General features: G+C 35.9%; 9 protein-coding genes and 1 non-coding gene across 11 annotated transcripts; 7 read left to right on the top strand and 3 right to left on the bottom strand.

Annotated features, from left to right (window-relative positions):
* Window positions 1-2,318: 2,318 nt before the first annotated feature.
* LOC108208774 (uncharacterized) lies at window positions 2,319-4,154 on the top strand. The gene has a single exon (XM_017379299.2). It carries the CDS (start codon window positions 2,319-2,321, stop codon window positions 4,152-4,154), a length of 1,836 nt encoding a protein of 611 aa, XP_017234788.1.
* A 934-nt stretch (window positions 4,155-5,088) lies between these two features.
* On the top strand, window positions 5,089-12,755 carry LOC108208773 (disease resistance protein RPV1). Its single transcript, XM_017379298.2, has 6 exons — window positions 5,089-7,044; window positions 7,139-8,234; window positions 8,491-8,781; window positions 8,868-9,866; window positions 11,221-11,794; window positions 12,209-12,755. The coding sequence occupies exons 1-5, from the start codon at window positions 6,542-6,544 to the stop codon at window positions 11,788-11,790; spliced, it is 3,459 nt and encodes a 1,152-aa protein (XP_017234787.1). The 5' UTR covers window positions 5,089-6,541; the 3' UTR covers window positions 11,791-11,794; window positions 12,209-12,755.
* Window positions 12,756-15,843: 3,088 nt separating this feature from the next.
* On the bottom strand, window positions 15,844-15,950 carry LOC135150980 (small nucleolar RNA R71). Its single transcript, XR_010289437.1, has one exon. It is a non-coding gene; the product is annotated as a small nucleolar RNA R71 (small nucleolar RNA).
* Window positions 15,951-26,918: 10,968 nt separating this feature from the next.
* Window positions 26,919-27,961, top strand: LOC108207221 (TMV resistance protein N-like). Its single transcript, XM_064086785.1, is given in 3 exon segments — window positions 26,919-27,424; window positions 27,734-27,903; window positions 27,906-27,961. Coding segments are annotated over 3 exon segments (732 nt in total).
* A 48-nt stretch (window positions 27,962-28,009) lies between these two features.
* On the top strand, window positions 28,010-47,626 carry LOC108207222 (disease resistance protein RUN1). The gene is made up of 3 exons (XM_064086786.1): window positions 28,010-28,834; window positions 45,866-45,932; window positions 47,334-47,626. The coding sequence occupies exons 1-3, from the start codon at window positions 28,010-28,012 to the stop codon at window positions 47,624-47,626; spliced, it is 1,185 nt and encodes a 394-aa protein (XP_063942856.1).
* An 18,608-nt stretch (window positions 47,627-66,234) lies between these two features.
* Window positions 66,235-68,755, bottom strand: LOC135150474 (uncharacterized). Its single transcript, XM_064086787.1, has 4 exons — window positions 68,455-68,755; window positions 68,018-68,204; window positions 66,683-67,003; window positions 66,235-66,514 (listed from the first exon to the last, which is right to left on the bottom strand). The coding sequence occupies exons 1-4, from the start codon at window positions 68,753-68,755 to the stop codon at window positions 66,235-66,237; spliced, it is 1,089 nt and encodes a 362-aa protein (XP_063942857.1).
* Window positions 68,756-77,616: 8,861 nt separating this feature from the next.
* On the bottom strand, window positions 77,617-79,413 carry LOC108206060 (oxoglutarate-dependent flavonoid 7-O-demethylase 1). The gene is made up of 4 exons (XM_017376234.2): window positions 79,021-79,413; window positions 78,696-78,943; window positions 78,285-78,609; window positions 77,617-78,197 (listed from the first exon to the last, which is right to left on the bottom strand). Exons 1-4 carry the CDS (start codon window positions 79,267-79,269, stop codon window positions 77,955-77,957), a joined length of 1,065 nt encoding a protein of 354 aa, XP_017231723.1. The 5' UTR covers window positions 79,270-79,413; the 3' UTR covers window positions 77,617-77,954.
* An 11,346-nt stretch (window positions 79,414-90,759) lies between these two features.
* On the top strand, window positions 90,760-92,049 carry LOC135150137 (uncharacterized). 2 transcript variants are annotated; one of them, XM_064086284.1, is made up of 6 exons: window positions 90,760-90,950; window positions 91,036-91,120; window positions 91,238-91,282; window positions 91,367-91,438; window positions 91,529-91,609; window positions 91,822-92,049. In XM_064086284.1, exons 2-6 carry the CDS (start codon window positions 91,075-91,077, stop codon window positions 91,914-91,916), a joined length of 339 nt encoding a protein of 112 aa, XP_063942354.1. In that variant the 5' UTR covers window positions 90,760-90,950; window positions 91,036-91,074; the 3' UTR covers window positions 91,917-92,049. The 2 variants fall into 2 exon arrangements, with proteins under 2 accessions (XP_063942354.1, XP_063942353.1); XM_064086283.1 differs by having other exon boundaries at window positions 91,367-91,441; window positions 91,822-92,045.
* A 4,240-nt stretch (window positions 92,050-96,289) lies between these two features.
* LOC108207224 (oxoglutarate-dependent flavonoid 7-O-demethylase 1) lies at window positions 96,290-117,813 on the top strand. Its single transcript, XM_064087000.1, has 5 exons — window positions 96,290-96,440; window positions 116,374-116,534; window positions 116,610-116,857; window positions 116,944-117,268; window positions 117,363-117,813. Exons 1-5 carry the CDS (start codon window positions 96,353-96,355, stop codon window positions 117,603-117,605), a joined length of 1,065 nt encoding a protein of 354 aa, XP_063943070.1. The 5' UTR covers window positions 96,290-96,352; the 3' UTR covers window positions 117,606-117,813.
* A 10,352-nt stretch (window positions 117,814-128,165) lies between these two features.
* LOC135150475 (uncharacterized) lies at window positions 128,166-130,703 on the top strand. The gene is made up of 3 exons (XM_064086788.1): window positions 128,166-128,514; window positions 128,671-128,795; window positions 128,862-130,703. Exons 1-3 carry the CDS (start codon window positions 128,166-128,168, stop codon window positions 130,701-130,703), a joined length of 2,316 nt encoding a protein of 771 aa, XP_063942858.1.
* Window positions 130,704-144,179: the final 13,476 nt, after the last annotated feature.

The following is a 144,179-nucleotide window of genomic DNA, read 5'->3' on the forward strand; positions in this document are numbered from 1 at the left end:
TTGAATAAAAAAAATATTATAACTTAGATAAAAAAATTATTTTAGCTGCTTTCCCGTCAAACATAATACTAATAGAAAATTTATTATTATTTAGATAAAAATTAATTTGGGCCGCCCTCCCCTGAAATACAATACTAATCAAGAATCATTTACATTATGACAAAATTATAATTACAATTGGATAAATATATCCAATTTCATAGATTTTAGCTATTATATTTTTCTTTAAGATTTCTATTTCTTAATTGTTTAGAATTATCTCTTTTTTCTTTTAAGATTCCTATTTCTTCACTACTTAGAATTTCATAAATTTTAGCTATTATATTTTTTTTTAAGATCCCTATTTCTTAACTGTTTAGAATTATCTCTCTTTTCTTTTAAGATTCCTATACCGGTTAGAATTCTTTTAATAGATTCTAGAGTATTACCTTTAGAATCCGATAAGAAAAGAATTGTATTATCTTTAGAATTCTTGAACATGATTTTTTGAATTATAACTATATTTTCTCTCCGAAATTTAAGAAAAATCAGAAGACTGAATCGAGGAATTCTAGAGGCGCCCAGATTCTAGAGTATTACCTTTGGAATCCGATAAAAAAAGAATTGTATTACCTTTAGAATTTTTGAACATGATTTTTTGAATTATAACTATATTTTCTCTCCGAAATTTAAGAAAAATCAAAAGGAGGAATTCTAGAGGCGCCTAGATTCTAGAGTATTACTTTTAGAATCCGATAATAAAAGAATTGTATTACCTTTAGAATTCTTGAACATGATTTTTTGAATTATAACTATATTTTCTCTCCGAAATTTAAGAAAAATCAAAAGACTGAATCTAGGAATTCTAGAGGCGCCCGCATCCTCCTTTATATATATATATTGATTGATTGCTTCTACCCCTAGCAAACTATATATAGCTGGCTTGCCATTATTTCCTACTATGTAAAATTGTAAACAAATGAACTTGTTTAGTTCGACATTTATATAATATCAATTATCGCCATTAACACTATTAAATCACCTGGACACCATACTTCATTTTTACACTCTTATCTTGTAATTCAACTCTTTTGTGAGACATCTTTAATTAATAACTAATAAAATAGAAGCAGTGTGAAATTTAATCGAAGCCATTCATTATACAGTGTCAAATACTCCCTCCGTCTCAATTTATAGGTCTATTTTGGAATAAACACACATATTAAGAAAAAAGTTGGTTAGATAGAATCTTATCTCATGTATCATTAATTAGTGCATTGATAAGTGAGAATATTGTTGAGTTTCAAAAAAATCACAATAAATATAGGGATTTAGTGCATTGAGAAATGAGAATAATGTTGAGTTTCAAAAAAATCACAATTAATATGTAGATAAATTTGTATTGAAAGAAGAGAGAGACAAGTATTTTGGGACAAATTTTTGTTCGCCCCAAAATCCAGTTAACACAGTTTCCTGTTTAAGATAATATATATTTGTAATTCATGTCCTGCACACCCTCAAAAACTTTGCTCCAGATTATTACAATTTATGCAATTCATTGCTGCATGAAGCACTACAAGAAAAGCGGCTAATTTCGACCAGTTATTTTCGACCGGACAATAATTTCGACCGTCAACGGTCGAAATTAATAAATTCGACCGGAAACAGTCGAAATTAAGGCCAGTCGAAATTAATTGGTCGAAAATAACCCTCCGACTTTTTCCCGCCCATGGGCTTGGTCGAAAATAATTGCCGGTCGAAAATATCCATGTGGCGGGAATTTTCCCGCACTTTGGTTTTTGAATATTTTAAGGGGTTTCTGGTCGAAAATAAACATTCGACCGTTTCTGGTCGAAAATATAATTTCGACCGTTTCCGGTCGATAGTTTAATTTCGACCGTATACGGTCGCCAATTTAATTTCGACCGCAGTTAGTCGAAAATAATAAGTTCGACCGTATCCGGTCGAAAGTTAATTTCGACCAGAGACGGTCGAATTTAGCCGCCCAAAAAAAATAAAACGCCTTTCCCCTTTCCTTCCCAGTAGCCGTTTCTTTCTTTGCTTACCCCCATTTTTTCTCTTTTTTGCTCTCCAAACTCAAGCATTTCATATGAAATCTTCATAAATCATCAAGTAAGTCATTCTTTTATGATATTAATGATCTATATTTGCTTGTCTTTGTTAATTATTGTAATAGTGGTATTTTTAATCCCCATATATTTATGACTTTTCCATGTTTCTATAGTTGTGATATATTTGCACATAGTTGTAGCATATTTTAATTAGTGTATTTGTGTTGAAATTAGCTAAAATTAATTCGATGTATGTTTTTATTGTAGATGGCTTCCGATCGTAGTTGGATTAGTCGTAGTCGATATAATGAGTCAAGATATTTAACGGTTGAATACAAAAATGGTGTTGATGATTTTATTAAATTTGCTTGTGAAAATCTTCGCGGAGGAAGTGATGGGCTTATTAGGTGTCCGTGTGGAAATTGTAAAAATAAGCATTACAAGGATCCTATTGCCGTTAAACTTGATTTGTATCGGTATGGTATAATGCAATGGTATACCATATGGACGGCACATGGGGAGAAAATGCCGGAAGAAAATATCGGGACGAGTACTAGAAATGTTGGTGATGGGGATGTTGATATGTATTATGACGCCGATGATATGTTAAGGGATATTGGGGAGGCAAATAGGTATTGCGAGAAAATGGATGATGAACCGAATCCAGCGGCAAAAGAATTTTATAAGATGCTGCACAGTGCTTCGGAACCAATTTATCCAAGCAATGTCAACTATACAACCTTTGAGTTCGTGAATGAGTTACTTCATTTCAAGAACAAGCATAATTGTAGTAACAATGGCTTTGATGAGTTGCTTAAGCTCATTGGATCAGTCTTGCCTGACAATCATAAACTGCCCCAAACCTACTATGCTGTGAAAAATATGCTTAAAGGATTGAATTTGGGATATGAAAAGATTGATGCTTGTGAGAATGATTGTATGTTATTTTACAAGGAAAATAGCGAGAAGACGCGTTGTGATATATGCAATGAAAGCCGATACAAAGAACCAAAAGATCTTAACAAAAAAAAGATCTCACGGAAGGTCTTGCGTTATTTTCCTCTCACCCCGAGACTACAACGTTTGTTCATGGCTGGAAAGACTGCAAAATGTATGAGATGGCATCATGATAGAAACGTGGTTGAAGGTGAATTAAGTCACCCGGCGGATGGAGATGAGTGGAAACAATTTGATCGTCGGTTTCCAAAATTTTCAAAAGAGATTCGAAATGTGAGACTCGGCCTTTCCACTGATGGATTTGATCCCTTTCGTGATGCACATGCGAGAGATTACACCGTATGGCCTGTGGTGGTTGTTGTTTACAACCTTCCCCCATCTATGTGCACGAAGGCTCCGTACATGTTTATGCCTCTTCTTATTCCCGGGCCTAAGGATCCGACAAAAGATTTGCATGTTTATCTTAGACCATTGATTGATGAATTGAAAGATTTATGGCAGAATGGGGTGGAAACCTATGATAGGTTCTCACGTTCCAACTTTTTGATGAGGGCAGCATTGATGTGGACAATTAGCGACTTTCCAGCACTTGCCATGCTTAGCGGGTGGTCAACTAAGGGGAAGTTGTCATGTCCAGTTTGCATGGGAGAGGTAAAGGCCAAACAACTTAAGTATGGTGGCAAAGTTACCTTTTATGGCACTTCTAGATATTTTTTGGAACCGGATGATCCATTAAGAAGAAGTACGAGGTTTGGAAGTGTTGAGACACGATCATGCACATGTCGTCATTCAGGAATAATTGCGAAGACCATGTGCGAGCAAATACAATTTCCCCCTCCAGGAAAGTCATCCAAGAGAAAAGCGAAGGACTATGGCGTGACACATAATTGGACTCACTATTCTCCATTTTTTGAGCTCCCGTATTGGGAGACCCTTAGTCTACGTCATAACATTGATATCATGCACACGGAGAAAAATGTTTTTGACAACATATTCTACACGATTCTTGATGATAAGCAGAAGTCAAAAGATAACTTAAAATCGAGATATGATTGTCAAGAATTACGTGTACATCGTGAGTTGTGGATTCAAGAAGATGGTGCCAAACCACACGCACCTTATGTGAGGTTGGTAATTTGGCTTTAAATATTTATTTATGATGTAGTTTGGTATTTTTATGTTGGTAATTTGGCTTTAAATATTTATTTTGGATGCAGTTTGGTAGTTTGGGTTTGAACAGGTAAGCAGAAGCCACTGGAACCATAAATTTTATATTATGGCTTATTAATTTCGACCGCAGCATATAATGGTCTTTTAATTTCGACTACCATTTTTTTATGGTTTAATAAATTCGACTGCTTCGAAAAATGGCATGTTTATTTCGACCAAAATTTAAATTCAAAGGCTTAATAAATTCGACCGTTGTCGGTCGAATTTATATATATGGCGGGAAACTCAAATTTCAAATTTTTTTTAAAAACTTGAGCGGGGAAGTTCAAATTTTCACGGAAAACGAATTTTGGGTTGAAAAGGACGGTCGAAAATAGCGGTCGAATTTAATTATTTTCGACCGGATTTTATTTTCGACTAGCCTAATTTCGACCAGTGTTCTTCCGGTCGAAAATAACTATTTTCGACCGTATACGGTCGAAAATAGCTAATTTCGACCAGAAATGGACGGTCGAAAATGACCACTTTTCCTGTAGTGAAGTTAAATATATAATTTAGTAGACAAGTTCGAAGATGCAAAATAATGAGGGTAAATAATCATTAACTATTTTAACACAATCTTCTAAAACATCTTTATTACATGGTATTTTGTATTGTATATATTTTTTCTGCTTCATACAACACTTTTTCTATCTAACATGTTTTTATAGATCATATCTGTGTAGGATAAAAATAATATGAGTTTCTTACAAGGCCCGTGCCTTGCATGGGCACTAATGCTAGTTTCACATATAAATGGTTGTCATAAGCTAAAAGAATTTTCCGGATCAACTGGGAAATATTAAAAGCTTAAGGGAGATACATGCATGTGATTCTGTTAAAAATGCTTCCTGATATTAGTCAGCTCTCGAACTTAAGTCATAAAAAAACACAATATTTGGGATTCATCTGCACAAAATGGACACTACAGTGAGTGATGATTGAGTGTGACAGCACCCGGCCAGTGATTTGGATGGTTATATCTTGGCCGCATTAGTTATATGACAACACGTGGCCCTTTAGAAATATCTGAACCCTGAAGTGCTTTGTTCTATGGTCCAAGTCATTTGTTTTAAGCCTACTGAAACAGGTACCAAGAATGTCAATTATATGCGTATAAATCTTTTATAATGCATTTCTAGGTGCATAATACCAGATAAATAATCTATCACAAACTCATCAAACATCTTGATAATATTTCTTAAGATATAACAGCTGCATATCTATCAGAGTCCGTCCTGACATTTTAGAGGCCTAGGGGACACAGTGCTAGCTAGGAAGAACATATTGGTATAGAATTACTTAAACTAACAGCTTGCAACTTGTCTCTTCTTGCACGCACTTTGACAGCTAGATAGTTCTTAGATGATATTTAAATCTGAATTTTCAAGTTATATCACTCACATGATCATGTATTTTTAATTGAGTCCATCTCTACTACAAGGGTTTTCAGAGAACAAAAAAGCTAGATGGATAACTAATTGTTTACTTTATATAAAAATAATAATTTAAAATACTGTTGGCGCTAATACTCATCATGCAACTAAAGTAAGGGACTAATTTTTCATTTCTAATTAAACTGTAACTATAAAATAAAATATAAGTTAAAAATATATTACCAGACCTATTCAAATTGAAACAGTTTTTGATGTTGGAACTTATAAGTTTAATAGATTTGGTTGAAACTCAAGGCTTGGAGGAATTAATTTCTGTAGGATATCTTATTCTTAGGTATTCTGTTCATGTGCTGTCCATTCTAGAACTCCTTATAAATCTGAAACAGATTACGGCAAAACTATTCTACCAAAAGAAACCGCGCCAGTTCTACATAACTCATATTCTATAATTTGTTAAACCAACGAAAAGTTTCTTATTAGGAGAAACGGATGTCAATTAAAGTTCTCTCTAATGATGTCCATAAACAGATGTTTATGAGAATTTCACAAAAATTTAAGCCAGCTGATTATTTTGTGAATTCATTTTTTATTAGGTTTGTATTTAGTGTCGGAGTAGCTGTTGATTGATTTTTATAGCTCACTGGTATAAGATAAAATGTTAGTAATAATACTATAATTGATGAGTGAGTTGTACCTTGTTAATTTAGACAGGAATGCCAGAACATGTCCCTGCATATAATCTAGTGTTTGTACTTTTTCTCTTGATCCGACTCCATCTGCCGCCTGCCCCTGTCTTATAGTCTAACTCCAAGTTTATGTCTATGTGTATGCTTCAGCACTTCACCATATAAGGATAAATCATATCATTGATCATCTTCTACGTATTAGTCTTACTAGTAGTGGTTTTAGATCTTCATAGTTGAATTTATGGCTAACGCAAATGATGATAAAACCCCATCATCTTCTGCTTCAACTTCACCTACTACTCTGTGGGACGTTTTCTTGAGTTTCAGAGGTAAAGATACAAGGTATACGTTTACTGATCATCTATACAAAGCCTTAGTTCGGACTGGCATTCAAACGTTCAAGGATAATTCTGAGCTACGTAGTGGAGAAGTACTCTCAAACTCATTGATCCAAGCTATTCAGAATTCCAAGACTTATATTGTTGTTCTCTCGGAAAACTATGCTTCTTCACCATGGTGCCTATACGAACTCGTAGAGATCCTCACTTGTTATAAGAGAATGAAAAGGTTAGTTATTCCTGTGTTTTACTACATTGATCCATCCGTTGTTCGGCACCAAATTCCGTGTTTTAAAGAAATTATTGAAAAACATCAAAGTCGTTTTGATGCGGAGAAAGTGAACCAATGGTGCCTTGCACTAACCGCAGTTGCTGACTTTTCAGGATACCAGATATCTAAAAGCAGGTAAATAAACACAATAGTAAAGAATTTCTGAATCACGCTTCAAATGATTATATCCCTAGTCATTGGGTTTATTATTTGAATATTTGCATTGCAGGTCACAAGCTGATATTATTGATGAAATTGTTGATAGGGTTTTATCTGAAACAAATCCCATAACTTTAAATGTCGCCAAATATCCAGTTGGGTTGGATACCCGTGTTGCAGGTGTAACAGCATTCTTTAACAGCGAAACAGAGGGTGTCACTAGAATTGGTATACACGGCATGGGGGGAATTGGCAAAACAACTCTTGCCAAAGCTGTCTATAACCAAAACTATCGCCGCTTTCAGGGCAGCAGCTTCCTAGCAAATGTCAGGGAGGTTTCAAGAACGAAAGGCCTGGTATGTTTACAACAGCAACTTATTGCCGATATTCTTAAATGTGACAACATTAATGTTGGAAATATTGACCATGGAATTGAGTTGATTAGAGCTAGAATTTGTCCGAAAAAAGTCCTTATTGTTATTGATGATTTGGATGACCCAAAACCTTTGGAATATTTAGAAGGATCATTTGCTTTGGGGAGCGTGGTCATTATAACAACAAGAAATGAAGATTTACTAGATAGAATTGAAGTAAAAGCAAAATATAAGGTAAATAAAATGGATAAAGATGAGTCACAACAACTTTTTACCCAACATGCATTCAGAGATGGTGAAATATCCGACAAGCTCATGGAATTGTCCAAAGTAATTCTTGAGCGTGCTGGAGGGCTTCCGTTAGCTCTACAGGTTTTTGGCTCAAACTTGCTCAACCAAACAGAGGAAGGGTGGAGATGGTTCATCGACAAGCTGAATCGAGTTCCTATTGACGATGTTGAGAAAAACCTTATGATTAGCTTTGATGCACTGAAATCAGTTGATCCTATTCTGCAAGATATTTTTCTAGATATTGCTTGTTTTTACATTGGATGGAGGAAAAAGAAGGTTGCTAAAATAATGAAAACTTGTTATGTGTTTGTCAATCATAATATTGACATTTTGAAGAAAAGATGTCTGATAACGATCAGTGATAAAGATGAGTTGGGGATGCATGATCTGCTACATGACATGGGAATTGGAATTGCACGTAATAACTCTCCTGATGAACCGGGTAAACATAGTCGATTGTGGGTCTTACAAGATATATACAGCATGCTGAAGCTGCATAAGGTAATATCGATGAATAGCGTATTAATCTATCTGATAATTGTCTTATATTTATCTGGCTTTTTATGAATTATGAAACATGGCACTTATCAACTTCTGTTCCTGAAGATTTTTTTAAGTATATTGTTCACTTCTAACATAAAATTATGTTAAAGTAGCTGAAGGTACCTAACTCTTTTTCTCAATTCTTACATTAACTAATAAACCATAGCTTATTCAATTTTTATCGTACATTTGTGTGTGTGTGCGCGTGTATTAGGGGACAGAAGTCATTCAAGGAATCATCTCGAGCAACTATCACCATGCAAATGCACTTGATGAGGGAGTATCATTTGATGCACAAACATTCAGAAGGATGAGTAAATTACGATTTCTTTTCCTCAATAAAGTAAATCTCACTGGAAGTTTTGAACATATATTTACAGATTTGAGGTGGTTCTGTTGGAAGTATTTTCCTTTAAAATGTTTACCTGCTGAATTTTATGCCCAAAAACTGGTTACCCTTGAGTTGCCTGATAGCGAAATGATAGCAATGTGGGACCTCAACGTGGTTAGTAAGTTTCTCCTATATAAATATGATAATAATTTGGATTAAACCGTCTGATTGTGTTTTCCTTTCTGCACCTATATTTACAGGTTCCACAAGTTTTTGAAAATTTAACGACTCTAAACATGTCGCATTCGCCAAATTTAACCATGACACCAGACTTCACTAGATTACCCTGTCTTGAAACTTTAAATCTTAGGGGTTGCAGTAGTTTGGAGGAGGTCCACATATCAATTGGAAGTTTGGGGAGGCTTGTTTCCCTAGATTTAAAGCATTGTGGTAAACTAAGAAGTCTTCCTGACTGTATTTGTAGCTTGAGAACTCTAGAAGTTCTTGATATTACTTGCTGCATTAGTTTGGATGCATTGCCTATAGAATTGGGAAACATTGGATCCCTAAAAAAGCTTGATGCATCGGTGCTAAGTGTTTTAAAATTACCAGATTCCATCGGGCATCTAAGTAATCTTGTCAGGTTGAGTATATATCAATGCAAGAACATTTTAACTCTTCCAGACAGCTTAGGCAACCTGAGTTCATTGGAATATCTAAATATCAGTTTTTGGGAGAAGCTAGAAGAATTGCCGTATATACTGGGAAAAATTACAAGCTTAAGACAACTACATGCTGTATGTGTTAATATGTTAAAGATGCTTCCTGATATTAGTCAGCTCTTGAACCTAGAAGAGCTCGATCTAAGATCTTGTCATCATTTGTTGTCCATATCAGAACTTCCTCCTAATCTGAAAAGGATAGAGGCTAAAGGTTGTAGGTCTTTAATAAGATTACCGGACCTGTCCACTCTGAAACAATTGCAGAGGTTGGACCTTGGATATTGTAAAGTTCTCACAGATATTCAAGGCTTGGAGGAACTCACTTCATTAGCATATCTTAATCTCACTAAATGCGGATCTATGGAAAGAATACCAAATTTATCTAACTTAAAACAGTTGGAGGAATTGGAGCTTACTCATTGTAATGGTTTGACGGAGATTATAGGCTTGGAGGAACTCACTTCTTTACGAAAACTATACTTGACAGGCTGCCATGCATCTCTTCTGGAATACACTTTGACGAGGCATTTTTTCCAGGTTTATTCCATTTCAAACTCGTTTGCTAATATACTATCTCCGTCCCAATTTATCTTTCTTGTTTGACTTTTTGCGGTCAAATTGACCAAACTTTGACTCAAATTTACATATATAAAATAATTTAAAAACATTATGAAAAATATATTACTAGAATCTACATCTATTCTACTTTAAACTGTATTTTTTCGATTTTCAAGATCATATAAGAATTATTACTAAGGGTTTGTCTGTGCCCATGGGCACATGCTAAGCACCAAATTCTATAAGTTTGGTGGATTTCTATTGGTGTGGTGGTGAATTTGCAGGGGGTCCACCATTATAAAGAAGTATGAGCCAATCAAAATTCACCAAACTTATAGAATTTGGTGCTTAGCATGTGCCCATGGGCACACACTAGAAAAACCGTATTACTAATTGTCGATCAAAGTTTAGTCAATTTGATCAAAAAAAGTCAAACAAGACGGAGAGGTTACCACTTATTGACGTGTTTGTAATTTCGGGATTCGGACCCAAAAAAAGTCTTCACTTGATTCTTTCCTTCTACATTTTTATAATTGATAAATAAAATCGATTCTCATACATACTTTTAGGAACAGAAAACCACCAATCAACTAACTTCCGAAAGACTGGGGCTGTTTGTCAATGGCTTAAAAGCCGGCTTGCGGGTTTATAAGTTAGAAGCACTTATTTCGTATCGTTTGTGTAAAAAGTCAAGAAGTATTTATAAAAAGCTAGGAATGCTAGCTTTTGTTTCAGGACTTCTACTTATTTACCAAACATTTTAATCAATTATAAGTCTTAATTTGCTTCTAACTTCTACTCCACTTATTAATTTTAAGCAAAAAACACTTATTTTAAGCTCAATTAAACGGCCCCTCTTATTTTATTTTTTTGACAGAACTTCCGAAAGACTCTTAATTCACTCTCTAAATATAAAATAATTATTTGATTGTTAGTAATTTAGGGAGTGTATTCAAGTCACACTTTAAAAGATTTTAACCGGATTTATTAATTTATGTTAATTTTAATAGATTGTAGTTGATTGTTTAAAAAAAAATAGATTGTAGTTTATTTTGATTCTAGACAGAGTTGAGGTAAAATCTTGGAGCTGATGTACAGATTTTAGGCCTTAAAATTTCACTGATCTTGGAAAGATTTCTAAAAACATAGGAAACACTAATTAATCCGTTAGAATCTATCATTTCATGAAGACCAAAAATATTCATCAGTATTGTATATCATCGGATTTTATTAAATCTCACCTCTCTTAATATTTCTTGGACGTAATTAAAAGATTAAAGTTTAGTAAATATATTGATTGATTGATTTTCTAAAGAAATATTTTCGACAACAGATATTCTCCGGATTTGGGCATAAGATTGAAATTTACATTCCATTGGCAGAGTATCCGGACAAGATTGAATGGATTGAATGTGCCTCAGGAATGTCAACAGATTTGCTGGCGCTCGTCATTTGCTTTTGTAGTTCAAATGGTTATAATGTTAATTGTTCAGTTAAGAATAACACAAGTGGTTTTATATGGAGTGATCGTCTTTATAATAGTGTTGGCATTTTATCAGTTGTAATTGTTCCAAACTCAATCTTGTCAATCAAAGATGGTGATGATATTGAAGTAACAGTAGATGAAGACATATCTTGTGGCCTTCATCTACTCTACAAAACAGAAGCTACCATTGTCAAGGTAAAGGATAAGAAAAGAAGCAATCCGTCGAACAATGATTTGGGAAGTAACAAGAACTGGTTATCTCCTGGGAGCACCTCTGTCAATATAGAAGAAGGAAGAAGCTATCCCTCGATCAGTAATTTGGAAAGTAGAATGAAGTCGTTATGTCTTGGCAGCAACACTGTGACTGTAGAAGAAGAAAGCAGCCGCCCTTCTAAACGCTTCAGGCATTTGGAATGAACAGGTAACCACTAACCAAGAAACAAAATTACGTATGTTCATATAGTTTATAATGCATTGTCACTTGCACAATCCCTGGTAAACAACCTAGGTGGTAAGTTCGAAACTCTGTCACAAACTTATTCATCAACTCGTAATAATTTTTAAACACCTGCATTGATAAATAATGTGATTTCAGGACCTGCAATAAGTAGTTTAGTGTGTTTTAACGAAAAGATCATGGGATTTTCAGTATAGTCTACACCATTGGACATGGGAGAAGACATGTAATTTGTTTTGATTCTATGCATGTACAGTTGGGTAAAGCTAAAGCCTACCATCTTAGACTAGAAGTCTAAAATGCATGTCTCGGGTAGTCATACTTCCAAAACTTATGAGCCATTCTCTTTTGCATTGTGATCCTATCTTCTATGCGCAGATCTGTTGGCTCTGAATGAATGAAGCTGTCCATCCACCCTCCAGAATAGCTCCTAATGCAAAGTCTTTCCAATTTGAAACAATTTGCAACGATTGGCGAGTAGCCGAGTATGACAGTGCCTCTCTTAATGTAGAAAATGAGAAATTCTATGTGACAAGAACTGATCACTCAAGATATGGATGATGAAAGAGCCAGTAGGATAGAAAATAAGAGCTGGAGGGTGAGGAGGACGACGAGGGAGGTGAATGTTTCTTGGTGGAGAATTAGGCGTTTGTGGATGATACAGATGCCAATGTGACACAATTTAGGAAAGATGCGGAGGTGAAAAAGAGAGGAACTTATGTGCTTTTGACTGATTTCCACGTTTCTTAGTTTCTGTTGAGTATTTTTGAGTTCTGTGAGCCAAGATTGTTTGATCTTCAAGAAATGCTAAACTACATTTCTGGTGATTGATTGTAGATTGGGAGATGAATATTGAGCAATTATTCCCATTTTGTGTATTCATTTACATTGTTATATACCATTTATGCTGCTTGTTCTTGTTATTTTGGAGCGATTTATGAAATTACTAAATAGATTAAATGGAGCAATACTATTACTTGCTCTTTCTCTGATTTCGGATCACTTATTCTGGTGGTTAAATGGGAAAAATATGTTTGGAGAAGCCATGCGTTTGGTATTGATTACAGTATACAAATATAGGCCAACATTCCAGAGAGGGACTCCTTGTATAGAGTTACATAGTGCGCCACTATAAATCATCAATTTTATTATAAATTCTGTTATAAAATACATATAAAACGTGATTCTAATATGAAATACTATAAAATAAATCTATTTTAAGTAATTTAACACTTAAAATTTGATTAAAAAAAGTATATTTTCAAAACTGATTCTACAACAGAATAATTCTTGATGATTATTATTCTCTTATAGAATCATGTTGAGATATTGCATAATTTTAGATGATCTTTGGAATAAAAAAATTGTATAACTTTGTTTTCGGTTTAATAATCAAAATTTGCTATTATATTTCATAAAAAATATAATAGAATATATATTATGTACATATTTATAATGGTGTGCTACGTAACTCCATATAAGAGGGTATGCTATGGAGTGCCACCCTACAAATATATTGATGCCATTTGCAAAATATTAGATCTAATTTGGGGATTTATAACACACATTTTTCTCATATTTTAACTGGCTTAATGACCTTTTAGCCCTCGAAGTATGGGTGGAAGTTCCGATGTGGACTCGAACTTTAAAAACGTACCTTTCGACCCTCAAAGTATCTTTGTCATACCTTTTAGCCCTTTTTAAAAATACCGGTATAAATCGGGGGATGAACTTGACAATTCATATTCGGGGTAAAGTTTGGTCGTACCTTTTAACCGTTAAAGTGTACATCTCGTTCCTTTTAACCCCTGAAAAATACATTAAAATACATTAGATGTTCCTTTTAACCCTTAATGTTTAATGCCCCTTTTAACCCTTACGTGTGAAATGTCAACTTTGTCCACCCCGTTATATACCGATATACGCCAAAGGGCTAAAAGGTACGACAAAGATACTTTGAGGGTCGAAAGTTACGTTTTTAAACTTCAAGGCCGCATCAGAACTTCCACCCAAACTTCAAAGGCTAAAAGGTCATTAAGCCATTTTAATTACTTTTGCATGAAATTAGATTTTATTTAATATATATTTTCATGTTTTCTTGTAGAAAATAAAGAATTCTCATAATAGAAGGAATGGAGCAAAAAGTGCATTATTTGAAGTGATTTCTAGCAAAATTCGGATTTTGAGATTAATTGTGTTGTGTTCACTGTTTTGATCATAATCGGAGTTCTACAAGTCCGTTTTGGGCCCGTAAACAGCCATTGGAAAGCTTACGAGAAGACCTTTAATATAAGTAAAGTTTCAGAATTTATTAACATTCCAATCAGCCCAGAAAATGGCCAGAAGCGGAAAATCCGAATTTTCAACTTTGGACTCCTATTCTATTTAGGAAAATTCTTTGTAATACTATTATTATATTCAAAATATAGTATAGGTTAAAAATAGATCAGTTATTGTTTTGTTTTGTAATGGGCTTGGGAGTTACATGGGCCAAGAGACACACAAAAACATTACACCAGAGCAGTTACAAGAAAAGAAAAAAAGGAGACACAGGGGAGAAAGCAGAGGAAGAAAAGGGAAGAAGCATTCAAGGAGAAAGCTAGTGATTGAAGATCAAATTCAGAGTTTCATCTTCTCATATTCATTTTTCTTGATTGTATATTTGATGTCATGTCTTCCTTCATGTGTTTAGTTTATTTTCTTGTAATGTTGAACTAGAACTCTTGCTAGGCCTATAATGGATTCTTGTGTCTACATATAAGATTATTCTTCAATTCTTGGTTTCGGTGCTCTTATCAATTGTTTATGATGATTTGTTTATATTGCTTTTCAAGGAATGATCAACCTTGAAATTGATTTGGTAATTCTTGTTGACTTGGGAGAGAAAACTTGAATTAAGGCCATATCATTATAACTTGGGATTAATACTTGTGTTGATTTGTGTTTAGGATAGGAATATACCTAAACACCCGAAGTAGTCTATTTAAGGTAGCTTTTAATGCTATTCTAATGCTTAAATTCTTCATAGGAATATGGAAATTGGTTGAGGAATTAGGATCACTTGAGATTCGGAAGGACCTTGTGATTAGTAGAACCTTAGACTAGCAATTTGAGCATATAAATAAAGACTTGGGAGTGACTTATTGATGTACATAAGATGAAGTTAATGGCCTAGTTTTGTTAATCTTGGAATTATATTTGTTAGTAAATCTTGATGGTTAATTTAATTTGTCCTTTTAAAATCAATGTGTAGTTTGACTTGAATTAGAAGAACAATTGTGTGTAGTATTTAGCAGCTTAGAATAAGTCTCTGTGGGAACAAATTTTTATACTACTTGTAACGATACGTGCATTTGCGTATAAGTTGTAAAATCGCTAACAAGTTTTTGGCGCCGCTGCCGGGGACTAATTTTAAGTATTTATTTGTTAATATCATTACATTGTTTAGTATTTTAAGATCAAGTTATTTATTGTTCTTTTGTTGAAATTTTGTAGGAGTTCTACAGTGTATGCGTAGACTACGCTCATCTTCACTTATTCCACTTGACTTGGAGATTGAGAAAACTGCAAAAGCAAACAGAAGAAAAGCTAAGGAATCTAGGAATCGATCATCCACGATGGGTGATAATGCAAATGATCCTCCCAGGCGTTTGCGGGTGAAGGATTATATTATGCTTTCTGTCGATGGCATTCATTCTAGTATTGCAAGGTCAGCTATTGCAGCAAATAATTTTCATGTTGATTCAGCAACAATGCAAGCTATTAGAGACAACAAATTTAATGGCCTTTCTGCTGAAGATCCTAATGCCCATTTGAGGAATTTTCTTGAGATTGCTGATAATTTCAAGGTCAATGGTGTTCCTGAAGAGACTATTAGATTGAGATTGTTTAGTCGCTCACTTGATGGAGGGGCTAGAGAATGGCTAGATTCATTGCCAAATAATTCTATTACTACTTGGAATCAGCTAGTTGACAAGTTCTTAAACAAGTACTTTTCTCCTGCAAAGACCGAGCGCCTGATTAAGGAAATTCAGAATTTTCAACAGTTTGATATGGAGTCTTTGTATGAAGCTTATGAAAGATTCAAGGACCTTTTGCGAAAGTGCCCACACCATGGGTTATCTGATCAACAGAAGATCCGTACATTCTATAATGGGTTGACAATACAATGTGCTACTCAAGTTGATGGAGCAGCTAGAGGTTCATTGACAAACCAATATCCCGAGGATGCTTTTGAGATATTGGAGGATATTACTTCAAATAATTGTAGAGCGTATGATCGTTCAAGTTCAAAGAAGGTAGCAGGTGTACATGAAGTTGATCCATTGACATCTTTTTCAGCACAAGTGGTGTCTCAATTTGAAGCTTTAAACAAAAAGCTTGAGTCTTTATCAGTGGATAGACAACAGCTTGTTCAGTCGGCTCATCAAGTTCAGAATATTCATGTCTTTTGTGATATGTGTGGGGAAGGCCATCCAACTCAGCAATGTCCATTGATCTATCACGATGTGGCATAGTCTAGTTCCGTGAACTATGTGGGAAATTCAAGCAATCATCAAAACAATCCTTTTTCCAATACCTACAATCCAGGTTGGAGAAATCATCCCAATTTTTCATGGAATAATGTTGTTAGGCCAAATATGCCTTTCAAGCAGAATGTACCACCGGGTTTTCAACAGAATCCAAGGCCACAAGAGATGGAAAAGAAGCCTAATACTGAAGATCTTTTACATCAATATATGCAGAAAACTGATGCTTTAATTCAGAGTCAAAGTGCATCTATGAGAGCTTTGGAGATGCAAGTGGGTCAATTGGCTAGTGTTATCAACAACCGACCTTCGAGTTCTTTGCCTAGCAACACGGAGCCAAATCCCAAAAATGACAAAAGAGAGCATTGCAAGGCAATTACTTTGAGGAGTGGGAAAGAAATTGAAGGAAACACAAAGAAAGTTGATGATGATGGAGATCCTGAAAAAGTTTTGAATGAAGAACCTAGTGTACTCTCAAATCCTAAGGCTGATGCATCATCAACACCAAAGAAGCAAGTATATCCTCCACCTCCATTTCCTCAACGTTTGCAAAAGCAGAAGCAAGATAAGCAATTTCAAAAATTTATGGATGTCTTCAAGAAATTATCAATCAACATCCCTTTTGCTGAAGCTTTGGAGCAAATGCCAAGCTATGTCAAGTTCATGAAAGATATTCTATCACGAAAAAGGAGATTGGAAGAATTTGAAACTGTGGCCTTAACTGAGGAGTGCAGTGCTATTTTGTAGAAAAAGCTACCACCAAAACTCAAAGATCCTGGAAGCTTTACTATTCCATGCACTATTGGAAATTAATATTTTGGAAAAGCTTTGTGTGATTTGGGGGCAAGTGTGAATTTGATGCCTTTGTCAATTTTTGTGAAGTTGGGTGTTGGTGAAGTAAAGCCTACATCAGTGTGGTTACAGTTGGCGGATAGATCTTTGGCATATCCAAGGGGTGTAGTTGAAGATGTTCTTGTCAAAGTTGATAAATTCATTTTTCCAGCGGATTTCATTGTTCTGGATATGGAAGAAGATGCAGACATTCCCTTACTTCTTGGTAGGCCATTTTTAGCTACAGGGAGAACTCTTATTGATGTTCAGAAGGGGGAGTTAACTATGCGAGTGCAGGATGAACAAGTAACATTTAATGTTTTTTCAGCAATGAAATTTTCTAATGATGAGGAGAGTTGTTTTTCTGTGAGTACTTTCACAGGTGGAGATGATTTACCCTTAATGTTGGAGCAACACTCCACCGATCCTTTAGAATTGTCTTTGCAAGAAGTGGGTGATGAAAGCAATGAAGAAATTGCTGAATGTGTGAAGGAACTAAATGCATTGCCTACATATCGAAGGCCTTTTCAGCAATTTGAGTCTTTTGATATGCCGGTAAAGTCTAAAGCTTCTAAACCTTCCATTGAAGAACCTCTTGAAATATTGGAGCTCAAGCAACTACCAACACATCTCAAATATGCATTTTTAGGAGAGAAGTCAACTCTACCAGTGATTATATCTTCTACTTTGTCAGCTGAACACGAAGAAAAATTACTTCGAGTCTTGAAAGAATACAAAAGAGCCATTGGATGGAAAATTGCTGATATTAAAGGTATAAGCCCTTCATTCTGTATGCATAAAATTTAAAGGAGGATGACCACAAGCCTAGCATTGAGCATCAAAGGAGGTTGAATCATGTTATGAAGGAGGTAGTAAAAAAGGAGATCATCAAGTGGCTAGATGCAGGAATCATATACCCTATTTGTGATAGCTCTTGGGTGAGTCCTATACAATGTGTGCCAAAAAAGGGTTGAATCACAGTTGTGGCTAATGAAAAGAATGAACTTATTCCAACAAGAACAGTCACAGGATGGAGGGTGTGTATGGACTACAGAAAATTGAACAAAGCAACAAGAAAAGATCATTTTCCTTTGCCTTTCATTGATCAAATGCTTGACAGATTAGCAGGCAAGGAGTTTTATTGTTTCTTGGATGGGTACTCAGGGTATCATCAAATTGCTATTGCACCAAAGGATCAAGAGAAGACAACTTTTACATTGCCCATTTGGCACTTTTGCTTTTAGAAAGGTATCATTTGGTTTGTGTAATGCTCCATCTACTTTTCAGAGGTGTATGATGGCTATATTTTCAGATATGATAGAGCAAGGAGTGGAAGTCTTCATGGATGACTTTTCTATACTTGGTGATTCTTTTGATGCATGTTTAATGAATTTGGCGCGAGTATTGCAACGTTGTGAAGAAACTAACTTGACACTCAATTGGGAGAAATGTCATTTTTTGGTTCAAGAAGACATTGTTCTTGGTCACAAAGTGTCAAGCAAAGGTTTAGAGGTTGATAAAGCAAAGTTGGAAACTATTGGGAAGCTTCCTCCACCAAGTTTTGTTAAAGGTGTAAGAAGTTTTCTTGGCCATGCGGGTTTTTATAGGCGATTCATCAAAGACTTCTCAAAAATTTCAAAGCCATTGTGTAATCTTTTGGAGAAAGACACGAAGTTTCTCTTTGACGATGCTTGTGTTGCAGCTTATGAAGAATTGAAAAAGAAATTAGTTTCTACACCAATTATCATAGCTCCGGATTGGAGTCTTCCTTTCGAGTTGATGTGTGATGCAAGTGATTTTGCACTTGGAGCAGTTTTGGGGCAACAGAGCAATAAAATCTTTCATTCTATATATTATGGTAGTAAGACTCTTTCTGGTGCTCAACTTAACTACACAACAACAGCGAAAGAATTACTTGCGGTGGTGTATGCTTTTGAGAAATTCAGATCATATCTTGTGGGTACCAAGGTGATTGTATATACAGACCATTCTGCCATCAAGTATCTAATTGAGAAGAAGGATGGAAAGCCTCGGTTGATTCGGTGCGTTCTACTCTTACAAGAATTTGATTTAGAGATCAAAGATCGAAAAGGTTCTGAAAATCAAGTTGTTGATCACTTGTCTAGGTTGGAAAATAACGAGGATTCTGACAATTCTCAAATTATCAATAATTCCTTTCCTGATGAAAAACTTATGGCTATCACCAGTAAGGGTCTACCTTGGTTTGCTGATTATGTTAACTATTTGGTGAGCAATGTTATTCCAGCTGAGCTTAATTATCAACAAAAGAAAAAAAAATTGCACCAGGTTAAATCTTTCAGATGGGATGAGCCTTATCTTTTCAAGCTCGGGCCAGATAATGTTTTAAGAAGATGTATTCCTGATGATGAGATAGAAAGCATCTTGAATCAATGCCACAATTCTCCATATGGTGGTCATTTCCAAGGTGATAGAACTGCAACAAAGGTCTTACAATCAGGTTTTTACTGGCCTTATCTTTTTAAAGATGCTCATGAATTTGTGAAAATATGTGATAGATGCCAACGTACAGGGAATATTTCTAAGAGGAATGAAATGACTTTAAATTATATTTTAGAGGTAGAATTATTTGATGTTTGGGCTATTGACTTTATTGGACCATTTGTGATGTCATTCCGGAACCAATATATCCTATTTGCAGTTGATTATGTCTCCAAATGGGTTGAGGCCATAGAAACTCCAACCAATGATGCATCTGTGGTACTTGAATTTCTCAAGAAGAATATATTCAATCGATTTGGAACTCCAAGAGCTATCATCAGTGATGAGGGAACACACTTCTGTAATAAGCAGTTTGCAGCTTTGTTGTTAAAGTATGGTGTTCGCCATAAAGTAGCATGTGCTTACCATCCTCAAACCAATGGGCAAGCTGAAGTGTCTAATAGGGAAATCAAACAAATTTTGGAGAAGACGGTGAATGCAACAAGAAAAGATTGGTCAAAGTAGTTGGATGACAGTCTTTGGGCTTATAGAACCGCTTACAAAACGCCACTTGGGCTATCTCCTTATCAGTTGGTTTATGGAAAATCTTGTCACTTGCCAGTGGAATTGGAACACAAAGCTTTTTGGGCAATTAAGAAGCTTAATTTCGATTTCATTGCAGCTGGAGAGAGGCATCTCCTAGAATTAAATGAGCTTGAGGAATTCCGACCGAAAGCTTTAGAAAGCTCTAGAATTTACAAAGGAAAGATGAAAAAGTGGCATGACCAGAAAATTGTTCCCAAGTTAATTGAAGCAGGTCAAATGGTGCTATTATTTAATTCAAGACTCAAAATCTTTCCGGGCAAGCTCAAATCACGTTGGTCAGGGCCTTTTAGAGTAATTCATGTTGAACCATATGGTGCTGTTGAAGTTGAAGATATAAGCACCGGAAGAACTTTCAAGGTCAATGGGCAAAGATTGAAACCATATGTGGGTGGCAACATTATCCGTGATGTTTCATCCATCACTCTTCTCGAGGTTTAATGGAGGTGATTAGTCAAAGCCATGACTATAAATATGGCGCTTCTTGAGAGGCAACCCAAGCTTGTTATGTGGTTGGTTAGTTTTTTCCCTTCTTTGATTTTAATTTTATCATATATACATATATATTATTTTTCTCCCTCAAGGTACCTTTGATAAGTTGGTGTTGAGTATTTCAGGTAAAACTTGAAAATCTAACTGTTTGTAGTAAAAAGATGTTAAGATTCAATGTGTTGTGTTCCATATGTGTCTTTGTGATCAAAGGGTTGTTGTCAAGTATAGATGCTGGCTAAGTGTTGGAAGGGTTTTTTTGTTGTGATGCTAAATTTTGTTTGCTGGACCTTCATTTTCTGTGATGTTCATGCGCTGGGCTCTGGTTTAAGGAAAAAAAAGAAAAGAAAGCAGTGCCAAAAAGCTGTCCATGCAGTTATACACATGGCCGTGGAAGATGACCTGCGTCTTGTACAGAGGAAAAGCTCATCATGCGCTATATGTGATCACCGTGCTAACCTGTCCGTTCAAATTGTGCAAAATATTGTTGGGCGTGCAGTGCTTATATTGCCGGTGCAGGTTGTACTGTGTCTAGTAGCAGAAAGATAGCGTAAGTTGCAGGCACTGTGTTGCCCATTCAAATTCATCTGCTTTGAACAACAAGCAAGTCCTAGTATCTGGTAGTATATGATGATGTTATTAGTTTTTATTTTATTTTATTTTTTTATGTTTGTATATGGCTTACTTATATTTTGTTAATAATATTACTATTATATATTATTGTATAGATTTGTTTTTTTAAGTAGATTATTGTTAGTATTATATATTACTCTTTTTCTTTTTCTTTATATATTACTCTTTTTCTTTTTCTTTTTCTTATTATTATTATTATTATTATTATTATTATTATATTTTATATATATATATATTATTTTTATTGTTTGTATAAGTGTTATTATTATAATAATAATATTATATATATGTGTATATTGGGTAATGTTCAAGAGAGAACCATTAGAGAAAGAACCATAGAACCCTTACCTTATAAGGCAGGGTTCTGCAGCAGAATTTAAGTATTAGTTAGGGTTCTAGAGCAGAACTTCACATGCAAAAAATGTCAATATCTATGTTTTATGGTTTAAAATTATTTTTGAACACACACAACGATGAAAAAATATGAAAAAAACATGTATTTAGATTTAGATCCTAGAAATCTATTTAAAATTTAGAGTTCTGCAGCAAAACCTTAGTGGTTCTATGGTTCTATTTTAAGGACTCGTTCTCTCTTGAGCGCGACCCATATTTTTATATATGTATTTTATTTGTTTTCTTCTTTTGTAATTTTAATATTTTAATTTTTTTAATGATGTGTATATACCTTTATATATATATATATTTTTTTTCTTTTGTAAAATTCAATAGATTATTTTTATTTTGATTTGTATATTTTAGATGTATATATTTAATTAGTTTTAAAAAAATGAAAAACAATGTATATTTAAAATATTTTAACATTATTTTTTTTCTTTCTTTTAATAACTTATATATTATTATTATTATTATTATTATTATTATTATTATTTTAACATCTAGTATTCACAAGTACGTGTACAATTTGAGTAATATATTGTGGACTTGTACGTGACTACGTGGGACTAGAAGTTATTTGTATATTATAAGTATAATTCTATTTCTATTCTCTTATTCTATTATAATTAGGTTTTATATTAGAATAAATATTATATCTTCTTATGTTCTTCCACCAGCATAATACCACTACTAGTAGGGTTTTAGCACGCAGGGATAGGCCTGTCAATGGAGCGAAAATCCAATCCGACCCGATCCGAACCGGGGTCATTTTAGCAGATATGGATTTAACAAAAAAAAATCTGATCCGAAATGTGATCCGATAAGAAAAATCCGATAATAAATGGGTTGGATATGGATTTAGTGTGATCCGATCCGTTTATAACCCGATCCGGTTAATAAATAAATAAATATTATATATAATATAGAGTTAATTGCAATTGGCACCTCTTTGGTTTCGGCTTATTGCACATTGGACCTAATAGTTTTGGAAAATACACTTTGCAGCCCCAGACTTGTAACACGTAGAGACTTTGCACCATTTCCGTTAAATTATGCCGTTACCGTTAACTTTTGCAGGGGCATTTTGGGAAATTTAATTATATTTAATTAAAATCAGACCTTTATTTAAATTTTTTGACCATCTAAACGATATTTTTCGGAAAAACTTAAAGAACGAAAGTTGTAGAGAATAAAAAGATCTTCTTAGAACTATAAGGTTCAAAATTTAAATAATTATTTAAAAACGATTGTTCATTTTTACAAGATTGCTAATTTTTGAATTTTTTAAAAATGATTATAAAAAGAATTACGAAAATTTTGAACCTTATAGTTCAAAATTTTGAATCCTAAAAATCCACTTATACTCACTTCTGTTGTTGGAATGTTGAATCGGGTGGTGCCTCTGATAAAGTTTTCTTGCTAGTCTTTGATTTCAGACAACAGACATCCAAACATATTTACAACGTAAATTTATTGATTTTGAATTGTTACAAATATGTTATTACTCTATCTCGATATCATTTTATAGCAGTAATATATCACTGCAATCTTAGGATTTAAAGCACTTCACATTATGCTATAAAGCACCAAAATTCTTTTGCTAATTTAGAGCTTGTAAATCGGAAGACCTTGCAAATTTTAGGTAAAAGCTGGTTTGAATACGCCACTAACACTATTTTTGAATGATAAATTAGTATGGTGAGCAATTTAGTATCTATGTTAGCAGTTAAGTTACAATGACACATTTGAAGATGTATTTGTTTAAGCAGTTTTGAAGAAGATTCTGAACTGGGGGTGACTCGGATTTGAAGGCAACATGAACAATGCATCAAAGGAGTCGACTAAATGATAAATTAACCTGTTATACTAATATAAAGATTTTTTTCTAGTATCTGCACAAATGCGATTACAAAATTTCAAGGATGTGGAAATTACAAAATATCCGACAATTTCATGGAGTTGTCCAAAGTTATTATAAAACATGCTGGAGGGCTTCCATTAAATGGAATGTATCATTAGAGTTGGATTTTTTTTACATAATTTCTATATATTTTCTTTATAATATGTATTAATAATTTTTAGTTAAGGATCGTACATGATTGGACAGTGAAGAGGCTCTTGTTACCGTCAAATTCTATTTTCCCGTGTTTTATTTGTGGGCAACTTTTTTAATATGTAACAAATTTTTAATGGATTTGGACATCCATTTCAAATTCATGTTTAAGAGTTTCCAGATTGAATTATTCAATCAAGTGAATGTTTGTCGAACATGTCATTTTATTTGCAGCCAAATGCATTTAAAATTTCCTGGCAGTGATCTTATGCATTGATGCTTCTCATTTGGGAGGTAGTGGTTGCAGATATATTGATACGACAGGGAATGATGCATCAGTTGTCAAAGTACCCAGTTCTATCTTGTCAATCAAAGAAGGTGACTATAACTTTAAAGTGAGACCAAGTGGAACAAAGATTTGTGGGATTTATCTGCTGTACCAAATAGAGAATACACTGGTTGGCAAGTATGGCAGCACCAGTTTCAATGTTCAAGAAGAAAGAAGCTGCCCCTCGCTTGCTGTTATGTAGAAGAAGAAAGAAGGAACCCCTCGAACAATGACATAGAAAGTGACAAGAACTGGTTATCACTTGACAGGAGTGGCACCACTATCAATGTAGGCGAAAAAAGAAGCAACCCCTTGGTCAGTGATTTGGAAAGTAACAAGAACCGGTTATCTTCTTGGAGCAACACTGTCAATGTAGAAGAAGAAAGAAGGAAACCCTCGGACAATGACATGGAAAGTAACGAGGACTGTTTTTTACTTGCATTGAGAGGAAACAAGAAGGTACCCCTCGGAGAATGACATGGAAAGTAATAAGAATTGGTTATCTCTTGGTATGAGTGGCTCCACTGTGAGTTTAGGAAAAAAAAGAAACAACCCTTTGTGAGAGATTTAGAAAGTAACAATGACCGGTTATCTATTGACGGCAGTAGCAGTAGCCACACTAGTCAGTGGTAAATGTAGGAAAAGAAAGTTGACAATAGAATCGGAGATTCGGAGTAACATAAAATGAAGGAAAGATTCATGGTATTTATCTGCAAAACAAGTAGGAAAACACCTTGAGGTTTTGAGACAATTGGTTACTTAACATGGTTAGCAGAGCTTTCGACTTCCAGCGAACATGAAGGCAAAATCATGCCCAATGCAGAAGATAAAAAACGCTACCAATCAATACGTGTGATACATTTGGAAACTGTCAAACTGACTGATTGCTCTCTCAGGAAATCGCTGAACCCTCAGCCGACATTAGTCTATCTTTTTGCCACCTATACCAACAGGTATCCAGATATTAAAAATATACATATGTTTTATTATTCAATTTTGGCTTTGAAACACATTGAAAATGAACTAGGAGATAACTCTATATCACCAACTCATCCATATATCGCAAAAATGTTTCTTAGACATAACACCCTTGTGTCCTAATGATAGATCGTTCGGTTTTGAGACCTGAAATAAAGTTTGAGTGAGTTATAATGTTATATCCTGGGATGAACTAGAAGTGCAGGGGTTACACACAGCCACCGGACTCGGCAGAAAGTTGGGCTCTGCTTTGGCATCTTTTTTCATGATTTGTTTTTCTTTCTAATCGTCCAAAAAAGGATAAAACACTTGAATTCCTTTGTCCTTCTGCTTATTATGTAGATGTTGGGTGCTCGATTCTGAACTTAAATTTATTTAGGAAAAGACCAACTTGAGACCGGGAAAAATACAAGTTATTAGCTAATTGTTCCACATCATGCCACATTATGTTAAATCTTAAGTTATTAGCTAATTTAATGTAGATGCTACATTATGGTGTGCATGAACTTAAGATTCCTTATAAGGTTCAGATATTTGAGGCAGGTAAGATAACAGTTAGGTGAGTCTAATTGTTCTGATCTACTTCATGATGTCAGTGTTATCACATTTATATTGTACTGTATTACTAATTTTTCACTTAGAATCAAAGTGGATGTATAAATTTATGTGGTTAAATTTTAGCTAAGATCAAACTACCCTTAAACACATCTTTTAGTTATCTGATTTTTAATTATCCTTTAATTTAGCTTATATATTCATCCATGAGCTAAATTTTCCTAAACGAGCTTTGAACATATTATTGGTCCATGGGCAACGAATAATAGGATTAAGCACTACAATTTTTAGTCCTTTGTCAATTTCTTTTAATATTAGTTTGCTACTTGGAGCAACACTGTCACTGTTAGTGTAGAAGAAGAAAGAAGGAACGGAAGATAAGCAATTCTTTGGATAATTTGTTTCCTCTTTCTTCTAATATAGAAGTTATATAAAGTGGTTGATCCAAGATATTAAAGAACCAGAGACTTGCATTATCTAGTGACTTGATTCGAACTCATTTTGTGAAACATCTCATAAAGACACCTGCTTTAGATTTTAGACTCTGGTTTGCTTTACCTTATTGTTTAGAGTCTCCTGAATCTATATTGTGCCAAAATCTGTATGCATTGCCTGGATGCTTGATTTATGTTTTAATGTTTCCCTCTCTTTATGACATCACAAGAATCAGTGAAACTTGGAACAATATCAGAAAAAACTTAAGCTTCTTATCTTACTGGTTCTGGATTATGGCTTAATTACAGATTGCAGGACACATCACTTGCAAAACTTGCAGCTCTGGTGCACTTTAGTTTTGCTCTGTCATCATTCGCTCTGATTTTGTTTCAGCTGTAGTCCAGGCACCATTTTAACCAACTACTTGAATGTGTTAATGCACTATGTCAGTGTGCTGTGGCTAAACGATGTAATTTTCCTATAAGTAAGATTCACTGAAGTGATTTTCATTATTACTTGGCTGGAGTATAGTTGTTTATATTTTTGTATCGCAACTTCTTGCTATTTTTTTGTCAACTCTCTCTCATTTCTGCTGTATATTTTATAATCACTTGTAAGGTACTTGTCTGGAGACATAACAACATGAATCTTCTTTAAAAAATATAGCTTGACTGATATTTAGCTTAATTACCATTGTAATTATTGCTTTACCATCTGTATATTACATGGTTTTTTGACAGGGTTGACTATATTGATCTTACAATTAGGCAGTAGTTGCAAATCTTCAAATCTGAATTGATGGCTTCCACAAGTTATGATCAAACCTCAACAGCTTCTGCTTCAACTTCACCTCCTACTACTCGATGGGATGTTTTCTTAAGTTTCAGAGGCTTAGATACACGAAATACATTTACAGATCATCTTCACAAAGCCTTGATCCGCACTGGCATTCGAACGTATAAGGATGACCCTGAGCTGCACAGAGGAGAAGTAATCTCACGTTCGTTGCCTCAGGCTATTCAGGACTCCAAGATTTACATTGTTGTCCTCTCGAAAAACTATGCCACTTCATCTTGGTGCCTTGAGGAGCTAGAAGAAATCCTTGATTGTCACATAAAAACGAAGAGATTAATTATTCCTGTGTTTTACTACATCGATCCATCTGTTGTTCGCCACCAAACTCAGAGATTTGAAACAGCTTTTATAAATCATCAGACTCGATATGATGCAGAGAAAGTGAACAGATGGCGCCATACATTAAATGAGATCGCAGACTTCAAAGGATACCATGTATCTAAAGACAGGTGAAAAAACATTTTTATTGACTTTGTTTCTAGGTTTCTTCGTGATTTGAAAGTCAAAACAAGTAGCTAAGAGCCCTATTTGTCCATGCTTTAAGTTAGGCTTGGTTTTTTTCTCCTTCCTACAGATATAAACCCCAGTTACCATTCAGTTATGGGAAAATTAATATCATAATTCAAATGTACATCGCGTTGATAATTAATCTGTTTTTGACTTGTAAATATTCATGATTTGTTAAATTTCTAAATCTATACTAAAAGAAATCTTCCTTAAGTTTATTAAGCTCTATGATCTATATATTCGGATTGCAGGTCTCAAGCTGATATTATTGATGAAGTTGTTAATGGAATTGTACTCAAAATAAATCCAAGGACTTTGTATGTTGCCAAATATCCCATTGGGATGGATTCTCGTGTTGAAGGCATAACTGCATTGTTCAATAGTGGCACGTCAGAAGGTGTCAAGAGGATTGGTATACATGGTATGGGGGGGTTGGCAAAACAACCATCGCCAAAGCTGTGTATAACCAAAACTATTAGCGATTTCAGGGAAGTTGCTTCCTAGCAAATGTCAGGGAGGTTTCAAAGATGACAAATGGCCTGGTATCTTTACAGCAACAACTTATTGTTGATGTTCTTAAACGTAACAACATCAACATTGGCAATGTTGACCAAGGAATTGAGTTGATAAGAGCTGGAATTTGTTTGACAAAAGTCTTTATTGTTATTGATGATTTAGATGACCTAAATCCACTAGAATATTTAGAAGGATCATTTGCTTCTGGTAGCATGGTCTTAATAACAACGAGAAATGAAGATCTACTGGATAGAATTAAAGTAAAGGCAAGATACAAGGTCAATAAAATGGATAAAGATAAGGCGCACCAACCTTTTAACCAACATGCATTCGAAGATGATAAAATATCAGACACATTCCAAGAAATGTCCAAAGTAATTCTGGAGCGAGCTGGAGGGCTTCCACTGGCTATTCAGGTTTTTGGCTCGAACTTGGTTTACCGGTCTGCGGAAGGATGGAGATGCTTCATCGACAAATTAAATCGAGTTCCCCTCGAAGATATTGAGAAAAACCTTATGATTAGCTTCGATGCATTGAAATCAGTTGATCCTATTCTGCAGGATATATTCCTAGATATTGTATGTTTTTACATTGGATGGAAAAGAAACAGTGTTGCTAAAATAATGGAAACTTGTTATACGTTTGTCAATCGTAATATTGACATTCTAAAGAAGAGATGTCTAATAACGATCAATGATGAAGATAAGTTGGGGATGCATGATCTGCTTCGCGATATGGGAAGGGGAATTGCGCGCAACAACTCCCCTGCTGAGCCTGGAAAGCATAGTAGATTGTGGGTATCAGAAGTTATAGACAATGTGTTGACAAATCAAAAGGTACTATTAACATATTTACATCTCTATATAGGTTTAGACAAATGAGGTTCACGAAAAGTGTGAGAACCAGTGGACATAAAATCAATGAATTTAATGCTTTTATGGACCTCTAATCAACTACTCAATTTTATGAATGTACTGTATAATTGGAAATTTGCTCCTAAAACCATTTCTTTACTGTAGAAGCATATGTTATTTAACTCTATAGCACCTTTTCCTTCTATTAAATCCTTTTATTTATCATTGTTCATCAACTTTTCTTCATTATCCATCTCTTAGGGGACAGAAGCAATTCAAGGTATCATCTCCAGCAACTTTAACTGCACTAGCAAATATTATTAGCAGAATGAAAAGGAAGTAACTTTTGTTGCAAAATCATTCACAGGGATGAGTAAATTAATGTTAGGTCCAGATACGATTGTAGAAGGGGGGGTTGAATACAATCGTCACAAAATAATCACGGCGGAATAATCTGATTGGAGTTTAACTTGTTAATCAGATTTAAATTAATTAATATAACAATTTTTAAGTCGTTATATAATTAATATGGTTCGTTTTAAAGTCCACTAGTTCGTAGAATAAATTTGACAGGAAGTATTCTAACTTAGCGGATTAAAACAACCGAATGATCAAAGCACAGAAAACTGTTGATATAACAATAGCAAGTTTAGCACAACTTGAAAGCTTTACAATGCAATGAACAAGAACAAATGAAGTGGTGAAGCCATATATATAGGCAAACCCTTGAACTATTATGACAAAGCTAGGCATGACAACTCTAGGAAGCTTTATGACAATCTAAACAAGTGCTATGACAAAAGGTATGACAATTAGAAGCATTGTCATGGCACAAGTGAGAAGGTATGACAATCTAAGGGAAGGTATGACAATCAGAATGACAAACCAAGGGAAGGTATGACAATTACAAGCATTGTCATGCTCTCTTAGAATAGGTATGACAACCGTATGACAAACGGTATGAAAAACAGTGGGAAGGTATGACAATTGATACTTGGTGGCTAAGGTAGAGTGGTATGACAAACGGTATGACAAACCAAGGCATTGTCATACCTTGTGACTTCGGTATGACAATGAACAATTGTCATGCCTAAGTCATTCGGTATGGCAAACCAAAGGTTTGTCATGCCTCCTGACTATGGCAGGTGACATAGTGTGGTATGACAATCAATTAGATTGTCATATCGTGCTCAAAAACCATATAAATTGTATTTTCTTATATATAATTAATTCAATAATTATCCACTTAATTATATTAATTATATAAATTCATAAATTAAATTAATTCGAGTGTGAATTAATTTAATAAATAAATTACATAACTTATATAATTATTTTGAGATGTGAATTAATTAAAAGAATAATTATATTAAGCATTTCTTCAGCAGCAGGTCTTCTGACTTCCTTTAAAAGATCTGATTCTTTGTCTTGATTGAACGACCACCTATTGTTGATGCAGAATATTTAATCTGAGTAGCTGACACACAAATGTACTGTCTGGTTCATCTGTATCTAGCTGAATCAAATATTCTTTATCAATTAAATATTTGAGAAGTGGCTTGTTCTTCGAGTCTTTGTCTTCGTAGTTCTTCTTCATAAGTAGAAATAGTTTGGAATCTTCTGAATAAATAAAGTATTAAAACTTTATACCTTCTGGACTTCTGGACGTGCTACAAATATTATTTGTACACTGAGGCTTGATATATTAATGAACTTCTTTCAGTGGTGTGCAGCAGCATCCTGGAATTCTTCAGACATATGATTTTAATAAATCACTTGACGTTCTTCGTACGGATTCCTTCAATAGTGCTTGCTAATTTACTTTCTTTCTTATCAGAGTTGAGTTGATACTCTTAAATACAAATAGGCTAAACATATGCCTTTCAATCTCCCCTATTTGTTTGTTAACATAACTGTTAGGTCCTGAAACGATTGTAGAAGGGGGGGTTGAATACAATCGTCACTAAAAAATCGCGGCGGAATAATCTGATTTGAATTAAACTTGTTAATCAGATTTTAATTAATTAATATAACAATGTTTTAAGTCGTTATATAATTAATAAGGTTCGTTTTAATGTCCACTAAAGTTCGTAGAATAAATTCGACAGGATGTATTCTAGTTTAGTGATTAAAACAACCGAGTGATCAATGCACAGAAAACTGTGGATATAACGAATAGCAAGTTACAAACAACTTGAAAGTTTACAATGCAATGAACAACATAGAAATGAAGAAGTGAAGCCATATTTATAGGCAAATCACTTGGATCTAGGTATGACATGAAAGGAATGACTTTCTAGCTTAGGAATGACATTATAAAGCAAAGACATACCAACCACAAAGAAGGAATGACTTAATAACACAAAGCCATGCTAATCAAAGGGAAGGAATGACTTTTAATGAGAAAGCCATACTGAAAAACTCGGTATGACTTATTCTACCTTGGCCTTCAAGCACCAATCGGTATGTCTTATAAAGCAAAAGCCATACAGACCACTTCGGTATGACTTAATCTAAGCCATTAACAGCAAGACATACACACAACTCAGAAAGTCTGCTAGAGGGACACGGTATGACATTTTAATGTCATACCAGATGAAGTCTGTTGAGAGCAAACGGTATGACTTGTGAAGAGAAAGTCATACCGAATGATCTACTCACACAAACAGCCTTAATATGACATATTAAGACATTCCAGAGAAAGTCATAAGGCAGGGCACGGTATGACTTTATTAAATAAAGTCATACCGAGCTATTTGATGTATTAAAACAGTTTTAATAATTAAATAAATATTAGATAATTACCCACTTAATTATATTAATTATATAAATTCATAAATTAAATTAATTCGAAGGTGAATCAATTTAATAAATAAATTATACAACTAATTTAATTATTTTGATTAGTGAGATAATTAAATAAATACTTATAAAATTGTATATCTTCATCCGCAGAGACTTCAGGCTTGATTAAACTTTGTAGATCTTTGTCTTGATCGAACGGCCATTTGTAGTTGATGCAGAACACTTAATTTGAGTAGCTGACACACAAATGTACTGTCTGGTTCATCTGTATCCAGCTGAATTAAATATTCTTTATCAAATAAACATTTGAAATGAGGCTTGTTCGACGAGTCTATGTCTTCGTTGATCTTCTTCATAAGTAACAGTAGTATAGAATCTTCTGAATAAATAAAGTATTAAAACTTTATACCTTCTGGACTTCTGGACGTGCTACAAAAGATTATTTGTACACTGAGGTTTGAACATATTAATGAACTTCTTCCAGTGGCTTGTAGCAGAATCCTGAAATTCTTCAGACATATAATTTCAATAAATCACATGACGTTCTTCGTACGGATTCCTTCAACAGTACTTGCTATTTACCTTGCTTTCTTATCAGAGTTGAGTTGGTACCTCTCTAATAACAAATAGGCTAAACATATGCCTTTCAATCTCCCCCTATTTGTTTGTTAACATAACATGCAAATTATCGAGAGGATAACTCAACTAACTGATAAGACAAAGGATTAAACATGAATTGTAAATAGCAAAAAGTTTCTGGTATTTCATTAAACATTCACCAGAATTCAAAAGATTACATTAGATTACAAAAGGATGTTCTTACTGAACATATATTACAAATCCCTAATGAATCTAAAGATCAACTTCTCCTTCTTCGATATCAGAAGTGTGAAGGATAGGAGTTGACGGTTCTTCCCTGGTTGGCACTTCAGATGTAGTGGATTCACCACGCTTCTTTCGTTCCTTTGCTAGAGCCAGTTGATGTAGCACTTCCAAATCCACAGGGTCTTCGCGGAAGTCTGATGGCTGAGATTTTGTAACATGTTTCATCTTTCGAAAGTACTGAGCAACATTCTTTCGAGTGCAATAAGCAAGAATCACATCATCAGCATCAGACTTAGCTTTGGAAGCGAAGTCCTTGGTTCTTAAAAGAGTGGAGGTAAGAGCAAGTTGCTTAGCGGGATACTTTGACAAGGCTTGATCATTGAGATAGACAGTGCTGAAGATCTCCTTGTGAACGAACTTTACACAGTAAGGATTCCTGACAACCTGAGGACTGTTGAATACAGCTTGTTCCAGCAGTTTGTCACGAAGGAGTTCATTCAGGTTGGAGCTTCGCCTAACCTTGTTTCGAAGCACCCAGAGCTCAGATACAGAGAATGATTTCAGAGATTCGACAGATAGTATGAAAGAACCATTCCTCTGTGTATAGACAATTAGCTCCCATTCCTCTAGCAATCCCTTAGCTGCCACAGTTACATAAGACAATTCTAAAGCAAGAGCATGCATAAAGACATCCTCATCAGGGTTTACCTCTCTAAGATCATAGATCAGAGATAAGAACTTTTTGTCGTCGGAAGGCTCCCTTTGAGGTCCATTAAAGATTCTTCTTGCAATGTCCCAGCTTTTTCCTTCTTTCCTCCTTATATCAAGATTCTTCTGCTTGATTGCAGCATCATAGATTTTCTGTTTCTCGATCTTGATTTGTTCTTCTGTGATCAACTTGTCCTCGAGAAGTTTCTGATAATCACGAAGCTTACGCTTCCTTGCTTCATTTTCAGCTTTGAACTTCCGGACATTTTCCTCATGCTCTAGGTCAACAGGTTCTTCATCCTGAAACAAGTAACTCTCATCAAATTTACCTTCTTCTTCTGCTTGACGATAGGTAGCATCGAAGACGTCATCATCATCCATATCCTGTGGATAGTCATCATAACTATCAGAATTGAAGACATTGTCGGACTGATGTAACGGTTCTTTGCCTTTAGACTTATGAGTTTCTTTGTCAGGGGCGGATCCAGAAGTGGTATTATCCTTGTTGCTTTGATTTGAGCTATTGCCTCTATCATCTCTGTCACCTTTGTCTTCTCTATTCTCCCCCTTAGTTGAGGGATCCTCTCCAGAGGGTTGATCATCAGATTTGTTGGAGTTTCTGAGGAGTTGATCTAACTTGCTGTCGATGGTCTCAAATTTGGACATGCAAAGCTCATGATTAGACCTCATTTCAACAACCAACTCATGGATCTCTTCTTTAAGCTCATCCCTGTAAGAACTGGATGGCCTCTCCTCAGCTTTCTGTTCCAGGGTCACCAACTGTGCACCCTTCAGCCTTTCATTCTCAGCAATCACGCGTTCAAGCTCAGCTCTTAGCTTTGCCATTTGTTCCTCAAAATGAGCAGTGTTAGTGTGTGCACTCACCTCACGTACACTCAGAGCTGTTTCACTAGCCTCTCGTGCATGTGTATCGCTCGGTGTTTGCCTTACATCACTCATAGGATTCACACTTCCTGCTGTACCTGTATATACTACCAATGTCCCCTGAGATGGGTTCAAGGGTAGTGGAGGAACAAATCGTCCTCCGGACGCCTGTGAGGGCAAATTAACTTGCACGCTGCCAAGTTCCGCCTGATCAGAAAAGAAAGGGTGATCAGAAAAGTTTTCATACATTAAACATTTATTTTGAAAATATGTGCACTCAGTAATCATAGGAACCTGTGTATCAGTTTGGGCTGGCACCAGCGTGAGTGCTAGCGCAGTGCTTGACTCTGTACAGATTACCGCGGCCGGACGGTCAATTTCAATGGCCACATCCTGTAGAGAGAATGGGTCCAGAGACTGTTTATCTGCCATTTCAAAATCTGAGCCTTGTTGGGAAGGCAAAGATGAGGCTACAGTTGTCTCCAAGGCTTCCACCCTTTGCTTCTTTGAGGGAGACAGAGCTGTGGGTTGACTCATTAAACTACTCGAACTCCGTTTCCTTGCAACTTTACGAACAGGTTGCATTGAAGTGTTGGTTGATGTGTTTGGAGAAACGAGAGTTTGTTGAATTGAATCATCAGCTAGGTTATGAACCTGTGTGTTGTCAGGTTCATTACTGGTAGGCTGGAAAACAAAATCAAGGTCACAAACAAGATCACAACCATAATCTGACGTATCAACATTAAAACTAGATGATAAGTTAGAAAGTACCTGAGCTACCTGTAGGTCCTGATGGAAGGACTGCAGCTCCTGGTTGATAGGAGAGTTAGAGGGAAGGGGTTGTGAGGTAGATTGTGTTTGTGGTATGATTTGGGATTGTGTTTGGTATGGGAGAGGTTCAGATGAAGATGGTTGATGCTCGAAGAGATCATAATCCAAAGTTTGATCTTCAAATGAAGGGTTAGATTGTTCTTGTTGATGGATAGGGGAGTGATATGATGATTGGTTGGATGAATGATGTGAAGATTGTGCTTCTTGGGATTGTTGAGGTGAATGCTGCTGTTGTTGTTGTAGAAGTTGTTGTTGATGGTGTTGTGTAGGTTGTTGAATCTGCAAGGGTTGAGGTTCTTGAGGTTGCGGTTGCTGTTGCTGTTGAGGTTGAGGTGGAGGAGCCACTTGAAGTTGATACGGTTGCAGTGGAGTATTGAACATTTGTAGCATGTGAGGAGTGGTGATTAGTGGAACATTGGCAAATTTATTCTTGTTATCCAACTGAGTCATTAACTTGGTACAGGCACGAGGAACTGGTGCCACCGGAGAGTTGGAGTAGTGTTCTTTCTCAGCGTCAGTCATCTTATCATTTAGAAACAACATGATAAAGCGAGGATAGAAGCAGGAAACCTTTGCGTTCTGTTCAACAGATCTGTTCCTTAGAGGTCCCAACTTGGAAAGAATGGCTTGAAGAATAAGCTTTCCAAAGTTGATCCGACGATTATAAACAATGCTGAACCCAATCTTCTGAAGCAGCGAAGTTATGACATTAAAGTTCTTACGAGTGGTCGGAGCAAACACTTTAGCCAAAGTGTCGAAGAAGAGGTCCCACTCAGGCTTCAGATTGCCTTTCAACATCCTAGGCAAGTTGATCTCTCCCTGATATAAGATTGTCTCGAAGAATTGGGTGAGTTCAGCTTCAGTAGGGAGTTCAGCAAAATTCTCCCTTGGAAACCCCAATATCCTATTCACATCATCAGTGCTGATAGTAATGGTACGTCCTCCGTGTATATCTCCAGAAACCCGATGATTATCCAACAAAGTAGTATTCAGGGCTGTCGAGTAAAAGTCCTGAATTGGCTGTATCTGGAGGTCTGCATGAGCTGTAATAGCAGTGCTGACGAGCGACTGACTATTCAGAAAATGGACCCACGGTCTGAAACGAGCCAAACTGGCCTCGGGGTCGAAAAATCCATTCAAATTAGTCTCCTCGATAACAAAGCGACCGGCCATATTTAAAATTAAAAATTGAATTAAGTGAGAATTTTTCAACTAAAATAATAATTTTCAAATTTCTCACAAATTTCAATTAATAATAAAATATCAATTAATTAATTAATTAATAATTCGATTTATATGTGTAAAATCGAATTAAAATTTAATTAATCCTTAAAATGGCTTTAAAAGGTCCCAAACAATGTCTTAGGCTTCAATATCTTCAAAAATTCCCAATTATCTTCAAGAACTCTAATAATTCGAACTCAAGAATTAGGGTTTGAAATCAGTCTAAACCAAACCACCACAAATCGTTCAATACAGGTAATCCACAACCAAAGGAACACAGAACCGGTGAGAACTCGGTCAAAATCGTTCGAATCAGAGAGAACTCGTGCAACTCGGTTAGACTCGGTGTAAAATTGGGCAGCAATTCGGCTTGATTTTGGGGCTAAAATCGTATCCAGCAAGCTTTTTAGGCTTGATATATGTAACTAGCAAGTTTTTAAATTTAAAACTTGAAAAACTCGAGCACAAAGCAATGGCAGTCGGTGTATGCGAGTGTGTGTATATCTGTGATGAAGAAGATGAGGTAGAGGGAGGTATGACTTTCCTAAACTAAGTCATACAAGATACAAAAGATGGTATGACTTATTCAAGAAATGTCATACCGAAATAATGAATATGACATTCACATGAGTATTCGGTATGACATTTCTATGGAATGTCATACCGACGGAGTTGATGGGGCACAGACAGAAAAGAAAAACTCGGTATGACATTATTGAAAAATGTCATACCGTGTTTAGAATTGTACTGAGCAGGCTACAGGCGGTATGGCTTTTCTTGAAAAAGTCATAACTTCTAATAGAGTTATATATAAAAATATTTAATAAAACAGAATAGTATGACTTTTGATTAAAAAGAAATAAAACCCTTTGCACATTTAATCAAAAAATCTAATACACATAATATATAAAATACTACACATATATTTTGTAAAATTCAACTTTAATTAAATATAAATACTTATGAATTTAACTTTAATTCATTAAAATGAATTAACTTAAAATCAAATATTTATGCTTAATTAATTTTGAAAAATACAAAATAAAATTCATATAAATATCTAAATGCACAGAGAATATTACAGGGGAGTATGCAGCACTTAGAAAAATATAGAGACACATATGAACATGCATAATTACACAGAAAATTATCAGATAATATACAAACAATTATATAAAATCTAATAAAATAGATATAATTACACAGAAAATTCACAAAAATATATAATAATATATATAAAAAAAATACATATAAAATATATACAAAGAGAATCATGGCATATTTAACATCCCTAGCTCACAAACCAACTTAGAGAAAGTGGATTCATCAAGTGGTTTAGTGAAGATGTCTGCAATTTGATCAGCCGTGGGTACGAAATGTAACACCACAGTACCATTCATGACATGTTCTCGAATAAAATGATACCTGATATCTATGTGCTTGGTCCTGGAGTGTTGCACTGGATTGTTTGAAATGGCTATGGCACTGGTGTTGTCACAAAATATTGGAATTTTGTCGACAGAAATACCATAATCATTTAATTGATTCCTGATCCAGAGAATCTGAGCACAGCAACTGCCAGCAGCTATGTACTCAGCTTCAGCAGTAGAAGTGGACACCGAGTGTTGCTTCTTGCTGTACCAGGAAACCAACCGACGTCCTAGAAATTGACAACTTCCAGACGTACTCTTTCTATCAATCCTGCAACCTGCATAATCAGAATCTGTATAGCCGGTTAAGTCAAAACCAGTATTCTTAGGGTACCAAATACCTAAACCAGGTGTACCCTTAAGATATCTAAAGATTCTTTTGACGGCTATAAGATGTGATTCTTTAGGATCAGCCTGAAACCTAGCACACAAACATGTTGCAAACATAATATCTGGTCTACTAGCAGTGAGATAGAGTAATGAGCCAATCATGCCTCGATAGCTTGAGATATCAACTTTCTTACCAGATTTATCCTGGTCAAGCTTAGTGGCAGTGGCCATGGGTGTCTTTGCCGGTGAACAGTCTTCTAGATTGAACTTTCTTAGAAGATCTCTGACATACTTTGATTGGCAAATAAAGATTCCATCTTCCTTTTGGCTTACTTGAAGACCAAGAAAGTAGGATAGCTCACCCATCATACTCATTTCATAATTACTCTTCATTAACTTAGCAAATCTCTTGCACAAGTTATCGTTAGTAGAACCAAATATAATATCATCAACATATATTTGAACAAATATCATATCATTATCATGCAATTTGTAAAAGAGAGTTTTGTCTATCACACCTCTTGTAAATTTATTTTCAATCAAAAATTCAGAGAGTGTGTCATACCATGTTCTTGGTGACTGCTTGAGTCCATAGACAGCTTTGAATAGGAAGTACACAAAATCAGCAAATTCTGGATTTTCAAAGCCAGGGGGTTGTTCCAGATATACTTCTTCTTCCAGCTTTCCATTCAGAAATGCACTTTTCACATCCATCTGATAAACTTTGAAGTTGGAGTGTGCAGCAAATGCAAGGAATATTCTGATGGCTTCAAGACGAGCAACTGGAGCATAGGTTTCATCGTAATCAATTCCTTCTTCCTGAGAATAACCTTTTGCAACCAGTCTGGCTTTGTTTCTTACAACAATGCCATCACCATCTAACTTGTTACGGAAGACCCATCTAGCTCCAATTGTAGATTTTCCTTTTGGTCTTGGAACCAGGGCCCAGACTTCTTGTCTCTCAAATTGATTGAGTTCTTCTTGCATGGCAAGAACCCAATCAGGATCAGCAAGTGCTTCATCTATTTTCTTTGGTTCTAGTTGAGATAGAAATCCAGAAAATAAACATTCATTTGTCGTAGCACTTCTAGTCCTTACACCAACATCAGGATCACCAATAATCAGATCAAAGGGATGATCTTTGCTCCAAATCCTTTCCCTTGGAAGTTGTGTCCTTGATGATTCAGCAGTATTATCATTAGGCTGATGTGTATGACTAGTTGATCCACCAGCTCCCCCTGAGCTGTTGCCAGGATGACTTGATGATCCACCACTAGCATCAGTGGAATCTCCAGCATTATTGCCATTTCCTCCACCATTGCCTGGATCATTATCATTGTTGTCATCACCTGTTGCAACCTCAGGTGGAACATCATCATCTGAATCAGAATCTGGATAGTTGTCAAACTTCAGAGATTCAGATGGATCAGCAGATTGTAAACTTGGTAGTTTAGTGTCATCAAATGTTACATTGACACTAACTTTTACTGACAGAGTATCAATTACAAAAACTCTATAGGCATTATTTGTATAACCAACAAAAATTGCTTCAGATGCCTTTGGCTCAAACTTGTTCAAGTTCTCTTCACCATCCTTGAGAACATAACACTTGGCTCCAAAGACATGAAGATGTTTGACATAAGGTTTCTTGTTGTTATACAGATGAAATGGAGTTTTCATATGATCCTTGTTGATCAAAGTTCTATTCTGGGTATAGCAGGCAGTAGACACAGCTTCAGCCCAAAAATACAGTGGAAGCTTTGATTCAGCAATCATAGTCCTTGCAGCTTCAATCAGTGTACGATTCTTTCTTTCGACGACTCCATTCTGCTGAGGAGTCCTTGGTGCTGAATACTGCCTTCTAATTCCCTTTTCAGAGTAAAAGTTGATTAGAGTTTGATTCTTGAATTCTGTGCCATTGTCTGACCTTACAGCTTTGACTGGCACACCTTTATCCAATTCAACTAACTTTATATGATCAATCACTGTCAATGGGGTTTCATCCTTAGAAGCCAGGAAGTAAACCCAAGTAAATTTTGAGAAGTCATCCACAATAACCAAGGCATATCTTCCTCCATCAATAGATGCAACATTCACAGGGCCAAACAAATCCATATGCAACAAATGAAGTGGATCTGTAATGGTATTGATGGTTTTGCCTTTGTGAGATGCTCTCTTCGCTTTTCCTTTCTGACAAGCTTCACAAAGATCATCAGTTGAGAATTCCAGGGAAGGCAAACCTCTCACTAGATCTCTCTTGACTAGAGAGTTCATGGTTTTGAAGTTGAGATGTGAGAGCTTCTTATGCCATAACCAACTATCTTCAGCAGACGCTTTGGCGTAGAAACAGTGAACTTCGTTTCCGGGTCCTGAAGACAAATCAGCTACGAATATATTGCCCTTCCTTATGCCACATAGTGAAGGACGCTTATCCTTGATATGTTTAATGATACATATCTCCTTTTCAAAATGAACATAATATCCCTTGTCACAAAATTGACTGACACTCAGGAGATTATGTTGAAGTCCTTCAACTATTGCAATATATTCTATAATGATCCTTCCTATTTTGTACTTGCCATATCCCACAGTACGACCTTTGCTATTATCAGCAAAGCTCACTGTTGGGCCAGCTCCTTCTCTTATGTCTTCCAGCAGGGATCTATTGCCAGTCATGTGTATTGACGCTCCACTGTCAAGCACCCAGGTAACACGAACAATTCCACTGGCACCCTGCAAAAGACAACTTGATTAAACATTCTTTGGGACCCACACTTGATTGGGTCCAGCAAACTTAAAAAACTGATTTCTATCAGGTGTAACAACAGAGCCTCTTGGACTGATACTTGGTTCTGATTTGACTGAACTTACTTCCTTAACAACAGCCTTATAAACCTTGGTTTTAGGCTTTGGAACATAAGTCTCCTTCCTAACAAGAGTAGGACTAGCAGTCTTTGATCTAGCATGCTTGTAGTTTGTGTGTTGTCTAGGTGATGTGTTTTCATTTTTAGCATGCAAATTTTTAAAATAAGCAGACATCAAATTGAAAGCACAAGTCATACAATTATCAACACTACAAGATTTATGACATGCATCAAAAGTAGGAGCAACAGGCATATCAGTCACAGAAGTAGGAACATCAATGGATTCTACTCTAACATTGTTAACAGATTTAAAGTTCTCAGTAGAATGACATCTATTGTTCTTGTTCTTACTATTCACAAAATTATTAGGCTTGTTGAATTTAGTTCTCTCAGAGTTGACACCTAAACCAGCTTTAGGCAATCTAACATTGCCTTTCACTTTGATTGGTTTCAGTGATGTTAGGATCTCATCTCTCTTCTCATTACTCTCTTTCAATTTAAGGTCTTCCTGTTTGAGTTCATATCTAATGACAACAGGAGTCTCTAAAAGAGGTTCAGCTTCTGAGGAGTCTCTCCTCAGCACGCTTCTTAAAAGGAGTAATGTTACTAGCCTTACCTACAGATTTGTTATAGTCAAAACCTATTCCAACAGTTCTCTTGATCTCTTGTTTATCATTAAGTTCTTTGACTATCATGGAGGCATCCTTAAAGGCTTTACATTTCACTTTCTCTTCGTCTAGCTGAAGTCTTAAAGCAATCTCACCTTTCTCTAGAACTTTGACTTTAGCACATTGTAATCCTAAATCCATAGTCAACTGTTCTATTTTAGGTTTTAATACTTTCATCTCATTCATCTTATAAGCATGAATTTTTAAGACTAAAGTATCAATTTTAAGATTGGCAGCTTTCATCTTTTTAATAGCATGTAGGATCTACCTGAAAGCTTCCAGCAGGAGGAGGTGAAGATGATCCAGCATTAGCCATGAGAGCAACATTCCCAATCTGCTCTTCTTCATCACTATCTGTATCATCCCAGGTTTTCCCTTCTGCTAGATATGATTTGCTCTTGAAGCTTAGACCTCCAGAAGTACCCTGATGCTTTCTAACCAATGCATCATACTTCTGCTTCAGCTCATCATACGAATCTTTTCTCTTTCCTTGAACCTTGGGCTGTTTGCATTCAGTTGCAAAGTGTCCAGGTTCACCACAGTTGAAGCATTTGAATTTGCTTCTATCCACCATCCCAGTCTTGTATCCTCCTTTGCTTGTAGAAGATGAGTAACCTCCTTTTTAAAACCTATTGACAGTAGGTTTGTATTTGTAGAAAGGGTTCTTCCGGAATCTCATGTTTCCAAACTTCTTGGCAAACAGTGACAAAGATTGATCTTCTAACAGTTCTAACTCTTCCATTGTACAGAACTCATCATCACCACTGGAAGAAACAGTCTGACCCATCTCAGGTACAACAAACTCCTGAGTGGTTTTAGAAGGAACAACAACATCCTTCTTTTCTTCCGGTACAGGTGACTCAACAACTAGAGCTCTCGAATGGTTCATTGTTTTACCCCAGCCATATCTCTGCTTACTTTGAACTTGCTCGAGTTCATAAGTTTTCAAAACTCCGTAGAGTCTCTCCAGAGATATCTCATTCAGATCTCTGCTTTCCCTGATGGCAGTGATTCTGTGTTCCAGATGTTCGGGAAGTGTTAAAAGAAACTTCATGTTGACCTCTTTCTTGTCATAGAATTTCCCATTCAGATTTAAATTATTTATCAAATTATTAAGTCTGATAAACACTTCTGAAATCCCTTCTCCGGGATTGGAACCAAATTGTTCATACTGAGCCATCAGTATCTCTTTCTTGTTTTCCCTAACTTCTTCTGAGCCTTCATTGATAATCTCTAACGTATCCCAGATTTGCTTTGCGTTCGTACAATTAACAACAGCATTGTACATCACTGGATCTAGAGATTCAACCAAAATCAGTTGAAGAGCGTCATCTAAGTTCATCTGTTCACTCTCTTCATCTGTGTACTCAGAAAGTTCTTTCGGAATAGTCTGATGAGGTATTAACACACCATCTTCTTCGTGTGCTAGTATGACATTCATCGGAGTAGAAACACCCTTGTTTAATATCCCGATATATTTTCTGTTGGCTGTGCGGAGGAATGATAACATGTGCCTCTTCCATAGGCCAAAGTGTTCCTTGCTGAACGGTGGGATTTTAATGCTACTGATCTTTTGTGTACTCATGTTTAAAGATTTGAAGTGAATAGTGTTTGGATGAGATTTGGATTTTTGACGGAAAAATATTTTAAATCAGAATTAATTTTTGGAATAAAATTAATTCGAATAAAAAATATTTGGATGTTATAGAGTGTGTATAGGATCTGATACGGAAAAATGGTATCAACAGCTCTGATGCCAATTGTTAGGTCCTGAAACGATTGTAGAAGGGGGGGTTAAATACAATCGTCACTAAAAAATCGCGGCGGAATAATCTGATTTGAATTAAACTTGTTAATCAGATTTTAATTAATTAATATAACAATGTTTTAAGTCGTTATATAATTAATAAGGTTCGTTTTAATGTCCACTAAAGTTCGTAGAATAAATTCGACAGGATGTATTCTAGTTTAGTGATTAAAACAACCGAGTGATCAAAGCACAGAAAACTGTGGATATAACGAATAGCAAGTTACAAACAACTTGAAAGTTTACAATGCAATGAACAACATAGAAATGAAGAAGTGAAGCCATATTTATAGGCAAATCACTTGGATCTAGGTATGACATGAAAGGAATGACTTTCTAGCTTAGGAATGACATTATAAAGCAAAGACATACCAACCACAAAGAAGGAATGACTTAATAACACAAAGCCATGCTAATCAAAGGGAAGGAATGACTTTTAATGAGAAAGCCATACTGAAAAACTCGGTATGACTTATTCTACCTTGGCCTTCAAGCACCAATCGGTATGTCTTATAAAGCAAAAGCCATACAGACCACTTCGGTATGACTTAATCTAAGCCATTAACAGCAAGACATACACACAACTCAGAAAGTCTGCTAGAGGGACACGGTATGACATTTTAATGTCATACCAGATGAAGTCTGTTGAGAGCAAACGGTATGACTTGTGAAGAGAAAGTCATACCGAATGATCTACTCACACAAACAGCCTTAATATGACATATTAAGACATTCCAGAGAAAGTCATAAGGCAGGGCACGGTATGACTTTATTAAATAAAGTCATACCGAGCTATTTGATGTATTAAAACAGTTTTAATAATTAAATAAATATTAGATAATTACCCACTTAATTATATTAATTATATAAATTCATAAATTAAATTAATTCGAAGGTGAATCAATTTAATAAATAAATTATACAACTAATTTAATTATTTTGATTAGTGAGATAATTAAATAAATACTTATAAAATTGTATATCTTCATCCGCAGAGACTTCAGGCTTGATTAAACTTTGTAGATCTTTGTCTTGATCGAACGGCCATTTGTAGTTGATGCAGAACACTTAATTTGAGTAGCTGACACACAAATGTACTGTCTGGTTCATCTGTATCCAGCTGAATTAAATATTCTTTATCAAATAAACATTTGAAATGAGGCTTGTTCGACGAGTCTATGTCTTCGTTGATCTTCTTCATAAGTAACAGTAGTATAGAATCTTCTGAATAAATAAAGTATTAAAACTTTATACCTTCTGGACTTCTGGACGTGCTACAAAAGATTATTTGTACACTGAGGTTTGAACATATTAATGAACTTCTTCCAGTGGCTTGTAGCAGCATCCTGAAATTCTTCAGACATATAATTTCAATAAATCACATGACGTTCTTCGTACGGATTCCTTCAACAGTACTTGCTATTTACCTTGCTTTCTTATCAGAGTTGAGTTGGTACCTCTCTAATAACAAATAGGCTAAACATATGCCTTTCAATAACATGCAAATTATCGAGAGGATAACTCAACTAACTGATAAGACAAAGGATTAAACATGAATTGTAAATAGCAAAAAGTTTCTGGTATTTCATTAAACATTGACCAGAATTCAAACAAGTACATTAGATTACATAAGGATGTTCTTACTGAACATATATTACAAATTCCTTATCAAATCTAAAGATCAACTTCTCCTTCTTCGATATCTAAACTGTGAAGGACAGGAGTTGACGGTTCTTCTCTGGTTGGCACTTCTGATGTAGTGGACTCACCACGCTTCTTACGTTCCCTTGCCAGAGCTAGTTGATGTAACACTTCCATCTCTACAGGGTCTTCCCGGAAATCTGATGGCTGAGCCTTTGTAACATTCTTCATCCTCCGGAAATATTGAGAAATATTCCTTCGGGTGCAGTAAGCTAGAATCACATCATCAGCATCAGACTTAGCTTTAGAAGCGAAGCCCTTGGTTCGAAGTAGAGTGGATGCTAGAGCCAGTTGCTTAACACGATACTTTGGTAAAGCCTCTTCATTCAGATAGACAGTGCTTAAGAGCTCCTTGTGAACGAACTTTACACAATATGGATTCTTGACAACCTGTGGACTGTTGAAGACAACACAATCCAACAGTTTGTCACGAAGGAGTTCGTTCAGGTTGGAGCATCGCTTTACCTTATTGCGAAGTACCCAGAGCTCAGACACAGAGAATGATTTAGGAAATTCAACAGATAATCTGAATGAACCATTTCTCTGTGTATATACAATCAGCTCCCACTGTTTTAGCAAGTTATTGACTCCAACAGTCAAGTAATCAATCTCTAAAGTGAAGGCATGCATAAAGATATCCTCGTCAGGGTTTACCTCTCGAAGATCGTAGATCAGAGATAAGAACTTTCTGTCATTGAAAGGCTCCCTTTGAGGTCCATTGAAAATCCTCTTTGCGATGTCCCAGCTTTTTCCAACTTTCCTTTTGATATCAAGATTCTTCTGCTTGCACGCAGCATCATAGATTTTCTGCTTCTCTTTCTTGATTTGCTCTTCAGTTATCAGCTTGTCCTCCAGAAGTTTCTGGTAATCTCGAAGCTTACGCTTCCTAGCTTCATTCTCAGCTTTAAACTTCCGGACATTTTCTTCATGTTCAGGATCAACAGGTTCTTCATCCTGGAATAAGTAGCTCTCCTCAAATTTGCCTTCTTCCTCTGCTTGACGGTATGTAGCATCAAAGACGTCATCATCATCCATGTCTTGTGGAAAGTCATCATAATTATCAGAATTGAAGACATTCTCAGATTGATGTAACGGCTCTTTGCCTTTTGACTTTTCAGAATTGTCAGGAGCAGATTCAGAAGTATTCCCTTTGTTGCTTTGATTTGAACTATTTCCCCTGTCATCCCTGTCAGCTTTGTCTCCATCTCTTCTATCTCCTCTATTCTCCCCCTTAGTTTAGGGATCCTCTCTGGAGGTATCAGCATCTGACTTTGAGTTCTTTAGGAGTTGATCCAGTTTTCTGTCGATATCATCAAATTTTGACATATACAGTGCATGATTAGATCTCATCTCGAAAGTCAACTCATGAATTTCTTCTTTAAGCTCATCCCTGGAAGAACTGGATGGCCTTTCATCAGCTTTCTTCTCTAGGGTCACCAACTGTGCACCCTTTAGCCTCTCATTTTCAGCAATCATCCGGGCTAATTCAGCTTTAAGCTTAGACATTTGTTCCTCAAACAGAGCCGGGTCAGTGTGTGCACTCACCTCACGTACACTCATAGCTGTTTCACTAGCCTCACGTGCATGTGTATCGCTCGGTGTTTGCCTTTCATCACTCATTGTTTGCACTCTTCCAGCTGTACCTGTATAAACTACCAATGCCCCCTGTGATGGGTTCAAAGGTAGTGGAGAAACAAATTGTCCTCTGGAAGCCTGTGAGGGCAAGTTTACTTGCACGTTGCCAAGTACCGCCTGATCAGAAAAGAAAGTATGATCAGAAAAGTTCTCATACATGCAATCAGTAAACATAGTAACCTGTGTATCTGTTTGGTCTTGCACTAGCGTGAGTGCTAGCGCAGTGCTTGACTCTGTACAGGGTACTGTGGCAGAGCGGTCAACTTCAATGGCTTCATTCTGTTGAGAGAATGAGTCCAGAGACTATTTCATTGCCTGTTCCAAGTCCAAGCCTTTTTGGGAAGGCAAGGATGAGGCTGCAGATGTCTCCAGGGCTTCCAACCTAGGCTTCTTAATGGAAGACAGAGCTGCGGGTTCACTCGTCAAACTGCTTGAGCTTCTCTTTCTGGCAATCTTACGAATAGGTTGAGTAGTAGTGTTGATTGCTGTGTTTGCAGAAGAAAGAGTTGGTTGAATGAATTCGTCAGCTTGGATATGAACCTGTGTGTTGTCAGGTTCATTGCTGGTAGTCTGGAAAACAAAATCAAGGTCACCAACAAAATCTGATGCATCAACATTAAAATTAGATGAGAAGTCAGAAAGTACCTGAGCTACCTGTAGGTCCTGTCGAAAGGACTGCAACTCTGGATTTGATGTTGAGTCAGCAGGTAAAGGTTGGGAGGTTGATTTTGTTTGTGGTATATAGTGAGTGTGTTGTTGTTGTGGTAGAGGTTCAGATGAAGACGGTTGAGCTTCGAAGAAGTTGTATTCCTGATGTTCGTCTTCAAATAATTGTGATTGATGTGTTTGATGTAGAGGGGAATGGTGTGGTGATTGGTATGGGGATTGATGTGGTGATTGATATGGTGATTGGTGTGGTGATTGGTGTTGTTCTGGTTGTTGTATTTGAAGTGGCTCTGGTTGTTGTGGTTGCTGTTGTTGTTCCTGTTGAACTTGTTGAGGCTGTTGCTTTTGAGGTTGAGCCACTTGGAATTGATGAAGTTGTTGTGGCTGAGCATTGATCTGCTCCATCAGGTATGGAGTCACAATGAGTGGAAGATTCTCATGTTTTCTTTTGTTGGTCAGAGCTTTCATCAACTTCGTACAGACACGCTGAGTTGGTGCAATTGGAGAGTTGAAGTATGAATTCTTCTCAGCGTCCGTCATCTTATCATTCAAAAACAGCATTAAGAACCGAGGGTAAAAACAGACAACCCTGGGATTCTGTGTAACTGATCGACTGCTGAGTGGTCCCAACTTCTTTAGAATCGACTGAAGAATCAACTTTCCAAAGTTGATTGGTCGATTGTGAACAATGCAGAATCCAATGATTTGAAGAAGGGAGGATATGATGTTGAAGTTACTTCGAGTGGTTGGGGAAAAGACCTTTGCTAGTGTATCGAAGAATAAATCCCACTCAGGTTTCAAGTTCCCTTTCAGCATCCTTGGTAGATGTATCTCTCCCTGATAAAGAATGGTCTGAAAGAATTGAGTGATTTCAGCATCTGTAGGAATCTCAGCAAAGTTGTTTCGTGGAAATCCAAGGATTCTGTTGACATCATCAACTGAAATGGTAATACTCTGACCTCCTGTAATATTTCCAGAAACCCTGTAGCTGTCTAGGAGAGTGGTGTTGATGGTAGTGGAGTAAAAGTCCTGGAGTGGTCGAATCTGTAAATCAGCATGAGCAGTGATGGCTGTGCTGACTAAACTTTGACTATTCAGCAATCTCACCCAAGGTCTGAATCTCTCTAAGCTGGAATCAGGGTCCAAATATCCGTTGTAGTTCGTCTCACCGATAACAAATTGGCCAGCCATTTTTATAATTAAAAATTGAATTAAACGAGAATTTTTCAAATAAAATGTTAATTCTCAAATTTCTCGCAAATTTCAATTAATAATTAATTAACAATTAACCAATTAATTAATAATTCGAATTAATTGATTAAACTCGAATTAAAAATTAATTAAATTGTAAATGGCCAATTTAATTCCACAAAATCCAACAAAGTCCCAAAGTTCACCAATAATCCAAACAAGTCCTAATATACTCGAAAAACCCTTCAAAATCCGAACTTTAAATCGAAAAGCCCCAAACTCCAAATCTGTCAAACACTTCGAAATGTAGATGGGAACCATAAGAGATGATCACAGCAAGGATTTAGAGTCAAAAACCGAGCAAGAAATCGCATAAAACAGCCTCGAAATCTCGAACAAGGGTTTGATTTTTCAAGAAAATTTGGCAGTATAACGGCTTAGAACTTGATTAATTAGTAACCAGCAAGCGATTAGAGCTTGAAAATCACGAAACCAGCAAGTTTTTACACAAAAAACTTGAAAAAAACTCGAAGAAGAACAATGGCGTTCGTGTGTGTATGCGGCAGTGTGTATATATATGATTTAAACAGCGGGTATGACAATGATAACATTGTCATAGGGGATTTTGACTTCGGTATGACAATGCTTAATATTGTCATACCGAGGTTTTGATCCGTCGTGTGGTAGGTGAATACAAGACTCGGTATGACAATCTTTACGATTGTCATGCCGAGGTTTTGAAGCGTATTCAAAACGTTTCACAAGACTTGTATGACAATCGATTATTGTCATACCGAACTGAATATGACAATTGATAATTGTCATACCGACCAGAATTAACCAGATAAAAGCACACGGTATGACATTATGAATAATGTCATGCCGCGTTTTTAAAAAAAACAGAAAAATGAATATAAATATTATGATTTTTGATTTTCTTTTGAAATAAAACCTTTTTACACATAAAATCAAAAACCTAATACAAATAATATCTAAAATATTACGCAAATATTTTTTAGAATTCAACTTTAATTAAATATAAATATTTATGAATTCAACTTTAATTCATTAAAATGAATTAACTTAAAAACTAATATTTATGCTTAATTAATTTTGAAAAATACAAAATAGACACAAATAATTATCTAAAAGCTTGAAAAATAATACAGGGGAGTGTGCAGCACTTAGAAAATTAACAGAGACAAATATGAACATGCATAATTACATAGAAAATTATCAGATAATTTACAAACAATTATATAAAATCTAATAAAATATATATAATTACACAGAAAATTCACAAAAATATATAATAATATATAAAACATATAAATAATATATACAAAGAGAATCATGGCATATTTAACATCCCTAGCTCACAAACCAACTTGGAGAAAGTGGATTCATCAAGTGGTTTAGTGAAGATGTCTGCAATTTGATCAGCCGTGGGTACAAAATGTAACACCACAGTTCCATTCATGACATGTTCTCGAATAAAATGATACCTGATATCTATGTGCTTGGTCCGGGAGTGTTGCACTGGATTGTTGGAAATGGCTATGGCACTGGTGTTGTCACAAAATATAGGAATTTTGTCGACAGAGATACCATAATCATTTAATTGATTCCTGATCCAGAGAATCTGAGCACAACAACTGCCAGCAGCAATGTACTCAGCTTCAGCAGTAGAAGTAGACACTGAGTGTTGGTTCTTGCTGTACCAGGAAACCAACCGACGTCCTAGAAATTGACAGCTTCCAGACGTACTCTTTCTATCAATCCTGCAACCTGTATAATCAGAATCTGTATAGCCGGTTAAGTCAAAACCAGTATTCTTAGGGTACCAAATACCTAAACCAGGTGTACCCTTAAGATATCTAAAGATTCTTTTGACGGCTATAAGATGTGATTCCTTAGGATCAGCCTGAAACCTAGCACATAAACATGTTGCAAACATGATATCTGGTCTACTTGAAGTAAGATAAAGTAATGAGCCAATCATACCTAGATAGCTTGTAATATCAACTTTCTTACCAGATTTATCCTGGTCAAGCTTTGTGGCAGTGGCCATGGGTGTCTTTGCCGGTGAAGAGTCTTCTAGATTGTACTTTCGCAGAAGATCTCTGACATACTTTGATTGGCAACTGAATATTCCATCTTCCTTTTGGTTTACTTGAAGACCAAGGAAGTAGGACAGCTCACCCATCATACCCATCTCATAATTGCTCTGCATTAACTTAGCAAACCTCTTGCACAAGTTATCGTTAGTAGAACCAAATATAATATCATCAACATATATTTGAACAAATATCATATTATTATCATGCAATTTGTAAAAGAGAGTTTTGTCTATGACACCTCTAGTAATATTGTTTTCAATTAAAAACTCAGAGAGGGTGTCATACCATGTCCTTGGTGACTGCTTGAGCCCATAGACAGCTTTGAATAAGAAGTACACAAAATCAGCAAACTCTGGATTTTCAAAGCCAGGGGGCTGTTCCAGATATACTTCTTCTTCTAGCTTTCCATTCAGAAATGCACATTTCACATCCATCTGATAAACCTTGAAGTTGGACTGTGCAGGAAATGCAAGAAATATTCTGATGGCTTCAAGACGAGCAACTGGAGCATAGGTTTCATCGTAATCAATTCCTTCTTCTTGAGAATAACCTTTTGCGACCAGTCTGGCTTTGTTTCTTACTACAATGCCATCACCATCTAACTTGTTACGGAAGACCCATCTAGTTCCAATTGTAGACTTTCCCTTTGGTCTTGGAACAAGGGCCCAGACTTCTTGTCTCTCAAATTGATTGAGTTCTTCTTGCATGGCAAGAACCCAATCAGGATCAGCAAGTGCTTCATCTACTTTCTTTGGTTCTAATTGAGATAGAAAACCAGAGAATAGACATTCATTTGTCATAGCACTTCTAGTCCTTACACCAACATCAGGATCACCAATAATCAGATCAAAGGGATGATCTCTGCTCCAAATCCTTTCCCTTGGAAGTTGTGTCCTTGATGATTCTGCTGTATTGTCAGTAAGCTGAAGTGTATGACTAGTTGATCCACCAGCTCCCCCTGAGTTGTTGCCAGGTTGATTTGATGATCCACCACTAGCATCAGTGGAATCTCCAGCATTATTGCCATTTCCTCCATCATTGCCTGGATCATTATCATTGTTGTCATCACCTGTTGCAACTTCAGGTGGCACATCATCATCTGAATCAGAATCTGGATAGTTGTCAAACTTCAGAGATTCAGATGGATCAGCAGATTGTAAACTTGGGAGTTTAGTGTCATCAAATGTAACATTGACACTAACTTTCACTGACAGAGTATCAATTACAAAAACTCTATAAGCATTATTAGCATAACCAACAAAGATTCCTTCAGATGCCTTTGGCTCAAACTTGTTCAAGTTCTATTCTCCATCTTTGAGAACATAACACTTGGCTCCAAAGACATGAAGATGTTTGTCATAAGGTTTCTTGTTGTCATACAGATGAAATGGAGTTTTCATATGATCCTTATTGATCAAAGTTCTATTCTGGGTATAGCAGGCAGTAGACACAGCTTCAGCCCAAAAGTACAGTGGAAGCTTTGCTTCAGCAATCATAGTCCTTCCAGCTTCAATCAATGTACGATTCTTTCTTTCGACGACTCCATTCTGCTGAGGAGTCCTTGGTGCTGAATACTGCCTTCTAATTCCCTTTTCAGAGTAAAAGTTGATTAGAGTTTGATTCTTGAATTCCGTGCCATTGTCTGACCTTACAGCTTTCACTGGCACACCTTTATCCAATTCAACTAACTTAATATGATCAATAACTGTCATCGGGGTTTCATCCTTAGAAGCCAGGAAGTAAACCCAAGTAAATTTCGAGAAGTCATCCACAATGACTAAGGCATATCTTCCTCCATCAATTGATGCAACATTCACGGGGCCAAACAAATCCATATGCAGTAAGTGAAGTGGATTTGTAATGGTATTGATGGCCTTTCCTTTGTGAGATGCTCTCTTCGCTTTTCCTTTCTAACAAGCTTCACAAAGATCATCCGTTGAGAATTCCAGGGAAGGCAAACCTCTCACTAGATCTCTCTTGACAAGAGAGTTCATGGTTTTGAAGTTGAGATGTGAGAGCTTCTTATGCCATAACCAACTATCTTCAGCAGACGCCTTTGCGTAGAAACAGTGAACTTCGTTTCCAGGTCCTGAAGACAAACCAGCTACGAATATATTGCCTTTCCTTATGCCACATAGTGAAGGACGCTTATCCTTGATATGTTTAATGATACATATCTCCTTTTCAAAATGAACATAATATCCTTTGTCACAAAATTGACTAACACTCAGGAGATTATGTTGAAGTCCTTCAACTATAGCAATATCTTCTATGATGATCCTTCCAATTTTGTACTTGCCATATCCCACAGTACGACCTTTGCTATTATCAACAAACCTGACTGTTGGGCCAGCTCCTTCTCTTATGTCTTCCAGCAGGGATCTATTGCCAGTCATGTGCATTGACGCTCCACTGTCAAGCACCCAAGTAACTCGAACAACTCCACTGGCACCCTGCAAAAGACAACTTGATTAAACCTTCTTTGGGACCCACACTTGATTGGGTCCAGCAAACTTAAAGAATTGATTTCTATCAGGTAATACAACAGAGCCTCTTGGACTGATACTTGGCTCACTCTTGACTGAACTTACTTCCTTAACAACAGCCTTATAAACCTTGGTTTTAGGCTTTTTTACATAAGTCTCCTTCCTAACACGAGGAGGACTAGCAGTCTTTGATCTAGCATGCTTATTGTTTGTTTGTTGTCTAGGTGATGTGTTTTCATTTTTAGCATGCAAATTTTTAAAATAAGCAGACATTGTATTGAAAGCACAAAGCATACAGTTATCAACACCACAAGATTTATGACATGCATCAAAAACAGGAGCAACAGGCATATCAGTCACAGTAGTAGGAACATCAATAGATTCTACTCTAACATTGTTAACAGATTTAAAGTTCTCAGTAGAATGACATCTATTATCTCTGTTTTTACTGTTCACAAAATTATTAGGCTTGTTGAATTTAGTTCTCTCAGAGTTGACACCTAAACCAGCTTTAGGCAACCTAACATTGCCTTTCACTTTGATTGGTTTCAGTGATGTCAGGATCTCATCTCTCTTCACATCACACTATTTCATTTTAAGGTCTTCCTGTTTGAGTTCATATCTAATGACAACAGGAGTTTCTAACAGAGGTTAAGCTACTGAAGATTTAAACAATGGTTGAGGGGAATCTTTCAAAACAAAAGGAATCCCTCTCTCCTCAGCACTCTTCTTAAAGGGAGTAATGTTACAAGCCTTACCTACAGATTTGTTATAGTCAAAACCTATTCCAACAGTTCTCTTGATCTCTTGTTTATCATTAAGTTCTTTGACTATAGTGGAAGCATCCTTAAAGGCTTTACACTTAACTTTCTCTTCGTCTAGCTGAAGTCTTAAAGCAATCTCACCTTTCTCTAGAACTTTGACTTTAGCACATTGTACTCCTAAATCCATAGTCAATTGTTCTATTTTAGGTTTTAATACTTTCATCTCATTCATCTTATAAGCATGAATTTCTAAGACTAATGTATCAATTTTAAGATTGGCAGCTTTCATCTTTTTAATAGCATCATCTCTTTCAAGTCCTAATTGCAATAAAAGTTTAGGGCATGTAGGATCTACCTGAAAGCTTCCAGAAGGAGGAGGTGAAGATGATCCAGCATTAGCCATGAGAGCAAGATTCCCTATCTGCTCTTCTTCATCACTGTCTGTATCATCCCAGCTTTTCCCTTCTGCCAGATAAGACTTGCTTTTGAAACTTTGACTTCCAGAAGTACCCTGTTGCTTTCTCACTAGTGCATCATACTTCTGCTTCAGCTCATCGTACGAATCTTTTCTCTTTCCTTGAACCTTGGGCTGTTTGCATTCAGTTGCAAAGTGTCCAGGTTCACCACAGTTGAAGCATTTGAACTTGCTTCTATCCACCATCCCAGTCTTGTATCCTCCTTTGCTTCTAGAAGATGAGTAACCTCCTTTTTGAAACCTGTTGATAGTAGGTTTATACTTGTAGGAGGGGTTCTTCCTGAATCTCATGTTTCCAAACTTCTTGGCAAACAGTGATAGAGATTGATCTTCTAACTGTTCAAGCTCTTCCATTGTATAGAACTCTTCGTCACCACTGGAAGAAGCAGTTTGACCCATCTCAGGTACAACAAATTCCTGAGTGGTCTTAGAAGGAACAACAACATCCTTCTTTTCTTCCGGTACAGGTTACTCAACAACTAGAGCTCTCGAATGGTTCTGTGTTTTACCCCAACCATATCTCTGTTTACTCTGAACTTGCTCCAGTTCATAAGTTTTCAAAACTCTGTAGAGTCTTTCCAGAGAAATCTCATTCAGATCTCTGCTTTCCCTGATGGCAGTGATTCTGTGTTCTAGATGTTCAGGAAGTGTTAAGAGAAACTTCATGTTGACCTCTTTAGTGTCATAGTATTTCCCATTCAGATTTAAATTATTTATCAAATTATTAAGTCTGATAAACACTTCTGAAATCCCTTCTCCGGGATTGGAACCAAACTGTTCATACTGAGCCATCAGTATCTCTTTCTTGTTTTCCCTAACTTCTTCTGAGCCTTCGTTTATAATCTCTAGTGTATCCCAGATTTGCTTCGCGTTCGTACAATTAACAACAGCATTGTACATGACCAGATCTAGAGATTCAACCAAAATCAGTTGAAGAGCGTCATCTAAGTTCATCTGTTCATTCTCTTCATCTGTGTACTCAGAAAGTTCTTTTGGAATAGTCTGATGAGGTATTAACACACCATCTTCTTCGTGTGCTAATATGACATTCATCGGAGTAGAAACACCCTTGTTTAATATCCCGATATATTTTCTTTTGGCGGTGCGGAGGAACAATAACATATGCCTCTTCCATAGGCCAAAGTGTTCCTTGCTGAACGGTGGGATTTTAATGCTACTGATCTTTTGTGTACTCATTTTTAAGGATTTAAAATGAATAGTGTTTGGATAAGAAATGGATTTTTGAAAGAAAAATATTTTAAATCAAAATTAATTTTTTTTTTTAAAAAAATTAATTCGAATTAAAAAATATTTGAATTTGAAGTGAATAGTGTTTGGATGAGATTTGGATTTTTGAAAGAAAAATATTTTAAATCAAAATTAATTTTTGGAATAAAATTAATTCGAATAAAAAATATTTGGACGTTACAGAGTGTGTATAGGGTCTGATACGGAAAATGGTATCAACTGCTCTGATGCCAATTGTTAGGTCCAGATACGATTGTAGAAGGGGGCTGAATACAATCGTCACAAAATAATCGCGGCGGAATAATCTTATTGGAGTTTAACTTGTTAATCAGATTTAAATTAATTAATATAACAATTTTTAAGTCGTTATATAATTAATATGGTTCGTTTTAAAGTCCACTAGTTCGTAGAATAAATTTGACAGGAAGTATTCTAACTTAGCGGATTAAAACAACCGAATGATCAAAGCACATAAAACTGTGGATATAACAATAGCAAGTTTAGCACAACTTGAAAGCTTTACAATGCAATGAACAAGAACAAATGAAGTGGTGAAGCCATATATATAGGCAAACCCTTGAACTATTATGACAAAGCTAGGCATGACAACTCTAGGAAGCTTTATGACAATCTAAACAAGTGCTATGACAAAAGGTATGACAATTAGAAGCATTGTCATGGCACAAGTGAGAAGGTATGACAATCTAAGGGAAGGTATGACAATCAGAATGACAAACCAAGGGAAGGTATGACAATTACAAGCATTGTCATGCTCTCTTAGAATAGGTATGACAACCGTATGACAAACAGTATGACAAACAGTGGGAAGGTATGACAATTGATACTTGGTGGCTAAGGTAGAGTGGTATGACAAACGGTATGACAAACCAAGGCATTGTCATACCTTGTGACTTCGGTATGACAATGAACAATTGTCATGCCTAAGTCATTCGGTATGACAAACCAAAGGTTTGTCATGCCTCCTGACTATGGCAGGTGACATAGTGCGGTATGACAATCAATTAGATTGTCATACCGTGCTCAAAAACCATATAAATTGTATTTTCTTATATATAATTAATTCAATAATTATCCACTTAATTATATTAATTATATAAATTCATAAATTAAATTAATTCGAGTGTGAATTAATTTAATAAATAAATTACATAACTTATATAATTATTTTGAGATGTGAATTAATTAAAAGAATAATTATATTGAGCACTTCTTCAGCAGCAGGTCTTCTGACTTCCTTTAAAAGATCTGATTCTTTGTCTTGATTGAACGACCACCTATTGTTGATGCAGAATATTTAATCTGAGTAGCTGACACACAAATGTACTGTCTGGTTCATCTGTATCTAGCTGAATCAAATATTCTTTATCAATTAAATATTTGAGAAGTGGCTTGTTCGTCGAGTCTTTGTCTTCGTAGTTCTTCTTCATAAGTAGAAATAGTTTGGAATCTTATGAATAAATAAAGTATTAAAATTTTATACCTTCTGGACTTCTGGACGTGCTACAAATATTATTTGTACACTGAGGCTTGAACATATTAATGAACTTCTTTCAGTGGTGTGCAGCAGCATCCTGAAATTCTTCAGACATATGATTTTAATAAATCACTTGACGTTCTTCGTACGGATTTCTTCAATAGTGCTTGCTAATTTACTTTCTTTCTTATCAGAGTTGAGTTGATACTCTTAAATACAAATAGGCTAAACATATGCCTTTCAATTAAGATTTTTGTACCTCAACAATGTGAATCTCACTGGAAGCTTTGAACAAACATTTGAAGATTTGAGGTGGCTCCGTTGGCTCTATTGTCCACTGAAATGTTTACCTTCTGAATTTTACCCGGAAAAACTAGTTAAGCTTGAGTTGCCTCACAAAAAAATGAGAACAATGTGGGACTTAAACACAGTAGGTCCTCTGTGTACATATCATGTATATATAATAATTTGTACAAAAATGTCTAATTTAAATTCTTCCATTATTCTTACAGGCTCCCCAGGTGTTTAAAAACTTAAAGACTCTGAACATATCGGGTTCTTCAAATCTAGTATCAACACCAGACTTCTCTGGATCACCAAGTCTTGAAAGTTTAAATCTTCAGTGTTGTACTAGTTTGGAAGAGGTCCACATATCGATTGGAAGATTGCCGAGTCTTGTTTACGTGGATTTAGGGTATTGCACAACTCTAAAAAGCCTTCCGGACAGTATTTGTGGGTTGAGAAAATTGGAAGTTCTAACTATTAGTGGTTGTAGTAGTCTTAAAGTATTACCTAAAAATTTGGGGAACATTGAATCCCTAAAAGTCCTCGACGCCTGGAGACTACGTGTTTCAGAATTACCATATTCTATTTGTTGTCTAGGTAATCTTGTTGAGCTGAGGTTAGGTGGGAACAAAAACCTTGAAATTCTTACTAACAGCATCTGCAAACTGAGGTCACTAGAAATTCTTGATATTTATCATTGTAATAAGCTAAAGGAATTGCCGGATCAACTGGGGAAGATTACAAGTTTAAGAATGTTAGATGCAAGGAAGGCTACTATGTTAAAAATTCTTCCTGATATTAGTCAGCTCACGAATGTAGAAAATCTTGATATTAGTTATTGTCGTAATCTATTGTCCATTGTAAAACTTCCTCCTAATTTGATTACCATAAAGGCAGTTCGTTGTTGGTCTATAAGAAGATTACCAATTCTATCTGATTTGAAACGGCTGGAGATATTGGACCTTACAAATTCTAGTGGTTTGACAGAGCTTATAGGCTTGGAGGAACTCACTTCTTTACAAGTACTTATATTGACAGGTTGCAACTTCTCTCTTCTGGAATACGCATCAGCAAAGCGTTTCCTTCAGGTTTTTTTGATCTAAACTCTTTCTACTTATACAAGTTATCATGTATTCTTGTGTTAGTCTGCGTTTTAGTTAATTTGGTGTACTTTTTGCGAATTCCTGTTGTTTCCAATGACTGTTGTGGTAGTACTGAATTCTGTGAGTTAAGATTATATGGCTAGTAAATGCTAAGCTACTTATGTGCTTGTTAAATGGAGGATTTGTTCTGCTTGCTAATACCTTTTTTGGCGTCTCTCTTGCTCTAATTTCAATGCACATAGTTTGATGGGAGTCGGGCAGAATATGTAACAAGAAGCAATACTGGATGTTAGCCGTTGACTGGTTGGGTAACTTCGAGAGAGCACGCCATCTTTTGAAGCTGTGTGAACTGTGAAGGAGCTACAAAGGTAGCATAACACCGTGTGAAAGTTACACAAGTACTTCAAGTGCCTTGGTCTGTGATACATTCAATTTGGTCAGCACCACTTCTCCCTGCTCAGCTCACCGTAACCGGAAACTGGCTCAGGCATTACTAGCAAAGCTTGTGGCTTGAGTGCACTTCCGTTTTCGATCACCAATAATACTGCAATATATTAGTCTCATATTATTTCCATCCTCCCTCAAAGCGCTCAAAGTGTTGGGGGTGTATTTCAATGGGATTTTACATAGTTCATAAATTTTAACGGGTTGTATCAAATTTTAATTTTATGCGGCTTCTAGAGATAAAATGTCACAAGATTGGTATAGAGTCTTTAAGATTTCTCATAGATTTTGTTGGGATTTGAGATATCTTTGTATATTATAAATAATATTGACCATGAGAATTTTAATAATTAGTCATTCTAAATGCCTACTTGTGTTGATTTTATATGATTTAACTCATTATAATTATTATATAGTTACACTCTTATAAAAGTCATGTTCAAATTAGATGAGAGTGGTTTTAATCTTTGTAAAGTGGATATGTTTTTGAAATTTTATTATGACCTATTTGAAAATATTATTTTATTTGAAATTTTAGGTTTCATCAAATGATACACTTGGAGAATTGAGAAATTTTGAATAGGAATTCTAGCTAGTCAAAATTTAATATATTTAAATTTACAATAAATAGATTCAAATATTATTAGTGTGGGTAAAGAAATTCTAAATATCAAATTTCTCAATCCATACTTGTTAAAAATTATATTTTGATCATTTTTTCGCACATCCAGTTGTCCAAATAAATAGATTACACAAAAATAAAGGCATATACAATTTTTTTTAAATGTACATGCATGTTATGAATAAATATTTTCATATTTAAAATTTAAAATATGTTAAAATCTTTTATTATATTACCCGAGTGTATCGTAATATGTCCTTGCACAAGCGTACTTGTGCTCTAAACCCGTTATATTAGATAGTCGAAAACAAGCATTTCTTTTCCAAATTTCGTTGTATGATTGTCTTACCAACAATTGTAGCAAATTACTAAAACTGTTGAGGATAGTCTTACTAACAATACAAATTTTGAAATTGACTACTGGTATGAAATGTTTATAACAATATTTTGCCTAAGAATCACATTGTTGTTCCTGGGTGTGGCACAACCCTCTATTAAATGTATACTTATTGTGTTGCTCGATCTCACACAATGGTACGCATCATTGCCTGAGGTGTGTATCAGACGACGCCTCGATATACCACTGTTTTTGTTTTTGTAGAGGTTCAGACAACGAGAAAAAACCGTTATTTGATTATGTTTTTCTGGTAGTGTAGGCACAATACATTTGACATCAAATCTTAACTTTCAAAATATTCTTGTTGTGCCTATGTTTAATTGCAATTTACTGTATATCAATAAAGTAACTCAAGATAATGGTCATTCAGTTCAGTTTAAAACTTCTCAGTTTCATTTTCTGGACCAGATGTTACGTAGGAAGATTCATTTATGCATTAGGAGATCATCATAATGAAGCGACAGGGAACAATACAGTTAACAGAAACTGATGGCCGCATCAAAAACTGATGAAACCTTATCAGTATGTGGATACTTGGTCAGTATCAAGTATCATTAGTATCTGGAGATCGAGTTTGACAAGAAAAGAAAGAAGATTGATACTAAAGAGCTTATTTATAGAGTGGTATTCTATCACGTATGATATACATAGAAAAAGATAATTTTTGATAGTGAATATCTTGTTAGTATTTTTAGTAGCTATGTACTATATAAACACAAAGATTAGGCTTTGCTAAAAGTAGAATACACAACACGAGTAATATCAGTGTAACCTAGAAGCCCTTGAGAACAGCTGTGTTTCTTGAGAGTGTTTTGTAACAGTTCTTGTATAATTAATAAGAGATGAGTTGATTTTTGAGTTAATTGATTGTTTTTCAATATCAATTTGACATTAGATTAACAATAAAACAATTCCGCTTAAGTCATTTGTGTGAAATCTCAACCTAACAAGTGGTATCAGAGCCAGGTCGGTTAATTTGTACCAGTAAAGATCAAGAATGTCAACAACCAAACACGATCACTCAAAATTCCATTCCTCAACAAAGACGATTATCCGACCTGAAAAGTAAAGATGATGTTGTATCTCGAAGCCGCAGGTTGTGACTTTGTCGATAGGATTACTTATGGTCCTCGTATTCCAAAGAAACTGATTCCTCAAGATAGAACGACTCTTGAACACTACGTAGACAAATAGAAAGCAGAGATGACACGAGGAGAAAAACTTGAAGTCCTTTAAGATGCAAAGGTACGATCCATTCTTCATAATAGTCTGGATGCTGCGATGTTAAATCTGAGTAATTGCATGTAAAACCTCGAAAGAGATGCAGGACACATTGAAAACTCAATGTAAAGGAACAAAAGCTATCAAAAGAAATCGAAGAGCATTGCTTATTCAAAGAATATGAGAGATATGAGACAAATACTGATGAAGATCTCATAGACTCATATTATCGCTTACTTACATTATTGAACAATTTATCTCTTGCTGGAAAAGAAATGTGATGCTGAAGACTCCAATACAAAGTTTCTCATATCATTACTTGAGGAATGGGACACAAAGACTTCAATCATAAGGCATCGGTATGATCTAAGCTCTTTGTCTCTGGATGAAATATATGGAATATTAAGAACTCATGACTTAGAGGTTCAACAAAGAAAGGCTAGGAAGGAAAATAGAGAGAACTCATTAGCACCGAGAGCTATGACAGTAAAGGAAAAGAGAAGCTACGCTGAAAAGCCTAGAAAACAAGTTAGATCTCAAGTATCAGAGACTGATATCTTATCAGTTACTAATGACTCATCTGAAGACAGTGCAGATGAAGTATCCGATGAAGCGAAGATGCAGGAAATCATGGCTTGCATAGAAAAAGGGTAAAGGAAATTACTATTTGGAAGAGACAGAAGAAATGATCAAACCAAAGAGAACTCTTCTGGATCATCAAATGACATCAAAGGAAGAAAAGTTGATTGGTTAAAAATAAAGTGTTTCAACTGTGAAAAGATAGGACACTTTGCACAAGACCGTCGAAAGCCCAAAACAAATGGAGGAAAAGGAAAATCAGTCTTCATTTCAACCAAAGACTGGATGGAATCATCTTCCGATCCAGAAGGAGAAGATGTGAGCTATGCTCTAGTGGCAAGCTTTAAAGAAACTCAAGCCACATATGACTCCTCTACTATTAAGGTACGTACAAGAACCAATTTATAACTTTGATATTGATCATACGTACAAATTAAAATATTTCTTAAGATTATTGCATGTTAGTTTTAAGACACAAACACTAGAGAATACTAGACTAATTAAAAAGTGAGATAGATGAATGCAAAAGGAGAAATGACTTCTTAGAAAGTGAAGTATTTGTGTTGAATAAATTGAAAAATGACTGCAAGATTGCTAAAAACTCAGAATCCATGTTTAGACTTAAATATGAACAAATGGAAAAAGAATTAGTTGTTGAAAAAAAAGGATAAAAAACTGGGTTAGAGCATAGGGAAGAGATTGTATGAAACTATGTCTACTAGATCAGGATTAGAAGGTCTAGGATACAGATTTGAAGATCACAACAATGATATCAAGAAAAAGAATCTTAAAGACATTTTTGTTAAAGCAAGTACTAATAAACCTGTTGAAATATCAAATACGGTTTTTACTAATCCTGTGTGTGTTGAGAAAGTTACATCTCAAGATGAGATCTAGAAAACGGAGAAAGTTTTCATAATGAAGACAGATAAGAGCAATGATGATGTCAAGAAGACACTCACTAATGCTCAAAAGAAGAAAACAGGTAAGAACATTGGATTGATGACAAATGGTCAATTCAAGAAGAAGCTAGGTGAAGTTACAGGAAGACATGAACCTAGAACAACTCCTAAAAGGAATAGGAATGCCAAGCGAGGAATAGGCAGAGCAAATAACTATGAGTATATTCCTTTTGCACCAAGGAAGAAATCCTATAATTGTGGTAATTGTAATCATCTTGCTATTGATTGCAGGAAAAACAAGAAGAAGCCAAAAGCTATATATACATAGATCTGATGTAGCTGGTAAAACAATGAAATTTAAACAGGAAAATCCATGTCTTCATTGTGGTAGCTATTGGCATTCTCTTAGAAATCGTTTTGATTATCATGATATATATGAAAATTATTATTATGATCCTATTCCTAAATTTTATAAACGTGCAGGAACTGATAAAACTTTCTATGACAATTATGCCTCATGTTCTTGTAATGCAAATAAATCAGTTACTGATGGGACTCATAGCTATAAATTATGTGGAACAAAGAAAGTTTATGTGGTTAAAAATAGTTACCATGTCAAAAGGATCCAACAAGTGTGGATTCTTAAAAATTTTAACTAATCACTATTGTTGACTACAGGGTTCTGGAAGCAGAATTTTTATTCTGAATAATGGACGCTCAAGGTTTAATGAATATGTTAAAACCCAGTTGTCAACACTGGAGAGCATTCAAGCGCTCTCAAATCTGAATAATTGCTGAGCATATGGGCATATCAAGTAGTTGAAAGGGAGGAAAATGAAAAGGCTGATCAAGAGAGAAATGAAGTAGTAATTCAGTTACTGATGATATACTAGATACTGATTACATTCCCACTACTGATGAGGGTACTGATGAGACTAATATTGACGAAGTTGCTAAAGAAGTCATCAATGCAAAAGTTGAGGGGGAGGAAATTACTTTAAAATTTTCATAAATTTTAAGAGTATATTTTGACAAATATTTCAGTTACTGATGGAGAAGATTGGATTTACAAAAGGATGGTAACGATATTTTTTCGGTATTTATTTATGCAAATTTAATTTGTTTAAAAAAATGAATGTGATATATATATTGCCAAAGTTTCTCCTATCAGTGGGAGCAAATACCTTAGCCAAGGTATCGAAGAAAACATCCCACTCAACCCTTAACTTACCCTTTGACATCTTTGGAAGGAATATCTGTCCCAGGTAGTTGATCTTCTGAAGGAATTGTATGATTTCATCATTAGAGGGGACATCAGCAAAATTGTCCCGTGAGAATCCCAGAATTCTATTCACATCATCAGTGGTAATAGTAATCCTCTTGCCTCCATGTATTTCACCAATTATCATGAAATTATCAAAAGTAGTAGAGTTGACTACAGTGGAGTAGAAATCATACAAGGGGTCCACTTGTATCGGAGCAGATGCTGTAATTGTCTTGCTGACTAGACATTGCTCATTCAGAAAGCGAATCCACGGTCTAAAGCGCTGAGAGCAAATCTCCAGATCCAAATAACCACAATAGTTCGTCTCGATAATATCGAATTGGCCATTCATTTTTATAATTAAAAATTGAATTAAGCTATAAATTTTCAAATAAAATATTAATTCTCAAATTTCTCGTAAATTTTAACTAACAATTAATTGACAATTAATTAATTAGTTAAATAATTCGAATTATAAAAATAATATCGAATGAAAATTTAATTAATTTAGAAAGCCCTAATTCAAATTATATCCACAAACACCCAAAACCAAACAAGGCCTTAAATCAATTGAGAGGTCTAAGCTTTAACACTAATAACCCTAAAACCCAATTTAAGCAATCGGATCAAATGCCAAACAAACTCAACACCTTCGATTTCTCTGATTCAACAGCAATTTGTAGTTAACTGGCAAGCACAATCAAGAAGTCTCAAAACGAACACGAATCGAGCAATAGCACACGAACTCAGTTCGATTTTTCACACAAAATTTGGGCAGAGTTTCATTTAGATTCGAGCAAAACAAAGTAAACCAGCAAGCAAAGAATGCTTGAAAACGAAACCCAGCAAGAGTTTTTAAAAAACTTGAAAAAGAACGGAGCAAATCGAAGTGTGTGTATATGTGATCGGTGTGTGTATACGCGATGGTGAAGATGAAGTGAATGGGCAAGACAACAATTGGAAATGTCTTAGGGGTATGTGTTAAACAGGTAAGACAAATGACACAAATGTCTTGTGTGGTGATTTGAAAACAGTCGGGACGACAAATAAGAAGATTGCCGCCCCGAACCTTTGAGGAGGTTTTAAACTAACAGAGTAAGACAATAGCGAAAGTTGTCTTGTGGGGAGTGTTACTTGACTCGGGCAAGAAAATTATCGAAATTGTCGTGCCGATTCAAGTGGAACCATTATAAAACGCAGCAAGACAACACCACTGATTGTCGCACCAAGCCAAACTAAGACAATTATAATAAATAAAATTAAACGAAAATTCGAAGCAGCAAGACAATATGGAATATTGTCCTACCGAGTTGTGAAAACTAAAACCGCAAGACGATGAAGAATATTGTCTAGCCGAGAGTTTTTAAACCTAGAAAAAAGAAGATATAATTATATATATATATATATATATATATATATGATTTTTAATATGTTTTAAAAGATAAAAGATTTTGCAATTAAAATCAAAAATCTATAATAAAAATAATAATATATATTACACAAATATTTTGTAAATTCCAACTTTAATTAAATATAAATATTTATGAACTTAAGATTAATTTAATAAGCTGAAATAACTTAAATTCAAATATTTATGCTTAATTAATTTTGGAACATACAAAATAATTACAGATAATTATCTAAATGCCTAGAGAATAATACAGGGGAGTACACAAGCATTTAGAGAATTACAGATTAATATACAAACATGTATAATCACACAAAATATTATCAGATAGTATACAGATTATCATATAAAATCTAATAACACAGATATAATTACACAGAAAATTCACAAAAATATATAAAGCATATGAAAAATATATACAATGAGAACTATGTCATATTTAACATCCCTAATTCACAAACCAGCTTAGAGAAAGTGGATTCATCCAATGGTTTAGTGAAGATGTTAGCAATTTGCTCAGTCATGGGTACAAAGTGTAACACCACTGTACCATTCATGACATGTTCTCGAATAAAATGATACCTGATATCAATATGCTTGGTTCTTGAATGTTGAACCGGATTGTTGGAAATGGGTATGACATTTGTATTATTACAAAATATAAGAATTTTGTTTACTACAACTCCATAATCATTTAATTGATTCCTAATCCACAAGATTTGAGCACCGCAGCTTCCAACAGCTATATACTCAGCTTCAGCAGTAGATGTAGACACAGAGTACTGCTTCTTACTATACCAGGAAACCAAACGTCGTCCTAGAAACTGACAGCTTCCAGACGTACTCTTCCTATCAATCCTGCATCCTGCATAATCATCAGAATCTGTATAGCTGGTTAAGTCAAAACTATTATTCTTAGGGTACCAAATACCTAAACCAGGTGTACCCTTAAGATATCTAAAGATTCTTTTGACGGCTATAAGATGTGATTCCTTAGGATCAGCTTGGAACCCAACACACAAACATGTTGCAAACATGATATCTTGTGATATCAAATTTCTTACTAGATTTATCCTGGTCAAACTTTGTGGCAGTGGCCATGGGTGTCTTTGCCGGTGAAGAGTGTTCTGGATTGTACATTCGCAGAAGATCTCTAACATATTTTGATTGGCAAATGAAAATACCATCTTCCTTTTGGCTTACATGAAGACCAAGAAAGTAAGACAATTCACCCATCATACTCATCTCATAATTACTCTGCATTAACTTAGCAAATCTCCTGCACATGTTATCATTAGTAGAACCAAATAATATCATCAACATATATTTAAACAAATATCATATCATTATCATGCAATTTATAAAAGAAAGTTTTGTCTATGACACCTCTAGTGATTTTGTTTTCAATAAAAACTCAGAGAGAGTGTCATACCATGTCCTTGGTGACTGCTTGAGTCCATAGACAGCTTTGAATAAGAAGTAAACAAAGTCAGCAAATTCTGGATTTTCAAAGCCAGGAGGCTGTTCAATATATAGTTCTTCTTCAAGCTTTCTATTCAGAAATGCACTTTTCACATCCATTTGATAAACCTTGAAGTTGGAGTGTGCAGCAAATGCAAGAAATATACTGATGGTTTCAAGACGAGCAACTAGAGCATAGGTTTCATCGTAATCAATTCCCTCCTCTTGGAAATAACCTTTTGCGACCAGTATGGCTTTGTTTCTCACAACAATTCCATCACCATCTAACTTGTTCCGGTAGACCAATCTGGTTTCAATTACAGATTTACCCTTAGGCCTTGGAATCAGGGCCCAGACTTCTTGTCTCAATCAGGATCAGCAAATGCTTCATCTATTTTCTTTGGCTCCAATTGAGATAGAAAACCAGAAAATAAACATTCGTTAGACGTAGTTAGTGCTGGAATTCAATCCGGACAGCTCGCGAGCTCGCCCGGCTCGAACTCGTTTTGATGGGCTCGGCTCGGCTCGTTTAGTTAAATGAGCTCGAGTACGGGCAGAGGTTTTGGCTCGCTTTGTTAAACGAGCTGGCTCGACTCGACTCGTGAAAATTAACGAGTCGGATTCGGGTAGCGTTTTAGACTCGATTTAGTGTTAAATTAAACGAGCCGGCTCTCCCACCTCGTTAAAATCAGCTTGTTTAGCTAAATGAGCCAACTCGACTCGACTCGTGAAAATAAACGAGTCGAGTTCGAGCAAAGATTTAGGCTCGTTTTCTTAAACGAGCCGGCTTGGCTCAAATTATGCCCGGCTCGAAACTCGGCTCGCCTGGATCGAATAACAGCCCTAGACGTAGCACTTCTAGTCTTGACACCGGCATCAGGATCACCAATTATTAAATCAAAGGGATGATCTCTGCTCCAAATCCTTTCCCTTGGAAGATGTGACCTTGATGATTCAGCAGTATAATCAGTAAGCTGAAGTGTATGACTAGTTGATCCACTAGCTCCCCCTCAGTTGCTGCCAGGTTGACTTGATGATCCACCACTAGCATTAGTGGAATCTCCAGTGTTTCCACCATTGCCTGGATCATCACCATCGTTGTTGTCATCTCCTGTTGAAATCATTGTTCTTGCAGCTTCAATCAGTGTACGATTGAAATATTCTGATTGCTTCAAGACAAGCAACTGGAGCATAGCTAGGTTTCATCATAATCAATTCCTTCTTCTTGGGAATAACCTTTTGCGACCAGTCTGGCTTTGTTTCTCACGACAATGCCATCACCATCTAACTTGTTACGGAAGACCCATCTAGTTCCAATTACATGGCCATCAGTATCTCTTTCTTGTTTTCTCTAACCTCTTTTGAGCCTTCGTTTATGATCTCTAGTGTATCCCAAATTTGTTTCGCATTTGTACAATTAACAACAACATTGTACATGACAGAGTCTAGAGATTCAACCAAAATAAGTTGAAGAGCATCATCTAAATTCATTTGCTCACTTTCTTCATCTGTATACTCAGAGAATTCTTTTAGAACGGTTCTTAAAGTTATCAATAAGAGTAATAATTTTTGTGTAACCTAGAAGCTCTTGAGAACGGCTGTGTTTCTTGAGAAAATTTTGTAACAGTTCTTAAAGTTATTAATAAAAGCTGAGTTGATATAGATCCCGATTGGTTGTTAATCTTAGATTATTTGGCATTCGATTTAACAATAGATAATTAATTCTTCTTAAGTCTATTGATTAAATTGCGACCGAACATAGCTTTACTCTGAGTATCGCCTTGTTGATGTCTCGAGATGAAAGAGTTACAATATCTTCAAGGGATAGAGTGCATGCTTCCACTGATTTGTACTTCCAGAAAGTGACTTTGGTAGGATGGAAGGCTACAACAGGAGTTTCATCTTTCATGGGTTGAGTTGGATCAAGAGGAGGTAGTGGATACCGTGGTTCTCGATTGATGTTCAGTAGATTCTTGTTTCGAAGTGCAACAAAGTTCAACCTGTATGCATATAAGAAATCAGCAGCTACTCTTCTTTGTCTGGTATTAGCACACTTCATCTTTAGTTGTCCCTCCAAATACTTCATTGTCTTGATTTTGCAAGTAGACAAGCTTTTATCCTTCAGACTCATACTCTAAATTATTTCATCTTTGAAGTATATGATGACATGAGGCACATTTTGCACTTCTAGACCTATATCAATAATCCATTCCACCACCATGTCTCGGAAGATTTCATTTTCAAGCTTTCTGGTGGAGATGCTCTTGTTCTTTAACACAAAGAGTTCAGTAAGTGCAAGCCTTCTGAGTGGATTAGTGGAAACATGCTTATAAATGCTGCTTTGACCCCATGTCAAATGTTATGTTGATTAGCTAGTCATGACCATTAATAACTCTAATGCTCACAGATGTTATCATATCATTCAACACTTCATGATAGTCATGAATATTTTCATACTTCTTCCTGTATGCATCCAAGATATCCTACCTCTTTTTCCTCGTTACCACCTTTGATTTTGGTTTGCTTCTTTATAGCCTCTAGCAATGTCTCATTCCTCTTGACTTTGGTTTGCTTCTTTATAGCCTCTAGCAATGTCTCATTCCTTTCCGGTCTTCTTTCTTGCGACTTCACTTCTTTCTTTTCCAACACACCTTTGATTCTCGAGCTTTTCCTTTAGCTTCTGACTTTTAGCCAGCCCTTAAAACACACAACCATCAAAGTCCTGTGGCGGATTCCCGTCATATCACCACTACGATATATCTTTATTCCAGCGATCGCTCATCTTTGTTAATTACCAAAATTCTCCCTCAACAAGTTGTTTTTAACACTAATATTGAGATTTTTTTTTTAATTCTAATATAAGTATTTTAGGTCAATTGATATTTTGTAATAGTCATTAGAATATGATGGTATTTAATAAAGGATATCAAAGTCTTAAATGATTTAAAGTATCCAATTAATTTTTTTGTTATACTTAAATTTTCACATATGTCGTATTTAAATATAACTTAATATAAGTATTTATTAAGACTTTTATCATAAGTAACTGATATATATATTTTCTTGAATTTCATAAAATATCGATAGATCTTGCATTATTTTTTATACTTGTTGAAATCTAATTAAATTATATTAGATTTTGAAATTATGCAAAACTTAAATTTATTCTGTAAAAATTTTCGTGATATAACAATCGACTAAAATACCTGTAAATTATTTCCTCCGTCTCTTATAATTTGTCCCATTTGACTTTTTTGTGATCGAATTGATTGTATTTTGACTATCATTTATTTTTTATTTTTTAAAATTTTGTCCCAAATAATTTGTCCCATTTGATTTTCTAGTGGTACAAATTTTATACATCTCTATTTATATTTTATTTATTATATTCAGTCAAAATTTGATCATAAATAAGATAAAAATTTCGAACAAAGGAAGTGCATTATTAAAATATTCTAAAACTTGAATTATACCTTTGTCTTCATTGATTGTTTTGCTGAGAAGACGTTTTGGAAGGCTAAAACATATCATTTTGGACTTTAAAGTAAAATTATTTATTTGTGTAATTATCCGACATATATATAACTTTAACATGTGCACTCCGTCATAATATAACACAAAAGTCAAGTTTGGACAAATGGCTGGCTCAACATGAAATTATGATTTATTACATTAATGTTATTTAATGTGATAAGTTTAGTGATTAAAATGTTTGTCCGAATAATTCTGATTTATCAATGATTGATGTATTTTTAAAATATAAATTAAAAATAAAAATTATCTGTTATTAGGATTTATGAATACATTTTATATAAAAAAGTTAAAAGTTAAGTATAAGAAAAAAGTAGGTGAAATTGACTTCTGATTTTAAGTCAATTTTGATTTATTTCTGATTTCATATTAAGTCATTTCCTGCTTATAATACAAACATTTATTTTTTGGTTTGAAGTCCAAAATAGTTTTAAGGCTTAGACAAACTGTTTGTTGCTTGACACAACGAAGCTCAAAGATTGTTTATGTTTACTTTACTATTTGCACGCTTTTTGAGATATTTATAAAATATGGTTTTATAAATTTTTTTAATAAAATTTTAAACGTCAAATTTTTATTCAGAAAAATATTAAAAAATAATATAAAATTATATTTTATAGAATTTGAAGAAATACCGTAAATAACAGAGTTTGTCATCCAAATCAATCTCTTACGAAACTACTGCACGAAATTAAAATGTCCGATCTGCAGCTTCTACAATCAATCCAGTACATGTTCACACGTAATCATAGATCTATACGCAGCTGATCAAACAATAATCAAACCGACAAATATTGCATAATCGCACTTCTGGCCATTTAGCTGATCTGGATTTATGTTACTCCCTCCGTCCCTTTTTACTTGTCCTTTTTGAAAAAATAACGCATCTTAAGAAAATGTTAGGTGGATATCTTGTTTTCATACATATCCCTAATAAATGTAATGAATTAAATAGAGTTGTGTATATATATATCCTAGTCAAACATTGGAAGTTGTTACATTTTGAAAAAACATACAAAAAGTTGCTTTGAAAAGAGAAGTGGACAAGTAATTTGGGACAAATTTTTTTTTCAAAAGAGACATGTAAAAGGGGACCGAGGAGTACCATGCACCCTCTTGAAAATTGCATATGCTTACACGTATATCATCATATTCAGCAACCTCCTCTACTCCTTTGAGCAAAGAACTGTACAAAATTTTACCGTTTCTAGAACATGTTTTGTTAGATTGTTACTCCCTCCATCCCAAAATAGTTGTTACATTTCAATTTTTGTTGGTCAAATTGACTAAATTGACTACTTTTTTTATTTTGTCAATTGATAAAATATCAATAAATTTCAGTCAAACTTTAGTCAATTTGACCGACACAAAACCAAATGTGACAACTATTTTGGGACGAAGGGAGTATTAAGTTTTTAAGAACTTTAATTATGCAGGTTGTACCCTCTTAATATTTTGGAAATACAAGTAGAGATTATAAATGACTGGAATCTTCTCTATGATTATTTGAGAAAACATCATCGGCTTGACAAAATATTAATTACATGCGTCCAGAAGAGGTTATGAACACGTATCATATATACTCATATGATTACGAACACCCAATTCAAATTTTCCACCGACACCGTGCTAACAGAGGTATTTATGGTATCCAAAGTTTTGAGCTACCCTGTAACAACTTCATGGAGATGTCAGAAACAAGGGGTCGGTCAATGCATACCATTATGTGGTTCTTATCATGTTGCCCTCATTTCAGTCGTCCTCCTCCTTACTCTCCCGTCTCACATATTTCTATACAATTTTTCATTTAAGATATTCATCATTTTTATTCCAAAAATAATAACTTTTTATATTATAAAAACAATATTACATTACTACGTTTTCCCACTATTTTCATTTTATGATAATAAAAATACAATTACCTCTACTACTTTTCTCCACTATCTCAAATTTATTAATTAAAAAAATGAATCCCACTACTTTACTTACTTTGTATCTAATTTAACTCAATTTTTACGCTTTTCTTTGATTTTCATGTCCCAACCAAATATATACAAATGGTTGGGACGGATAGAGTATCGGATAAGAAGCGGTTGGACGGTTCATATTACTTGTTGGCCCCCCTTTCACTACCATGCATAGTTGTCGTAGCTAATTACTTATAAGAAGGACGTTGTTATCAATATATATGAAACAACTTTATTCACACACATTTTTAATGTTTTCTCGGGGGTTTGAAATATACATGCCAATTCTTCCTCCGCATAAAGAAATGTATGAAACATGGGAAAATGCTAATTAAGTACTCAAAAAGTTTCTAAATTTTTTTGGGAAATTCTAGATGGTACACTCATTGTTTTTTTCAATGGTACCATCGAATTTTTGACTTCTACCAGTGGTACCCTCGTACTTTTAATTTACTCTTTATGGTACACTCGTTTACTTTTGATCTACTCTCTATTAATTTCGGATTGTAAAACAAATTGTATATTTGAAATCCTTGCGAAAAGTTACATAAAATAGACCCTTAAATCATGTAAAACAGAGTCAAAATGAGTGAGATATTAATGACAAAGTTCGGTTATGAAGTTTGAATATATCTTACTCATTTTGACTCTGTTTTACATGATTTAAGGGTCTATTTTATGTAACTTTTCTCAAGGATTTCAAATATACAATTTGATTTACAGTTTGAAATCAATAGAGAGTGAATTAAAAGTACACGAGGGTACCATAGAGAGTAAATTAAAAGTACGAGCGTACCATCGGTAGAAGTCAAAAATGCGATGATATCATTGAGAAAAGCCAATTCTATGAGTGTACCATCAAGAATTTCCCAATTTCTTTTATCAAATCTAGTTTGCAACATAAAATTATTCAATTTAATCTCATAATATTGGAACATTCGGTATGAACATCAAACACCCAATTAAAATTAGCCATCTTTTTGCTAAGTCACTTTGAAATAAAATTGAAAACAATTTCCCATTTTTTTTGTCATCAACACTACTCGAAATATAGATATTAATTGTTTAAACTCAATTTTCTGCTACTTTATCTTAAGTCTGTACAACATCCACAAAGCGCGGGAACCATTAACCTTTTGGAGAGTAAAAAATTTACATAAATTGTTAATTAATTTATAATTAACAGTCATAAGTTACAAAATCTGTCGATGTTTTAAGTTAAAAGAGATTTGTAGTTTAGATTTGCCCCAGCTCGGCAAACACGACACTTGATACCATATTATAATTTGGGGCCGTTTGGGTTAGCTTAAAATAAGTGACTTCTTGCTTATAGTAAAGAAGTGGAGTAGAAGTGAGAAGTAAATAAGTTAATAAAGTGTTTGGAAAAGAAGCAGAAGCTGTGAGAGAGAAGCTAGCATTCTTGGCTTCTTAAAAATGCTTCTACTTTTTTACACAAACGGGTCAAGAGAAGCAGAAGCCAGAAGTAGCTTCTGCTCCTCTTGGCCAAACAGGCCCAAAGTCTTTTGAAAAAGAAATTTCGGAAAAGAAATCCGAATGTAAAAGGCAAATTTAAACACTACTATTAAATAGCTGTTTGACAGTTTAGATATATTGGCTGTGTAAAACTTCAATTCTAGAAGCCTGATATGTTTTGTTTTGTCAACTGAGCTGCATTATTGTATATGAACACAGTTGCTTGTAGAATTGCAAGTCTATTATATATGGTTGTCGATGCTGGCATACATATGGATGACTTTATGTTCTTTTCCTTACACACTGTACCATACCAAATACTACCAAATTGCCTGCAAATCTTTAGTGATTGTGTGGAACAGAACAAATTATTAGAAGATGCTTTAGAAGTTATTACACGAAATGGTGCATGGACCCAAAAAGAAAACTTCTTGAATTTGGTTTTGGAATTATTTGTTAAAATATTCTATCACTGGCATTTTTCCCTACCAATAATGTTTTAGTTTAATATAAACCTTAAAGCTGGTAAAAGATTTTGTCCTTCATTATTGATTAGTAAAATATTTCAATAAACCAACTGATGCTGCAATGGACTTAAATTATCCTGATTAATAATGATAAAATTTGGCGCAATATTCATCTTCTACCCTCGTTTAGTTTGTAGTTCCAAAATGTAACTTTAAATTTTAAACATTTGATAATTTTGTTGCGAATAGTATCATGTAATTTATTAAATATAATTATCGAAACAAATTAATTGATATTTAGTCCGCCCAATTAGTGGTGATAGATCAGCGGTTGTAATGGATACTCGGAAGCATTAATATTAGAGGGTTGTGAGTTGTGAAGGTACGTGCAATCATTTTGATGACATTTTAATCTTAAATATGATTTAAATAATTTAAATATTGCTTCACGGCACACAACTAGTGATATTGCTTCTGCTAATGCTTCTGTTAATACTTTTTTATTAATCTTTTTTTTTTGTCAGGACTTTTTGATTAATCTTTACTTGGTCATAAAGTTTCAAGAAAAGCTCCCTTAACAAAAGGACTTCCTGTGGATAGTGCTAGTAGTGGTAAAATGCTAAAAAAAAGATGGATTTTCAGAATGATGGTGAATTTCATAATGCAGACAAAGACAACGAAGCTAGGGTTCTACTCATGCTGTCATGCATATAATGATAATTGTTCTGATGATAATTTGATAATTGCTCTGATGGTTTGGCAACCTGCCTACCTCAAATGTCGGAGGTTCAGCAAATTTTTTCTTAATTTTAACTTATTAACTATAAAATTAGTTAATAAATTATAAGTCAGGATTTTTTAACTAGAATTTATTTATTTTTGACCTTTCAATAATGCCATCATAGTCAAAATGTACTTCAAACCTATGTCAATATTAATTACTCCCTCTGTCCCATTTAATTGTATACGTTTCTTTTCAACTGCTCGACACGCATTTCAATGCTCTTATAAAATATAGTTCCATAACTTATTTTTGAGATTTTTTTTTTCTGAATAAAAATATAACATCCAAACTTTAATTCAGAAAAAGAAAATTTTAAAAATAAATTACACAACTACATTTTATAGGAGCATTAAAGTCCGTGCCGCGTCCCCGTCCCCCAATGTATACTACTCAGAGGGACGGAGGGAGTATAATTTATATCCAGTATGTGTTGTTAGAGCATCTCCAAGGGGCTCTCTAAATAAATTCTTAACTTCAAATTTAAAGAGCAAAGCAAAAATTAGAGCTCCAATGGGCTCTTAGAAGCTCTTTAAAAATTTAAGAGTTTATCATCTCTCCTCTCTTTTAAAGAGCATGTAAGAGCTCTTAACTTTTTTTTCATGAATATAATATTGATTTCCCTCCAACTTTACCTCCAACATTTCTCTCTTTTTACTATTCTCTCTCATTTATATGAATAAAATATGAATAAGGAGCAAGTATAAAGAAAAGCATTGGAGTTGAAATCTTTTTCAATGTCTTAACTCACTAGAAGCCAAATATTATATTATATTTTAAAGAGTGATTTAAGAGCACCATTGGAGATGCTCTTAGAGGCTTTGTGGTTGCCCATTTTGCACATGCTCAAGCACAATTATCACGGGAGCACTTGAAGTGATGAGTGAGATATATATGCATTTAGGTGTTTTACTTTATTTAATAACGGTTTTTTTTGTGTGTGCTCATGGGCACATGCTAAGCACTAAAATTTATAAATTTGGAGAGTTTTGATTGGCTTACCCTCCCTAATAATGGTGGACCCCCCTTGCAGTTACAACAATCACACCAATCAAAACCCTCCAAATTCATGGATTTTTGAGCTTAACATGTACCCATGAGCACACACTAGACAAACCCATTTAATAATACAAAATTTTCATTCACCATCCTTGGTTGGAGATTTTCTTCATAACTGCCGTCTAATTTCAATTAGAGCTCTTCCTTTTCCAACAAACTGAGATTCCTTACTGCAAGTTTGATGGCGGTTATATTTATTTTGTTGAACTATATCGTAGAACAAAAATTTAAAGTCAACACTTAAATGATGTTAACACTTAATATCTTAATACTCCCTCCGTCCCTATTTATCTGTCCACTTTGGAAGTGAAAATTTGTCCCTATTTATCTGTCCATTTATACTTTCAAAACTAATTTAATGATAGTTTTTCAAATATATCTCCATAATTTCAATTTTCAAGGCTTGACTTATTTAAAACTTGGTTGAATTCATGTTTTCAAGACATAAAGTAGGGGTATTCCACCATTTTCAAGATATTAATCAGAGGTATTTAATGAAAAAGTTTATACAATCAAGTATTTTTTGGTATGTGTTTTTTTTTCCAAAAGGGACGGAGGGAGTATCATTTAAAGTCTTTGGTATAAAGCTACTTTGAAAAGTTAATAAAATAATATATACAATGGATTCAGTGATGTAAAGTTAGTTTAAAAAACTAAATTTACAGATAAAAAAATAAGGTATTTAGAAATTAAGATACTGTTTAGGGTGGTTGTTGCAGACAGCCACAACAGTTTTTTGTTGAAAAACATGTGAAAAATTATTTGTTAATTCTACAATCAGCTTTTCTACGAGCAGCTTTTAGCTGAAAAACTGTTTTAGAAAAAACAAGTCCTGCCATGCTTTTGAAAAAAGCTGCTTTTAGCTTTTCAATCAAACGGTTACAAATTTTACTATCAAACCTCACCACAGAAAATATTTTTTTTATATTATAACTTAAAATAAGCATATATCAAAAAAATTACCAAACATTTATCTGATTTCTACAACAGCACTTTTTTTACCAGCACTTTTTCTGACCACACAGAATTTTTTAACAGCACTCCCAAATAGACCCTAAGTGAAGTGGGTGTTTGGCAAAAGAAGCATAAGTGCTTCTTTTGAGTTTTTAAGCCAGAAGAAGCTCGAAGTAGAAATGTTACTATCTTTTATAGTGATTTGCATGTTATTATGAAGTTTTTAAAATTTTAATATGTAATAAACTTTATTTATAAAGAGAGTTTGTTTTATTTGAATAATATAGTTTTTATATTTATAAATTTAAATTACCAAATACACAATTGACTAATAAATAATTATCCAAACACTTTTAATAACTTATAAGTCAAGTAACTTATAATCTACTCCCTCCGTCCCCCTGAGTTGTATACATGGGGGACGGGGACGCGGCACGGACTTTAATGCTCCTGTTTTACATAGTTCTATAACTTATTTTTAAGATTTTTCTTTTCTGAATAAAAGTTTGAATGTTATATTTTTATTCAGAAAAAGAAAATTTTAAAAATAAGTTATAGAACTATATTTTACAAGATCATTGAAGTGCGTGTCGAGCAGTGAAAAAGAAACGTATAGAATTAAATGGGACAGAGGGAGTAATTCTTTGTTTTAAGCACTAAGTCACCATTTTTAAGTTAAAGACCATAGTCCCTAAATTTGAAATAAGTATTATTTTACAACCAAAAATCACATTTTTGTTGTGAACGATAACAATAATTCCATCTAACCATTAAACTTGCTCTTATTAGAAGCACTGTTACTGCTTACCAATAAGTAACTTACGAACAAACATAACACATACATATGTATATTTGATGAAACCAAGCTAATACATATATATCAACTGGACAAATAAAATATGTGATCACCATATAACTTTTATTCAATACTCTCACGACTGGCCGAGAAGCTGAAAGCAGAGATCAAATATAGCAACACTCTCGAATGGGAGGACTGCCGAAATTTTGTGTCCTGGGACATTTGGTTTATATTCTTAGAGTGTCCAAAAAAGATTTCCCATTAAGCTTCTGAGAAAACAATCCCTTCAAGTAATCCTGAGTAGTAGTTCTGTGAAACTTTGCAGGAGTTTCGGACGAGAAAAGGCTGGGCGCAGGACCGAAATCTCCATGATAGTTGGGGGATAGAAAAGTAGCCAGGGACAATCTTTCTTTCACAGAGTTCACAACGCCTCTATGTTCAATACTGGGGTACGTTCCATTAGTCACAATCTAAAAATTCAGCACAGCAATTGATCAAGCCAACAGTCTAAATAACGAAAAACTAAAAATATTAATAGTGTAGAGTAGTAGACATACCTCCAAAATATCTCCAATGTTTATAACAAAAGCAGAAGGCAATGGTTTAACTGGGATCCAGATACCGTCCTTCCTAACCTGGAGCCCTTCCATTTCGTTTAGTTGAAGAAGAATGGTGAGGCCAACAGCATCACTATGAGGCGTGAGTCCAATAACCTGATCCGGTTGAGGGCATGGAGGATAGCAGTTCATCCTCATTGATTGCAAGCCTTCATCAAATAGCACTTCCATATCTTCGGGCTTCATTCTGAGAGCTTTCGCCATCACGTTCAAAATTTTCATGGCCAGGCTCTTTAGCTCCCTTGAATAAGCCTCAATAGCGACTCTGCATATGTGTAAATATTACAGCACATATAATAATAGTATAAATATGTGTTCGATGCTTTAGAGGATAAGAAACTTCGTGGTCACCTGAATGGAAGAGGAAGTTGCGGTAATAAGTGAGGTTTTCTTAGCTCGGCAGGAAGGGTGATTATGAAAAACATGTCGGCCCAATCAAGCTTCTGCTCCTCCGAGACTACGAAGACTTGTCCATACCCCTCCACATCTCCCTCTAATTGACCAAACTTTTTCTTCTCTTCCAGTGGCAGATTAAAGAACTTCTCAGCCTCAGCTTTCACTCTGTCAAGTAACGAATCGCTGACCCCATGGTTTGTCAGCTTCATACACACACATAAAATCTTGTTAGCCAATTATCTTAGTATATGAAGTACATAAGATGAATATTTTTACTTACCTGAAAGAAACCCCATTCCTTACAGGCACTGTGTAACCTTTCCAGCTCAGTGTCCATTTTATCGCCGTGAAGTAACATCTCCATGTCAATTACAGGGACTTCAAGTCCGGGATTGGGCCTGGAAAGAGCTGGTTCTTGATCGGGACGTACGTATCGGGATGGTACTGCAGCCATCTTCTCCTTGGCCAGTTCATGGACTGAAGGTACCTCCAGAGAACTCCCTAGCTTTGTTGCTGTTGCCACTTCCATATCTTACAATGCTCTAAGATCCCTTTTTCTGAGTTTGATTGTTTTATCTACTTTGTTAAATGCATTGGATATATGCCTACAGACTGGAGTTTATATAGACAAATGTCATCTGTATTTGACATGGATTTTTTTAAGACTTTTTGTATTTAATTAATTAAGATGTATAAGTTCTTTTGTTTGTTTTTTTTTTAGGAAAAAGATATATAAGTTCTTAAAACTTTTGTAACAACCAAGTATTATATTTTATTTTGCTTAGTCCCTTTCCTTTTTGCTTGCCGTAACGAAGCTTGACCTTTAATATGTGTGGTCCAAATCTATATGACTTTTTTGTTGAAATACAAATCTATTATCTATATGACTTCTTATATCAAGCAGTTATGTAGGCGCCAACTCCCGGTTCTATCTCTTCCTTCTTTGAAAGTTTATCTAGAAGGCGATACGTGTGATTAGTTGGTTGTATGGGTTAAAATTTAGAGTAGTCTTAACTAATTCAAATTTTATTTTCAATTTTTCTTTTTCAATGTGTCGTGATAGACGGAAGGTTGATTTTAATTGGATGATTTATGTGCACACGGAATCACATTATTATTAGTACAAGAATAATTAATCATGCATTATCAACTAGATTTGAGAAATTAATATGGGAAGACTTTTTGGAAAAAGCTTAAGTATATCTCAAAGTTGAGGATTACATACAAATTGGTCGTAGATTAATATGTATATAAGTTAAAATAGACTATCTCAACTTAGTATATACCAACTTAGTATATATTTGCCACGACGGGAGTTATGTTTTACGGGAGTTATGTTTTACGAGTAACAATTAAATTTGTATGTATGACGGGAGTTATGCTTTATGAGTAACAATTGAATTTGTATGTATGACGGGAGTTATGCTTTACGAGTAACAATTAAATTTGCGTCAATCATTCATTGGTATTATAATTTAATTATAAATAATATTTGATTATCAAAATTCATATAAAATTAATTATTATTAATTAATCATTAATATCCTTAGTATCCTCTAACTTTTTTTAACGTAGGAGCCCGCAGACTTTAACAATAGTTATTATCATTACCGTGTTTATTAGTTATATTGTAGAACAAATGTTTCATGATTAGTAAAAACAATTATTCTGCTTGTGTATTATATTGTAAAACTTGATTTTTAATTTATCACATGTTTAAATATATTGTATAAAAAAATTAAAATTAAAATTATTAGATTATAATTTATGTAATTTTTAAAATGAGGACTCTAAAATTTCATATAAATATTCTGTAGGATGAAGATGGAGATATCTCACACTACATATCAGAATCGTGTACGAGAATAAATTTTTGAAATAAGTTGAACTATTTTATATTGATGATTAAGGAGGTTTGTTATATTTTTTTTCTTTATTACTTTCCCCGACCTTCTCCGTAAGAAACCTCAACATTCTCTTTACTGTTGAAGTAGCCGTCTATTATGTGAAGGGCTTTCACCGACGGAAAACTTCAAAATTATCTTCTTTTTATTTTTTTTAATGCATTTCTTCATTTATTAGTTCTTTTCAATAATTTCTCAATTTATCTAGATTTTGTTTGGTTTCTGCTTATGCGAGTTTGAATTTTTGTTTAGGTTTTTCCGTTGTTCATTATATCCGAGATTACAGATTTACGACATTTCATGGCATTGATTGAGTGATAAAAGTTTATATATGATGATTATATGGTTGATTGATCAAAACAACAGTGCAAGTATTGCCACATGTATATATCTCTTCAACAAATCGTTTGGTTGCTTACCGAATAAGAAAGAATTCAACAACGATTATTCTGTGTTTGTTTAACTTTGATTATATCTGTAAATATCGTGTAATTTTTAATTATTGAATTATTTTCTTTTTTCAATAGAAAAGATGGGCGGTTTGATAAAATATTATCAGTTTGATAGAAACATATCGCCATTATGTGGTTCAAATAGATGTCGATAATACAGATATACGCAGTACATGGTAACAAAGGATAACGTAAGAACAATCTCCACTGACTTTATTTTGTGGTTTGATAGTGCTCGGCAAGCATGACAATAAAGAGTCCAAGGACTTATGAAGAAGTCTAGGCTGGCAGGTAAGTCTTATGTAATGGTTTTTCCGCCTTTGTAAATTCAAAGTCTCATTGTGCATGATGCATGTTGTACACTTGTACGTAGTAGTAATAGACATCTCATCACTTCCATCCTTACCAGAACCATATTTATCAATGATCATAATGATTGCAATACACGTAATTACAGGTTTTCAACGAGTCAGTATATTTCATTACGGTCATTATATATTACTAATTATTTTATCTTTATTCTACACCTTACCCACTGTCAGCATCCCTCTTCGTCGGGGGAAAAATTAAAATTGAAATCTTGATGAACACTAAAGAAATTTTGGAAATATTGATATATTTTGAAATTTTGAATGATATTTTAATAATTGTTTTAAATTTATAATGGTGACCCAAAGTATAAAAGTCTTGGGTAAAATATAATACAAACATGTCAAAAAACAATTTAGAGAAACTGTGCCCGGCCCCCATGTCTCTTAATGGATCCTCTCCTGTGTTATCACCCCAACAAAGTGTGATCAGCATTTATCATTGTTTCTATATCAAACCTCACGGCATCCGAACATCATATCCCTTTATACTCTCCCTAACTGTTGTTACTTCTTTGACTTCATCATCATTCTCTTCTCCATACTACTTTTCTTCTTCGACGACCACCTCTCGGCTCCTTTTCAACAATACTTTTACACTTCTCCGGCGACCTCCATTATAATTACTTATTTAGAAATCTTTAATACTCAACATATATACACAACTGTTATAATCATTTATTATAGTTTCATATTAACTTTCTAAGGTACCGTTTTGCACTGCTATTTACAGAATGTGAAAGGCATATGTTAAGCCTATTTGTAATTAAGAGGTATCAACTCAACTCTGATAAGAAAGCAAGTACTGTTAATCGGAATCCGTACGAAGAACGTCAAATGATTTATTGAAGATTTTATGTCAGAAGAATTTCAGGATGCTGCTGCAAACCACTGAAAGAAGTTCATTAATATGTTCAAGCCTCAGTGTACAAATAATCTTTTGTGGCACGTCCAGAAGATCAGAAGGTATAAAGTTTAAATACTTTATTTATTCAGAAGATTCCATATTGTGTCTACAAATGAAGAACAACTCAAAAGACGAAGAATCGACGAACAAGCCACAACTTAATTGTTTAATTGACAAGAAATATTTGATTCAGCTAGTTACAGATGCACCAGACAGTACATTTGTGTATCAGCTTATCAGATTAAATATTCAGCGTCAAAAGAAGGTGGTCGTTCAATCAAGTCAAAGATCGTAATTGTTTAAAGAAGACCGAAGACTCTGCTGCCGAAGAAAAGGGTTAAATGATTATTTAATTAATTATTTCACTTCTCAAAATAATTATATTGGATGTGTAATATATTTATTAAATTGATTCTATCTCGAATTAATTTAATTTATGAATTTATGCATTTAATATAATTAAGTGAATATTAATTGGTTAATTATTTAAAAAGGAAAAACAATTATCTTATTATTCTTAAACTTGGCAAGACAATCCAAAGGATTGTCTTGCCAAGCTTTGTCCCTCTTCCAAGACATGGAAAGACAATCTCAGTGATTGTCTTGCTGAGTCTTGGCTTGTCTATTCTTTAGCTTGCAAGACGATCTCTAAGATTGTCTTGCCGAATGACTTGCAAGACAATCTTGGAGATTGTCTTGCCGAGCTCTCCATTGTCTTACCGAGCTTGGGATTGTCTTTCCCTTATCTTGGAATGTCTTACTAAGCTATAGACAATCTCTCAGATTGTCTTGCCCTGGCTCAAATCGTCTTGCCTTGCTTATTTCAGCAAGACAATGTGCTCAATTGTCTTAGCAAGTCATTGCATTGTCTTGTCTTCAATTGTCTTGTCTTGTTCAAGGGATTTGCCTATAAATATGGCCTCCCCCTTCATTTGAAAAGTTGTTCATTGTATTTGTAAGCTTTCAAGTTGTGCTAAACTTGCTATTCGTTAAATCCACAGTTTACTGTGCTTTGATTATTTGGTTGTTTTAAACCGCTAAGTTAGAATACTTCTTGTCGAATTTATTCGACGAACTAGTGGACTTTAAAACTGAACCATATTAATTATATAATGACTTACACATTGTTATATAATTAATTAAAATCTGATTATCAAGTTAAACACCAATCAGATTATTCCGCCGCGATTATTTTATGACGATTGTATTCAACCTCCCTCTACAATCGTTTCAGGACCTAACAGAATGCAACAATAGTTTTTTGCTTAAAAACACGTGAACAACTGTTTGTTAAATCTAAAAACAGCTTTTATGAAATACAACTTTTAGCTCAATAGTTTCTTTTAGGAAAAAGTCCCCCTATACTTTTGCAAAAAGTTGCTTTCATTTTTTATGGAAAGTTGTCATAGATGTGACTATTAAATATCATCAAAAACATTTTTTTGATACATTCTCAAAATATGCAAGTATCAAAAATAATTACCAAGCAACTATATGATTTCGACAACAACACTTTCTTATCAGCACTTTTTCAAATAACATAGCAATTTTTAATAGCACTCCCGAATAGATCCTAAATACACAATGTAATATATATATATATATATATATATATATATATATATATATATATTTATATATATATATATTTATGTATATATATATATATTTAAAAATCCTAATTTAAAAATTATAATAATTTTAAAAAGAACACTTCAAGAATCCTTCAAATATTAAAAGTTATAGGTGAAACACTTAATAGAATCTTAATATTATTAATATAATGAAGGGTTCGAGGATTTATAAGATCAACTGTCATTTTGTACCAAGATTTTTAAAAATATATATATACAAGATTCACTAAGATATTTTACTATAAATATTATATGTTAAATGTAAAACAATATTTTTTTTTTTAAATCTTTTCAAGGTGAATCTCTTAAAATTTGAAATTTGAAATTTACATTGAATATACTTTAAATGATTGAGAATCTATTTAAAGATGACATTAATGTGAGAATGATTTGGTATATATTTATGTTACGAGAGAGAGAGAGAGAGAGAGAGAGAGTCATACTCCAATATAAACCAAATTAGCCTACAAACTAAAAACATAATTTTTAAGCACTACTATTTTTAACAACAGATATCACTATTTTGTACATCAGAGATCACTATTTTATATGTAGCATATCTCCCAAATATAAATATATACATACACATATATGCAATGTATATGACCATCATCTTCAACCGAATAGTAATAATGGACCTCTTACCACCACAATCAAACATTTTCATGACTTGCCACCGTTGCCTACCATCATTAATAGTCACATATACTTTCTATCATTACTTACCAAAACAAGCGACTACTTACCACCATCATACAACTTCTCTTGCGGCATCCTACCGCCAAGAACCTTCCTATGACTGAAATTGATCATCTATAATCGATTATCAATAGTTTAGGTAAGTAGATTTTCTCAATTTTGATGATAAAAGTCGCTGTTTATATACTGTGTAAAAATAGTGATTAGTGCAATATAAATTAGTAATACCCATAGTTGTAAATAGTGGTAGGAAAACTGATTTGATCACTTGCCTATATATATATATATATATATATATATATATATATATATATATAGAGAGAGAGAGAGAGTTTTACTCCAATAGAAACCTGCTTAGTCTAGAAACTAAAAACCAAGCTGAAATATCACTAAATCCTAAAGCAGATACCACTAAATTCTTAAACAACCACATCTCCACCTCTATCTTCACCAACCCCACCTCCATCTTCACCAACCCCACCTCCACATCCGCCATTGCCACCACCTCCGTCGTCACCTCTTCCATAACCACCAACACCTCTATGCCACCCGCCTCCTCCATCTCTACCTCCATTATTTCTCTAACAACACAATCTCCACCTCCATCTTCACCAACCCCATCTTGGTCGCTGCTTCAACCTCCTTCAGCCCCGTTCATACTTCTTTCTCCACCTCGGCTCAACTTCAAAACACCGCCACTATTCCGGCAACGCTCCAACCCCCTACTTCAAGTCACCCACACCTTCGCTACAATCATCCTTCCTCCATCTCTACCTTCACCTCCACCACCGTCACCACCATCTGAATCGAAAACGTGAACAGATCTGGAGATTTGAGCAGTTTTTCGAACATATATGGAGATTCTGGGCTGTTTCTGCAAATTTTCACTAATTCTTGCAACACATATCACTAAATCCTAAAGAGAATATCACTAAATTGTACTGCGAATATCACTAACTTGTATTGGTTTCTAGTTTTTATTTTAAAAGTGGTTTCTATTTGATCATGAGCATATATATATATATATATATATATATATATATATATATATATATATATATATATATCTGTGTGTGTGTGTGTTTGTCTGCATGTATGTATCTCTCTCTATATATATAGGGTCCTACTCCAATGCAAACTTATAAAATACAAACTAAATACAAACCAATGCAATTAAGTAGAATGATAAGGGTTTACAGAAATATAAAAGAAATTAGAATGCGATGACATGAATAAAACGTTGTATGTAAGTTAAAAAACTATTGTTTCATAACCTTTGGCATAAATGTTCTTGCCTCAAACTGTTGTCTAAGAAAAGCTATAACATGTTGCCATGCTTTCCGGCCATAGGAAAGTCGATGTACCGTTGTTTAAAGAATGTTTTACTTGACACGAATACCCCGTTGCGTGTCACCTCCAAACTGTTGTTTCATATGTTTTTTAACAATTCATCTTTCCTAAACAATGTTTTATTTAAGTAACTTTAACAAGCCTCGGAAACCTATTGTTCTAGCTTGTTCTAATAATGGTTACTTCAAACTTGTCTGATATTCTACCAGACGGTGGTTCGATAGTCAACGGGAGATTTCGAGTTAGACAACGGTGACAAATAGTTGTGTGAACCTGTTTTCCTTGTAGTGGTATCGTTATTATCTCCTATTCTTTGGCCAGTTCATAGACTAAGGCTCTGTTCACTTTGTGTGAATGGAATGATTTTGCACTAAATGGAATGGTCATTCTAGGCTGAATGAATTATGGACTTGTTTGGTTGGGCTAGCCGAATAGAATGACTTATCCAGGTCCATTTTGTTTGGGCTAAAAAAAATAACAAGTTCATATCCCTATTAAAAAAGGCGGGATAGACAAAGCAGACAATCTATACTTTTGATCCTAGAGATTATTCTCTCTGTATGTGATCTCTCTCCGATTAGTGCGCACTCTCTCTCCCAATTAGATCTCTAGCACTTTCTTTCTCTCTCGCAATTAGCTCTCTCTCGGTTAGTTCTCTCTCTCTCTCCCTCACTCCCTCCCTCTGATTCGAGTACCTACTTGTATCAGCTTGAATTGTTGATTTTTAGTATGTAAACATTGTCGATATTATAAAGTGTTTAATTTATATGTTTGGGAATTTTTTACTAAGTTAATTTTATAGGCCAGTATTTTGTGTGTATTAATGTGCTGTCTATTTATATTTTTTCTGTTGTTATGTTTCAATATAGCCATGGCCCGACTTCCGTTGACTATGATCCAACATATTCGGAAGAAGAAATATATTTTATTATATACACTATGGATGCAAATGATTTTATCGTTCAATGCTATTTTCCATCTTATGGCTCTTTTCCATCTTATGTTTCTCTCTCAGTTGACGAGAAAAACTTTGAGAGAATGATACACGATTTTAAGATTGAACGAAATCAATATATAGGATGATTCATGAAGGCCTTTCTAGCTCTCTGTTGAAATTCTTCGAATGGATAAAAGATCGTTCTATAAGTTGTGTTTCATGTTGGAATCAAGGGGTTATGTGCAACAAAGTAGGCATGTTAACGTGGTAGAAAAAGTTGCTATGTTTCTTTATATTCTAGGACACCACACAAAAATGCATATTTTTCACACAGATTTTCAAAGATCAAAGCAATCAATCATTAGGTATTTTCATACGGTACTAAAAGGGATTTTGAGGTTACAAGGAGATTATTTTTTTTATTAATAAGGTATCTTTAACTAATGGTTACAGCCTCATGTTGGGGTTTTGAAATGGAGAAGCACACCATTTTCATATTTTGACGATGTTCCAATCATCTTTGGCAAAGATAAAGCAACTGGTCATAACACTGAAAATGCAATAGAGGTGGAAAAAAATATCAATTTGGAAGAATCTGCTCAAGAAGGAATGATGATTCGAGTATGCAAGCATCTGATGAGTCTACTTCTAAAAGGAGTTCAAAGAGGAAAAAATTTGATGGTGAACAAATGGCTGAGTCGATGTATAATGCTTCCAAAATGATAGCTGCTGGGTTTGCAAATTCAACTAAGGTGATGGCAGCTGAGTTTGCAGGTTCCACTAAGTTGTTAATTGCTGCAGAAGCTGATAGGTTGGAGAAAAAAGAAAAGCTTATGGTCGAATTGTCAAAGTTGTCTAAATTGATGTTGTGCAAAAGTTCAAGATTGCAAAAAAGACAGCTGATAGTGAAAATTTAATGGTGTTATTTTTTGGAGCATCGGATGTAAAGAAGAAACAACTTGTTGATGTTATACTTGCAGGTGAAATATAATCATTATTGCAAGTATATAGCTTAGTTTCAGAGATAAAAATGATATGCAACCACTTTCCTTTTTGTGCATTCCATTTATTGATTATCCTTTTTTTTTTTATCTGGCAGACTGTGTTTGTAGAATATCCTAGTTTTCCAAACAATTATGCAACAAGAAGAAACAAGAATTAGAGCGTTTTTTTGTCTTAATTACAACTTATGAATATTTCGAGACTTGTTGATTTTTATATTGTACTTATTTTAATGAAGTTCAATTTAACTATTTTATTATATTGCCTCTAGTTAATTGTACTTCTTTTTGTCGCCCGAAATAATTTTTTTCCAAAATAAAACTAGTAATCAGGTTTTACAATGATTAAATTAAATATGACCAAAAAACATTTAATTTATTCTAAAAATTGATGAGTGCTTTAGAAAAGAACTTAAAATAGATATCAATAAAATAATCTTAAAAAAACCTTATCTAATTTCATTCCATTACATCCTAAATAATTGGACAAGTGACAAGGGAATGGAATGACCATTCCTTTCCAATTCAATTCCCATTCAATTCCTTTTACCATTCAATCCTGCACCATTCCGTTCCTGCAAAGTGACACAACCTAAGGTACATGGGATAGCTCCTTAGCTTTGTTTCTTTTGTCACTTTCATTTGTTACAATTCTCTGAGATCTCCTATGCTCATCAAATACGTGTTATTCTCTGAATTTTATACTAACAAGTTTAAAGGTTGTATTTAATATCAGCTTCGAGATTTTTTTTAATTCCAAATTACAATTTTAGGTCAATTCATATTTTGAAGTATTCATTAGAATGTGATGGTATATATTTAATAAAGAATAACAAATCTTCTATTGATTTTAAGGTATCCACTTAAATTTTTAGTTATGCTTAAAAATATATGTCATATTTCAATATTACTTCCGCTGGAAATTACACCTGCAAGTAATATTTGAAAGAAGAATATTTTATAGGGTTCCGGAGAGAGTATTGAACAAGCTATACATATTCAAGTGTTTTTTTTCAACAAGGATGATTCTATATATATAGGCGTAACATCCCTCTTCCTCCACCGCATAAAATGTAACTGCACAACACATTTATTACTGATAATAAATATCATTTTGTGAACATATTTGTAACTTATGCCATTAAATCACAACATCAATTCTATTAAGTAAATTATTTACTTGTTATTATATTTTACAAATAAAGTAAAATACAACATCTCCCACTTAACATATTTTTCAAATATTATTCCTACCTCCTACTTTTCACCTAGTCTACAAATATTTGAATTTAAATCACTCCCTCATTTTTGGAGTTGTATTTTAACTTTACTCTTTACAACCTCATTGTAGCTTCAACCAAATATTAATTCACAATATATTAACAAGACTTAATAAGTATGTCAAGTTAAATGATTTGATAACCAAACTTTTCACAATTCTGGCCTTGCACATATCATACATTCAATATTTACAAAACATACGAGATTTCACAAAAATAAATGATTTTCCAAACAAACACTCATTTTTCAAAGCGGAGACACAACCATCATCACAAAGTTATCAAATAAATTCCTAAGTTTCCGAAACGCTGACACAACCTAATTCAATAAAACTTTCCGAATGAGCTTCTACTTCTTCTCAAAGTGTAAACACAATCGTCTAATTCTTTCTTGACATAAAAATTTACAACAAGACAAGTCTCAAATTTAAAACATACTTATTATTCTTATATTTTCTTTCCAAAATTCACTCACAAACTTGTGAATGTTCTATCCTTAAGAATAACAAACAACTCCCACCTTTGTTTCTTTTCCACTAACTCAATGATTTTCATTCCCGAGTTGAATTTTTTTTATCTTGTTTCCCAAAAACAAAATATAATTTGTTCATCATACTAATCGATGATTTCGGACTATCATAAACGTAATAGTCTTTCATTCACTTCTACAATTTCCGATAACTTAATTATTCCTAACCATATACGAAGGTTAAATCACAATATTCATATCTGAATCATCGTTCTTGATTGGATTTATTTAGACACGTATATCAAAATAATCATCCTTTTACTCACATCATGATTTAAAAATCATTTTAAATCTATCAACAAGATTTAAAATTATAACCAATAGACAATTTCCGCATTATATTAAAACAATTGATTTTTGGTTTTTACCAAATGTGGGACGGGTCGTACCAGAGTCAAAAACCCCATCAATCTATACTCACGATTAAACAACCAAAATTTTATACAACCATGATGACTCGACATTGAGATTTTACATGCTCCTTTTTCCGAGCTCCAATATATATTGTCTATTTTCATTAAAATAATTTACGTGACTCACACTTTCACGGAGTTCATACAATCTCGTCATCATACTAAGTATTAATGTCATTTAATACACCAATAAAATAATATTTGACCGCTCACACTATTCGAGCACTACTAAAAGTTTCCTCAAAATTTTGTCCTTTATAATGGTAGTTCCAATTCACAAATTTAACTAGCCAATAAAAGAAATAAATAACTGATTATCAACTATCAACTATATCTTAATGAGCACTAGTGAGCCTTTTCAGAGATAACCAGCATTTGCCCATGGGTCAAAACATTTTACCCGGTCTTCTCACAGCTTATACCCAACTTATACCGGATAGTCCATACACGACCCGCCTGCAATCTAAATTGATTTGGCTTTAATCCTTTCCATTCTTAACCTGCACTTATTCTACTGAAACATTAAATCATTGACGCTGATTGCAGGCCCTGATGGAGATTCAATACCTTGCTATGGAAATTTCGAATAGAGAGGCTTATGACTCCCGCGATTGAACCGACAACGCCATTGATGTGCTCTGGCGATTCAAGAGGAGTCATCCGCATCCGGTGATTTTTAAGCTTGATTCCGGTGTTTCAATTACAGTAGCCGCGTCGATCAAACTCCACGAAGATTGTAAGTAAAAAATCTCAATACTCTCATTTGATCTGTCTAGCCATTGACTGTACCCACCATTTCGTTTTGTACATGGAATATCCAGAAGCATTACCAAGCCGTTCAAATAATCTGAGGTGTATCAATGTCCGACCATACAACCAAGAAGTATTCAAGTCTTTCAGGCGGTGGTATGTAAAATATTTCTTCTGGCATCTTAGTAATGTCCTATACGGTTGTTGGAGTAAATCACCGTTATTCGAAAATATATATTATATATTATGATTTCATTGTAATTTGTACCACAGCTCGGAAGCGGCTTTCTGATTCATCCGATACTACTTTGGAAGGAGGTACAACATTCCCTTTGATGCTATTTTATGGTCTTATGTAATTTATATTTGGGTCCTCTTAATGTTATATTTCCACTGTTATAGAATGTAAACGCCGAGGATGTCGCACGGCACTTGACAGATTTTTGCTTCAAAGGCAGAATGACATTCGAAATGGTGGTAATTCCCCTTCCTCTCACAATAATATGTGTTACAGGGATAGCAGCACTGAGTTTGGTAATTTACCAATAGATCTTCCTCTTGCAGAAACTAACCCATCGCATGTGGAAAGCAACAGCAGTCGAAGTCCACTATCAGGAATTGATAACGTGCAAATGCCAATCGCAGGTACCCCTTGCATTTTGAGTTCGTTGTATCTGGCTTGATAATATACGATGTAAAGACGCTTCCAATTCACTGATCCATGTACTCACACCATTGTCTCACACTATGGGGATGTATGTTAGCTCAAATGAGACAAATAAAGGTTTTAAAATAGTGTATTAAGATGTTAGTATTTGCTGCACTTTGTAAATTTTAGTTAATTAATCTGCTTGCAGCAACTGCCACTTTGGAGGTGCAAAGAAAGAACAACACGCGACCTCCGCTGTCAGTAATTGACAACATTCAAACCCCAGTCACAGGTTGTCCTTAACTACAGTTGTTATTATCCACTTTTTAAGCCACTTGCAAATCATACTAATAACAAAGAGCCTTGAATACATTTTATATATACTGCCTCGAATTTAATTTTATATCTATGAACTACGTAGTCCGAGTCTATTGTTGCTTCCTGCTACTGTTAATTCATTGCATGGATGTTGTTGCTACTACATTACAGCTGCTATCCGTAGAAGACGTGGTCCTAATATAAACTCATTATTCGAGACTGGTAGTTTGAGAATATCGGATAAAAAAAACAAAGCAATGCATAAAAAATTAGAGACTAGATCTCCACATGCATGCACATCGAATTATTTGCTCAATTTAATCAAATAAAAATAATTACGCATGCTTGATACAAATTCTCAACAAAGTAATAAAAATTTATTAATTGATTCAACTCCATAACTCAAATAACTTGCACTAATAGTACACATGAGGAATATAAAAACAAGAATCAGATCCACACAAAAAAATATATAAAAACATAGATGATTACACGAATAAAATAACTCACCTCACTAAGCACAATAATGATAAGTGAATATAAACAAATAAGTATGTCATTTATCGACCAAAAAATTGAAAAAAAAAAAACTTAAAGACGAGCATGGATTAGCTAAACACAAAATGAAAAAACCAATGAAACCACATTGAGAAATATAAATACAGTGAAAACATGAACGTCGTGCCACTTAGGTATAGTTCAAAGGCCATACACCAAAAATAATCCTAATGTAAAAATCAAAAACCATATCTTGTAATTTCACTTCTTCTGGTAGGCCATAGCAAATAACATAATAACTTATTTAGCAACCTAGCTCTTGATACCAATGTTGAAAATTACACCTGAAAGTCGAATATTTTTTGGGGTTTCGGAGATAGGATTGAACAAAATGCACATATTCAGGTGCTTTTCTCAACAAGGATTTCCACTCTATATATAGCGGTAACATCCCCTTCGTCCATACCATAAAATATAACCGCCCAACACATTTATCACAAATAATCAATATCATTATGTGAGCACATTTGTAACTTATGTCATAAAATGACAACATCAATTCTCTTAAATAAATTATTTACTTGTTATTATATTTGATAAATAAATTCAACTACAACAACTTCGTATAAGTATTTACTCAGTGTATTTTTATCACACACAACTGATATATATATTTATCTTGAATTCCATAAACCACTGATAGATCTTGCATGCATTGTTTGTTATACTTGTTGAAGTCTGATAAAAGTATATTAGATTTTGAAATTATGCAAAATTTTATATTCATTCTGTAAAAATTTGTGAGGTATAAAAATTGATTGAAATATTTATAAAATTATAATTATTATTTTCTTGTCCCTAATCTTTTATTTTATTTGACTTTTTTCATGATCAAAATTGACCATATTTTGACTACTTTTTACTTTTTATTCTTTAATAATTTATAAGATTTGAAAAGTATATATCAAATTAGATAAAATGTACTTCTAGTGGTACCAAATTTGTTCGAGCTCTATTTATATTTTATTTGTTATATTTGGTCAATTTGATATTATTAAAATATTTTGAAACTCGAATTAAACTTTTATCATCAATTGATTGTGTTGCTAAAACATGTCATCTTGGACTTAAAATGAAAAATATTTTCCCACATAGGTTACCGTACTGAACTTAAAATTATGATTTTTAATATAATATTATTTTTTTGGGCTTTTTTCAAAAATACCCAAGTCTAAAAGAATTTTTCAAAAATATTGTCACTTTTTGAAACAAATTACAAAAATATGATATTTCAAAAAATATATGCAAAAATACGATTGTTGCATATCCAACCATATCTGTAAGTGCTAGCAACTACATATGCAACCAGAAATGCAACTTCGAAAAAAAATTGAAAATTATATTTAGTACATAACAAGTTGCAAATGGTTGCAAATGACGAAAATTGAGTGCCCCTGTGGGGCCAATATCAATATCACAAAAGCAACCATAAAATCAACTAAAAGCAAATTAAAAATCGTCATAAAATCCAGTCTACCTGCCTTCAACCACCATAAACTCTGGCAATTTACCGCCATCGCAGCTCCGTCAAACATCTTATTTCAACCCCGTGCAATCAGACTCGCCGCTTCCGGCCGAAACCTCACCAACACCTCCGATTCAACTTTTAAACCTGTTTCTCCAACCAACAATCACACTTGAAATATTAATACAAAATTTTACGCAAATCCATTACCCATTTCATTCACAAGTCCAATCGTATATGGAGATGTAAATCGAGATGAGAAGCAAATGTTTGTTGTAATTTGAGAGAGAATAGAAGAGAGAGAGAACAAGAAGAGAGACCGAGAGGATAGAGGGACTGAGGAGAAATCGTAGAATAGCAAACATTTGATTTTTTTTTTGATGAAAACGTATATCTACAATCATGGTAAGGAAACTGTATGATAAGTTGTGGGCTATCCAATAAACGTGCCTTAATATGATAAGTTGGGAGATTAAAATGTTATCCGATTAATTTTGATTTATTAATTATTTATGGGCTTTTAAAAATATAACAATAGAAATAAAAGTGACATTGTGGGTAACTTATAACTTACGAGTATCTTTCATAAAAAAAAGAAAAAAAAGTTCAAAAAATTCAGCAACCGGCCAACCGAAAACAGTAACTTAAATTAATTTCTGACATTAAGTCGGTTTCTCGCTACTTCAAGTCAGTTGACTTTTATAGAAACTAATATTTTTTAGTATGAAATCGGGAACAGCTTCACACGGACAAAAACAAGCTCCTAGTCTCTCACTCGGTATGTTGCTTGCCATATATAAGAAGCTCATCCTTTAACATGTGATACAGAACAATCCTACGTGAGAAACTAGTGCACGAAATTAATTAAAATGTCTCACTGCAGCTTCTGCAATCAATCCAGCTGTACATGTTCACACATGAGCATAAATTCACGCAGCTGAACAATCATCAATCAAGCAACCTCCTCTACTCCTTTGTCGAGTAAAGAACTTTACAAAATTCTACCATTTCTAGAACATGTTCTGTTAGATTGTTATTGGGTTTTAAGAACTTTAATTATGCAGGTTTTACCCTCTTAATATTTTGGAAATACAAATACAGATTATAAATGACCGGAATCATTCTATATGCTTATGAAGACCGGTCTAGATCAGTTTTTATTTAAGATAACGTCATCGGCTTGACGAGATATTAATTACATGTGTCCAGAAGAGGTTTTGATCTTATGCTTTTGAAAGTTTGCAGAAGGTGAAAAATCAATATTCCACCGACACAGCCGTAAACAGAGGTGTTGGTATTTGTGGTATCTAAAGTTTTGAGCTACCCTGTAAGAACTCCATGGAGATATCAGATTAAAAAGGGGGTCGTTGAATATATACCATTCTGTGGTTCTTAGCATGTTGCCCCATTTTAGTCGTCCCCTACTTACGTGGACGGTTCATATATATAGGGTGTGTTTGTCCACCACTTATAAGCCCGGCTTCTCGATTTATAAGTTAAGAGCATTAATTCGGGGCCGTTTGGGTGAACTTAAAATAAGTGTTTCTTGCTTAAAATAAATAAGTGGAGTAGAAGTTAGGAGCAGGATAAGACTTATAAGTGATTAAAGTGTTTGGGAAATAAATAGAAGTCGTGAAACAAAAGCTAGCATTCCTAACTTTTTATAAGTGCTTCTTGACTTTTTACACAAACGGTACGAATAAGTGCTCATAACTTATAATCCAGAAGCTGGACTTATAAGTCTCAAACAAACACCCACTTCGTACCGTTTGTGTAATAAGACATGAAGGACTTAAAAGGAAGTTGAGAATGCTAACTTTTAATTGTTTCATGATTTCTACTTCTTTTCGAAACACTTTTATCACTTATATTGTTTCTAATTTCTACTTCACTTCTTTATTCTAAGGAAGAAATATTTATTTTAAATTCACCCAAACGATCCCATAATACTTGTTGACCCCCTTCACTGCCATGGTTGTTGTAGCTAATTAGTTATGAGAAGCCACGTGTTATCAATATTCTCGTACATTTCTAATGTTTTTTCTATCAAAGGTTTGAAATATCCATGCTAACCGACTAACCCCGTATTGCCATGATATCAAAGGTTTTGCATGTGGTATAGATTTGGATCACATATGATTTATGAAAGGTCGAGGTTCGTTACGGCAAGCAACAGAAACAAAGGGACTAAGCAAAATAAAATATAATAATTGGTTGTATTTTAAGAACTTATATATACATCTTATTTAATTAAATATAAAAACTCTTGGAAAGTGCATATCGAATACAGTTGTCATTTGTCTATATAAAGTCCAGTATGCAGGCAAATATCCAATGCATTCAACAAAGTTGATAAAACAAACAACCTCAGAAAAGTGATCTTAGAGAATTGTAAGATATGGAAGTGGCAACAGTAACAAAGCTAGGCAGGTCTCTTGAGGTACCTTCAGTCCATGAACTGGCCAAGGAAAAGATGGCTGCAGTACCTGGTGTCACCAATTTAAACCCTTTTGTGTCGTATATAATGTAGTGAAAGTAAGGGAATCGTTCAACGCCAAGGATCAAGGGCTCACTTAACTTATATTTTGTTAAAAGATAATAATTGGGGTTTTTAATAAACTAATGATTAACTAAGAATTAAACTAAGCAAATTTATTTGTAAGCAAGTAGAGAAACATGTTGGAAAGCATGAATATCCACCACTAAACCCATGAAACAACTCTAAATCTCGTTGGTATGTTCTGAAAGATACTTACAGAGAGCTTGCCATGACCGCATAGAAACAAGTTCTGCTATTCGTATAACCCCATGACCGCATAGAAAGGTTAAAACGAATTACACACTAATACAATTAATCCCATGACCGCATAGAAAGATTAATTGACTTTGCAAAGATATCAATCACATAACATATTGGGATGACCGCATACCCTAGTTACTTCAAGTATCTTCACAAGCATTGACGCGTATATAAGCACAATCAAAACATACTTTCAAGAATCAAAATTGCATAAATTTCATAAGGTTTAGGGCTTCAAAACAGCCCTCCAACAATAGAGGTCTAGCCAATCATAATCATAGTAAAACACGTAAGAATCATAAAAGGAATAGAAATCGATACTGAGTGCCGATCCTTTCTCTTCTTCTCCGTGGCTCTCCTCAATAGCACGTATGTAAAACTCTCCTCATAAAACCTAATACATAACTGCTTTTACTCTAATAGAAATATACAAGGAAATTCCGAAACTGAATAGGCTTTCCAAAGGTCAAAATTCGCAGTTGACTTTCTCCCCTGTTCCTGGGCTGTTCAAGAGGCTTTTTGATATCTGGACCCATCTAGAATGATAGAAAATTAAATTATCTTCGCGTGGGCTGTTGAATCGCCCAAATCCGACTTCTAGAACTCAAGATATGACCCAAACAATATTCCGAATGCGGGTAGCCCAATAGTTGCGAATTTTCTTCTAATTTGTCCAAATCCTTTCCAATTTAGAATTCCTTGCTCCCTACAATAAGATATTAAAATATAATTAATATATGTCCAATTAAATGCAAAATATAACTAATATGAGAATAATTATCATCTAAAATATATATAAATATATACTCTATCAAATATCCCCACACTTAGCATACTGCACGTCCTCGGGCAACATAGAATAAAAATATTACTAACTAACTACTAACATCACTTTCGTGGATGACACGATTGCATTGAGCGTATGCAACAAGCCGTTAAACCCCTAGGCAGCCCTAGTAGGACGAGTGTTGTCTCGTGAGGGTTTATAGAAGATATACCCACAAAATCAAATATTTTCAATCACCAAGTCTCAAGCACTAACAACATCATTGTACCCCACATATGCAAACCTCAATTACATAACAATTTGAACAAGTGTGAAAGTACAAGTACTATCACTTATGCACCATTTATACACAACAATCCAAGCGTGCACACAATGTCTAGATAGACAAAAATATTATGAAATATACATCAAAGTCGCATAAAATAAGTAAGCATGCTATGGATAGAAGATCTCACATTACTCTCAATTCACACAAGTGTTTGGGTGTAAATGCTTCACTCAAATTCAATCAATATGGACATGTACTACCACAAACTTGGTTGTCCACCAAATCTCCACTACTTTGTGTATATGCACGCACAAATCAAAAGGACTTTGTTAAGGGTTGTAACGAGGCTTAGGTAGGGGGTAGGATATCAAAGAAAAAGGCTGAAAAGTGGCTAACTTGATAACTAATAGAGCACAATGTTCACTTTTGATTAAGCACTCAACATGAAATTTGAATCATGTAAAAGGTGATCAGTCTTTCACAAGCATTAAAGCCCCAAGCACATATGTACTTCCCATCTTTCACATTGTAACTCCAATGAACACATTCTCCACTTGATATTTTTTTTTTCTTCTTTTCAAAGTCAAGTTATTCTCCAGTAACCAAGGGCAGTGAAAAGTCACCAAGAAAAATAAGAGGAATTAAGTTGATCCCCTTAATTTCTAGTACAATTGTGCTTAATACCAGCACGTGCACATGGATCGTCCTTTTCATATGACATTGCAATTGCCACCCATTGATCTCAAAGGAGTACCTGATACTTTGTTGTTTTTTTCTTTTTTTCTTTTTCTTGATTCCCACTAACTTTCACCCTTGAACAAAGAAATCCCCACACTTGAATGTTAACCACTACTCAAATGAATCAAAAAATGCCCTACTAGTCATCAAGACAAGAATAAACAAGTAGGCTCAAAATTCATAGATTGGTGATAAACAAAAAAAAAAATGGATACAAGCTTCAAGGGGGTTCACTAAGGATATAATTAATTGGGTATTGTTTGGATAAATGAGGTTAATCCTAGTGCCTTTATCATTTTCATGCATACACATAACATTTCATCTCAATAAGGTTTAAACCATGTTCTAGAGCAACAAGCCAAATGATGAACACCACTCACAAAAAAATTAGATTGATATAAAATGTATCAATCATACATTAGGCTCAATATCTCACAAGGTGAAAGCATGATTTACTCATAGAAATTGACTAAGATGCATTTCAAGTTTTAAAATTTTCGCAAGCACACACAAGGAATTATCATGCATTGAATGATTTTTATCATGAATATGATGCTCAGAATTAATCATGCAAATTAGTCTACAATATGTGTATAAGTACTCACTAAACATGCTTTGAGACAAGGTAATTATATACAAAATTTTTAAAATTTTTTAATTTTTTTTTTTTTTTAATAAAAAATATATATATATAAAATAATAATATAATTATTCGTGAGAACACATCCCCACACTTGGATGGTTCATTGTCCTCAATGAATATAAAAACTGAATTAATATAATATAATATATAGATTAATTAATAATATATTATAGTTAAGAATACTCCCCTGTAATTGCCTTGAAGTTAATGTATCTTGAGTTTTCAACACAATAAGTAGCTTGGTCTAGTGGCTGCCATGTTGCCCTCTTATCTTGGAGGTGAGGGGTTCAAACCTTGCTGTGAGCATTTATTTTTAACATGCACTTCCCATGTCCAATTTATTTTTAACATGCACTTCCCATGTCCAACAGTGGAAAACACCAGACAACCTCACGCTTCAAGAAAAATGTCCGGACTCTGAAAATAGGCCTAAAAATAGGTCTGGGCCTTGCTGGGCTTGGATTGAAATTGGGCTGCTCTGCTGGGCTGGACTGAAGAATTGGGCTGCTGGGCTTAAAATCGGCCCAAAAGATCAAGGCTAGCTATCACAGCTTAATTCACAGAGAAATAAAGCGCGCACTCCAGAAGCTCTCGCACGGGAGGCAGCGTACCGCACGCCGAGCAGACAATTAAGCGGACTGGCAGAAGATTCTGCACGGACAGCACAATTAACGCACAGGCAGCAGTACTAAACGAAACACTTCCAGAAAAAATCTGCTCTTGCACACCTAGCAGCCCTTTTTTTTCTTTTCTTTTTTTTTTTTCTCGACCCAAAATGTTCAAAATTATTTTGTGTAATCCTGCAACACTTCGCAAACATTATCAAATACCTTGAGGGAGTTAAAAAAAAAACTATCTAATAATAATATTATCATGACTAACAATAATAATAATAATAATAATAATAATAATAATAATAATAATAATAATATAGCTAACCATACAATAGGCTTGGGTTGCCTCCCAAGAAGCGCTTTTCTTTAACGTCTTTGGCTAGACTTGATGTCTCAGAAATTAGACATCAGAGATAATCACATCATTAAGAGCCTCGCTCTCCTTGACGTGGTTAGAAGGGTCTTCCAAGTACGGTTTAAGACGATGTCCATTCACCTTAAAAATTTCCCCATTGCTTTTCTTAATCACCACAGCTCCATGTGAGAATACCTCAACAATTTCAAAAGGACCAATCCATCGTGATCGCAACTTTCCAGGAAAAAGACGCAACCGAGAATGATACAAAAGAACTTTCTGTCCAACCTCAAAATTCTTCCTTTGAATCATTTTATCATGGAAAATCTTTGTCTTTTCCTTGTAAATTCGAGCACTCTCATAAGCTTCATTACGCAGTTCTTCCAACTCAGACAATTGCAACTTGCGATGCAGACCAGCCTCATCAAGACTCATGTTGAACTTCTTAATAGCCCAATAAGCCTTATGCTCAAGTTCCACTGGTAGGTGACAAGGTTTTCCATACACGATGCGATAGGGAGACATACCAATGGGTGTCTTGTATGCCGTCCTATAAGCCCATAGTGCATCATCTAACTGTTGACTCCAATCTTTTCGTGTAGATCCTACAGTCTTTTCCAGAATTTGTTTGATCTCCCTGTTAGACACTTCTGCTTGTCCATTGGTTTGAGGATGATAAGGCGTAGAAACCTTATGTGTGATGTTGTACTTACGAAATAATGCCTCAATGGTCCGATTGCAGAAATGAGACCCTCCATCACTTATAACAATTCTCGGCATCCCAAACCTAGCAAAAATATGTGTCCTCAAGAAATCTGCAACCACTTTAGAATCATTAGTGCGGGTGGCCTTAGCTTCCACCCACTTCGACACGTAATCAACAGCCAACAATATATATAGATAACCATTAGAATTTAAGAATGGACCCATGAAATCAATACCCCAAACATCAAATAATTCAACATTTAGAACAGGTTGCAATGGCATTTCATTCTTTGCAGTAATGTTCCCCACTCGCTGGCATCTATCACAGATTTTACAAAACTCCCTAGCATCTTTGAATATTGTGGGCCAATAAAAACCACACTCCAATACCTTATGTGCAGTTCTTTTTGCTCCAAAATGACCTCCACATGCATAATTATGACAAAATCTCAACACAGATTCAAATTCATTGTCAGGAACACACCTCCTTATAATTAAATCCGGACAATGCTTCCAAAGATACGGATCATCCCACACATAAAATTTTGAATCATGTTTAATCTTATCTTTTTGTGCATGAGTCAGTGTACTAGGCAAACTTTTGTCATACAAATAGTTCACTATGTCTGCATACCACGGTGTGACCTCAGTAAGAGCATTTACCTCAATCTGTAGAAGTTGTTCATCCGGAAAAGTCTCAGTTAGGGGCACATCTTCTTCGTCCCTTACCAAGCGACTTAGATGGTCAGCTACGACATTCTCGGATCCCTTCTTATCCTTGATTTCAAGGTCAAACTCTTGTAGTAATAAGATCCAACGGATTAGTCGTGGCTTTGCCTCCTTCTTGGCCAACAAGTACTTAAGAGCTGCATGGTCAGTAAATACAATCACCTTTGTACCAAGCAAGTATGATCGAAATTTCTCTAAAGCAAAGACGACAGCAAGCAGTTCCTTCTCAGTGGTAGCATAATTGAGTTGTGCATCATTCAAAGTTCTAGAAGCATAATAAATAGCATGCACCTTTTTGTCCTTCCGTTGCCCAAGTACAGCTCCGACAGCATAATCTGATGCATCACACATTATTTCAAAAGGTAAGCTCCAATCTGGTGCCTGTATGATAGGAGACGATGTAAGCTTCTGTTTTAACTCCTCAAATGCCACCTTACACTCATCATTGAACTCGAAAAGTACGTCCTTCTGAAGAAGATTTGTTAAGGGCCTTGTTATTTTAGAAAAGTCCTGAATGAATCTTCTATAAAAACCAGCATGGCCAAGAAAAGATCTAATCTCCTTTACACTTGACGGAGTGGGCAGGTACCGTATCAAGTCAATTTTAGATTTATCGACCTCAATGCCTTTTGAAGAAATCACATGTCCAAGAACAATACCATGAGTTACCATGAAGTGGCATTTTTCCCAGTTGAGCACTAAATTTGTTTCTTCACATCTTTTCAAAACAAATCCCAAATTCTTCAAGCAATCATCAAAGCTATCTCCAAAGACACTGAAATCATCCATGAAAACCTCAATAATTTTCCCCACATAATCAGAGAATATACTCATCATACATCTTTGAAACGTTCCAGGGGCATTGCATTGACCAAAAGACAGGCGTCTAAAGGCAAAAGTACCAAAAGGACAGGTGAATGTCGTCTTCTCTTGATCCTCTGGAGCTATAGCAATCTGATTATATCCAGAATACCCATCTAAGAAACAATAGTACTCATGACCGGCTAACCTTTCCAACATTTGATCAATGAACGGCAAGGGAAAATGATCTTTCCTTGTAGCATTGTTGAGAGGCCTGTAATCAATACAAACACGATGACCAGTCACTGTACGTTGAGGCACCAACTCATTCTCCTCATTTGCCACAACTGTAACCCCAGATTTCTTGGGAACAACATGAACAGCAGAAACCCACTTAGAATCAGAAATAGGATAGATGATGCCATTGTCTAGAAGCTTGATGACTTCCTTCTTCACAACCTCCATCATAGGAGGATTAAGTCGCCGTTGAGGAACTCTCACAGGTTTGGCACCTTCTTCCAAGTGAATTCTATGAACACATAGTGTGGGGCTGATTCCCCTAATATCCGCCAAACTCCAACCAATAGCTTTAATATGACTACGGACCAACTCCACCACTTTTTCTTCTTGCACAGATGTGAGATTTGATGAGATAATGATTGGTAGTGTCTCGTCTTTCCCAAGAAAAACATACTTGAGATGGGAAGGCAATGGCTTAAGGTCCAATTGTGGTGCTTGAACAACTGAAGGCAACTGCTTTTCAATAGAAGTTTTAGGGAGTACAAAGTTATGTTCTCTTGTAAAGCTCTCTGCTCCTTGTAAGGCGTTGCACTGCTCCATAATTCTATCTGTATGAGTGACATAGACATCCTCAAGAACTTGAGGATTCCCTTCCTTATCAACACCAATGCCTTGAGATATCACTGTTTCTAATGCATCATCCTTCATCAGCTCAAAGTATTTTTGAGCAATGTTGCCAGTTGTACTCATTGTATAGCACGTCTCAGTATCCACGGGATATCGCATCATCTCAAACATGTTGAACTTAATAGTTTCATTATCAAAGTCCATACTGAGCTCTCCCTTTGCAACATCAATTCTTGTTTGAGCAGTACACATGAATGGTCTACCAAGAATAAGTTGTGCATTAATCGCATCTCCCATGTCTAAGATATAAAAATCAGCCGGATATTGAAACCTGCCAACCTGCACAAGAACATCCTCCAAAACACCTTTCGGGTAAACGTGAGATCTGTCAGCTAATAAAATTGTAACACCATCTGTTTTAAGTTCAGTTTTAATACACAATTTCTCATACAAGCTAGATGGCATAACATTAATTGACGCACCCAAATCAAGTAAAGCATTCTCAAATTTAGATTTACCAATGGTGCAAGGAATAGTGAAGCTTCCTGGATCCTTACACTTTTTTGGTAACCTTCCTTGTAGAACCGCAGACACATTCTCCTTCATCTCAACAACTTCACTCCCCTTGAGCCTCCTTCGTTTAGTACACAAGTCCTTCAATACCTTGGCATATGCTGGGAGATTCTGAATGCACTCCGGTAAAGGCAAATTAATGTGAACTTTGCGAAAAGTCTCCAAAATATTTGTCTCTAATGCACTCTTCTTTGTCTGAACCAACCTAGCTGGGAAAGGGACAGAATCGAAGCGACTATTAGTAATAACCGAACTTGAAGGTTTAAGAGACTTACTAGCAGAAATTGGAGAAGTATGTTGCTCCTCAGAATTGTTGTGCACAATTTCAGCTTCATCCTCATTCTCATGACTATCCTCCTTGGCTTGAGAATTCTCCTTTGCTTCATCTGGTTTGCTGTGTGAAGCTGTTTCAGTTGCTGGGTCTCTTTCGATGCCACGCTTATCAACTTGATTTTCCAATATCTTCTGAGTGGGAATGACATTCCGGCCACTCTTAGTAGTAATGATGTTAGCATGCTCGAATTTCAGATTTGGTTGTGTAGTTCCAGGCAACCGTCCAGGCTCATGTTCTTGATTAATTTTCTTAATCACATCCCCAAGTTGTTTTTGCATCTCTCTAATGTCTTGAGAATTGGTAATGCACTGCTTTTGCATATCCCTGATATCTTGAGAGTTTGTAGTGCATTGTTTTTGCATCTCCGTTTGCCCGTCAACCAACTTGGACAATAATTTCTCAATAGTGTTATCATTGTTCGAGCTTTGAGGGACTTGCCCCCTTTGTAGAAAACCAGATGGTGCAGAATTGTTTTGAAACTGAAACCCATTCAAAGCATTGTTAGTGTTCCCGTACCTCAAGTTGGGATGATCCTTCCATCTTGAATTGTAAGTATTCGAAAACTGATTTGCTCCTTGGTTTCCAAAGCCAATAGCATTAACATCTTCTAAAGTAGGTTCAACCAATGTAGGACAAGCATCAGTAAAATGTCCCTGAGTTGAACAAATACCACAGACTTGAGCTTTTGGTGCTTTACCACTCAATAGTAATGAATTCAGTTTTTCGATACTCTGCTCGATATTTGAGAGCCTTTGATCAGATTGAGCTCCCTGAGTAGTGCCAGAACTTGCACGACTACCATATTGAAGTTCATTAGCAGCTCCCTTAGCAATTAGTTTCTCCGCAGCATCATGAGATAAGTCTACATAAGCACCACCAGCAGCTGAATTCAAGAGTTTCTTTTCACCTTCATGAAGACCTTGATAGAAAAAATGAAGAAGACTCCCTTTAGAAAATCCATGTTGTGGGCATCTCTTTTGCAGCTTTTGGAATCTTGCATAATATTCAGCATAAGTTTCAGTGGCATTTTGATGAATTCCAGCTATTTGGCTTCTCATGTTCATGACTCGAGTTGCCGGATAGAATTTCTGCAAGAATTCCTGGGCCAGTTTCTCCCAAGAAGTAATATAACCCACTGGCAATTCTTCTAGCCAGTCAAGAGCTGATCCATCAAGAGAGAATGGAAAAGCCTTCATCTTCAGAATTTGAGGGTCTGCCATGTCAGGTCCCATGCTTTCCACAATAGTCACGAACCTAGAGAGATGTTGATTAGGTTCCTCAGTTGGAAGATCATGGAAGACTGGTAGTCTCATGAGCAAATTCTGCTTGATTTCAAAACTGTTGCTTTTCCCCACAGCAGGATTGGGATAGACCATACATGAATGGCCAATATTAGCAACCGAAACAGCAACATCATCACGAAGTGTAGGTATTATAGCCATATTGACTACAATGAGCTTCCCTTCACTTTCCTTATCAAACTGATCTTTTTCGGTCTCACTCTTCTTACGAAAGAGCTTCTCAGGATTGTCTTCAAACGTTTCAAGAGGTTCTTCAGATGTACGGGTTTTAACCATGTACCTGAAAACACAAACCGTTTAAACCACAATAACACAAACAAAAACAAAATAAAAGTAAAGCAAATTTCAATCCCCGGCAGCGGCGCCAAAAATTGGTGTGACCAATTTAAACCCTTTTGTGTCGTATATAATGTAGTGAAAGTAAGGGAATCGTTCAACGCCAAGGATCAAGGGCTCACTTAACTTATATTTTGTTAAAAGATAATAATTGGGGTTTTTAATAAACTAATGATTAACTAAGAATTAAACTAAGCAAATTTATTTGTAAGCAAGTAGAGAAACATGTTGGAAAGCATGAATATCCACCACTAAACCCATGAAACAACTCTAAATCTCGTTGGTATGTTCTGAAAGATACTTACAGAGAGCTTGCCATGACCGCATAGAAACAAGTTCTGCTATTCGTATAACCCCATGACCGCATAGAAAGGTTAAAACGAATTACACACTAATACAATTAATCCCATGACCGCATAGAAAGATTAATTGACTTTGCAAAGATATCAATCACATAACATATTGGGATGACCGCATACCCTAGTTACTTCAAGTATCTTCACAAGCATTGACGCGTATATAAGCACAATCAAAACATACTTTCAAGAATCAAAATTGCATAAATTTCATAAGGTTTAGGGCTTCAAAACAGCCCTCCAACAATAGAGGTCTAGCCAATCATAATCATAGTAAAACACGTAAGAATCATAAAAGGAATAGAAATCGATACTGAGTGCCGATCCTTTCTCTTCTTCTCCGTGGCTCTCCTCAATAGCACGTATGTAAAACTCTCCTCATAAAACCTAATACATAACTGCTTTTACTCTAATAGAAATATACAAGGAAATTCCGAAACTGAATAGGCTTTCCAAAGGTCAAAATTCGCAGTTGACTTTCTCCCCTGTTCCTGGGCTGTTCAAGAGGCTTTTTGATATCTGGACCCATCTAGAATGATAGAAAATTAAATTATCTTCGCGTGGGCTGTTGAATCGCCCAAATCCGACTTCTAGAACTCAAGATATGACCCAAACAATATTCCGAATGCGGGTAGCCCAATAGTTGCGAATTTTCTTCTAATTTGTCCAAATCCTTTCCAATTTAGAATTCCTTGCTCCCTACAATAAGATATTAAAATATAATTAATATATGTCCAATTAAATGCAAAATATAACTAATATGAGAATAATTATCATCTAAAATATATATAAATATATACTCTATCAAATATCCCCACACTTAGCATACTGCACGTCCTCGGGCAACATAGAATAAAAATATTACTAACTAACTACTAACATCACTTTCGTGGATGACACGATTGCATTGAGCGTATGCAACAAGCCGTTAAACCCCTAGGCAGCCCTAGTAGGACGAGTGTTGTCTCGTGAGGGTTTATAGAAGATATACCCACAAAATCAAATATTTTCAATCACCAAGTCTCAAGCACTAACAACATCATTGTACCCCACATATGCAAACCTCAATTACATAACAATTTGAACAAGTGTGAAAGTACAAGTACTATCACTTATGCACCATTTATACACAACAATCCAAGCGTGCACACAATGTCTAGATAGACAAAAATATTATGAAATATACATCAAAGTCGCATAAAATAAGTAAGCATGCTATGGATAGAAGATCTCACATTACTCTCAATTCACACAAGTGTTTGGGTGTAAATGCTTCACTCAAATTCAATCAATATGGACATGTACTACCACAAACTTGGTTGTCCACCAAATCTCCACTACTTTGTGTATATGCACGCACAAATCAAAAGGACTTTGTTAAGGGTTGTAACGAGGCTTAGGTAGGGGGTAGGATATCAAAGAAAAAGGCTGAAAAGTGGCTAACTTGATAACTAATAGAGCACAATGTTCACTTTTGATTAAGCACTCAACATGAAATTTGAATCATGTAAAAGGTGATCAGTCTTTCACAAGCATTAAAGCCCCAAGCACATATGTACTTCCCATCTTTCACATTGTAACTCCAATGAACACATTCTCCACTTGATATTTTTTTTTTCTTCTTTTCAAAGTCAAGTTATTCTCCAGTAACCAAGGGCAGTGAAAAGTCACCAAGAAAAATAAGAGGAATTAAGTTGATCCCCTTAATTTCTAGTACAATTGTGCTTAATACCAGCACGTGCACATGGATCGTCCTTTTCATATGACATTGCAATTGCCACCCATTGATCTCAAAGGAGTACCTGATACTTTGTTGTTTTTTTCTTTTTTTCTTTTTCTTGATTCCCACTAACTTTCACCCTTGAACAAAGAAATCCCCACACTTGAATGTTAACCACTACTCAAATGAATCAAAAAATGCCCTACTAGTCATCAAGACAAGAATAAACAAGTAGGCTCAAAATTCATAGATTGGTGATAAACAAAAAAAAAAAATGGATACAAGCTTCAAGGGGGTTCACTAAGGATATAATTAATTGGGTATTGTTTGGATAAATGAGGTTAATCCTAGTGCCTTTATCATTTTCATGCATACACATAACATTTCATCTCAATAAGGTTTAAACCATGTTCTAGAGCAACAAGCCAAATGATGAACACCACTCACAAAAAAATTAGATTGATATAAAATGTATCAATCATACATTAGGCTCAATATCTCACAAGGTGAAAGCATGATTTACTCATAGAAATTGACTAAGATGCATTTCAAGTTTTAAAATTTTCGCAAGCACACACAAGGAATTATCATGCATTGAATGATTTTTATCATGAATATGATGCTCAGAATTAATCATGCAAATTAGTCTACAATATGTGTATAAGTACTCACTAAACATGCTTTGAGACAAGGTAATTATATACAAAATTTTTAAAATTTTTTAATTTTTTTTTTTTTTTAATAAAAAATATATATATATAAAATAATAATATAATTATTCGTGAGAACACATCCCCACACTTGGATGGTTCATTGTCCTCAATGAATATAAAAACTGAATTAATATAATATAATATATAGATTAATTAATAATATATTATAGTTAAGAATACTCCCCTGTAATTGCCTTGAAGTTAATGTATCTTGAGTTTTCAACACAATAAGTAGCTTGGTCTAGTGGCTGCCATGTTGCCCTCTTATCTTGGAGGTGAGGGGTTCAAACCTTGCTGTGAGCATTTATTTTTAACATGCACTTCCCATGTCCAATTTATTTTTAACATGCACTTCCCATGTCCAACAGTGGAAAACACCAGACAACCTCACGCTTCAAGAAAAATGTCCGGACTCTGAAAATAGGCCTAAAAATAGGTCTGGGCCTTGCTGGGCTTGGATTGAAATTGGGCTGCTCTGCTGGGCTGGACTGAAGAATTGGGCTGCTGGGCTTAAAATCGGCCCAAAAGATCAAGGCTAGCTATCACAGCTTAATTCACAGAGAAATAAAGCGCGCACTCCAGAAGCTCTCGCACGGGAGGCAGCGTACCGCACGCCGAGCAGACAATTAAGCGGACTGGCAGAAGATTCTGCACGGACAGCACAATTAACGCACGGGCAGCAGTACTAAACGAAACACTTCCAGAAAAAATCTGCTCTTGCACACCTAGCAGCCCTTTTTTTTCTTTTCTTTTTTTTTTTTCTCGACCCAAAATGTTCAAAATTATTTTGTGTAATCCTGCAACACTTCGCAAACATTATCAAATACCTTGAGGGAGTTAAAAAAAAAACTATCTAATAATAATATTATCATGACTAACAATAATAATAATAATAATAATAATAATAATAATAATAATAATAATAATATAGCTAACCATACAATAGGCTTGGGTTGCCTCCCAAGAAGCGCTTTTCTTTAACGTCTTTGGCTAGACTTGATGTCTCAGAAATTAGACATCAGAGATAATCACATCATTAAGAGCCTCGCTCTCCTTGACGTGGTTAGAAGGGTCTTCCAAGTACGGTTTAAGACGATGTCCATTCACCTTAAAAATTTCCCCATTGCTTTTCTTAATCACCACAGCTCCATGTGAGAATACCTCAACAATTTCAAAAGGACCAATCCATCGTGATCGCAACTTTCCAGGAAAAAGACGCAACCGAGAATGATACAAAAGAACTTTCTGTCCAACCTCAAAATTCTTCCTTTGAATCATTTTATCATGGAAAATCTTTGTCTTTTCCTTGTAAATTCGAGCACTCTCATAAGCTTCATTACGCAGTTCTTCCAACTCAGACAATTGCAACTTGCGATGCAGACCAGCCTCATCAAGACTCATGTTGAACTTCTTAATAGCCCAATAAGCCTTATGCTCAAGTTCCACTGGTAGGTGACAAGGTTTTCCATACACGATGCGATAGGGAGACATACCAATGGGTGTCTTGTATGCCGTCCTATAAGCCCATAGTGCATCATCTAACTGTTGACTCCAATCTTTTCGTGTAGATCCTACAGTCTTTTCCAGAATTTGTTTGATCTCCCTGTTAGACACTTCTGCTTGTCCATTGGTTTGAGGATGATAAGGCGTAGAAACCTTATGTGTGATGTTGTACTTACGAAATAATGCCTCAATGGTCCGATTGCAGAAATGAGACCCTCCATCACTTATAACAATTCTCGGCATCCCAAACCTAGCAAAAATATGTGTCCTCAAGAAATCTGCAACCACTTTAGAATCATTAGTGCGGGTGGCCTTAGCTTCCACCCACTTCGACACGTAATCAACAGCCAACAATATATATAGATAACCATTAGAATTTAAGAATGGACCCATGAAATCAATACCCCAAACATCAAATAATTCAACATTTAGAACAGGTTGCAATGGCATTTCATTCTTTGCAGTAATGTTCCCCACTCGCTGGCATCTATCACAGATTTTACAAAACTCCCTAGCATCTTTGAATATTGTGGGCCAATAAAAACCACACTCCAATACCTTATGTGCAGTTCTTTTTGCTCCAAAATGACCTCCACATGCATAATTATGACAAAATCTCAACACAGATTCAAATTCATTGTCAGGAACACACCTCCTTATAATTAAATCCGGACAATGCTTCCAAAGATACGGATCATCCCACACATAAAATTTTGAATCATGTTTAATCTTATCTTTTTGTGCATGAGTCAGTGTACTAGGCAAACTTTTGTCATACAAATAGTTCACTATGTCTGCATACCACGGTGTGACCTCAGTAAGAGCATTTACCTCAATCTGTAGAAGTTGTTCATCCGGAAAAGTCTCAGTTAGGGGCACATCTTCTTCGTCCCTTACCAAGCGACTTAGATGGTCAGCTACGACATTCTCGGATCCCTTCTTATCCTTGATTTCAAGGTCAAACTCTTGTAGTAATAAGATCCAACGGATTAGTCGTGGCTTTGCCTCCTTCTTGGCCAACAAGTACTTAAGAGCTGCATGGTCAGTAAATACAATCACCTTTGTACCAAGCAAGTATGATCGAAATTTCTCTAAAGCAAAGACGACAGCAAGCAGTTCCTTCTCAGTGGTAGCATAATTGAGTTGTGCATCATTCAAAGTTCTAGAAGCATAATAAATAGCATGCACCTTTTTGTCCTTCCGTTGCCCAAGTACAGCTCCGACAGCATAATCTGATGCATCACACATTATTTCAAAAGGTAAGCTCCAATCTGGTGCCTGTATGATAGGAGACGATGTAAGCTTCTGTTTTAACTCCTCAAATGCCACCTTACACTCATCATTGAACTCGAAAAGTACGTCCTTCTGAAGAAGATTTGTTAAGGGCCTTGTTATTTTAGAAAAGTCCTGAATGAATCTTCTATAAAAACCAGCATGGCCAAGAAAAGATCTAATCTCCTTTACACTTGACGGAGTGGGCAGGTACCGTATCAAGTCAATTTTAGATTTATCGACCTCAATGCCTTTTGAAGAAATCACATGTCCAAGAACAATACCATGAGTTACCATGAAGTGGCATTTTTCCCAGTTGAGCACTAAATTTGTTTCTTCACATCTTTTCAAAACAAATCCCAAATTCTTCAAGCAATCATCAAAGCTATCTCCAAAGACACTGAAATCATCCATGAAAACCTCAATAATTTTCCCCACATAATCAGAGAATATACTCATCATACATCTTTGAAACGTTCCAGGGGCATTGCATTGACCAAAAGACAGGCGTCTAAAGGCAAAAGTACCAAAAGGACAGGTGAATGTCGTCTTCTCTTGATCCTCTGGAGCTATAGCAATCTGATTATATCCAGAATACCCATCTAAGAAACAATAGTACTCATGACCGGCTAACCTTTCCAACATTTGATCAATGAACGGCAAGGGAAAATGATCTTTCCTTGTAGCATTGTTGAGAGGCCTGTAATCAATACAAACACGATGACCAGTCACTGTACGTTGAGGCACCAACTCATTCTCCTCATTTGCCACAACTGTAACCCCAGATTTCTTGGGAACAACATGAACAGCAGAAACCCACTTAGAATCAGAAATAGGATAGATGATGCCATTGTCTAGAAGCTTGATGACTTCCTTCTTCACAACCTCCATCATAGGAGGATTAAGTCGCCGTTGAGGAACTCTCACAGGTTTGGCACCTTCTTCCAAGTGAATTCTATGAACACATAGTGTGGGGCTGATTCCCCTAATATCCGCCAAACTCCAACCAATAGCTTTAATATGACTACGGACCAACTCCACCACTTTTTCTTCTTGCACAGATGTGAGATTTGATGAGATAATGATTGGTAGTGTCTCGTCTTTCCCAAGAAAAACATACTTGAGATGGGAAGGCAATGGCTTAAGGTCCAATTGTGGTGCTTGAACAACTGAAGGCAACTGCTTTTCAATAGAAGTTTTAGGGAGTACAAAGTTATGTTCTCTTGTAAAGCTCTCTGCTCCTTGTAAGGCGTTGCACTGCTCCATAATTCTATCTGTATGAGTGACATAGACATCCTCAAGAACTTGAGGATTCCCTTCCTTATCAACACCAATGCCTTGAGATATCACTGTTTCTAATGCATCATCCTTCATCAGCTCAAAGTATTTTTGAGCAATGTTGCCAGTTGTACTCATTGTATAGCACGTCTCAGTATCCACGGGATATCGCATCATCTCAAACATGTTGAACTTAATAGTTTCATTATCAAAGTCCATACTGAGCTCTCCCTTTGCAACATCAATTCTTGTTTGAGCAGTACACATGAATGGTCTACCAAGAATAAGTTGTGCATTAATCGCATCTCCCATGTCTAAGATATAAAAATCAGCCGGATATTGAAACCTGCCAACCTGCACAAGAACATCCTCCAAAACACCTTTCGGGTAAACGTGAGATCTGTCAGCTAATAAAATTGTAACACCATCTGTTTTAAGTTCAGTTTTAATACACAATTTCTCATACAAGCTAGATGGCATAACATTAATTGACGCACCCAAATCAAGTAAAGCATTCTCAAATTTAGATTTACCAATGGTGCAAGGAATAGTGAAGCTTCCTGGATCCTTACACTTTTTTGGTAACCTTCCTTGTAGAACCGCAGACACATTCTCCTTCATCTCAACAACTTCACTCCCCTTGAGCCTCCTTCGTTTAGTACACAAGTCCTTCAATACCTTGGCATATGCTGGGAGATTCTGAATGCACTCCGGTAAAGGCAAATTAATGTGAACTTTGCGAAAAGTCTCCAAAATATTTGTCTCTAATGCACTCTTCTTTGTCTGAACCAACCTAGCTGGGAAAGGGACAGAATCGAAGCGACTATTAGTAATAACCGAACTTGAAGGTTTAAGAGACTTACTAGCAGAAATTGGAGAAGTATGTTGCTCCTCAGAATTGTTGTGCACAATTTCAGCTTCATCCTCATTCTCATGACTATCCTCCTTGGCTTGAGAATTCTCCTTTGCTTCATCTGGTTTGCTGTGTGAAGCTGTTTCAGTTGCTGGGTCTCTTTCGATGCCACGCTTATCAACTTGATTTTCCAATATCTTCTGAGTGGGAATGACATTCCGGCCACTCTTAGTAGTAATGATGTTAGCATGCTCGAATTTCAGATTTGGTTGTGTAGTTCCAGGCAACCGTCCAGGCTCATGTTCTTGATTAATTTTCTTAATCACATCCCCAAGTTGTTTTTGCATCTCTCTAATGTCTTGAGAATTGGTAATGCACTGCTTTTGCATATCCCTGATATCTTGAGAGTTTGTAGTGCATTGTTTTTGCATCTCCGTTTGCCCGTCAACCAACTTGGACAATAATTTCTCAATAGTGTTATCATTGTTCGAGCTTTGAGGGACTTGCCCCCTTTGTAGAAAACCAGATGGTGCAGAATTGTTTTGAAACTGAAACCCATTCAAAGCATTGTTAGTGTTCCCGTACCTCAAGTTGGGATGATCCTTCCATCTTGAATTGTAAGTATTCGAAAACTGATTTGCTCCTTGGTTTCCAAAGCCAATAGCATTAACATCTTCTAAAGTAGGTTCAACCAATGTAGGACAAGCATCAGTAAAATGTCCCTGAGTTGAACAAATACCACAGACTTGAGCTTTTGGTGCTTTACCACTCAATAGTAATGAATTCAGTTTTTCGATACTCTGCTCGATATTTGAGAGCCTTTGATCAGATTGAGCTCCCTGAGTAGTGCCAGAACTTGCACGACTACCATATTGAAGTTCATTAGCAGCTCCCTTAGCAATTAGTTTCTCCGCAGCATCATGAGATAAGTCTACATAAGCACCACCAGCAGCTGAATTCAAGAGTTTCTTTTCACCTTCATGAAGACCTTGATAGAAAAAATGAAGAAGACTCCCTTTAGAAAATCCATGTTGTGGGCATCTCTTTTGCAGCTTTTGGAATCTTGCATAATATTCAGCATAAGTTTCAGTGGCATTTTGATGAATTCCAGCTATTTGGCTTCTCATGTTCATGACTCGAGTTGCCGGATAGAATTTCTGCAAGAATTCCTGGGCCAGTTTCTCCCAAGAAGTAATATAACCCACTGGCAATTCTTCTAGCCAGTCAAGAGCTGATCCATCAAGAGAGAATGGAAAAGCCTTCATCTTCAGAATTTGAGGGTCTGCCATGTCAGGTCCCATGCTTTCCACAATAGTCACGAACCTAGAGAGATGTTGATTAGGTTCCTCAGTTGGAAGATCATGGAAGACTGGTAGTCTCATGAGCAAATTCTGCTTGATTTCAAAACTGTTGCTTTTCCCCACAGCAGGATTGGGATAGACCATACATGAATGGCCAATATTAGCAACCGAAACAGCAACATCATCACGAAGTGTAGGTATTATAGCCATATTGACTACAATGAGCTTCCCTTCACTTTCCTTATCAAACTGATCTTTTTCGGTCTCACTCTTCTTACGAAAGAGCTTCTCAGGATTGTCTTCAAACGTTTCAAGAGGTTCTTCAGATGTACGGGTTTTAACCATGTACCTGAAAACACAAACCGTTTAAACCACAATAACACAAACAAAAACAAAATAAAAGTAAAGCAAATTTCAATCCCCGGCAGCGGCGCCAAAAATTGGTGTGACCAATTTAAACCCTTTTGTGTCGTATATAATGTAGTGAAAGTAAGGGAATCGTTCAACGCCAAGGATCAAGGGCTCACTTAACTTATATTTTGTTAAAAGATAATAATTGGGGTTTTTAATAAACTAATGATTAACTAAGAATTAAACTAAGCAAATTTATTTGTAAGCAAGTAGAGAAACATGTTGGAAAGCATGAATATCCACCACTAAACCCATGAAACAACTCTAAATCTCGTTGGTATGTTCTGAAAGATACTTACAGAGAGCTTGCCATGACCGCATAGAAACAAGTTCTGCTATTCGTATAACCCCATGACCGCATAGAAAGGTTAAAACGAATTACACACTAATACAATTAATCCCATGACCGCATAGAAAGATTAATTGACTTTGCAAAGATATCAATCACATAACATATTGGGATGACCGCATACCCTAGTTACTTCAAGTATCTTCACAAGCATTGACGCGTATATAAGCACAATCAAAACATACTTTCAAGAATCAAAATTGCATAAATTTCATAAGGTTTAGGGCTTCAAAACAGCCCTCCAACAATAGAGGTCTAGCCAATCATAATCATAGTAAAACACGTAAGAATCATAAAAGGAATAGAAATCGATACTGAGTGCCGATCCTTTCTCTTCTTCTCCGTGGCTCTCCTCAATAGCACGTATGTAAAACTCTCCTCATAAAACCTAATACATAACTGCTTTTACTCTAATAGAAATATACAAGGAAATTCCGAAACTGAATAGGCTTTCCAAAGGTCAAAATTCGCAGTTGACTTTCTCCCCTGTTCCTGGGCTGTTCAAGAGGCTTTTTGATATCTGGACCCATCTAGAATGATAGAAAATTAAATTATCTTCGCGTGGGCTGTTGAATCGCCCAAATCCGACTTCTAGAACTCAAGATATGACCCAAACAATATTCCGAATGCGGGTAGCCCAATAGTTGCGAATTTTCTTCTAATTTGTCCAAATCCTTTCCAATTTAGAATTCCTTGCTCCCTACAATAAGATATTAAAATATAATTAATATATGTCCAATTAAATGCAAAATATAACTAATATGAGAATAATTATCATCTAAAATATATATAAATATATACTCTATCAGTACCATCCCGATACGTACGTCCCGATCATGAACCAGCTCTTTCCAGGCCCAATCCCGGACTTGAAGTCCCTGTGATTGACATGGAGATGTTACTTCACGGTGATAAAATGGACACTGAGCTGAATAGGTTACACCAGGCCTGTAAAGAATGGGGTTTCTTTCAGGTAAGTAAAAATGTTCATCTTATGTACTTCATATACTAAGATAATTGGCTAACAAGATTTTATGTGTGTATGAAGCTGACGAACCATGGGGTCAGCGATTCGTTACTTGACAAAGTGAAAGCTGAGGCTGAGGAGTTCTTTAAGCTGCCACTGGAAGAGAAGAAAAAGTTTGGTCAGTTAGAGGGAGATGTGGAGGGATATGGACAAGTCTTTGTGGTCTCGGAGGAGCAGAAGCTTGATTGGGCTGACATGTTTTTCATGATCACCCTTCCTGCCGAGCTAAGAAAACCTCACTTACTACCGCAACTCCCTCTTTCATTCAGGTGACCACGAAGTTTCTTATCATCTAAAGCATCGAACACATATTTATAGTATTATTATATGTGCTGTAATATTTACACATATGCAGAGTTGCTATTGAGGCTTATTCAAAAGAGTTAAAGAGCCTGGCCATGAAAATTTTGAACGTGATGGCAAAAGCTCTCAGAATGAAGCCCGAAGAAATGGAAGTGCTATTTGATGAAGGCTTGCAATCAATGAGGATGAACTGCTATCCACCATGCCCTCAACCGGATCAGGTTATTGGACTCACGCCTCATAGTGATGCTGTTGGCCTCACCATTCTTCTTCAACTAAACGAAATGGAAGGGCTCCAGGTTAGGAAGGACGGTATCTGGATCCCAGTTAAACCGTTGCCTTCTGCTTTTATTATAAACATTGGAGATATTTTGGAGGTATGTCGACTACTCTACACTATTATTATTTTTTTTTAGTTTTTCGTTCTTTAGACTGTTGGCAGCTTGATCAATTGCTGTTCTGAATTTTTAGATTGTGACTAATGGAACGTACCCTAGTATTGAACATAGAGGCGTTGTGAACTCTGTGAAAGAAAGATTGTCCCTGGCTACTTTTCTATCCCCCAACTATCATGGAGAATTCGGTCCTGCGCCGAGCCTTCTCTCGTCCGAAACTCCTGCAAAGTTTCAAAGAATTGCTAGTGAGGATTACTTGAAGGGAGTGTTTGCTCAGAAGCTTAATGGGAAATCTTTTTTGGACACTTTAAAATTATAAACCAGATGTCCTGTCAAACAAAATTTCTGCAGTCCTCCGATTCGAGAGTGTTGCTATATTTGATCTCTTCTTTCAGCTTCTGGGCAATTTGTATGATTTCATATGTATCGAATAAATGTTGTATGGTGATCACATATTTTTGTTGTCTAGGTCATAAATATGTATTGTGTAGAATAAATTTATAACAGCTTGGTTTCATCAAATATACATGTATCTGTTATGTTTGTTCGTAAATTACTTACCGGTAAGTGGAACAACTTGTATTGAAGAACATACAGAGAAACTATCTGACTAGATAAAGAAGAAAAGAGAATGAGCAAAATGAAATCAGTTACAAACTATTCAGAACATATATAGACATGATATATACTACTGAACCTATACGCACAGGTCTGTATGTACTTATTATAACTAACTCGGAATATTCTAGAACCTTCTAGACTCCGTGTCACACTGTGTGATCCTCAGCTAATATGGCTTTGCTGGATGTAGATGGTGGTAGGGGTGAGTAAAAAACCGATCTCAAACTGAACTCAAACCGAAACAGGGAAAAACCGGTTAAAACCGAATCGTAAAAAATCGAAACTAAAAAAATCAAACCGAACCGTTTTAATTGGTTCGGTTCCGGTTATCTTGCAAAACCGAACCGAAAAAAATCGATAAAAATTAATATTTAATTATTTATTTTAATAATTAAATATTAATTTTTATGATCTATATAATAAATATTTGTAATTTTTTAATTATTGGGTAACGAATACCGAGTGAATAGAAATATAATTGGGTAGGAAAATAAATATCGTAGAGATTAACATCCATATAATGGGTAAGAAGAAAGAGATTAAATAAAGCGTGAGATAGTATTTTTTGTTTTTGACAGGAGGAACTAGTAAGAGTACCAGATGAATAAGGTGGTATGTGTGAAAAACTGAAATCAATTGCCCAAGTAATTTTTGATGGTGTTCAGGAAGATACCTTGGGGCACAGGACTTATTATAATATTGCATCAACTTAGGAAGTTCAGTTGTCTATGTATGCTTACAATGGGAGTGTCTGGTTTCAGTCTAAATTACGGAATGCCATGGTTATTCTAAACAACTAGGATTACTTGAACAATATATATTTCAAGCTGTGTTCTAAAGATGGCTTATATTACATGCAGTGATTTCTGGTGGATAATTTATTTGATATTATATTGACATTTGAAAACCTATATGGAATCGATTTGTAATTTATATTTATTCTTAACAGTTTGCCATTGAGATTGTCGGTGCCTTAACTCAAAATTATTAGTTTTTTTAACTTACGTATCATCTACACTCACCAACAGTCCAACACATTAATTATAGTCACCATAAAATTCTAAAAAGTGCACGTGTTTGAATACATATATTTTTCTCAGTTATTCAAAATTTACGATACAATCTCTCAAATCTACTTATATATATAATAGCCCAACAGGTTCGTGTCAAGCCTCCCTCCTGAGCAAATAAATTACCTGGCTCCGAACCTGAGCCTAACTCAGAACCTAATCTCATCTCATATATATAAAAAAAATGTTATTCATAAGACTCGAACTCAGGACCTCTCCGATACAAACAGATTACTCAAACCACTTGAACTGCACAAACAATTAGTTTGTTACTCAAAAGCATTAACCACATACTTTAAGACTTTGTATTTATATTCGTTTCAATATCTTATTTATTTGAGATAAGTTATTATTTCAGTTAAGTCTCATATATTGTTTACATGATAGATTAATATCTATAAATTAATTATTTACGTAAATAAATTTAAAATTGAAAAAGAATATGAATAATCGGGTTCGAGCCATGATTCAGATTTCTAAAAATAGATATAATTTATATTCGAATAAAAAAGAACGAATTCGAATCTAACTTAATAGTTTAAACGAGCACCGATACAATATTATAGAAATTTTAAGTCATGAATGTGAGAAATAAGCACAAAAACTGAGGTTTAAGCGAGCATCTTTGAAAGGAAAAATTGATGGTTTTCAACATGGACTATGTCATATTAATTTCTTTTATTATAAAAGGCGATTTATAAAGAGATTACAATATTTTGGAGAACACGAAATAAGGTGATGGAAAGAATATTCCTATTTAGAATATTTTTTAATTTTAAACTTATGAATTCAGAATTTGATGTGTAACTAAATCGTTTTTTAAAAAAAATCATAGATTTAAGAATAGTGACAATACATCAAATTTGGTGTCAGAAAATATATCTAAATGATGTAATTTTGATGATATATGTATTTGAAATACTATAACTTGTGATATGAAGGTGAATTTAAGGAAATCCTATATTGTTAATCAAAAATCAACCATATAATAATAAAACGCGTTTACAAGAACTACTAAAAAGATTTGAATTATAAATTTTACTTGATTAAATAAAATAACACAGAGAAATAAGTTATAAATATTAAAGTCTTAAAACTATAATTTTTAATATGCCATCATTCGATATATAACATACCAGTTAAATAAAATGAGTCAAACTACAATTAAATTAATCATTTGCAAATTAAACTAATAAAATATAATTAATTCTGAACAGGATAATCTGAGGCGATACGGTGAAAACTAAGATCTGATTAAACGGGATATATCTTTAACAATTGAACATGATATGCCACGTTGATCACTCCTAATAAATACGAGTATCAAAATATTTAAAAATGTGAGTTTGCACAAAGCTAAAAAAGTAACTACACGACTAATTGAACTAAATATTTCATGGTTTTATGAACTTCATGAGGCCTAACTCATATCTACTCTCTTTTTGCTATTTGAAATTCCAGAATATCATTTGTTTGGGATCTGGTTTATAACGATTACATGAAAAATCATTTAAAGTCTTAATCGACAAGCTCAAAAAATTAATTATAAAAAATTAAAATTTTATAACAAGATATTGTTATAACATACTGTATCAAAGCAATAATCATCTAATATTTTTAAATTAACAATAAAAATATAATACGTTGAAGTACTATATAATTGATATGAAAAATAGAAGGATAAGACACATCATAGGTGTTAGAAAATTTTGGGGTGCAATTATACGGTTAGTAGTTCAATTGAGGCTTTTATAATAAAATAAGGTATGTGCTTTTTACATACAATATATGTTTCAATTTCTATTTATACAAAATGTGTGCAACATATACTATAAAAAATGTGTCGATAATCTGCTTCATCATGTATCACTTTAACAATTATGCAAAAGTACGCTCAAAAAAGAAGAAATAAATGTAAGACAACGCGGACCACACATCTTCATTGAATCATGATTTTGGATATCGTAATTCACATATCAAGAACAAGTTTTCATCAAAATCATGGTATATTAGTTGAAATAATTTAATAATTTCAACAATAAATTACAGATACTTTTAATGAGGTATAATATATTTAAAATCTAAAATTTCAGTATTAATTTCGAATATAATTTTGAACATAGATAATATGATAATGGTCTCTGCATCCTAACGAATTTTAATGGAGAAATATCAGTTCAAATGTAGTTTTTGATCCATTTTTTTTTTGAAATATACTCCATTCGTCCTATTTTAAGTGACCTTATTTGACTTTCACGGAGATTAAGAAAAAGGTAGCAAAAAAAGAGTAAATTTAGTTGGAAAGTAGGTAAAGTGGTGGAACATATCAAAATTTAATAATAGATTTGAGATAGTGGTGGTAAGTAGTGAGTGTAATAATGTTTATTTAATATAAATGAGTATAAAATAGAGAAGTAGTGGGTGTGATAGTGAAAAGTAATGTTTAAAAATAGTAGGTATAATAAGTTCACTATTTTAGAGATGTCTCAAAAAGGAATAAATGTCATATGAAATGGGACGGAGGGAATAGTACTTATTATTAATGTTAATGCTATTAGGTTGCAAATATTACATTTTTCATATTTACATATTTTGTTAAAAAATAAAACGTAATAATTACGCTCGAAACAATATGATGACACACGGATATTATTTAAAACACAATACAAACTCAAAGCCCGTGCGAGAACAATATAATGATACATGAATATTATTTAAAACACAGGAAAAACTAGAGGCCCATGCCTCGCACGGGCTTTTATGCTAGTTTCATATTAATGTTTTACTTGAAAATTTATGAATAGTTATTGTACGCCGCCGCGAAGCACGGCTTTGACTAGTATTATAATAATGAAGAGGAATATAGATAAAATATTGATCAATTTTTTTTATATAATAAATAGAAGAATTCAATAGTTATTCAAAATCTATCAACTAATAAATTTATAATTGAGTTAAATAAAATAATGTACATAAGGAAGTACAAAACTAAACACTTTATTGAAGTTTCCAGATAATTTATTTGAAAGGAAAGTATTACTTCCTGGGATAAATTACTTCATTCGTTCAACCAAACAAACACCGGTTATTAATAGGATCAATGCAAGAAATGATAGATAATATTTTAACAGAGTACTTAAACCAAATTTAAAAAGTGGCCCTTTTTGGGTTCATTTAAGAATCTGATTGTTGCAATATTCAAAGAGCGTTGGGATGTGCTTGTCTGGTCTTTGTCCCGGAAAGAATCCTTCAATATTGGAAGAAGAAGTATGATTTTTTATACTCATACTCCCTCCGTCCCATCCATTTCTTTACACTTTCCTTTTTGGGGTGTCCCACCCAATTCTTTACATTTCAAAACTTACCAAAAATAGTCAATGGGTCCCACCATTTCTCCACTTTTCTTTCCTTTTCACACTACTTTTACTCCACTATCTTCTTTTTATACATTAAAAATCAATGGGTCCCACCACTTTACCCACTTTTCTTCCTCTTTTCCACTACTTTATACATATTTCTTAACCTCCGTGCCCAACCCATTCGATAAGAAATGGGTGGGACGGAGGGAGTACATCTTTCATTCTTTCCTTAATTTGTCTCCGATCAAGTAATGTTTGCTATACACGGAGAAAAGTTTGCTGTGTTTGGTTGGGGAGAATGGAATGCAATGGAATGGAATGAGTAAAAAATACTTGAAACTAATAGAGAGATAGGAAGAAAGTTTTGAAAAAATTTGAAGGAATGCAAAATTGTTATGATGATCTTTAAGAAGAAATTGAGGATGTGAGAGAATGGAGCATTCCATCTCAAATGGTAAGGGTGATATCTAACATATGATGTAGGGAATGGAATAGAGGATGAAATTTTTAAAAAATATCCATAAAATAGTTCATTTTTCATTCCATTCCTTCCGGAGTCATTCACCCCAACCAAACACAACATTAGTATCCTACTTTGACCAAAAAAAAAAAGTTTAGTATCCACATTTTCCATTTCGTGTAATAACTTGTAAAGTATCTTTTTGTAACTACTTGTGTTTCACACAAATCATTAAAGATTTTGCAGGCAATTTGGTAAGGGGCAGTGTGTAAGGAAAGGACCACAAGGTCAGCCATATGTCCATCTCGGCCAGCATCGAGAACCACTTGCAATTCTACAAGCAACTGTGTACGTATACAATAATGCAGTTCAGTTGACAAAACTAAGCGGCCGTCGCGGCAATCTTAAAAAAAATATTCATTTCTTAAAGTAAACAAGTGGATTAAAAATATAAGCAAATAATTTAATAAAGTCTTTAAAAAAGAAGCAGAATCTTAGGAGAGATAAGTTAGCATTCTCAGTTTTTTAAAATTACTTTTACTTATTTACACAAACGGGTTAAGGAAAACATAAGTCAGAAGCATAAGCCTCTTTAATCAAACAAACACGAGCTAAAACATATCACGCTTCTAGAATTTAATTTTTACGCAGCTACATCGTTTTAATAGTGTCCATATTTGCCTTCTACATTTAGATTTCTTTTCGAAATTTATTTTTTAAAAAATTTTATTATTAAGGGGTCATTTGTTTCATGTCAAAGAAGTGACTTGCACAATCACGATCCTGTTTATACAATATTCTCAATCGTCCAGCAACATTTTAGTGAGCCAGTCGTCCAGAGATTTTTTTGTCTCGTCTAGAGACAAAAAAAACTTAACAAATGTTCTTAATCCTTCAATTTTTGCTCGTCCAGCTAAACTGATCTGGTTCACTTGTTATCAAATAGATCTTGAGTGTCATTTTTAACTTAAAACGTTGACAGATTTTATAAGTTATGACTATTAATTATGAATTAATAAACATTTTGTTTCAAAATTTGACAACCCAAAAGATTAATAGTTCCCGCTTTGTAAATGATGTACTGACTTAAAGATAAAGTAGCACGAAATTGAGTTTAAACAATTACCCTCTATATATATTTTGAGTATTGTTACGAATTTAAAATTTTGTTTTCAATTTTTTTTCTTCAAATGACGTGGGAGTAGAAAAATGAGTAATTTTAATTGGGTATTTGATGTCTATACATGATTTCTCATCATTATTAATGTGAGCTGAACGAATCATATAATACAGACTATATATATTTGAAAAAAAAAAATTTGAGAAAATTGTTCACCTCAACATTTTCCCTATATTTCACACACATTTCTATACGTGCAAGTGCAAGTGCAAGTGCAAGTGCAAGGAGAATTGGTTGTATGGGTTGAAACTTTAGTATATCTGAAATATGAAGATTACGTACAGAGAAACCTTTATTGCATGTACAACGGGAGTTATGTTCTACCGGTCACAATTAAATTTGAATCAGTCATTCATTATTAATTTTTATTTTTTTGTCAGGAGTCATTCATTATTATTTTAATCAAATCATAAATAACAGATTTGATTATCAAAATGTATTTAAAATTTATTATTTATAAATAATCTCCGACATCATTATTAATTAATCATTAATAACTTTAGCATCCTTTAACTTTAAGATAATTATGATCATTATTCTATTTTATTATTATATTAAGAACAAGTGTGTTCTAATTTATAAAAATAATTATTCTGCTTATTTTTATTATGTTGTAGAATTTTTTTTTAGTTTGTTGGATGTTTAATAGTATTGTATCAAAAAAGTTCAAATTTGAATTATTTAAGTATAATTTATGTAATTCCTAAAATGAAGAATCCAAAATTTCATATAAATTTTCTTTATGATGAAGATGGATATGTTTACGATGCATATAGGAATCGTGTACGAGAATAAATATTTTTAAAATGAGCGGAACTTTTAAATTCGATGATTAAGGTGGTTGGTGTGATTTTTTCTGCCTTTCCCCATCATTTCTGTAAAAACAATCCTAAAATTCTCTCTACTATTAAAGTAGTCGTCTTTGTTAATTGAGGGACTTACATCGTCTTTTACTAGTGGAAAACCCTAATTTTGTGTTCTTTTCATTATCTTAATTCATCTCTCAATTTCTTTTTTTTTTCGAGTAAATTCTTAATTTATCTAGATTTTGTTTGTTCTCCTGTGAGAGTATGGTCTTTTATTTAGGTTTTTTTTTTGATTTATCATGTCCAGGATTACAGATCTACGGAAGTTTTATGGTGCTCATAAGTGATAAACTTGTGTATGATAATGCATATATGGTCGACTGCTTAAAACAATAGTGAGAATATTATAACATGTATATATTTTTTCAGAAAATGTTTGGTTGCCCGTCGAATAAAAAAGAATCAAGGTAATGGTATGATTATGTGTTTGTTTAATTTCAATTGTATCTAAGAATGTAGTATGAATTTTCGTTATTGAATTATTATTTATTTAGGAAAAAGGTGGTTGGTTTGATAATACATTATTAGTGGGATAGAAATATATCACAATTATGTGGTTAAAATAGATGTCGATAGAGACCGACATAGGGAGCACATGGTAACAACGATGACGTGAAAACAATCTCCGTCTTGTGATGAGGGCAAACACGACACATGGTTAGATTTTTTTTTCCTTCAAACTTGTAACTACCTCAAAATTTCAAGTACGTAATTATGCAATTATTTATTTAATTATGTAATTTATGCGAGTAAATGATTTGATTTATAAAATATTCGAGTTAGAATATCTCAAGAGCGAGAAATACTGATCTGGATAAATAATGTAGTTCGAGAAATTGTTAAGGTGTTACATGTTATAACTGGTTGTTTAAGCATTAGATTGATAAATGCCCCCAAAATAATTGATATTCAGCCTTATTATGTAGACATTAAGTCGGTGCGTATTTTAGATAAACAGTTAATTCGCGAAAAATACACAAACACACACACACACACACACACACACACACACACACAGATATATATATAATTTTAGTCGAAATTTATATTATTTAGTGAAAACCGGATTAGATCAAGAATTAGTTAATTATCAATTTAGTTATTTAAATTTTGATGAATTTATCAAAATATTTAAAAAGACCCAAAATAGAATATGGTGTAAATAAAAGATTAATTTTGCTACTTGGTGCCCAAGTAACGTCACTTGGTGCCCAAGTCACGTTACTTGGTGCCCAAGTAAGATTAGGAGATAATCCAAGTTGTGAGTGGGTCTTTGAGTAAAAGAATGTCTATAATCAATATTTGTAATGATTAATAGAGATAATGTGATATAAAATCAAAAACTAGAGTAAAATCCTCATTATTGTCTAAAAGCGTAAGAGAGGAACTAAGATTAGAGTGTCTAAAGGAGTAAAAGAAGGAGGAGAAGATTTATGACAGCAGCTAAAGTAGTCAAGAAAATCTTCCAAGTTAAGGTAAACACTCTTTGACTATACTCATTTATGGAGCTACATTTATGGTGGTAAATTTGTAACAGTAAATGTTACCATATAGTACTAATGGTCCCCACTGATTGAGCAACCCAGTACATATTTGAACAGTGGTATGAGCTGGGTGCTTGCTCCAATATTTAATACTATTGTGATCTACAACTTTTTTTATGTTTTAATATCAAGTAGTGTATCAATCAGGGGCTATTTGGTAGCTTAAAAGGTTTTCCCCCAAATTTACAAATTAGGGTTTATAAATTAGGGTTTTAAAATTTAGGGCTTTTCATTATTGTGTTGATTTTGTGTATTGGTTGGAGGGGTTTGGCTGAGTTGTTGGAAGGAAGTGGGAGGTCGGGGCCAATCACGGTGTCGGGTCGCCGGAACTGCCGCGTCGATGTCGTCGGAGACGACTCGACGGTGGTGGCGGGCCAGAACCGAGGCGAAAGGAGGGGGGATGGAGGTGATTTTAGCGGATGAACGACTGCAGGTGTGCGAAGCAGCAACGGAGGGAGGAGCCGCGGTGGATGGCCGCCGTAGCGAAGCCAATGACGGCGAAACGACGGACTACGACCGGAGAAGGCAGAGGCGATGCTGTGTGTGTGAGTTCGGGTGTGTTGGTGGGATCGAGCCACCACAGCGGCGGTGGCGATTGAGAAAGAGAGAGAGAGAGGGAGAATGAGAGAGAGAGAGAGGGAGAGATGCTGAGAGTGAGACAGGGTGGGGCGGCGTCGAGGCCACCGGAGCCGAGCTCAGGCCGGCAGCCGCGGGTATTGGCAGGAGGAGGGAGAGAGAGAAGGTGGGTGGAGAAAATGGATAGTTGGGGAAGATGGGGGTATATTGGTAAATTACTTGTTGTGCCATAAAATCTCCCTGGGCTTATTTTATAGCCCATCATATTATTTGGGCTTTACTTTGGTTTACTGGAGTCATCTGGTTAAGGATAATGGGCTTCAACATGGCTGGGTGAACCACAGAAGACATATAAGAAGGTATACGGACTTGCATTGGGGGCATAGTGGAGGCTGCCATCAGAATGGGGTTGCACCTGAAGGCGCTTTAGGGGTTACCTCTGCGAGGGGTTACCACTGAGTGCATCCTGGCTTGCAGCCACAGGGCTGCAGTTAGGGGATGCCGCTGGCAGGGCTTCCGCCGCCTGGGCAGAGCGGTAGGCAGACTCCAAGCAGGACTCTTCTTCCTTGTTTCTAGGAGGACGAGTTGGAAGTATATTGGGAGTATATCAGCTATCATTTATCTGCAAATTAAGGGATAAATACGTGCATTATGAAGATAATTACGATCAAGTGGGGATAATTGAAAAATATTCGGATAATCATGCAAGATGAAGGCTTCAAGTGACCTACTTGGAGTGGGATACCGCTGGATAACTACTGAGAGAAGGCTCCTAAACTAGAGGGGATAAGAGCTTATCTCTTCAGAGTCCTAAATCGAGAACTACATGGGTTTGATCCCTATAAATAGGGTATGTAGGCACCTTGCAAAGGGATTCGGATTCAGAACTCACGAGTTCTACACTCTAAAGAGAGGCACGTGTAACCTTTGTGACGTACATTTCCGGGCAATTGCAGGACGGAATTCCATAATTCCGGCCTCGTTGTTTGGTTCTTTGCAAGCTCAGCCCTTAAACACATTTGTTTTCCATTTGTTTTTCTTTAGTTTATGTCAACGGTAGCCCCTAAGAGCTAGCCGTGATTTTCGTAGTTGTAATAGATATCTCTATATTTGTGCTATACGGTTCTGGGAGTGTTATATCAATTCCTCTCACAACACTTTTTGGCGCTAGAAGGTGGGGATTACTGATCTTAGAGAGGAGAGATGTCAGAAATTCCCCAAAACCCAGAGAATCCCAAAACGCCGGAAGGCGCTACGCAAGATGAAAGCGATGTTCCGAGCGGGGAATTAACCCGCGAGGAGATGAAGGCAAAAATGAAGAGAATGAGCAAGAGGATTGCCTCCTTGAAAAGAAAGTCAGCAAGGTCTAAAAAGGCTAGCAAGGTGACTCCCACCAAGCTAGATTTTGATGGAGAAGGTGGTAGGAAGGAGGGTGGCAACCCTGAGAAAGAAGCTAACCCCGAGACGAATGATAGAGAACACTCACAGGCTGCTAGTGTGTTCGACCGCCTTGGGAGGAAGCTGACCGAGCAAGACTTGCGGCACAGGCTTGGCAACAAGGCCCCTAACGGGGATGGACCTGAAGGCTCGCAACATAGGGCTCCTCCCAGTCAGAGAGAGGAGAAGCCCGTGTCTGAAGCTCGGTCAAAGGATAAAAACCAAAGGCCGTCAAAGGTTATCTCTATTCATGATGATGAGGAAAGCTCAGGGTCGCACAATGATGAGGAAGTAAACAAGAAGAAAGATCAACCCCTGGATGGTGACTATGAGGTTGCGCTTGGTGATGGGGATGATAAGTGCAAGATGGAAGAGCGGCTGGAAGCCTCAAAGAAGGTGAAGGCCCTGTTCACAGGGCCGTGCTCACAGCTGTAATTCAAACCATACAATAGCCTTAAACAGGGCCAATTTGATATAGAGTACAAGCCAAGAACCGCCATTAAGGGGCAAGCACTAGCTGACTTCATCCTAGAGTTTCCACCCACTTTTGAAGTTGAAGGGATGGAGTGTGTACCTGAACCTCAGTCTCCAATAGCCATACCCGATAATTGTTCCTCTTGGTGGAACTTGTACGTCGATGGGGCTGTCAATGGAAATGGGGCCGGGGCTGGCATTGTCCTAGTCAGTCCGGAAGGCCATAAGCTGCAAAGCTCCATTCACTTCGACTTTAAAGCCACCAACAATGACGCGGAGTATGAAGCCCTAATAGCAGGACTGAAGCTAGCCTTGGAGATGAAAGTAGAAAATATGAATGTTTATAGTGATTCGATGCTGGTAGTCTGGCACATCCGTGGAGGATTCCAAGCTAGGGGTCCCCGTACTGATCTCTACATGCGATATGCCCAGGAACTAATTGGGAAATTCAGGGAAATCAAGCTAGAACAAATACCAAGATCTGAAAATGCAGATGCAGACGCCCTGGCCAAGTTAGGCTCTCAGAGGGATGCACACATGCTTGGGGTAATCCCCCTCAAAATCCAATATCAGCCTAGCATCCCCAAGATTAAAGTCCTGGATGTTGAGGTCGATGAGTCTAACCTTTGGACAACCCCAATCCAGGAATACATAACAAACGGAACCCTGCCTGCAGACAAGGACGAGGCCAGAAAATTAAGATATAAGGCAGCCCAATATGTAATCTATGATGGAATCCTTTACAAAAGGGGGTTCAACCGACCCCTCCTTAGATGTGTTGCTGGGATAAGATGTGAGTATATTATGCGCGAGGTGCATGAAAGAATTTGTGGGAATCACTCGGGGGGTGCCTCCCTCGCCCATAAAATCCTCCGTCAGGGCTATTACTGGCCTACCCTCTACAAGGATGCTCATGCCTTCGGCAAGGCCTGTGACAGCTGCCAAAGGTTCTCTAATACGAATAAGAACCCAGCGGTACCCCTAAAGACCCTGACAAGTCCCTGGCCGTTTGCTGTTTGGGGCATAGATCTGATTGGTGAATTACCCAAAGGGAAAGGAGGGGTGAAATATGTAGTCGTGGCTGTAGACTACTTTACTAAATGGGCTGAGGCAGAACCCCTGGCTTCCATCACTGCAAGGAAGCTGGTAGACTTCGTTTATCGTGCAATCGTCTCTCGATACGGGGTTCCCTACAAGCTCATATCAGACAATGGGAAGCAGTTTGACAGCAATGAAATGATGAATTTCTGTGAACACCTTGGCATAAAGAAAGGCTTTTCCGCGGTGTGTCACCCACAGAGTAACGGCCAGATGGAAGCCGTTAACAAGATTATTAAGAACACCCTGAAAGGCAAACTGGAAGAGAAAAAAGGATGCTGGCCAGAAGAACTTCCTATGGTGTTGTGGTCTTACAATACCACTCCAAGGTCTACCACTGGCGAAACCCCGTTCACCCTAACATATGGGTGTGAATCCATGGTTCCCGTAGAGGTTGGAGCAGGGTCCTTCCGAAGGGATAACTACGACCCTAAGAATAATGAAGTCAACCACAGGCTCTACCTGGACCTGATTGAAGAAGTAAGGGATACGGCTCAGTTGAGACTCGCTGCATATCAACAGAGGACTCGTAAATATTTTGATAAGAAAGTAAGGGCTCGACCCCTCAAAACGGGAGACCTGGTTCTCAGTAAAATGATGCCTAACATGAGGGTCCCCGCTTATGGAGCCTTCGGTGCAAAATGGGGAGGCCCATACATCATCAAGACAGTGCTTTGGGAAGGTACCTATCACCTTACAGACATGGATGGAAGACTCATACCACGGGCATGATATGCCCAACATTTAAAGAGGTATTACCAGTAGCTTCACCCGGGTAGTATTTCTGTAGGCTTCGGCTTTGGGGTCAAGACAATAAAGACGGTTTATTAGTTGTAATCGCTATGCTTTTAGGAAAATTATCAGGCTACTATTTGCTTTATTTGCTAGGATGCTCGGGGGGTGGTGTCTTTACACACCCCAAAAATTATGCTATGTCAACTTGTTACCATGTGATTCAATAAAATTTCGCAGCTTTCCGTTATGAAAATTATTTTTTTATGCTTGCTTGCCTACCATGATTGTTAATTGAACGCCTCATGTATGCTTTAAAAAAATAATTAGGACTTCAGTTGCATCTAGTTCTTCACCATAATTATAATTATGCTAAAGAACTCGGGGGGTAGTAGGCATATCATTAAATTACTTGGCTTAAAACTCAAAAAATTTGGAAATCGGAAACATTAAAACTCGGGAAACACAACTCGACAACTTGGCTACACTGATTGGAAGGAAAGCTTATCAAAGCTTTCAAGGTTTCAAGCTTTTCAAGCTTGCAAGGTTTTGGGCTTACAGTAGCCCTTCGAGGTTAAAAGCCTATCAAGGCTTTCAAGGCTAAAGCTTATCAAAGATTTCAAGGTTTCAAGCTTTTCAAGCTTGAAAGGTTTTGGGCTTACAGTAGCCCTTCGAGGTTAAAAGACTATCAAGGCTTTCAAGGCTAAAGCTTATCAAAGATTTCAAGATTTCAAGCTTTTCAAGCTTGAAAGGTTTTGGGCTTACAGTAGCCCTTCGAGGTTAAAAGCCTATCAAGGCTTTCAAGGCTAAAGCTTATCAAAGCTTTCAAGGTTTCAAGCTTTTCAAGCTTGCAAGGTTTTGGGCTTACAGTAGCCCTTTGAGGTTAAAAGCCTATCAAGGCTTTCAAGCTTTCAGGGTTTTGGGTTTACAATAGCCCTTCAAGGTTTAAAAGCCTATCAAGGCTTTCAAGGTTTAAAAGCCTATCAAGGCTTTCAAGGTTTAAAAGCCTATCAAGGCTTTCAAGGCTAAAGCTTATCAAAGCTTTCAAGGTTTAAAGCTTTTCAAGCTTTCAAGGTTTTGGGCTTACAGTAGCCCTTCAAGTTTAAAGCCCATCAAGGCTTTCAAGGCTGAAGGCCTATCGAGGCCTCCGAGTTTAAAGCCTATCCAGGCTCTCAAGGCTTATTTGGTGGAGTTATTACAAGGCTAACTTGGTGGATTTACCACAAGGCTTACTTTGTGAAATTAGCTTGAAGCTTACACTTGGAGTTTATCCTAAAAGCTTACATCTGGGATCACTTTAAGGTTAATGCCCAAGGGTATCCTTCAAGGCTCACTCTTAGGGCTTACGGGTGAAGCCCCGACACAAAGCCTTCGCACAAGGAAGGAAGCAACCCCGAAGAACACATTCTCAAGGGTTGCGACCCCCAGGGATCGAGCAGTGCATACATTTGTAATATGAGGGTTATCCCCTACATTTGACCTTTCAACCTGCGCGGAAGGGTTAGATGACAGATACGTGCAACATCACGAGGAATACAGAAAATTCATACAAGGCAAAGAAGATTGAAGGAAACTGCAGCAATTAGCATAAATAAATATATACTACAAAGGAAATTCCTCCCCACACCAATAGGGGGAGGCCCTTCTAGTATTAACAATATCTTGCGAGGCATTCTGAGGTGCCCGCACCCTCATCCAAAGTTATTCAATTCATGACGACAAGCGCCAAGCAAAAATATTCGTAATTAAAAGTTGAGTAAACAAGGGGAGAGGGGATCAAGGAGCAACAGGAGAGGAGGAGTCCTTTTCATCGCCGGCCAGGGGATCCTAGGAAGCCTGGGTCATCGCAAGGGCTACAGCCGGAACCCCTTCCAGGGGCGTCACCTCAAGACCTGCAGGAACTAACTCTGCAGGCTTCGGCTCGTCTTCAGCCGCAACCCTCTTTTCAATGCCGACCTCAGAGAGACCCTGGGAAGTCGCCGGGACCTTGTTCAGGCCAGCTTCGTCCTCGGCCTTTGCCTCCTCCAGGGCTGCCACGGCGTCGGACCCCAGCTTCGCCCAATCGTTGTCGGGAAAGAAGCGGTAGGCCGACTTAACACAGTCCTTCACCCCCGCGGCAACCCCGGCCTCGAATATGGCGGCCTCCCGTTCCTTCCTCCCTGCTTTTGTGGCGGCAGCGGCGTCCTGGAGGCCTTTCACTTGCAACTCCAGCTCCTTGACCTGCCTCCGCAGGCCGTCGACCTCCTCCTCAAGCCCCCTCCTTATCATGTCCTCCTTCTCCTTCAGCTGCTGAGCCTTGGCTTCCGCTTCCTTAAACTTTAGGTTGGCCTTTCAGTAGGCGTCCCTCTCTTTGGTGGCGGTAGCCAAGTCAGCCCTAACCTGCGTCAGGTCCCCCCTCATCGCCTCATTGACCCGGGCTGTATCAGCGACGTGCTCCCCCATCTTCAGATCGAGGAACAGACTTTTGGCGTTGGCCACCACCTTGTCGCGGGTGGCCTCGGCTATCGAAAGCTTGTCCCACTCTCGAATGGTAGCTTCGGGGACCTGGTCGGAGAGCATCCGTTGAAAGAGCTGAGTCTTTTGAGAGGAAGAGGAAGCAGGAGAGCTGCGGGCCAGGGTTAACCTGGGCTTCTTGCTTGTACGGCCTTCGGCTGAAGACCCCGCCTCAGCAGTCTTAGAGGGGTCCCGCTTGCGACCCCCAGAGGAGGCCTTCTTCTGCTCTAGAGAAGGAGAAGGAAGCTGGGACACAGGTTTCGCAGGGATACGGGCTTAAGAGCCGGAGGCCTCCCCGAACAGATCCTCGTATTTTGTGGAGCGCTTGACAATCCGGGGAATGTTAGCAGCCATATCTGCAGAAGAAAACAAAGAGAGACAATCAGATGCTATTCAATTATAAACGGAAATATAGGAAGATGCAAGCATAATAGGTGGCGTAAGAAGTTATAAGGCATGCATGACATATATGGCAGTAAATCTACAAGGCAAATATCATATAAGGAAAACAGGTTCAAGGGTGCAAGTTAAGAGGAAACCTGGGCTTCCCGTCGCCTCCACATCTGCACCCCCCTCGTCAACGGGGGATGCATCAACCACCGTGGTGGAGAAACCGAGCCTGTCTAGGTTCTCTGGAGTTAACAGGCTAGAGCCATCACCCAATTTGGTGGAAAGCCCCAGCACATGCTTGGCCCTCTCAAGGGACTCTCCCGTCAAAGGAGTCTGCACTGGCATGTCTACAACAAACACAAAGATAAGGAAAATTGGCTTACTGGGGGAGAGATTGAAGTCCTTCATGTAGACTGGACAGTCATAGCAGTAGAGGAAGAGCTTCTGCCAATCCGACATTGATTGGCGGTTACCCTTAATACCCTTCTTGTGATGGGTATTCCGGGCATTTAGGTAGAAGAACCCCGGGGTCCTCCCGGTGAGTTTCAGCTGGAAGAACCAGCCTAGCTCCAAAGCAGACATCCTCACCCCGTGGTGGATGTCATAGAGGATATAGAGGCAGACCGCCATACAGTAGGAGTTGGGGGTGAGCTGCATGGGGGAGACCTCGTAGAAGTCCAGAATCTCCAGAATGAAGGGATGAAGGGGGAGAGATAGGCCCAACCTGAAGAACTGGGAGGATAGCACGACGTTGGGGTAGTTGGTGCCCGGCCTAAGGGTGTCAAAGCGGTGGTACCTCTCCCCAGGCTTAGGGATCACCAAGGTGAAACCGGGGTTGCAGGACTCCAGGAGGGATTGCAGCCTGACAGGAGTCATGATGGAGTCCATGTGCTCGCAGGCCAGGACAACAGCTGGAGGCTCAACAACCTCCACGGAAGCCTCGGCCTCCCGTTCAATTTCCTCGAGGTTCCCCTCGAGGGCTTCATCAGCGGCATCCAGCGGGAGATCTGGGGTCCCGTCCGCCTGGCTGGACTCAGAGGCGGTCTAGTTGAGCTCCTTCACCACTGAGCTGCGCTTGGAGCGAGTCCTAGAGCTAACCCCAAGGAGTGGCTGAGCGGGGTGAGGGTCTGAGCTGAAAGAAGACCCCGTGTCAACCGCAATCACGGGAGCCGTGCTGGTAGCAGATTGGGAAGAGTGGGAGGACATGCATCCTTGAGACATCTACAAGAGGAAAGGACGGGTTAACAGAGGACACAACAGGAGGTGAAGGGGTCGAAAGGAAAAGAAAAGAAAAAGGGCCTGCGGAAGGCTGGGCTGCAAAGGTGGAGCCCTACGGGTGTGAAGTGGGAATGGAAAGGCTTCAGTTGGAGCCCTAAAATGTAAGGGGACTACCTTCTCCAAAGGAAGTGGCGCAGGCCACGGGTGACGGTTCGTCTTCTCCGGGAAGCCTAACAACAGACCCAGAGCGGGAAGCCTAATCCTAGTCCTAACCTCAACAACAACGATCAACATCCAATAATCACCCTAGGCTACAAGCTAAACAGGCATAGTAAGCAAATCACACCACAACACATTCAAAGCAGATAAAAGGCATGAAAAGGGGTTCGATTTTAAAAGAGGGGTTTCCCCCTGGAGGCGATTGGGAACCTAGGGTTTATAGTCTAGGGCTACGATCATGGCTTCAAAACAACGCAACAATGCCGAGGGCAACAACTCAGTCGGAAAATAATCAAGGCCTAACCGAAGTCGATTGAAGCCAGTGGTGTGTGCACATTCAAAAGATTAATGTGTGCAATATATTATACAAACATGCAGAGCGAATTAGCTGTTCAATCGAACATAGTAACCTCAAGCAAGACAAATGTTGGTGTGTACACGCATGCCGAGGTGAACAGTCAAAAAGAAAATGATGAAAATCAGGCATGGATCATATAAACACATAGCCACAGACATGGAGCAAACGCAGAGAAGAAATAATAATAAGGACAAAGGCTCGAAGAAAGCATACCCTTGGTCGGAGTTGGAAACGGAGACGGAGAAGTAAGCGCCGGGGAAGAAGAAAAGAAGAGTGAGGCTTGGTGTGTATATATATAGCAGTGGGAAGTGGGGAACAGCTACGCCATGTGGCATGCCGTGACTAGCTTGGCGTGGAGGTAGCTTTGATGAGGCAGGGGTTCCTGAGGCCTAAGTGGGTGGCTGAAGAGGTAGAGGCATGCTAGGACTCTACGGCTGCACCACCTAATTAGGGTTTGGCTGAGTTGTTGGAAGGAAGTGGGAGGTCGGGGCCAATCACGGTGTCGGGTCGCCGGAACTGCCGCGTCGATGTCGTCGGAGACGACTCGACGGTGGTGGCGGGCCAGAACCGAGGCGAAAGGAGGGGGGATGGAGGTGATTTTAGCGGATGAACGACTGCAGGTGTGCGAAGCAGCAACGGAGGGAGGAGCCGCGGTGGATGGCCGCCGTAGCGAAGCCGACGACGGCGAAACGACGGGCTACGACCGGAGAAGGCAGAGGCGATGCTGTGTGTGTGAGTTCGGGCGTGTTGGTGGGATCGAGCCACCACAGCGGCGGTGGCGATTGAGAAAAATAGAGAGAGAGAATGAGAGAGAGAGAGAGGGAGAGATGCTGAGAGTGAGACAGGGTGGGGCGGCGTCGAGGCCACCGGAGCCGAGCTCAGGCCGGCAGCCGCGGGTATTGGCAGGAGGAGGGAGAGAGAGAAGGTGGGTGGAGAAAATGGATAGTTGGGGAAGATGGGGGTATATTGGTAAATTACTTGTTGTGCCATAAAATCTCCCTGGGCTTATTTTATAGCCCATCATATTATTTGGGCTTTACTTGGGCTTACTGTAGTCATCTGTTTAAGGATAATGGGCTTCACCATGGCTGGGTGAACCACAGAAGACATATAAGAAGGTATACGAACTTGCATTGGGGGCATAGTGGAGGCTGCCATCAGAATGGGGTTGCACCTGAAGGCGCTTTAGGGGTTACCTCTGCGAGGGGTTACCACTGAGTGCATCCTGGCTTGCAGCCACAGGGCTGCAGTTAGGGGATGCCGCTGGCAGGGCTTCCGCCGCCTGGGCAGAACGGTAGGCAGACTCCAAGCAGGACTCTTCTTTCTTGTTTCTAGGAGGACGAGTTGGAAGTATATTGGGAGTATATCAGCTATCATTTATCTAGAAATTAAGGGATAAATACGTGCATTATGAAGATAATTACGATCAAGTGGGGATAATTCAAGAATATTCGGATAATCGTGCAAGATGAAGGCTTCAAGTGACCTAAATCGCTGGATAACTACTGAAAGAAGGCTGTCTTATCCTAAACTAGAGGGGATAAGAGCTTATCTCTTCAGAGTCCTAAATCGAGAACTACATGGGCTTGATCCCGATAAATAGGGTATGTAGGCACCTTGCAAAGGGATTCGGATTCAGAACTCACGAGTTCTACACTCTAAAGAGAGGCACGTGTAACCTTTGTGACGTACATTTCCGGGCAATTGCAGGACGGAATTCCATAATTCCGGCTTCGTTGTTTGGTTCTTTGCAAGCTCAGCCCTTAAACACATTTGTTTTCCATTTGTTTTTCTTTAGTTTATGTCAACAGTAGCCCCTAAGAGCTAGCCGTGATTTTCGTAGTTGTAATAGATATCCCTATAATTGTGCTATACGGTTCTGGGAGTGTTGTATCAATTCCTCTCACAACATTACTAATTAGATGAAAGGTAATAAAATAATAATAAAGGAACAAATAAAATTGAGATTTTAAATTTGGGTGGTTGATTAATTAGAATTAAAAAGGGTAGACAATATAATTGAACGGGTAAGATATAATTAGAAATATTTTAAGAGAGTGGGATGTTGAGATGTATTATTATCCTTAATTTAGTAATTTCGGATTGATTAACGAACCCAAAGGCTCGGGAGTGAGAATAAGCTATTAATTAATTTAGTGGATACTATTTAATTTGGAGGAAACATTAAAATAAAATTTAATTATAGGCCACATGAGTTGGTGATTTTGAGGACTATTAAGGTTATAAAGTTGAGAATTATATATAATCGGATTTAAAATCGTAATAATGGACTTAGTCGGTTTTAGATGATGGGGGAATAAATTTAGAAATATTAAGGGGTTAGTGCTATGTGACACTTAACTAAATCGTAGGAGATATTATTATTAATTTAGTAATTATGGGCTTGATATTTATCGTTAACCAATTAGAGAATCTCTTGGATCATAAGAAAGGTAATTAAAGAAATGAGCTTATAGATTATGGGAAGTGTATGTTTCGTTACCCTTCATTAATTTGGAAATTTGTGATTAAAATATGGTTATAAAGGTGTAAAAGATGAAGAAGAATAATGCATAAATATTTAGTGGTAATTATTTAAAGAAGATTATAAATGATTAAATTTTAGTGTTAAGATCTAAAGGATATGCTTAATATTTTTGAAACTAATCCTATAAAGGGAAAATATAGATATTCGTCCTTTGAGATTAATTCCTTCGAAGAAAGGTATACTAAATTCACTACTTTATGTGATTTATAATATTTTACTGTCCGGAAAGGCGGATCTTATCTGAGACGGAATATTATAGCAAAGGGTGACAGGCAAGTTTATCTATTCCCTACTTTTGTTATGCCAATGTGCATTATTTATTTGTTGGATATAATACATGATATTTGAAATTCTGCTTGCAATCCCGATAATTTTATACTCAAGTATTACTGAAGATCGAGCAGAAGTAGCTACTTGAAGATCGGATGTTCACTTCGCGTATTTATTATCTAATTTCATTTCATAATTTGAGTTTATCCATTGTTCGGGTTACTCACCATCCAAAGAGATTATCAATTTTTCCGACTTTGGAACCCTTATATTTTGTAATCTTGTAGAAATAATATTATTATTTCGGCACTTTCATTGCTACAAGCCTAAGTCGGTTTGCAATTCTTCACTTTGCTTCCGTCTCAAAAGCCTAAATTATTTCTTGGAGTCATTATTTTGAACCAATTAGCTATTTCAACTTATGTTTATTCACGTCATTCAAATATCTAGACCCTTAACTAGAATTCATTCATTCTAACAAAAATATGATATTCTTGTAAAATTTTCGGTTAAAAACTATTCTATTCCTATTCCCGAAGCGGTATTATTGACTTCAATTCTTGTTGCATCCTCTATCTTATTTAAATCCTAGAGTCCTAATCTTAAAGTGATAAATGATCCGTAAAGGGTTTGATAACCAAGAAGGATCGACTCTCTCGTTCGTTGCTAATTTGGATTACATAATTCTTCGTAATCCAAAAGACTTTGATTTTAAATTTGTAAAGGTGCATTGTTCGCACCAGAAAGTGACTTGGAGTTTTGTTGATAAAAGAGGCATTTCTTGTACTCAGGGGAAGAATCTTACAAACTGGTCAACACGAATGATTCTAATTCGTGGAAGAGAAGTGTTATTACTGTCTCTGTGTGGGACAACTTAAAGGGTTGAAAATGATAACCCTTATGCTAGCAACAAAATGGGGGAAACTGTGTGGCGCCATTCGAAAGTCGTGATCAGACTGCGAAGGCGTTACGGGATGGTATCTACTCAGTGGCGGTGATCGAGCCATGGGGTGGAACCATCAAGGATGGAGACCAATGCTATATTTATTCTTTGATTTATTGAGATCTTTATGTGATTATCGGCAGCTCTCATCTTGAATCTGCTTAATTGTTATATCTGTTTAAACTCCTTGATATACATATATCCGCGAAGTTGCACTTGAAATGAGAACTTGCTGAGCAAATCATTTGCTCATACTTGAAATATTTATTTCCTTTAACAGTAAAGACAGAGTATGGCTCGAATAAGGAGGACAATCAGGAAGCGTACCACGGCAAGGGAAAGGGCAAGGCGTGAAGGCAATGCAAGAAGAAGGGTACGAAGACAGACTCCCAGGTTGCCGCATCTGTGTTCGAGGGACTTCAGTTTGACCTCCAGCACCTTCCTTCCACTAGCACGGGACTTGTTGATGCTACCCATGTTGCCATCCTGGTTGACCTAGCTCGGTCAGAGTTTCTACGCCGGGTGTCCGAGATCTTCGGACGCTGATCCATCGATATAGTCTCACCCTTTTGCGGGATCACATTATTAGCACCTGTGGATTCCGAGTATTACTTTTGCTTATCATATGACTGCTGACATTGTAGAGTTTGGAGATTAGAGAGTCGTGCATATCCTTTTGTTTTGATGCAGACTTGATAGTTTCGATAATTGATCTTTCTGGCAGTAGTGATGTAGTTAGGTTATGATGTATATGCAGATATGCCAGCTATGATGTATTTAGTAGTGATGATCAGACTTGATGATGTATTTATTAGTGATGACTAGACTTGATGATGTATTTGTTAGTGGTGATCAGACTGATACTACGGATTATGGTCGCTTTTGTACTCAAAACTTGGTATCTATATGATGATTTCTAGTACTATTAATGATGGATGGTTTACTTTTCGCACTATTATCATGATTACTGCTCGTACTTGCTTTACCATCGTCTATATCTTATGATCTCTTGTACTCTATCTATCGAATTTTTTTTAAAAAAATATAAAATAATAAAATAATAAAATAATAAAAAAAATCTCTTGAATGTTTTCAGAATATTCAACTTCGTTACAATTGATCCTTGCCTAGCAATGATACGAACCGATTTCGATTGTTGTATCAATTATATTGCACATTTGCATCCTGTTTTACTTTTGATTATATATATTGAAGAAATCTATTAATCCTTCTTTTATTCATTCTTAATAGCAACAAGATGAGTTCCAACCCGAATAACAACTCAACTGATGAGCCAACGCCAGATGTTCCACCTGGATTTGAACCAAATCCTGTTCAGTTACTTGTCAATCTTCTTCAACAAAATCTTCAAGCTAATTCTGACAAAGGTTCTTCGAGTCAACTCACCAAACATGCCGTTTCTTTCAAGTCTTTCAAGTCCCTGCAACCTCCCGAGTTCAAAGGGACCACAAATCCTATAGAGGCCAGAACTTGGTTAAAGGAGATTGAGAAAGCCTTTGAGATAGTGAGTGTGGAAGAAGATAAAAAGACATTATTTGCATCATATTTGTTGAAAGGGGAAGCTAATTACTGGTGGGAGGCAAAGAAGGGTTTAGAAGGGGCTAATGTCATAACTTGGGAAAGGTTTACGACACTATTCTTAGAAAAGTATTATCCTAAGTACCTGGAGAACCAAATGGAGCTTAAATTCTTGGAACTTAAGCAAGGGAACATGTCGGTGGCTGACTATGAAGCCAAGTTCACGGAACTCGCAAGGTTTGTACCACATTATGTTGATACTGAAGAGAAAAGTGCACGTCGATTTCAACAAGGGTTGAAACCCTGGATTCAAAGCAGGGTTGCTGTCTTCGAACTCACCAATTATTCAACTGTTGTGCAAAAAGCGGCAATCGTGGAAAGCGGAAGTGAACTCTACAACCGGGAGAAGAATGATAAGAAGCGAAAGGCGCCGCAGATGGATCGCAACCAGGGGAAAAAGGTGTGGAACCCAAATACGAAGAGGCCTTTTGTCAAAAGGGAATTTAACAAAGAAAAGACACTTCGGAATGCGATTCAAGGAAGTCAAAAAAGGAGTCAGAAAGCCCGACCTCCACAAACTGCAAACTGTCTTCAGGGGAGACCCTCATATCCAGAATGTAAAACCTGTGGAAAGAATCACCCAGCACCATGTCATCAGGAGTCTGCTACTTGTTTTCTCTGCGGAAAGAAAGGGCATTATGCCTCTAAGTGTAAAGAGAAGGCGATTACTTGCTTTAGCTGTGGAAATAAGGGCCACATGGCCAAAGATTGTCGAACGCCACGTAAGGAAAGCAATGTTCCGAAGCTACAAGCATCTTCTGAGAGTAGCAAACCCACCGCACGCACTTTCAATATGACACTGAATGACGCCATAGCCAATAATGACGTTATTTAAGGTACGCTTCCGATAAATTCTCAAGATGCTTGTGTATTAATTGATTCAGGTGCTACCAAATCATTTATTTCTGTTAATTTCATGCGAAAGTTGGGAATGGTTTCAATACCTTTAGAGGAATCTATGAACATAGAAATAGCGAATCAAGAAGTGATCACTGTGGATCAAGTGTGCCCTAATTGTGAAGTAATGATTCAAGAACAACTTTTCAAGGTAGATTTAATTCCTTTTCAATTAGGGGAGTTTGAGGTGATACTCGGAATGGATTGGTTAACGCGTTATGATGCTCAAATTAACTGTAGACGAAAGCGTGTAAGTTTAAGGGGTGATAATGGGAAGAGAGTAATTCTGAGGGGGCAAAAACATCATAAGAAGTTTTTAACTATGATTCAAGCCAAGAAACTGCTTCGTCAAGGGTGTCAGGTTTACTTAGCACATGTGATAGACATAAAGAAGCAAAGTCCTAAAATAGAAGAAATTCCAGTAGTAAATGAATATATATACGTGTTTCCTGAAGAGTTGCCAGGATTACCTCCGGATAGAGAGATTGAGTTCACTATAGACCTTGTGCCAGGTACTGCACCTATATCTAAAGCTCCTTATAGAATGGCACCAACTGAAATGAAAGAACTAGCCACACAACTACAAGAATTACTCGAGAAAGGAGTCATTAGACCAAGCGTGTCCCCGTGGGGAGCCCCAGTGTTATTTGTTAAGAAAAAGGACGGGAGTATGAGGTTGTGTATTGACTATAGGGAATTGAATAAGATGACGATCAAGAATAAGTATCCTTTACCAAGGATTGACGATTTATTCGATCAACTGAAAGGAGCAGCTCATTTTTCTAAGATCGATTTAAGGTCAGGATATCATCAACTTAAGATTAAGCCAGAAGATGTACCCAAGACGTCTTTTAGAACTAGATATGGGCATTATGAGTTTTTGGTGATGCCTTTTGGACTAACCAATGCACCTGCAGCTTTTATGGATCTCATGAATAGAATATTCAAGAAATATTTGGATAAATTCGTGATTGTTTTCATCGATGACATTTTGATCTATTCCAAAACAAGAGAGGACATGCAGAGCATCTAAGGATAGTATTGGAAATCTTGAGAAAAGAGAAGTTGTACGCGAAGTTTTCAAATTGTGAATTTTGGCTGGAACAAGTACAATTCTTTGGACACATAGTTTCTAGAGAAGGCATATCGGTAGACCCTGCAAAGATAGAAGCGGTGTCGAGTTGGGAAAGACCAAGGAATCCGACTGAAGTAAGAAGCTTTCTGGGACTAGCTAGCTATTATCGAAGGTTCGTGCAGGATTTTACGAAAATTGCGACTCCACTAACACGATTAACTAGAAAGGATGAAAAATTTGAGTGGACTCCAAAGTGTGAAGAAAGCTTTCAAGAACTAAAGAAGAGACTTAATACGGCTCCTGTCCTAGCACTACCCGATGAAGGTGGCGACTTCGTAATTTATAGTGACGCTTCTCACAAAGGATTATGATGTGTTCTGATGCAACATGATAAGGTAATTGCTTACGCTTCTAGGCAGTTGAAGGATTATGAATTGAGGTATCCTACACATGATTTAGAACTGGCAGCGATTGTGTTTGCATTAAAGATTTGGCGACATTACCTGTACGGCGAGAAGTGTGAAATATACACCAATCACAAGAGCTTGAAGTATCTATTTACTCAAAAGGAGTTGAATATGAGGCAAAGGAGGTGGTTAGAATTGATCAAGGATTATGATTGCTCGATTAATTATCATCCTGGCAAAGCAAATGTAGTGGCTGATGCACTAAGTAGAAAGGAGAGATTAAATGTATTAACCTTACCTAAAGAGTTGAAGAAGGATATAGATAATTTAGAATTGGAAATCAGAGATTTGAGTTTGGAGGGAGAAAGATTTTATGAGATGCTATTACAACCTGAACTACTAGAGAAGATCCGGAGATGTCAGGAAAAAGTAATGGAAGAACAAAGAGAGGATCTAACCGGAGAAGAGTACTTATGTCCGAAGGATGAGAAAGGAATTAAAAGATTTGCTAATAGGATATGGATTCCCAGGGTTATGGAATTGAAAGATGAGATTCTGAGTGAGGCACACGACTCAAGATATTCTTTACACCCAGGAAGTACCAAGATGTATCAAGATCTTAAAAAGCATTATTGGTGGCCAAATATGAACCGGGAAATTGCAGATTGGGTGAGTAGATGTTTAACTTGTCAAAGAGTGAAAGCCGAACACCAAAGAACCAGTGGACTACTACAACCTTTAAAAATTCCCGAATGGAATTGGGAACACATTACTATGGATTTCATTGTAGGGTTACCACAAACGCGGTGCAAGCATGATGCTATTTGGGTTATTATAGATAGACATACAAAATCCGCTCATTTCTTACCAATCAGTGACAAGTATACCATCGAGAAGTTAGTAAGTATTTATATAAAGGAGATTGTGACATGCCATGGAGTTCTTGTGTCAATTGTGTCCGAAAGAGATGCAAGATTCACCTCCAGATTCTGGCAAAGCTTTCAAGAATGTTTAGGAACAAAGTTGAACCTGAGCACTGCATATCATCCACAAACCGAC

Source organism: Daucus carota, chromosome 2, assembly GCF_001625215.2.
Source record: "Daucus carota subsp. sativus chromosome 2, DH1 v3.0, whole genome shotgun sequence".
NCBI lineage: Eukaryota > Viridiplantae > Streptophyta > Magnoliopsida > Apiales > Apiaceae > Daucus > Daucus carota.

Excerpts from the sequence above, each read along its gene's own strand:
- LOC108206060 (XM_017376234.2), bottom strand. The coding sequence starts at position 79,269 with ATGGAAGTGGCAACAGCAACAAAGCTAGGGAGTTCTCTGGAGGTACCT. Across the intron at positions 78,944-79,020 it reads AGGAATGGGGTTTCTTTCAG|CTGACAAACCATGGGGTCAG; the intron begins GTAAGTAAAAAT and ends GTGTGTATGAAG. Across the intron at positions 78,198-78,284 it reads ACATTGGAGATATTTTGGAG|ATTGTGACTAATGGAACGTA; the intron begins GTATGTCTACTA and ends CTGAATTTTTAG.
- LOC135150474 (XM_064086787.1), bottom strand. The coding sequence starts at position 68,755 with ATGAAGTGTGCTAATACCAGACAAAGAAGAGTAGCTGCTGATTTCTTA. Across the intron at positions 68,205-68,454 it reads GATACTCAGAGTAAAGCTAT|ATGAAGAAAGTGAGCAAATG; the intron begins GTTCGGTCGCAA and ends CTGAGTATACAG. Across the intron at positions 67,004-68,017 it reads AAAGAGATACTGATGGCCAT|ATTGGTCTACCGGAACAAGT; the intron begins GTAATTGGAACT and ends AATTGAAACCAG.
- LOC108207222 (XM_064086786.1), top strand. The coding sequence starts at position 28,010 with ATGACAAATGGCCTGGTATCTTTACAGCAACAACTTATTGTTGATGTT. Across the intron at positions 28,835-45,865 it reads ATGTGTTGACAAATCAAAAG|GATCAACAGGTTCTTCATCC; the intron begins GTACTATTAACA and ends CTTCATGTTCAG. Across the intron at positions 45,933-47,333 it reads CCTTCTTCCTCTGCTTGACG|AGGTTCAGATGAAGACGGTT; the intron begins GTATGTAGCATC and ends TTGTTGTGGTAG.
- LOC135150475 (XM_064086788.1), top strand. The coding sequence starts at position 128,166 with ATGTCAGAAATTCCCCAAAACCCAGAGAATCCCAAAACGCCGGAAGGC. Across the intron at positions 128,515-128,670 it reads AGACTTGCGGCACAGGCTTG|GGTCGCACAATGATGAGGAA; the intron begins GCAACAAGGCCC and ends AGGAAAGCTCAG. Across the intron at positions 128,796-128,861 it reads GGCTGGAAGCCTCAAAGAAG|GGCCAATTTGATATAGAGTA; the intron begins GTGAAGGCCCTG and ends AGCCTTAAACAG.
- LOC108208774 (XM_017379299.2), top strand. The coding sequence starts at position 2,319 with ATGGCTTCCGATCGTAGTTGGATTAGTCGTAGTCGATATAATGAGTCA.
- LOC135150137 (XM_064086283.1), top strand. The coding sequence starts at position 91,075 with ATGTCCGACCATACAACCAAGAAGTATTCAAGTCTTTCAGGCGGTG. Across the intron at positions 91,283-91,366 it reads CGATACTACTTTGGAAGGAG|AATGTAAACGCCGAGGATGT; the intron begins GTACAACATTCC and ends CCACTGTTATAG. Across the intron at positions 91,610-91,821 it reads CGTGCAAATGCCAATCGCAG|CAACTGCCACTTTGGAGGTG; the intron begins GTACCCCTTGCA and ends ATCTGCTTGCAG.
- LOC108208773 (XM_017379298.2), top strand. The coding sequence starts at position 6,542 with ATGGCTAACGCAAATGATGATAAAACCCCATCATCTTCTGCTTCAACT. Across the intron at positions 8,235-8,490 it reads GCATGCTGAAGCTGCATAAG|GGGACAGAAGTCATTCAAGG; the intron begins GTAATATCGATG and ends CGCGTGTATTAG. Across the intron at positions 8,782-8,867 it reads CAATGTGGGACCTCAACGTG|GTTCCACAAGTTTTTGAAAA; the intron begins GTTAGTAAGTTT and ends CTATATTTACAG.
- LOC108207224 (XM_064087000.1), top strand. The coding sequence starts at position 96,353 with ATGGAAGTGGCAACAGTAACAAAGCTAGGCAGGTCTCTTGAGGTACCT. Across the intron at positions 116,535-116,609 it reads AAGAATGGGGTTTCTTTCAG|CTGACGAACCATGGGGTCAG; the intron begins GTAAGTAAAAAT and ends GTGTGTATGAAG. Across the intron at positions 116,858-116,943 it reads CAACTCCCTCTTTCATTCAG|AGTTGCTATTGAGGCTTATT; the intron begins GTGACCACGAAG and ends ACACATATGCAG.